At 37.1% G+C, this 103,852-nt stretch overlaps 1 protein-coding gene across 6 annotated transcripts; it reads left to right on the top strand.

The window, feature by feature from the left end:
- The first annotated feature begins 2,711 nt into the window (after nt 1–2,711).
- On the top strand, nt 2,712–92,395 carry N4BP2 (NEDD4 binding protein 2). Of its 6 annotated transcripts, XM_014480205.2 has the most exons (18): nt 16,969–17,050; nt 18,892–19,231; nt 23,194–24,334; nt 27,529–27,653; nt 30,171–30,259; nt 33,698–33,774; nt 38,060–38,212; nt 39,896–42,273; nt 42,884–42,969; nt 43,475–43,520; nt 44,850–45,046; nt 48,509–48,627; nt 54,440–54,578; nt 59,212–59,400; nt 60,363–60,531; nt 68,515–68,638; nt 70,037–70,112; nt 72,297–73,084. In XM_014480205.2, the coding sequence occupies exons 2-17, from the start codon at nt 19,006–19,008 to the stop codon at nt 70,080–70,082; spliced, it is 5,304 nt and encodes a 1,767-aa protein (XP_014335691.2). In that variant the 5' UTR covers nt 16,969–17,050; nt 18,892–19,005; the 3' UTR covers nt 70,083–70,112; nt 72,297–73,084. The 6 variants fall into 6 exon arrangements, with proteins under 6 accessions (XP_070228388.1, XP_014335691.2, XP_070228387.1 ...); XM_070372287.1 differs by lacking the exons at nt 16,969–17,050; nt 18,892–19,231 and adding exons at nt 2,712–2,786; nt 7,426–7,489 and having other exon boundaries at nt 70,037–73,084; XM_070372286.1 differs by lacking the exons at nt 70,037–70,112; nt 72,297–73,084 and adding an exon at nt 73,642–92,395.
- Nucleotides 92,396–103,852: the final 11,457 nt, after the last annotated feature.

A 103,852-nucleotide genomic window follows, 5' to 3' on the forward strand; every position in this document is an offset into this window, starting at 1 on the left:
AAGCATGCTTAGAATTTAGCCATTAAACAGATCAAAGATGCTTTAGATAAATATAAAATATTTGTTTATAATAAATTACAAAATTTATTACAAAAATCTGAGAAATTTAAAAAAATGTAAATTTTATTATTTACTTAAAGGCTGGTCTTTCATCTAAAGAAATGCCAGGGTTCATCTTATTTATCTAAAAGATTAAGCAGTAGTATTTCACCATTCTTCATATTCACCTAGCATTTTAGAGAATTAAATATTGTAACAAAACCAACAGGAAGATTACAGAGAGCAGAATGTGACCAGGAGTAGCACCTTGCTATTTAAGTTACATCAAGATACTCAATAATTCAAAGATTCTTAAATTTCTTCTTTAGAATTAAAAGATACACGATCTGAAATAAGAATAGCATGATAAACAATCCGTTTATCCAATGTTTTAACCTAATGCTTATGTCTCACTCTTTAAAAGATGTGTTGTACTTTTCCTATTGGCTTAGAATTTAAACCAATAAGGAAGGAGGGAATCTTTATAAATATTCACAAACGAAGGCTAGCATTGTGAATGTTGAGTAAAGACTGCTTTGTTCCTTATTAGAGTCTGATTTTCTGAACTTTTATTTATGTTTTTCTTTCATTGATATACTAAGCAAACACTTCCCCCCGCTTTCTTCCTGGGTGATATGTTTTCCAGTGTTAAGAATACTTTACTTCTTATTGTTCAGACCTAAGAATGTGATAAATCCTTAACAATGATCAAAGGAAAAAACAAGAAATGCCAGTTTTTAGTATCGTTCTGAACATATTTCATATGAACAAAATTAACTTTCTAGATTTGTTTGAAGTTTATAATTACTAGGATTCTTTCATTCCTCAAGTGACATATAACACTGTTATTAGTCTCTTTTAATGGCTGTTAGGAGGCAACATAATGTTAAGGTTATATAGATATTGCGATTTGGGGTACTTTGTTAACATTTTTGTGTTTCGAAATTAATAAAAGCAATAACAGAGGTATTTGCATTGTAATTTCTAAACAGGGGCTCAAGGAAACTTTTCAAAAATACAAAAATCACACAAAGGGGGGGGGGGTAGAAATCCTTCCCAGTGTGGTTGGTTTCATTAGAAAATTGACCATCCCGAGATCTCTGCTTAAATATTTCGAGATTCTAAAAAAAAAAAAACACCCTAGAATGTTTTCTTTAGTTAAGTGTTCCAATTAGACCTAAATGAAGATAAAAATTCACTTACATTTCCTCCCAAATTTCCATTCAGTTTAAAGCAATTACTATAATAACATCGACAGACTGTCTCTTCCATGTCTGTCCGGGGACTATTTCGTTTCTCTACGAAAAACACTGACGACGGAACAAAAAGTAATTGCAAAGAGAAGGGAACAGAGGGCGGGGCAAAAAACGAATTTAACCATAATCACCACTATCAGAAAACAAGGGGGAAAAAATTCGTGTACCCGAAAACACTGAACATTTCACGATAGAACACATAGCAGGAAACCAAGGAAGGTAGAATTTAGGAGGAAAAAAAAATGGGGCAGGCTTGGGTGACAGTCTAACAACAGAGAGATCGCAAAAGCGAAGAAAACCTCCTTCCTTTTTCTCGGCACCTGAAAACTGAAGCTCTAAGCAGGGCAAAGGTCAGCGCCTGCGGTCCTACGTTGCAAACAAGCTCTGTTTTTTTGTGCTTCCATCAGCTTGTTCAGAAGGCACATGGGCCGCGCCGGTTGGTGCTAGGCAGACCTCCGTCCCTGCCGCGACCGCGGCCAACCTCTTTGTCTCCCGGCTCCAAAGCGGCCACGCTGCGTCCGACTCCCGAGCGCGCAGAGGGGCAGCGGGCCGCGCGCCCGGAAACCTCCCGCGGACAGCTCGGCGCGCGCGGAGGCGGGGTTCGCGCGCCAGCCGCCGCCGTGGCCTCGCTCGCCCAGAGTCAGCTGCCCAGTTAGGCTACGCCGAGGCCGCCTGGTCCGCCTCGCGGTCGTTCTCAACTTGCCGCCGGGACCCGCGACCTGGCGGGCCCGCCGCGACCAGCGAGTACGACCTTGTGTTTCTGTTTTTGCTTTTGGGGGATTGGGAGAGAGTGAAAGAGGCTTTAGGCACGGCTGTGGTTATCGCGCAGTTTATTTCCGCAGAAATTTCAGGCCCCTATTGCTGCGTTCCCTAGCTCACAACGACTCCCGCCTTCCTCGAAACCCCGACACATTGGAAAGGGCTTGCTCCTCCGTGTGACCCCATGACAAGGGAAGGGAGAAACACGTCAGGCTTTCGCTCGAGGCGGGGGAGGGCGGGCCCGATAAGGCAGAATGGGCCAGGCCGGGACCTGCTCACTGAGGGGAGACGGAGAGGCGGGAGCCTGCGGGCCGGGGTCACCGGGGCCACCAAGGCGGGGCGGGCCGACGCGCCCCACCTGAGCCCGAGAACGAACCAGAGGTCGCGGCCCGAAGCCGGCGGGGGCGGGGGAGGCGGAGAGCAGCGATCCACCTGGGCGACGTGGCAGCCCTTCCCTGCTCTCCGAGACCCCTCCCCATTCGGCCGCCCACCCGCCCTCTCGCGGCTGGCTGCTGTGAGGCTGCTCTTCCCCGGCCGGACGGAGAGCGGCAGTGTCTCCCCGCCAGGCGCCCGCCGCGCGTCTCCCCCCGGCGGCCGTCGCGCTCGCCAGCCCTGCGCCGCGCCGGAGAGCGCTGTGGTGGCGGCGGGAAAGGGCTGCGGACCCGCGGCGCCGCGTCGCACACTCGACGACGCGGCCCCGGCCTCGACGCCCTCCGCCTGCTTCTGGAGCAGGTAAAGGCGGCGGGTGGGAGGCGGAGCGGCGGGGCTGGGCTGAGGGTCGGGAAGAAGGGGATCCCGGGGTCCCCAAACCCGAGCGGAGGGCCTGAGGCAGCAGCGGGAGGCGCTGGGACGGAAACCCCAACCTCCGGACGTGGAGGTCCGGCGCGGCGGTCTCCAGTCCGGCCCGCGGGCCCGGTCGCCCGGGCGGAAGGGAAGTGAGGCGTCGGTGAGAGGCGGGCCCTGGCTCGCCGCCCGAGGTCGGGTGAAGGCGGAGGCAGTGGCCGCTTTCCTGGCTTCCCGGCCCCAGCGGGCCTCTGGGCCCTTGACACACCCCTCTCGCCCCCCTGGGGCTTCCCTGTTAGTTCCCGTTGGGACTTGACCTGGCGGCCCTCCGAGCTCCTTTGGCTTTCCCAGGCGGAACCTTCTTGGAACTTGGGGCCACCCACCGGAGCACGTAGCCCTAGCACAGCCGTTTTATTTACTCACTTCAAATCCAAACATTCTTTCACTCTGCAAGTTCTGATTTTGGGTACTGTGGGGAGGCATTCCCGGTTACTGGTATCTGTGTCTCTTTGATCGTCGTCCATACCACCCTCCCCCACGGCAACTTTGATCCTCACTGACTCCCTCCTTGAGCCCTACTGTGATCCGGACTCTCCAGAGAGGTCCCTTTGAAAATCCGTCTTAGGTAGAGTAAGTCATCCGACCCGGGGCAGTTTATTCCTTAAGCTCTTTTGGTTAAAACGTGGTATTTTTATTTTTTTTAATTTTTCTTTTTTCTCTCTCTCTCTCAGAAAGAGAGAGTAATTTTAAAAAGTGTAAATGCCAGATCACGCTCAGTGTTGGCTTGGAAGAATCTTCTTTTCTGCAACAGTCTTTAGAACTAGAATCTGATATTTGTGGCACGGACAGGTTTGTACACATTCTCGCCATGCAGTGGTTGTAATGTCTCCATAGCACAATTCTGACTTCAAGACAGGATTGGCTGGTTTTTCTACTCGGCATCTTTAAGCCAATCAAGAAGCGCTGCTTGCCTGGAGACTGGATAACTCAGAAAAGGTGGGGATTGGTTGAGCTTAGAGAAGAAAATCTTGGAGATGAACCTGGCTTCTCAGAAAACAGTGGCTGATTTGCAGCTGCCTCTCGCCCCCCACTTAAAAAAATGTTTTTGTTTTTTTTTTTTTTCATCTTAACAGCAGCCTTTTCATTCTGTTTTTATTATTTCCATTGTTTTTCTCTCAAACGCCTGGCTCTCTTTTGTAACTCATTTTAACCCTCATCTTTCAATTTTCAATGAAATAATTCTTAAAAGCGTTAAGAAATGTAAACGTCATGTGTTTGTGTTTTGATAATCAAGGTGGTTCAATTTTCTTTGCCCGTTTTGCAAGGTCAAATTAAATAAACATTTTTTTGTTCCTTTGCCAGAGCTTTATTATTCAAGTGGCCGTGCTAGGACGGCGGGGTGTGGGGGCTACGGTGATGGAGATGGTGAAAAGAATAGGAAAGAAATGGCTGCTTTTCCATAAGAATACTACACTTTAGTTCATGAAAAAAGACGTATAAAACAAAACCCGGGACAAATCAGCATTTAGTACTTAACGAATGTCAGTTTGTGCACCTGTTGACTTTAGCTGCTTTGAAGGGGGTAGCAAAGAGGACTAAATACTGGACTTCATAGAAAAATGGGGCTTAAGTTATGGAATGTTTTCTCTTTATTGAAGTAGGCATAGTATCCGTACACAATAGAGGCTAAATAAATAGTGTCAGTGAAGGGGCATTTTTTTTTAATACTGTGTGAGGATTTTCTCTTAAAATCTCCCTTTTCTTCATGATTATCTATGGTTATGCATCTTTTGATATGCAAAGCAGTAACCATTTATAAGTCAATGTGAATTTTAGAAAAGAGCTACCATCTTTGCCTTTCTTCTATTCAGCTTTTTATATGCAAACTCACATTGTAAGTCTTGGGAAGAATTTCAGTTCATCAGATCAAACATTGGATCTTAGCAGATCACATTATTAAATGCCTGTGGTAGTAGTTTTATTAGGAATTAAAGAAGAGATTGAATTTTTAATATATTTACAATGCCAGACAATGAGTAAGCCAAATGTCATTAGGATTATATCTGGACTCTTAACTTTTAATAATGATCCTTCCATCTTTTATTGGATTTTTGTAGCTGTATCATTTAATCTCACAATGTTACTTTAATATGATATAGTATTAGAATGAATTTCCCCCATGTGTCTTTCAAATTTTTTTAAAATATGTTCACTCTATTAAATTTAAGAATTAGCTTGGGAGACTGACATGAATAATATTTAATTTTTTTTTTGTTCTGAAGCAGGCTATCTTTTAAAATTTTTTTTCTTTTGTCTTCGAATTTGTTTCTTCTGGCTGTAGTGTCTTCACTGTTCTCCCTGCCTTACCCCTCTTAAACTCTCTGCTGACCTTCAAAATTTAGGTGGTATATGTTGTAAAGTTTGCTTTGCTTTCTTCCCCCAGCAGAGGTAATCACATACTCATCATCTTACCTCTGAACCTTGAATGTAGTATTTCCACTATCCACTTACTGCTATATGGAACTACCCCTTCCGAATAGTAACTGTGAGTTTCACTGAATTTTACTCATTTTTTCCCCCTTAATTCTAGTTCCAAAGCTATAGTTGTGTAGGTATTAAATAAATATTGGCATGAATAAAGGAGATTTTTTTTTTCTTTTTTTTTTTGACCTTGCTGCATGGCATGTGGGATCTTAGTTCCCCAATCAGGATTTGAACCCGAGCCCCCAGCAGTAGAAGTTCAGAGTTAAAGAAGATATTTACTCTTAAAAAATATTTCTCCCAGTTACTATTTGTATGTAGATAATTCTTATGTCTCCAACCCAGAGCTGTTTCTTGATAAATTGACTCAGGTTATCGTCTACCTTCATAACACGTTCATTTGTATTTCACAGGTGACCCAGACTGAGCATATCCCAAACTATAGTGATTATCAACTTTCCCTTTCCCAGCCTCAAACCAAAAATATGAAACAAACTACCTCTTCTTCCTAGGGGAACATTATAAGAGATAATGCATATGTGGTAAGAATTTGATAAGTAGTAGGCACTGCTAATAATAACTTGGCAGAAACCTGGGCTGTTCCTTTTCTTCTTTTCATTTTCTAATAGATCACTGAGCCCTGTTGGATTCTTGCTCCTTAGTATCTCTCCTTTTTTTTGGCCACATTGTGAGGCCTACAGGATCTTCATTCCCTGACCTTCACGTTCCCTGCAGTGGCGGCTTGGCGTCTTAACTACTGGACTGCCAGGGAAGCCCCGTCTCCTTAATCTCTCTTGAATCTGTATCTTTTTTCCATTCCCAGACTACTATCCTACTTAGTGGTCAGCATCATCTCTTACCTGGATTGCCACAGTAGCCTCCTAAGTGGTTATCCCTGCTTCCAGTCTTGCCTTCCCATCTACTTTATCCCACTGTTGCTGGAGTAATCTAACACATTTAAACCCTTAACTCCTCAGCTCAAAACCTTTTTTGTGTGTATGGCTTTTCATTGCCTTCAGGTTAAAGTCTGAACTTCTTAATTTGGCTTTCAGGATCATGATCTGGCATCTGTTGACTTCTTCATCCTGTCACTTTTTCCTTTTGCCCTCAATTTGCTAGTCATATTCAGTTACTTCATCTCTCTCTCAAGATGCCAAATTTGTTAAATCTACTTGAGTACAGAAGCTTTCCTCTGTCTAGAACGTCTTCCTTTGCTCCCTGCTTCCCTCCCCTTTGGTTTTGTTAACTCATACTTATTTTTCAGATCTCCATAGAGGTGATGCCTCTCCTGGGAAGCCAGTCCTCTACTTTCCCTAGCATTCTACATTCTCATTGTAATTGCTCATTGTCATCTCACCGTGTCCTGGTTAGAGTGTAACAAAAGAAAGAAGTAAACTGACTACCTTAAACCATGACATGAGGAATTTCCCTGGCTTTCCAGTGGCTAAGACTTCTCCCTTCCACTGCAGGGGGCATGGGTTGATCCCACATCCTTGAACTAAGATCCCACATGCTGTAGCCACAAAAGAAAAGAGATGTGGTTTGCGTAGACTGTATTAAAAGGGAATTAAATAGTAATATTGGGGTTTACCTAGTAGGGAAGAGAAAGACCTATCTGATAGATGCAAGTTTTCTAAGTAGGAAAGGCATACTGTGTAGGTCCTTTTACAGAAAAGATGCAGATCTTAGTTCCCTGACCACGGTCAGAGTTGGCAGTGAAAGTGCAAAGTCCTAACCACTGGACTCTCAGGGAATTCTCAGTCCTTCCTGTACTTATCATCTGTGACACTGGCACCATCTCTCCTACTCCGGTATGCTTCTCCATATGTTGGGACCTGGTTCCTGAGCACAGACTTATTACTTAGCTACTCCCATCAGAGGCTCTAGATAGATTTGGTCACGTGCCTGTCCCTTGACCAATTCCTGCAGCTGAGGGGATGAGGTATATGCCTAGTTCAGCCTAAGTCATGTGATGTGCTTACTTACTTGGCCAGGGGTCTGTTAGCAGAAATTAGGCCCCTGGTGGAGTAAGGGGGAAGGAGTTCTGGGCAGAGAATATTCATTCTGAATCTTAACCACCCTTCTGATTTCAAATTTATTTTCCTAGATATTTTATTCATGGGAAAGAGATGCCCTGTATTATGGACCTGAGTAGTCAAGCTACTGAAATGGTAAGTCCAATATTTTAAAGAACTAAATTGACTTTTTGTTTTTTGCTGGCATATAACAAATATTTATTAAGCTCTTGTTTGCTAAATAAGAACATATTGTGAGATGCTTATAGACTAGCAGTCTAAACAAACAAGTACACAGATGCTAAGATAGAGGTATATTTAAGGTGCAGTAGCAGCTCTGTGTTGGAGAAGGCAATGGCACCCCACTCCAGTACTCCTGCCTGGAAAATCCATGGATGGAGGAGCCTGGTAGGCTGCAGTCCATGGGGTCGCTAAGAGTCGGACATGACTGAGTGACTTCGCTTTCATGTTTTACTTTCATGCATTGGAGAAGAAAATGGCAACCCACTCCAGTGTTCTTGCCTGGAGAATCCCAGGGACGGCGGAGCCTGATGGGCTGCCATCTGTGGGGTTGTACAGAGTCGGACACGACTGCAGCGACTTAGCAGCAGCAGCAGCACCAGCAGCTCTGTGTAGATCAGACTTCGGGATACTGGAAAACTTTCGTGAAAGAAAGTTACTTGAGCCAAGAAATAAGGATTGGGTAGGATGGGGTAGAGGAACTTTTGTGTGGAACATGTGTGAGGCACAGAGATGTGAAGTGGTCTACTTTGGGAAACAAATAATTAGATATAGGAGAAGCAGAGGGTACCTGAGGAAGACTAGAGGAAGAGATGAGTAGGGGTAGGTAAGAGGCCAAATCATACCAAATCATAAAGTCCTTGAATGCTTTACAGTTGGAAAGTTGAAACTTGGTCTAGGGAGCTGTAGAGTCACTGAAGCATTTTAAGTTGGAACTCTTAGGACTGAAGTGCCTATCAGATCAGATCAGATCAGATCAGTCGCTCAGTCGTGTCTGACTCTTTGCGACCCCATGAATCGCAGGACGCCAGGCCTCCCTGTCCATCACCAACTCCCGGAGTTCACTGAGACTCACATCCATCGAGTCAGTTATGCCATCCAGCCATCTCATCCTCTGTCGTCCCCTTCTCCTCTTGCCCCCAATCCCTCCCAGCATCAGAGTCTTTACCAATGAGTCAACTCTTCGCATGAGGTGGCCAAAGTACTGGAGTTTCAGCTTTAGCATCATTCCTTCCAAAGAAATCCCAGGGCTGATCTCCTTCAGAATGGACTGGTTGGATCTCCTTGCAGTCCAAGGGACTCTCAAGAGTCTTCTCCAACACCACAGTTCAAAAGCATCAATTCTTCGGTGCTCAGCCTTCTTCACAGTCCAACTGTCACATCCATACATGACCACAGGAAAAACCATAGCCTTGACTAGACGAACCTTTGTTGGCTAAGTAGTGTCCAAGTAGATATGTCTGTGAGGCTGAACTCACAGAGACATCAGTGAATAGTCCTGAAGAGAGATCTTAGTTCCCTGCCTAAGAATTGAATGTGGGTAGCCTGGATGACGGAGAAGGCAACGGCACGCCACTCCAGTACTTTTGCCTGGAAAATCCCATGGACGGAGGAGCCTGGTAGGCTGCAGTCCATGGGGTCGCTAAGAGTCAGACGCGACGACTGACCGACTTCACTTTCACTTTTCCCTTTCATGCATTGGAGAAGGAAATGGCAACCCACTGCAGTGTTCTTGCCTGGAGAATCCCAGGGACGGCGGAGCCTGATGGCTGCCGTCTATGGGGTTGCACAGAGTCGGACACAACTGAAGTGACTTAGCAGTAGCAGCAGCCTGGATGAAAACCAGGCTAGAAAATCACTAGACCTTGGTGTCTAGAAGCAAAATGGCCCTGACTCTTGCTCCTGTGTGAAAGCAAGAATGTTTCAAGGAGGCAAAAACTGTAAAAAAACAGATAAAAGTTTATTATTAGAGACACAGCACCACAAGTGGGAGAGCACACTTGTTTATTTTAAACTTGTTGATATTAAGACTGAAGTAAGACCAAGCGCGCGCACACACAAGGCAGAAATACACATTGGGAGAGTAAGTGTATGAGAAGGAGCACAATAAAGAGGTGATTTAAATCACTTATATAGGATAGTCTTTCAAGGTCTTTGTTTACCTTTGGCGAATTATCTTGTTCCTTTTTCCCATCTGACCTGCCCTAGGACCTTCTCCAACATGTGTGTGCAACTTTTGCTAAGTTGAATTCTACCTCAGAGGCCTGTGGGGGTGTGTCCACACTTACTGAGGGGTGGTGCTCTCTCCTTTTTTGACCCCCCGAAGGAGCCTTCCTACTCATGTGCAGACAGGGAAGTTTTCCTTGACTCAGGAGTGGTTATCTTATCTGTTCACTTCAACAGAGCTCAGCTTTTGCTGGTAGCTTTTATCCTTGGTCTGTCTGAGGGAAACAGAGTTTCAGTTTTACTCTGCTTGACAAATACCAACTGTCCAGCCCAAGGGCCTATCTTATCTCCTACCTCAAAGCAGTTAACTATGTTGGAGTTGGGAGAGAATTCTTAGCTGGAGTCATAGGTATGGAAGCAGTGGGTTTGGATGGACCTAGAAAAAAGTGGTGGAGCAGATGGTTGGGAATAGAACCTGGGGTAGCAATCATACTTGAAAGAGCGAACAGAAGAAAAGAGATCAATGATGGAAACTGAGAAGGGCAGCCAGAGAAAAACTACTAGATGCAGGGGACAGATTACACTGGATCAAGAAGTCAACAGAAAGTGGCAAGTTGAAACAGTGAATGTAAACTGCTTTTAAGAAACAAACTGCTTAGGAAATACTGGGAGTTTGGACAGTCTGAGTTAAGAATTCTCCTATTAACTCAGTTAAGAATTCTGAGTTAATAATTCAGGGTGCATTGAGAAATCAGATTTCAAACAGTTTTTCCAGTACAGGAATGTGAACTTTTTAGAATTAGAATTTTTAAAGGTAGGAGAGGATAGAGACTTTTTGGTGGGAGGTAGTTGGTAGGAAAGAAATGATTGAGTAGGGCATGGATACGGTTTATGTACAATCAGTCATATTGGGGTGTACAGAGTACATAGGGTATTTTGCGTATAGTTTCTGGAGCTATAAAAATTCAATAAATCTATTTTAGATCATTGATTTTTTAGCCTTTCTTTTTTAATATATGTATTTGTATGCTCTTCTATGCATGACTATAATTGTATCTTACATATATGGATGTATACTGTTTTTATTTGTTTATAATTTATAGTTATTAATAATTCTTTTAAAATCAGTATTAATATGTAGTTTACATAATGAATTTGTCTTTGTATTGATGTATGTTTCTTAATTTTCATATAATTTGGTTTTCTAGTTACATTTTCGCTATTGATTCTTGCATAATTCTCTATGACCTTGAAAATAATATTCTGTGGTTATTGGATTCGGTGTTATTTAGATACTAAGTCAAGTTATACTACATGACTCAAATCTTTTATGTTATTACTGCTTTTTCTCTCCCTTTTCTTTCTCCTTCCTCTCCTCTATGTATGTGTGAGGAGCAGGGTAGTGGCTGAGGTGGGAACCTCCTTGTTATAATAGTTACAGAGAGAGGGCTTTTACTAGTTGAATACAAACTTAGAATTGCTTTATCTTCCTGGTGGATTAGACCTTTTATCTTTGACTTTGATCATCTACATTGGTTATTGGTGATTTAGATATGAGCAGTTTTTAGTATAGTGGTAGAAATGGTAGGGCAAAATCATGTTTAAGAAAGGATGAAGGGGAAGAAATTGAAAACAGTTACTATATATTATACATATTTTAACTTTTTTCTTGATATACAGGTATTTTATATTTAAATGTGGCTAGATGTGTTTAGTACTTCTTTTTCTTTATGGCATTCAGTTTGTACTTTCTGTAAATGAAACTTCTTAACTTTCTAAAATGAGATATTCATTTGCCTCATGGAACTTATATTTTAGAACAGTGCTTATGGAAAAGTTCACATGTGATATGATAGTCATTAACCACATGTAGCTATCGAGTACTTGAAATGTAACAAGTATGACTGAGAAACTGAATTTTTAGTTTTACATACTCTTTTTCAAAATTAAACTTTTTGAGATTGTAGAGTCACATAACTTTTTGTTGATTTACACAACTTTTTGAGATTGTAAAGACATACCCATTTGAATGCAGAGTTCCAAAGAATAGCAAGGAGAGATAAGAAGGTCTTCCTCAGTGATCAGTGCAAAGAAATAGAGGAAGACAATAGAATGGGAAAGACTAGAGATCTCTTCAAGAAAATTAGAGATACCAAGGGAACATTTCATGCAGAGATGGGTACAGTAAAGGACAGAAATGGTATGGACCTAACAGAAGCAGAAGATATTAAGAAGAGGTGATAAGAATACACAGAAGAACTATATAAAAAAGACCTTCGTGACCCAGGTAATCACGATGGTATGATCACTCACCTAGAGCCAGACATCCTGGAGTGCGAAGTCAAGTGGGCCTTAGGAAGCAGCACTACGAACGAAGCTAGTGGAGGTGGTCGAATTCCAGTTGAGCTCTTTCAAATCCTAGAAGATGATGCTGTGAAAGTGCTGCACACAATATGCCAGCAAATTTGGAAAACTCAGCAGTGGCCACAGGACTGGAAAAGATCAGTTTTCATTCCAGTCCCAAAGAAAGGCAATGCCAAAAAATGTTCAAACTACTGCACAATTGCACTCATCTCACATGCTAGCAAAGTAATGCTCAGAATTCTCTAAGCCAGGCTTCAACAATACGGGAACCATGAACTTCCAGATGTTCAAGCTGGTTTTAGAAAAGACAGAGGAACCAGAGATCAAATTGGCAACATCCGCTGGATCATCAAAAAAGCAAGAGTTCCAGAAAAACATCTCCTTCTGCTTTATTGACTATGCCAAAACCTTTGACTGTGTGGATCACAATAAACTGTGGAAACTCTTTCAGAATGAGATGAGATGAGAGAGATGAGAATGAAAGAGATGAGAATATCAGACCACCTTCCCTGCCTCCTGAGAAATCTGTATGTAGGTCAGGAAGCAACAGTTAGAACTGGACATGGAACAACAGACTGGTTCCAAATCAGGAAAGGAATACATCAAGGCTGTATATTGTCACCCTGCTTATTTAACTTATATGCAGAGTACATCATGAAAATTGTGGGGCTGGATGAAAAACAAGCTGAAATCAAGATTGCTGGGAGAAATATCAATAACCTCAGCTATGCAGATGACACCACCCTTATGGCAGAAAGTGAAGAGGAATTAAAGAGCCTCTTGATGAAAGTGAAAGAGGAGAGCGAAAAAGTTGGCTTAAAGCTCAATATTCAGAAAACTAAGATCATGGCATCTGGTTCCATCACTTCATGGCAAGTAGATGGGGAAACAATGGAAACAGAGACTTTATTTTTGGGGGCTCCAAAATCACTGCAGATGGTGACTGCAGCCATGAAATTAAAAGATGCTTACTCCTTGGAAGAAAAGCTATGACCAACCTAGACAACATATTAAAAAGCAGAGACGTTACTTTGCCAATAAAGGTCCACCTAGTCAAAGCTATTGTTTTTCCAGTAGTCATGTATGGATGTGAGAGTTGGACTATAAAAAAAGTTGAGCACCAAAGAATTGACGCTTTTGAACTGTGGTGTTGGAGAAGCCTCTTGAGAGTCCCTTGAACTGCAAGGAGATCATACCACAGTCCTAAAGGAAATCAGTCCTGAACGTTCATCGTAAGGACTGATGCTGAAGCTGAAACTTCAGTACTTTGGCCACCTAATGTGAAGAACTGACTCATTTGAAGAGACCCTTATCCTGGGAAAGATTGAAGGCAGGAGGAGAAGGGGACGACAGAAGATGAGATGGTTGGATGGCATCACCGACATGATGGACATGAGTTTGAGCAAACTCTGGTAATTGGTGATGGGCAGGGAAGCCAGTTGTGCTGCAGTTCATGGGATCACAAAGAGTCAGACACGACTGAGCTACTGAACTGAGAGTCACATGCAGTTGTAATAAATAATACAGAGAAATTTGTGCTCTTCATCCAGTTCCCCCAATGAAAGAAACATGTGCAAAATGCCTTATGGCATCTCAACCAGGGTATTGATATTAAAACAGTCAAGATATAGGACAATTCCATCACCACAAAAATCCCTCAAATTTCCTTTTCATAGCCACATCCACTACTCCCTCTTCCTTCCTCCTCCTCAACCTTTGGCAACTGTTAATCTTCTCTATTTCTGTATTTCTGTCATTTCAAGAATGTTAAGCAAATGGGGATCATGCAATACATGGCTTTTTGGATGGGCTTTTTTTACTCAGCCTAATTCTCTGCAATTTCATCCAAGTCTTGTGTGCCAATAGTAGGTTTCTTTTTATTACTGACTAAACTTCTTGGGATGGAAGTGACATAGTGTGTTTAACTGTGTACTCATTGAAGGACATCTGAATTGTTTTCTGGTTTCTGATTATAATGAATAAAGCTGCTACAAATATTTATGTACAGCTTTTTGGGTAGACCTAATTTTCCATCTCTTAGAAATGTCCATAAGTGCAATTACTTAATTGTGTGGTAGTTCCAGATTTAGTTTAAGAAACTGCCAGACTGCTGTCCAGAGTGGTTTTTTTTATTTTACATTCCTATCAGCAGCATATGAGCCATCCTGTTTCTCTGTATCCTTGCTAGGATTTCCTATTGTCATTATTATTTATATTTGCCAACCTAACAGATGTATAAGTATTATAATATCTCATTGTAGTTTTAAATTGCATTTACTTAATGGCTAATGATGTTGAAATTCTTTTTGTACCTGTGTGCCATCTGTATATCCTTTTGGTGAAATCCTCACCCCCCCCCTCACTTTCTAGTTGAATTACTTGGTTTTTGTTTGTTTGTTTTTACTTTGAGTTTTGATAAAGTTTTTTATATATTTTGAATACTAGTCCTTTGTCAGATACATGGTATGCAAATATTTTCTTTCAGCCTGTCATTTTTCTTTTTATACTCTTAACAAGATTGTTCACAGAGTAAAAGTTTTAAGTTTGGATAATGTATAGTTTAATCAGTTTTTCCTTTTATGGAGCATACTTTTGGTGTTTTTGCCTAGCCCTAGATCCTTAAGATTTTCTTTTTTTTCCTAAAAGTTTTATATTACTATGGATTTAAGTCCTTGATCCATTTTGAGTTTTTTTTTAAAATAAAGTGTGAGACTTAGGCCAAGATTTTTCTTTTTCTATCTGTGGGTGTCTATTTGCTCCAGTTCCATTTGTTGAAAGGTTATATTTTCTCCATTGAATTGCTTTTTCATTTTTGTCAGATGTCAGTTGGGCATATTCATGTTGGTGTCTTCTGTTTCCTAATCTATAATCTGTTGTCAGATCTGTGTGCCTGTCCCTCCACTGATACCATACAGTTTTGATGAGTGTAGCTTTATAGTAAGTCTTAAAATGGAATCAACAGAATCCTTTTACTCTTTCAAAATTGTTTGAACTATTCTAGTTCCTTTGTCTTTCCATTTAAATTTAGGAATAATCTTGTCCATATCCACAAAAAATCTTCCTGGGGTTTTGATAGGAATTGTGCTAAACCTATATGTCAATTTGAGAAAAATTGACATCTTTACTATATTGAGTCTAACAGCTCATAAATCCATTTATCTACTTTTTCAAAAATTTTGTTAGGTTTATTCAGAATATTTCATTATTTGAGCATTTGTGAATAATATTGTATTTTTAATTATAATGTTCATGTATTTATTGGTAGGATATATAAATACAGTTGCTTTTGTGTATTTATCTTGTATCCTTTGCTGAACTCATGTTGGAGATTTTATTGATTCCTTGGGATTTTACACATAGATAGCTGTGTCATCTACAAATAGAAAAGTTTTATTTTTGCCTTTTGAATCTTTATATCTTTTATTTTCTTTCCTTCCTTTACTTCATAGGCTAGAACTTCCAGCATTGTATTTCATAAGAGTGGTGAGAGTGGACATCCTTGCTTTGTTCTCAATCTTAGGATAAAAACATATAGTATTTTACTATTAAATGAAATGTAATCTGTAGGGTTTTGAGGAAGTTCTCATATATTCCTATTTTTTGGGTAGTTTTTATCATGAATGGGTATTGAATTTTGTCACTTTTTTCCTTAATTTATTCATGCAACTAAGGTTTTCTTCATTAGCCTATTAATATAATGGGTTATACTGATTTTTGAATATTGAAACCTTGTATCTCTAGGATAAACCTCATTTAATAATGGTGTATAATTCTTTTAAAATAAACTGCTGATTTCTGTTTGTAATATTTTCTAAGGATTTTTATGTCTGTATTCATGAAGGATATTGGTTTGTAATTTTTTTTTTTTTTTTTTTTTTCTGGTACTGCTTTGTCTGATTTTGGTATCAGGGTAACAGTACTGAGTTGATAAAACGAATTAAGAAGTGTTCCTTCTATTTTTGAAAGAGACTATATATGATAGACTTATCCATTGAAGGTATTTAGGCCTGAAATTTCTTTTTTGGGGAATTTGTAAATTGTGAATTAAATTTCATTAAAAATCATAGGGCTTTTATCTATTTCCTGTTGGGTGAGTTATGATAATTTGTGTTTTTTGAGAAATAAATATTTCATATAAGATGTCAGACTTCTGTATGTACACTGGTTCATAGTATTCTCTTAGTCTTTTGATGTCTGCAGGGTCTAGAGTGATTGTTTTTCTCTTTTCAGTTTCATTCATTTCTCCTTTGCTCTTTATTATTCTCTTCCTTCTACTGGCTCTGGGTTTATTTTGCTGTTCTTTTTCCAGGTTCTTGTAGTGGAAAGTTAAATTATTGATTTGAGACTTTTCATCTTTTTTAATGTATGAATTTATAGTTATAAATTTGCTATAAATTTTTGCAATTGCTGCTTTAGCTGTGTCTTACAAATTTTGATATGGTATATTTTCATTTTCATTCATTTTTGTGTATTTTAAAATTTTCCTTGAGACTTCCTCTTTGACCCATAGATTATTTAGTGTATTACTTATGTTCCAAGTGTTTGGAGATTTTTGTATTATCTTTTTGTTATTGATTTGAGTTTGATTTCATTGTGGTCAGAGAACATACTTTATATGATTTCAGTTCTTTCAAGTTTGTTGAGGTTTGTTTTATAGTCTAGGATATGGTCTATTTCGGTATATGTTATTTGGGTTCTTGAAAAGGATATGCATTCTGCTGTTGTTGAATGGAGTGTAAAAGTGTTGATTAGATCCTTAAATGATGGTGTTATTGAGTTCTTCTGTATCCTTGCTGATCTTATGTCTGTTTACTCTTATTGAGAGAGGGGTGTTGAAGTCTCTAACTATAATTATAAGCTTGTCTATTTCTCCTTTCAGTTTTGTCAGTTTTTGTTTCACTTAATTTAGTAGCTCTGTTTGGTGCCTACACATTTAGGGTTGCTCTGAATTCTTGTCAGATTGATCCTTTATAATTATATAGTGTTCTCTATCTTTGCTGATTTTTTTTTTTTTTGCTCTAAAATCTACTTTATCTGATATTTATATATAAAATGTAATTTTACTTAATTTAAATTTAAATAGGCACATGTGGCTGGTGGCTGCCATATTGACATTGCAGTCCTGGAAGATGGAGAGAGCTATGACACAATAAATTTAATTAAAAGGTAAATTTTATGGAATGTAGAAGGTGTTAAGGGCAATGGGTGGTTAACAGAAAAGGGAGATTGGGAAAGAAAAAATGGGGAACATGATTTTAAATTAGATAATCAAGGAAGAAATCATTGAATGTGGTACTTGAACAGAGATTTGAAGGGGTGAAAGAGTTAGCAATGCAAATATCTTGGGAAAAAGTATATTAAAGGCCAAAAGTGGAAGTGGACCATAGTAAGAAATTTAGCTTTCACTCTGAGTGATATGGAGAGCCAGTTGAGAATTTAAAGCATACTGTGACTCATTCTGACTTATGTTGTATGAAAATCGTTTTGGCTGGTATATTGAAAATAGACTGTAAGGGACAAGAGGTGTAGAAACAGGGAGACCATTTAGGAGACAGGAATACAGATGGAGAATGACTATAGCCAGGCCAAATGTTTAGAGCAGGTTTCAGAGAAAATATCAGTTGGTTTTAGATAATGTTACATTTGAATTGTTCATTAGATAGATCCAAGAGGAGAAAGCAAGTAGATTGTCAGAGTTCTCCAGATCTATGAGTCCTTGCCCTTGTGGAGCTTACGTTTTGCTGGAATATGGGTAATAAATAAAACAAGTGGATGAAACACATATACTATTTTAGAAGGTAAGTTATATGGAGAGAATTCAAGTAAGAAAAGAAGGGTAAGTGGTGTTGGACAACTGACTTCCTGAGAAGGTAACAATTGAGTAATGATAGGAAATACATCTTTTAGATACCTGGGATAATAGTAGTTTAGGTAGAAGGGACCAAATATAAAAGTTCTAAGATGGAGCATGACTGATGTTTGAAGGACAAGGAGATGAAGTATGGCTCGAGTGACATGAGCAAGGGAAAGAGGAATAGGGATGACTGTACCCTTGTGGCTCAGACGGTAAAGCATCTGCCTGCAATGTGGGAGACCCGGGTTCGATTCCTGGGTCGGGAAGATCCCCTGGAGAAGGAAATGGCAATCCACTCCAGCACTCTTGCCTGGAAAATCCCATGGATGGAGGAAGGAGCCTGATAGGCTACAGTCTATGGGGTCGCAAAGAGTTGGACACGACTGAGCGACTTCACTTCACTATAGGCCATTTTAAGGGTTCTGATTTTTATCCTGAGTGTAATGGGAAGCTGGTGGATAGTTTAGCAGAAGAGAGGTGTGATCTGACCTGTGGTTTAACTGAGTCACTCTAGTTATTGTGCTCAGTAGATCGAAGGGGCAAGGATGGAAGCAAGGAGGTTAAGGGACTTTTATACTAATCCAGGCAAGGCTGTGGTAGCCATGGAAATGGTGAGGAATGATCATATTCTGGATACATTTTGAGGGTTGCATTGACAAAATTGGCTTACTAATTGGATGTGGGATGAGAGGAGTCAAGAATTATTCCAAGATTTTTGACCTGAGCAGTTGGAAGGATAGAGTTGCCTTAATTGAGATGGGAAAGACTAAGAAGAACAAGTGTGAAGTATGTGATAAGGAGCTCAGTTTTGGACATGTGAAGTTTATGATGCCTATTAGACATCCAAATAAGTGTTCATTAGGCATCCTCATTATGAATACTGTGTTGTTGTTTTTTTAAATGAAGTAATTGTGCCGAAGTAGTGTACTCACCATTCTGAAACTATATTACATTTGTTAATATCTTAATTTTTAACATGTTCAATCCTGAAAAACTTGAATATTTTGGAGAGGGAAATTGTGTGACTGCTCTTGGGCTTTGCTGCCCACCAGAGTTGATGGTACTTTCTTAGAGTTGAATAAAGATGTCATTCCAATTTTAGATCTGGAACTATAACTATAGTCTGAGTGTTTCAACTTGCTTTCTATTTTAGGTCCTTTTACTACTGGATTGTGCAAGATATTTAACCCTATTTTCTTTGAGGTATGACTTAAATATCAAACATCTTAAATAAGAAAAGGGAGACATTTTAGTTTTGGAAGTCAGAATGCCAAGGAGAAGGAAAAATCTTGGGGGAAATCCTTTTCGGAAGACCACAAACTCTAAGGAAGTTGTATCCAGTGTTACTAGTCATGAGGAGCCAACCACTACTCTTCCTTCCGTGTATGAGACAAAGGTTGATCAGGAAGAACTCTTCACCAGTGTCTCAGAGATGTTTTCTGATCTGGATCCTGATGTAGTGTATTTGATGCTTTCTGAATGTGATTTCAAAGGTGAGAAAAGTTTAGTTTGAACCCTTTGCATTTTATAAAAAGGTTTTATGTACTATGCCATGACCAGTAGTAATACAGAAAATGACTACGTTATTTCTATTTTGTTCATTACTTTTTGAAAATCTGCTGTGGGTAAGGTACTAAGTTTAGTATTATGAGGCATGTAAAGAATAAAACATCGTTTCTTCTTTCAAGAAATGTATAGTTCTAGGTATAAGATGTATGTGTAGATTTCATCTTTTATGTTTTATTTCTTTTTATCTTCCCTCTCGAAAAGGTTGGCACTATTGACATTTTGGACCAGATAATTCTTTGTTGTGAGTGTCTTTCCTGGGCATCATAGGATGTTCAGCAACATCTCTGGCTTGTACCCATTAGATCCCAGTGGCACATCCCCTGCCCCACCCCTGCAGTTGTAACAATTAAAAATACCTCTGTATATCATCTTATGTTCCCTGAGGGGCAAAATCATTCCCAGTTGAGAGCCGTTGACCTGGAGTACTCTATGAAGAGAGGGATTTAAAAAACTGTTTTGTTGTACTGCTGTATCTCCAGCCCCTAAATACCAAATGACTTGCTCGGACCTCAGTAAATACTTATTGAGTGAAAAGGTAATTATAATTATGGAAATGAGAGCTGATTAAGCGTTGAGGCTAATAGACCAGTGTGATTTAAAATTGGCTTTAGGTTGATTTTCCAGCTCTACCTCTTAACTTCTCTGGGTTTCAGTTTTCTTATCTGTTAAAGAGAAAAATAATAGTATGTACCTCATAGGACTTTTTCTTTTTTTTCCCAGTAAGGATTGAGTTTTTGTTTTGTTCTGATAAAGTCTTCAGTGCAGTAAATTATTAATGACTTGTAATAAATTGTTTAGATGTATGTTTGCAGACAGGGGAAACTGTCAAATTTAAATGGATGAGTAAGTTAAATATTGATGTTTAATATTGCTATTGGCCATGATTAGTATAAGTAAAATTATTCTAGGTTTGGGGAATTTTGGTAATGGGGTAAACTTCAAATTTTTTTTTTTTACATTCCACAGTCTATGATGTGAGCCTATCTTATCTATCCTTTTATGTATGCAGAAAACCAGCTTTCAGCAGTCTACATGATGCTCAGAAATAATAGTGTTTACAATTTTATTTGTGGCTTCAACATATATTTCCTAATTTTGGTGTGTTTAAAATTTATTTTTGCACGCAGACTAGTAACAATGAAGAAGTACAAGGAAAATATCAGTATGTTACCCTTACATCCTAACAAAAAACATTTTTCTTTTCCAGGATCTTCTCTATACCTCCTTCATAAATACTGATGTTTTGAGTAGTTTGAATAATAACATTTATGACATTGTATATTCTACTTTTAAAACTTAACCTAATATAAGTATTTTTTTCAGTTGGCCGCAGTCTTTATATTTTTTAATAGCTTTCTAATATTCTGTTGGGTTATTCTGTTGGGTTATTATGCTCTAATTTATTTAATTATAGCTATGTTTTACATGAATAATTAATATTGCAAAGAACATCTTGGTATGAATAACCTTTTCCGTCTTTTGGCTTTTTCCCGATTCCGAAGTTTTATTTTCTTCTGTCACAGGGTAAGGACAGTTTTTGGCTCTTGGAAACATTTGCTGAATTGCCTACTAAAGAGGTGTGGCATATGGTTACCAGGGGTGAAAGCGGGGGATGGATAAATTCGGAGACTGAGATTGACATATACATACTACTACATACAAAGTAGATAACTAATAAAGACCTACTGTATAGCACAGGGAACTCTTCTCAATATTCTAATGACCTGTATTGGAAAAGAATTAAAATACAGAGTGGATATATGTATATATATAACTGATGCACTTTGCTGTACAGCAAAAACTATAACCCAACATTGTAAATCAACTATACTATACTCCAATAAAAATTAATTAAAAAATAAATTTACCTTATAAAATAAATGTGCCAATTGTAATGACACTAGCACTGTATAAGGGTTTCATTACAGCCTTATCAACATTGAGTGGTATTCTTTTAAGATTTTAGGAATAAGATTTTACCTTTTCTTTAATGGTTTTTTTTTTTTTTTAGATAAAGAGAAATGTTAACATTTTTATATATGATTGTTTATTAGTTCTTGTATTGTGTGAATTGTTCGTGTGTTTTTCATTGTTTTATACCATTGTTTTAATTTTTCTCAACACTGTAAAAACTTCTGTGTTTTATGTATATAGTTTGATCTTTTACTTCTTTTTACATATACTGTTTTTCATTATATACACATTAATTTTTTTGGTTGATCTTTTGTGATTTTTCTATCATGTAGTTTTTTCTTAGAAATTCTTCTTATATTTGCTCCCCCCGCCCCGCCTTTTTTTTCCCTCCCTTTTTTCCATGTTTATTGCTATAGTCTTCTAACCGGTCTCTCTGCCAGGCTTGCCCCCTCCAATCCCTCTTTGTTTTTCTTCTTAAGGGAACACTAATTGGGTGCTTACTAGGTGCCAGTCCTTGTGCACAGCCCTTTTTCATGGATTATCTCATTTAATCCTCACAACAACCCTATGAGGTAGGTACTTTTGTTATCCACACATTGCAAATGAGAAAATCAAGGCTTAGGAAAGTTAACTAACTTGTTCAAAGTGTTCATGCCAGCAAGTAGGGATTTAAATGTCATTCTGATTCCTGACCAGAGCTTTTACCTACTGTGCTGTGCTGTTTCCACATTTATCTTCCTTAAGTTAATACACAAAAATAATATGAAAAAGCCTCAGATTTCAGATGCTTAACAATTCTAATTTCTCTATATTTATGTTGTAATGGAGGGAGCTCAGCATTGGAGTCGACACACCAGTCCTGACTTTGTCACTTATTATCTGTGTGACGTGGGCTAAGTTAATATACTTTCTAAACTTCATTTTCTTCATCTCTGTGCTGGGAATACTATAGCTTGTAGTATAATTTGAAGATTCATTGAGACAACAAAACATCTAGCCCAAATGCTATGACAGGTAGTTTCCCTTCAAGTTCCCTTGGAAAATAAAATTAGTATTTCTTACCATGAAATAGAGGACCCTTCCAATTTTACTTGATTTCCCTTTCCAGTTTTATCTCCTTCTCTTATCTGCCATATTACTGTGTACTCGCATTCCAACAAACTCAATAGCTTAAACATGCTGTGTGTTTTTAGGACTGGGTTTGCCTTTCCATTCTGTATTGACAAGTTTCTTTTTGATCTTCCAACTCCCAGTTTACATATCACCTCATGTGAAATCTTTCCTTACTTTCCTATAAGGCTGCTTAGGCATTTGTATATTATTAAGAGTGTGCAGTATTTAATCTATATTATACTATAATTGTCTTCTAACGTCTTCAGTTGCTTCCATTAGACTGCGAAAATCCTTCGAGTGTAGTAAAAACTATTATCTTGTTCATCCTTGTACAAAGTATGTCTGATATGTAGTACATGCTCATGCACATTTTTTGTGTTAAGTGAAATTCATAGTATGGACCATATAAGCAAATTAGATTTATTAGAATACTTATTAATAAATAAAATACTTCATACTTAAAACAGCATGTAGTAGGTAAGTATTTGTTGATTAGAGCAACTGGTTTTAGTATCTTTATAAACAACCCTAAAGTATACAGTTCCAGATATTTTTCTTTTACTCAATAAATTCATCAGAGAATATCTACTTGATGGCAGTTTATTGGCCTAGTTTATTACTGTTTGTCTGAAAGTAACAACATTGCATGTCTCCATTATTCAAATCTTTCACTATACAGAATTATATATTAGTAAAATGTTAAGTTAAAGATGACTTGAATATTTATAAATTTCTTGACATTTCATTCAATGTAAAGTCAGTATAATTTTATGTGAATTTTAATTAAATCATGTTTTACTGTTTTCAATCCATATAGGTATATTTTATTGTTGTTATTGTTGTTCTTATTGTTGTACAGTTGAAAATGCCATGGATTGTCTATTAGAATTATCAGCCACTGATGCTAAGATAGAAGAATCGTCTTCAACAAACTTCGTTGCTTCTGAGAAACAAGTAAATGCAGTGAAATGTGAAATAATGGAAAAATGTCCTCCAAAAGAAGAGAGTGAAGATTCAAAAATGGATTCATTTTTGGACATGCAGCTAACTGAAGATTTAGATTCTTTAATACAAAATGCTTTTGAGAAATTGAACTCTTCTCCTGATAACCAAGCATACTCATTTTTGCCTTTGCAAGATGTTAATAATTTTAGTGACCCGAGTTCATTTGTAAGTTCAGATTCAAGTAATATGACTCCCATTCTTTCTACCCAAAATATGGATTTGAACAATGAAAATTTAGAGCTTTCTGTCTCTGCATTAAGTTCAAATTCCTTAACTTCACATTCAGTTTCAAATGGGTCCAAAAGTTTTACAAAAGATAACACAGTGGCATTGGAAGATTCTCTTCTCAGTAGTTCTTTAAATGCAGATAATGACACTTTGATGGATGGCAGCAACCAAATTCAGAAAGAGCTTTCGGAATCTGAGTGTGTTAAGACTCAGTTCTCTCAAGCCCCTGTAGATTTGGATGCTAATGAGCTTCAGGCTCCTCTAAACCTTGCTGTCCAAAATCCAGGGATTGGTTTAATAGGTACAGGTGGAGATCAGAAGTCCACATCTGTCCCTGATGTTTTTGTACCTTCTGAAGAATTCAGTTTCCAGCCACACAAACATACTGAACTGCCACCAAAGGGGAAGGATGTGAATTACTGCCCAGTACTAACCCCTCTCCCTCTACTGCTGCCTCCTCCCCCACCTCCACCAATGTGGAATCCAATGATTCCTGCTTTTGACCTCTTTCAAGCCAACCATGGCTTTGTGGCTCCTGTTGTAACCACAGCTGCGCACTGGAGGCCTGTCAACTATGCGTTTCCACCCCCAGTGATTTCTCATGCTTCCCCCACAAAGGTGTGGAGAAGCAAAGAGGGAGCGAGTGCTTACCAGGTACAAGAAGCTCCAGTTTCTCAGGCTGTAAGAAAGAAGACATCATCTTATGTTGGACTAGTTCTCGTTCTTCTCAGAGGCCTTCCAGGATCAGGAAAATCTTTTCTGGCAAGGTATGAGGTTTAATTGAGTTTAAAAAATGAGTGTAATGTGTGAACTTGAATATTTATAATAGCTTGACTATGTGAGATGTTTTTACTTCATAGAGATGTTTACTAATTTTTTTAACTTTGTAGCTAATAGCACTGTTTTCTCCAGAAGTTTTTATTGAATTTTTTTGTCTTAGAATATCATTTTGAGAGACAGAATAGAAGAAAAAAATTAAAGGTGGTTTCAAGATTGTGAGCTTGTAAAATCAAAAGAAATAAGTTCGTGTGGAAGAGAACTAATTTGAGTGGGAGAAAGATAAATTCAGCTTTGATTATATAGATAAAGGGCCATAATTGATTTTGAATTCAAGAAAGTCTTGACAAGAATTCTGCTGGTAGTTGGAAATTTGGAATTGTAGCATGTTGTTAAATAAGGTTTAGAAATGTATAATATGAAGGAAGAGAACATAGGATGAACCATTGGTAATCAGAGAACTTCAAATTTTCAGTGATTTTTTTTTTTTCCTTGCAAAATGTGGTACCCTCAGTACCACATATATCTCATATATCCCATCTGTGTGCTTTTTGTAGTTAAGATACGTTGTGGATGTCTTGGTCTCAGAGACCAGAGTCAGGGATAGAGGCAACTTCGTTATACTTTCAGTGATACTTGTTAAAAGGTGTTGTTTTCAAAGTTCTTTCAATCCTCTTCTTTAAATTCCAGAATATTTACATCTAATTTATTTTTTTTGCCAATTTTTCCCTTTTCCTTCTAAGTTTTATCTATTTTCTCTCATGGTTTGCTGTTCTCAGCTGAGTCTTTTCTATTTTATCCTAGGTGTATCTAGTCTTTGGGAACACTCATGTATACCTTGATAAGCTCATTTTCGGTTGTTTTTTTAATGTCCTTTCTTAGTCTGGATTTATCTTCCAATAAATTTCCACATATTCTACTCATATATTTATAAATATATTCTTCTATAGACATAGGCTTTCTCTTTGATTTAATGACCACAAGAATAGGAAATAATATTATAGATACTACAGTCAGTTATGATACTTCATTTTGTGAAAGATTGAAACAAAAGAGGGTACCTTAAAAGGTAATAGAGCTGTGACACAGGTTTGAAGAAGTAGGTTTCAGAGTCCTCAGAGCCAGAAGCAGCTACGGTTAGAGATTAGGAAGAGAAAGAAATGCTTGTCACAAAGTTGGAGCTTGCTAAAATTTGAATGAAAAGAGAGAAGTAACTGGGAAGTGCAGAGATAGGTAGCTGAAGTTTCTCAGAGAGAGTGGTCCACAGTGTTAAGCTGTTGTGTCCAAGGAAAATTAAAGATGAAAAAAGACTTTCAGAGTTATTGGAAAGAAGGCTACGAATGGCTATCTTGAAAAATACTTTTGTTGCCCTGGAAAGGTGGAAGACCTTAAGACCTTAAAAAAGCATTTATACTAAAGCAGTTAAGGAGAGAAGTTGGGTAACAGTTGAAAAGGGATCTTTAAAGTGTGGTTAAAAATTTAAAAGATAGCTGAGATAGATGTGAAGTGTCAGAGGGGAAAGCTTAGAGGTAAAAGAGAAGATAAATGAAGGAGTCTCAGAAAGTGAGATCAAGTGAGCATTCACTACAATGTAAGCTTCATGAATACAATTTACTGATGGATGCTCAGGGATTAAAACAGCACCTCTTTCTCTTAAAGTGAGAGTGAAAGTAGCTCAGTCATGTCCAACTCTGTGACCCCATAGATTATAGAGTCCATGGAATTCTCCAGGCCAGAATACTGCAGTGGGTAGCCTTTCCCTTCTCCAGGGGATCTTACCAACCCAGGAATCAAACAGGGGTCTCCTGCATTGCAGGCGGTTTCTTTACCAACTGAGCTATCAGGGAATCCTATTTTTGCTTAATAGATACTAATAAAAATCAAATTCAAAAGATATATTTCAATATGAGAAAAGAATCTTTAAGAGTGGATATATATATATATATGCATAACTGAGTCACTTTGTTGTACACCTGAAACTAATACAACATTGTAAGTAAATTATACTCCAATACAATAAAATTAATAAAATAAAATAGGTTTTTATTGGCATATAGCTGTTTTACAATTTTGTGTTAGTTTCTTCTGTACAGCAAAGTGGTCATCAGTTGCACATATACATATATGTCAAGAGGGTAGCACTGTTATGTCTCTGTGGATTCTCTTTGCTTATTTTTTACATGTATCTCAGTTATATAGAAGATAAATTCCAGAGTCAAGAAAGAGAGATGGGGTACTTTCCTGATGGTCCAGTAGTTAAGACTTCACGCTTTGGATTCTGTCTCTGGTTGGTAAGCTAAGATCCTGCAAGCTAATGTGGCCAAAAGAAAGAGAGGAGTCAGAAAACCCCTATAAAACTATCTTATCTTTGTATTATTTATTAAAATTTTTTTAAATTAAATGTATTTTTGGCTGCATTGGGTCTTCACTGCTGTACGCTGGCTTTCTCTAGCTGCAGTGCACGGGGGCCACTCTCTAATTGTGGTGCATGGGCTTCTCATTGCAGTGACTTCTTATTGCAGAGCATGGGCCCTAGGGCCTTGGGACTTCGGTAGTTGTGGCACATGGGCTTAGTTGCCCTGCAGCACATGGAATCTTCCTGGACCAGACCAAGGACTGAACCCAAGTCCCCTGCATTGACAGGTGGATTCTTAACCACTGGACCACCAGAGAAGTCCTTAACTTTGTATAATTGAGCTGATTAAATGAATAGTCTAAGAGTTTCCTCTACTTTTAAAGTAGAATTAAATATCAAGGTACTTGCCTACCTGGAAGTGACCTTCAGCATAGAGCGGGTAAGGTAGATCTGTGTTTATCAAGTGGCCAGATGAGGGAGATGCATGTGATTGATAAGAATTTTGAAGCATTGTTAGTTACTGGTTTTCTTGATATTTAAAATTGTGTTAACCTTCATACCTTTATAGTAAGGACAAAGAACTTCATAATATATTTTAAAAGTTTCCGAAATAATAATTTACGTAAAGCAAAGTAGACTTGCCTCGGTTTTCTTGGGAGTCAGACTTCTGCTTAGAGATTTTCAATGTGATTTGTTTGAGAAATAAAGTATCTTTATTCTTTTAAATAATGATACTTGAATTTTTAATTTGGATTATGACCTTGCAAAAATCAGGAGAGAGAATTTAGAAGAATAATTAATGAAAATAATTACATTTATCATTCACAGGACTTTGCAAGAGGATAATCCAAGTGGAGTTATTCTTAGTACTGATGATTATTTTTACATAAATGGACAATACCAGTTTGATGTAAGATACTTAGGAGAAGCACATGAATGGAACCAGAATCGTGGTAAGGATAGACGTCAAGTGATGGGTAATATTAAGAGCAATATAAAGGAAAAAATCCACCAGGTGTTTTTATTTTGAGTGACATACAACTTTTAAGTTGTAATTAACTTTCATTCTAAATTATAACTATATAATATAGATAAAATTATAACTATAGCAATTCTTATTACATAATAAGTGGAGGAGGTAGTCTCGTAGATCTGTGATGAGGATTAAATGAGTTAATTTTTGTAAAATAGCTTAGAACATTGCCTGAAATGTTTAAGTTTTATTTAGTCAATGGAGATCTTGTCAGAAGTAAGTCAGATTTTCTACATTGGTCTGGAAATAGCTCAAGATGGTTACAGTTGTCTGGCATGCTCTGGTCCCAGTTTCCTAAAATAGAATTTGCATTGTTAACCATTAGTCTTCCCTGCTGCTGCTGTTGCTAAGTCGTTTCAGTCGTGTCCGACTTTGTGCGACGCCCACAGACGGCAGCCCACCAGGCTCCCCCATTCCTGGGATTCTCTAGGCAAGAATACTGGAGTGGGTCGCCATTTCCTTCTCCAATGCATGAAAGTGAAAAGTCAAAGTGAAGTCACTCAGTCGTGTCCGACTCTTATAGACCCCATGGACTGCAGCCTTCCAGGCTCCTCCGTCCATGGGATTTTCCAGGCAAGTGTACTGGAGTGGGGTGCCATTGCCTTCTCCACCAGTCTTCCCTAGATTGGCCTAATTTTTGTAGAGGATTGTGTGAGAGTGGAAAATGACTTCCCTCAAACTAAACCTGCAGGAAGGTTATTGGTAAAACCTCAATTTTCTTATTAGTGCAACTATTCACTGAAGATGATTTTATCATGAAATGTTTAGTTATGAATAGTTTGAATTTTATATGGGAAATTCTTGTTAAGACATATAGACAGTATTTTACTTAGCCTTTCTTTTGTGATACATGCACTTTGAAGGCTATTCTTGAGTTTGTCATCTTTAGACATGGTTAAATTTTTCTATATTCTTTCTTGAACTAAATATTAAAGTAAAAATCAGGAATATGAAAATACCAACACAAAAATAAAAAACAGTCTGATGTGATCAAGTGCAGTCTTGGATTTGCCAGTTACCAGCTGTGTGCTCTTAAGCAAGTTATTTGTAGTCTCCAGGATCCTGTGTCCTCATCTGTAAAAGAGTTTAATAGTACTAATCCCCTAGATTTCTTATAAAGGTTAAATGAGAATGAAGAGTGCTTATCAGTAGTTCAACTTGCCTTTCTGTAACAACAACTGCAGCAATAATAATTTGAAATTAATTGGCAGAACTTTTTAAAAAAGCTTTATTGAGTGAGATAAGAGTCAGATAGTTTTAAACATATTCCTTGTTGTACAACCATCACCACAATCAAATTTAGAACATTTTTATCACTTCAGAAAGACCACATACCCATTAGCAGTCCCTCCTCATTTCTCCTTAACTCTCTCCCAACCCCAGGCAACCACTACTTCACTTTCTATAGGTTTATCTATTCTCGACATTTTATCCAAGTAGACTCATATAATATGTGGTCTTTTGTGAATGGTTTTTTTTCACTTAGCATAATGTTTTCAAGGTTCATCTGTGTTGTAGAAAGTATCAGTAATTTATTCTTTTTTATGGCTGAATAATATTCCATTATGTGGATATGCCACATTTCATTTATCCATTCATTAGTTGATGGATATTTGTATTGTTTTCATTTTTTGGCTATTATGAATAATGTTGCTATGAACATACCTGTCTATGTTTTACCTTTCTAGGAACTGTCAAGCTATTTTCCAAAGCAAGAGCACCATTTTACATTCTCAGTAGCAGTATATGAGAGTTCCAACTTTTCTTCATCTTTACTAACACTTGTCTTTTTTTTTTTTTTAAATTAAAAAACTTTTTTTAATCTGATCTTTTGGACTATGGCTGTCCTAATGATGGGTGTTAAGTGGTATCTCATTGTGGTTTTGATTTGCATTTCCCTGATCGCTTTTTGTCTGTTTATTGGCTACTTGTTTATCTCCTTTGGAGAGCTTTCTATTTAGATCTTTTGCCATTTTTAAATTGGATTATTGTCTTTTTATTGGTTTTAATGAAAACTTCCCCCCTATTTATGCTGTCTATACATTTAATATACACATCAAATTTAGACCAGTTTTTATTTAATTTCTGATTATAATTTTAGTATTTAGGATTTATTATTCAGCATTTTCCTGTACTTTAGTTTTTCATATACTCAAAATAGTATTTAGAAGTAGTGGTGGTTTAGTTGCTAAGTCGTGTCTGACTCTTGTGACCCTGTGGACTGTGGCCCGTCAGGCTCCTCTGTCCATGGGATTTTCCAGGCAAGAATACTGGAGTGGGTTGCCATTTCCTTCTTCAGCGTATTTAGAAGTAGAATTGTGAGTAAAATTAGCACATATCTATGATTTTCAAATTATGAAATTTCAAATCTAATCAATAAGATTAGATTTTTTAAAACATAGTTATTAAAAGTGATTTCTCATTTTCTGTTTTTCAGCAAAAGAAGCATTTGAGAAGAAAGTGTCTCCTGTAATAATAGATAATACAAACCTACAGGCATGGGAAATGAAACCATATGTTGCTTTGGTTTGTACCATAAATTGTCATAAGTCTTTAATAATGGGTTTGGAATTTTGGGGGGATACTAATACTTAAGTGAATTCAAGCAAACAGTCCTGACTTTTTAGTAAGTTAGCATTCATTCATTTACTAAAAAGCTGACTTGGGCACTCTTCTTTCATGGCACCCTGGCTTATTTCTGTTATAGCACTAAGTACATTGTTTTTATCAGTAGGTCATGAGTTGACAAATTTTTGTCTAGAAAACACCAGATAGTCAATATTTTAGGTTTTACAGGCCGCAGTCTGTTGCATATTCTTTTTAAACAATCCTTTAAACATAAAAAAAAATATATATATATATTTATATTTATATATCCTTAGTTCCTAATCTGTTCAAATATTGGCTGATGGGCTGAATTTGGCTTTAAGCCATCTATTTTTCTTGAGGGTAGGGCTGTTGTTTTATTCATCATTGAATCTACAAAGTATAGCACTGGCATATACTAAATATATATTTGTTGAGTAAATTGATGAGTGAAGCTTTTGTGAGTATGTGTATTATTTGTTTTATTCTCCCAAGATTAGCACATGTCTGGCACATTGAAGCTCAGCTTGTTTCTTTAGTTAATGAATGTTATACTTGCTATTCTGTATTTTTAACACATCCAGCTTATACCCCCTTTACTGTGCCTAGTGTGTTTGTACTGTTTTGAAGGTGTGATTCTTTACTTTGCTAAAGAAAATTATGTTTCCTTTGAAAGCAAGTGAGATTTTACTTCTGTGCAGCGTGGTAGAGGAAACAGACTTCTTTGAGGCTGAAATTCAGTTTGCTTTCTGGCCTTAGGAGTTCCTAATTTCTAGACTAATATGTTTACCACAGGGACGTGCTTTCCCCTTAACTTTACTTGACTCCTCTGTAGGTTTTTCTTAGCTTCCTGCTGTCATCTTAGAAAATTTTTAACACTTTATTTTCCTATGTAGTAAATAAAGAAGCCCCCAAATTATATGTTTCTGATTTTTATTTAGGCTTCAGCCTTCTATAATGTTATCTTTTCCCTTATTTATTATATAACAATTAAAAATGTAAATCCTTTTTTCCAATACTGATTCCTTGACTCTTTTCAACTCTACTTAGAAATATAAAGGACTCCTGTTTATCTTAGATGCCAAATGCTTTTGTCTTCATAAAGAAGTAGATGCAGGAATTACTGTAGAGGAGAGGATCACCTTTTGCTTCTTTTGTTATTAAGATAATGAAAGTGTAGAAGAGTGGAATAGATTGGAGATAATAGTCTATTACTGTCTTGACTGTCATTCACAAAAGTAGCTAAAATAGTAAGTTAGGGATAAATAGGGAGCAGTCAAGTAGCTTAGTTTCTACTGGCTAAACATAAATATGTGTGTGTGTGTATGTGCACACACACACATAAAATATATGGCAAAGTAGTATTTTCCCTTGTGGACTATCATATAGGTTGACCTAAGTCAGAATCCTCTTAAGTAATATAATTTATTGTTAAGATTTGTCCATTGATAATGGGAGTTGAAAAAGTCTTTAAATGCTTAGTCTCTTTTTCTCTGTGTGTATGTGTGCATTTAAAATTAATTTGATTCTAAGAGTTAAATATACCCCTTTAGGTAATTAGAGACCTGGACTATTGCCAGCCATTGAATAAGTTATAGAAATTTGGTGCTGAGGTGAGGAGATGGAAGTGAGCAGGCTCATTACAGGGTATTATGTCACTACTACCTTGGTGTCTGGGTTGATCTTTGAACTTTTCTGTCAGAATGACAGAAAATAGCAATGACCACTATTGACATCTTGTCATAAAACTGAGGGGATCAATAGTGGGAGGTGAGGTCAGAGATGTAATGGTGGTTAGGGAGATGGCAGGGCAGACTTATGTAAGGGCTTATGCCTAGGTCTCTGTGAGGACTTAGGATTTTACCTTGAGTAACATGGAAGATACATTAGTCTGCTCAGGTTGCCATAAAGATTACCATAGACTAGATAGCTTAAACAAGAGGAATTTTATTTTCTCACAATTTTGGAAACTAGATGTCCCAGATCAAGGTCCAGGAGGATCAAGTTCTGTTGAGAGTTCTCTTCTTGCTGTGTTCTCACATGGTAGAGAGAACAAGTTCTCTGGTGTCTCTTCTTACAGGGACACTAGTGCCCTAAACTTTTGACTTCATTTAACCCTAATTACTTCCATAAAGGTCCTGTCTCCAAACGCAGTCACATGGTGGAATGGGAGTTTCCACATAAAAGATTTGAGAGAATAAATTCATTAGTTCATAACAGGGTTTTGAGCAGAGTAGTGACATGATCTGACTGTTAAAAGAATCACTGTAGGGCAGTGTTGAGAATAGACTTGGGAGTGGGGGAGAATGGAAGCAGGAAGGAGACTTGTTAAAGGGCTTTCGTGGTAGTTAAAGAGATGACATGGTTCAGACCAACATGGGAGCAGTGAAGGTCATAGTGAGTAGAGATTAAATTCTGGATATATTTTTAAAGTAGAGCCAGTTGAATTTCTTATTGGATTGATACGGATGTGAAAGAGAGGCATTAAGTATGGCATCAAGTTGGGTTTTGGCCTGTGTAACTGAAGATTGACATCAGTTGAGATGGAAAAAGTTCAGGTAGAATAGTTTCTCTCTCTTTTTTTATTTGGCATTGCTGTGCCAAAATACTAGAGTTTTGAAAAATAGTTTCTCAGTAGCTGTCATTGGGAATTCCATGATTCCCTGGCAGACCAGTAGTTAGGACTTTATGCTTTCACTGCCGAGGGTGCCTGTTTAATCCCTGGTTGGGAAACTAAGATTCCCTCAAGCTGTGCAGTGTGGCCAAAAAAAAAAAAAAAGAATGCGTTGTCATTTAAAATAGTTTTAAAATTATAAAAGTCATGTATGTATTCTGATAGGTATTCAAGCCATAAAAAAGAAAGCCTAAAGTCCTATTCCCTTGAGGTAGATACTTTTCATAGTATTTTTGAGACTCCTTCCAGAAGTTTTCTATACATATGCAGATTATCTTTTTTTATTCTAGTGAAAATTCTGTATCTTACTTTCTTAACAATTTACATTAAGAACATTTTCTCATTAACAGAGGATTTTAAAAGCCATTGTATGTATTTTCATTGTATGATTATAGCCTCCTTTATTTAGCCAGTTCCATATTAATAGACACTGTGTTGTGTGTATTCTTTTGCTATTACAAATAATGATGAACTAGATATTCTGCTGTGTATATAATTTTGCACTCTGACATAAGTTTTTATCAGTAGCATAAATTTCTAGAAGTTTGTTGTTGGATCAGAGAGACTTCATCTTGCCTGGTAACACACTCATCAAGATAGATAATCTTTTATATTCTTTCAGTTTTAACATGCTGTGAATTTGGGGAAAATTTAATTTCATGGAAGTAATTATTTAAAAATGCATTTGTCTTTTTTGTATGTAGTCTCAAAAACATAAATATAAAGTCCTTTTCCGGGAACCGGATACATGGTGGAAATTCAAACCGAAGGAACTTGCAAGGTAAAACTTGGAGCTTATATAAAATGTTTTAGTTTTGTGAGAGTGAGAGAAAGTCCATCTAGATTATTTTCCTCTTGTAAATAATGAATAAAACAAAATGGATTAGATTGTGGCTTTGCCACTTAAAAATTGACAAAATTTTTATTGCCTGTAGGTTCTCTTTTTCAGTTTATGAAGAATTTGTATCTTTTTATTCTGAAATTGAGTTATTAAACAGAAAAATTCCAGTTGTGTTATATAGCCAGTACTTTGTTACTTATTAAAAATATAATGTCAGTATCTGAAACTAGAAGAGACTAGGGTTTGGCAAACCTGAACTATGTGCCATTGGAAGGAACAAATTGTGGTAGCTGCCTGGTGACTTACCGTGCTGGAGGGAAGGGAGAACATGTAAACAGAAAAGGTAGCAAATGTTAGCTGTTTGGGTTTTTCACTACTCACTCTGCTTTCCCCCACAAGATTATACTTTTTTCTTTAATTGTTTAATTTGGATGAAAATGTTACTCAGGACATGGACAGTGTATTTTGTTTTGTGCTTTGTATTCCCATAGAGATAGCCCTAAATTAATTTTGGTCAGGATATTTTCTTCTTGGTAATTTGAACTGATTTCAGTATTAACTGAAGGACAGCTTGTCTTCAGGATATTTACAACATTGTGCAACCATCACCACTATCTAATTAATGAATGTTTTCATCACCTCAAAAAGAAACCCTGTACCTGCTATTGCTAGTCACTCCCAGTTCCACTTTACCCCTTGGCAATCACTAATCTGCTTTTCTGTCTCTGTTAATTTGCCTGTTCTGAACATTTCATGTAAGTGGAATCATGTGTGAACTTTTGTGTCTGGCAGCTTCACTTAACATAATGTTTTCAAGGTTCACCCATGTTGTAGCATGAATCAGTATTTTATTCCTTTTTATTATCCTCTTGATACGTTACTAGATTTGGTTTTCTAATATTTTGTTTAGGATTTTTGCATCGGCATGAATGAGTGAGATTGACTTACAGTTTTTATTCTTTGCCCTGTCTTGCCTGGTTTTGGTATGATGGTTTTAGGTTCATAGAGTTAGTTGGGAAGTATTTTCTTTTTTTCTCTTTTCTGAGTTTATGTAAGTTTGAATGTTTGATAGGATTTACTTATGAAACTATCTGTATTGTGTGTTTTCTTTGTAAGAAGTTTCAATTGGAATTTGTCCATTATACCAAAGTTTTCAAATTTATTGACTTTTTATTAAGACGGTTGATATTCTCTTCAAGTTTAAATCTCTGCTACATCTATACTTAGTTCCCCTTTTTAATCCTAATATGTTTACATGTATTTTCTTTTTTTCTTGTTTATTCTCACTAGAGATCAGATTTTTTATTAGCATTTTCAAATAAACATCTCTGCTTTGTTGAGCTTTCTATTATACGTTTGTTTTATGTTTAATTCTTTTCTGCTTCTCTTTTATTCTAGTTTCTTTGCTTTAAAAAAAAAACTATTTTGCTTTGTTTATTGTTATTTTTGTAAGGCTTGAACTGAAAGTTCAGGTTATTTTCTAGTATGAGCATTTAATGCTGTAAATTTCCTTACGTACCATGCTAGCTGCTCCTAGAATTTTACTGTGTAATATCTTCTTTTAATCATTTATTTTCTAGTTTGCATTACTGTTACTTTTATTCTTTAACCTTTGGGTTATTTAGAACTATATTTTGAATTTTTGAGTACATGGATATAAAATTTATCTTCTCAAAAAATTGATTTTCAACTTTACTTCAGTAGATAAGATTATGTGGTTTGTATCAAACTAATTCTCTGATATTTTTAAAGATGTGTTTTACTAGTTCATTATCAGTTTGTTATAATGTTCATATTTGCTTGATAAGAATGTATGATGGTTATAGTGTATTACTATATCATTAAATCATGCTTATTCATTTGCTCACATTATATATAACTTTTTTGAAAATTTTGCTTAATGAGTTAATCTTTAAGAGAGGGATGAGAAAAATCTACTGTGAGAGGTGTGTTGAAATCTTCCTCTACCACTATTATGTTGATTATAATAGTCTTTCCCTATAATTCTATTTTTTGTTTTAAATATACTAAGGATATTTTTTGAAGTCCATATAGTCTTAAGATCTTTGCATCACTCTAATGGAAGCTTTTATCTTTGTCCACTGGTTTTCTTTTATTAGTATTAATTTTTGTTATAAAATCTAATTGTCTAATATAAATAGAAATATACCAACTTTTTTTAGTTAGTATTTGAGTGTTATTAATTTTTCTATACTTTTCCTTTCAACCTTTCAGTATCTTTGTGTTTAGGTGTATCTCTTATGACCAGTATGGCTGGGTTTTAAAAAATTCACTCTGTCTTTAGCTTTTAACTGATATTTTAGTTTTTTTACAGTTATTTTGGTTATTCATATAATTGGTCTTATTTCTTACTGCCTCATTCTGTGTACTTTTTATTTATCTCACATTTTTTGTGATTGTTTTTTCCTATCACAGAAAATTAAATATTTGATTTTTTCCTCCTATCTTGCCTTACTTCGGATTTTTAAAAATTGAATGCAGATTTGCTTGCTCATTTTTTCCTTCTCTACTAGTTTGGAGATTACATATACTATTTTAAGTCTTTCAGTGGTTACATTAAAAGTTTTATCGTGCAGACTTTTAAGTTAAACCATTTTCTTAGCCTTCCTCTTCCCACATACAAGAACTTTCAAACATATTAACTCTGATAATTAACCTCCCTTCCAGCTTACAGGCTCTGACTGTCTAGAATGTACAGGTAGTATTTGTTTTCACTCATTTAGTTATTGCTTTGTGCTTAATTTTTCTTTCATCATAGGCCTTTCATCTGAGAATTTTCTTCTGCCTGACATTCATCTTTTAGAATTTTCTTTACAATTTAGGCATGCTTTATGTCAAACTTTTTTTTTTTTAATCTGGAAGTTCTTTTATTGTGCTCATTCTTATAAGCTTTTGCTGAGTGTATATATTCTAGATTTACAGTTTCTGTTATTGATAACATTTAACTGTCTTCTGGATTCCATTACTATTATTGTCAAGTATAATTCTAATGGTTGTTTTCTTTGTAGATAATTCATTTATCAAATTTCTAGTTGCTTGTAATATGATTTCTATCTTTGGTGAATGACAATTTCAGTATTATGTTTCTAGTTGTGGATTTCTTATTTATCTTGCTTGGGATTTGTTGAACTTGTGAGATTAGGAGATTGTCTTTCATCAGTTCTGGAAAATTCTTAAACCATTTTTCTTTAAATTGTTTCTGTCCCACGTACTCTCTCTTCTCTTTCTGGGACTTGGATAGATACATACTAGACCTTTTGGTCTGTCCTCTATGTCTATGTCTCTTAACCTCTCTTTCATATTTTCTATCTCTTTGCTTCTTTGTGATCTGAAACCAGACAAGATGGAGGTATGTAAATATGAAAGCCAGATTTGCCCAGCTGGCAAATGCTGATACTAGCCCCAGGATCCAGACACTAAATACTTGGATCCAACCTGAGACAGGAGAGTTGCAATTGAGATGTTTTCGTTAAGATAAAACCCTTAAAGAACTAAAGCATACCATCTTGCCTCTTGGCAGATGCAACTCCTGTTGCTGTATGAATGAAAGCACTTTCAGTTTCAGGCCTAAGGATTCCCATATATTAGATTCAGCTAAGTATACGAGCTTATAAACAAAAACAAAGAAATAAACTACAATGAGTGAAAGCACAAATATAGCAGATTTCATATTTGGACATCCAGAAACTTCAAATAGGAATTTTTTTTTCTCTTCACTTGAACTTAAGATGTATTAAAGTGTGTGTTTACTTTAATTTATATGGGATCCAATTTTATTGTAATAGGAGAGTCCTTTGGGACATTTTGTCTGCTGTACTGGTGTAAGTAAGAGCCTCTGAGTAGAAATTTTTTAGTCACTAGTTAGTAATTAACTAAAATGATGGCCATATTCTTATGAGTTGTTTTTTTTTTTAATAGCACTTGTGAATAAGTTCTTTTAAAGTTATTAAGATTTGCTGGTTTTTTTCCAACTTGATAAAGGATATTTGGAAAAGATTGTGTGGCATGATTAAGAAAATAGTAATTTAGGACATCCTGAATAAAATGAAAATGAAAATTAAATAGTTTACATTGTGTCATAATAAACCAGTTTTGATATTTTTACATATTAGAAATGTTTTTTTTTTGACATTATATGAGCCGATTTTTTAAAAATACCATTACTGATGTTCCTCTTTCCCTTTTTTCCCCCTGGAATTTTTAGGCGTAATATTCATGGGATAAGCAAAGAAAAAATAACAAGAATGTTGGAACACTATCAACGTTTTGTTTCAGTGCCAATAATCATGAGTTCTTCAGTTCCAGAGAAAATCGAACGCATTGAATTGTGTGCATATTCTTGTGACAGAAGTACTAGGTAGGTTAAAGTCTCTATGTACCAAAGTTTAATTTAAAAACCTAATTTAAAAAGTGTGATAATTTCGAAGGAATTCCCTGGTGGTCCAATGGTTAGGACTCTGCTCTCACTGCTGTGGGCCCAGGTTTGATACCTGGTCAGGGAACTAGATCCCATAAGCCCAGAAAAATATTAAAAAAAAAAAAAAAAAAGATAATTTTGAAACTTCTAAAATCACTGTGAAATAACTGTAAAAATAAGTTAGGCATTTGTTGTTTATAAGGTTTAGGTATAGTTTTACGTAGAGCAGGATACTTATGGTTAGCAAGAGAAGTAAAAGTTTATGTGAGTGATGACATATGTGGGAGATTCATTGTCTTCTGATTTATGTAGGTCCATCTTTATGCTATGAATATTCCTGTCTTCTTTATTTAACTTGCTGCTATTGCAGTATTTATGTTACCTTATCTACCCCCTGTTGTTGTTTTGTAGTTACATTACTTCTTAATTCTCTTAGATATTAATAAAAATACTTTCAAACTATCATAAAAATGTATTACTCATGATTAAATAATACAAGTCACAGCCTTTGGAAGTTTGTAGTTCAGGATAGTACTGATTCTGTTAAAAAATATTTAGGGCACATAAACAATTGAATAAGTAGGTGAGGAAAGAAGAGCCTTAAATATGTAGAGAGGTCTGAATGCTCACATTTTTTGATGGTAGGGGATGAGAAGCTCTGTTGGAAAGGAGTTAGGAAAAGAAGATTCATAAATGCTGCAGTGTTGCAAAATGGATAAGAATATGGGCTCCTTAACTGTATTTCCTGGCTTCATATCCCAAAGCTTAATCTTGACAGATTATAAGATCTCTCTATATTTCAGCTCCTCATTTGCAAAATGGCAATAACACTTTGCTTATAAGGCTCTCATAAGGATTATGAATTAATACTTGTAAAGGACTTATAATAGCATCTGGATGTAGAAAACTGGTTAGGTGTGATTTCACTTAGGAAGGCTTCATGGGAGAGGTGGGCCTTTGAGAACTCCTGCAGTATAGAAAGGAAGATGAGTTGACAAATAAGGAAAATGCACTGAAATTGAAAGTATTAATATAACGATTTGGCAAAAGTGCTCTGAGTCTGAAAATAACATTGAGGGTGGTTTAAAAAAAATTTTTAGCAAGTGAAATCTAAATTGAGAGCTGTCCTCCCTTTCTCTCATTTGACTTAATTGTGCAAATCATGTTGACTGACTGTGACTTTGTAAATCAATCTTAAGCATTTTCCTTGGTAGCAAAAGACAGGTGGTACAGAGGCAGACCTAGTTTCACATGTATTAAGCTTTAGTAAGTTGGAAAGGAGCCCAGGAGGTATCCTGTTCTGGGAACAAATTTAGAACCTTAACTTTAATATTTAATGCATCATAAACACCTTAACTGAAAATCTCCTGTTAATTATTTAATTCAAAAAAAGTTTTGAGTGCTTCGTGTAAGCCAGGCCTTGTGCTCGGTGTTGGGATTACAATAAAGGGGTGTGTTCATCATGTATTAGGGTAAGATCAGGTATCTTGTCTTTCAGTTGAAAGATTCTTTAGTTTAAATCATAATATTAATGTTCTTTAGTTTAAATATATTAACAGTATTAATATTACTAATCATAACAGTAAGAGATTTCGTTATAATACTTAAAAAAAAATCTTACAGCCCAAGAGACAATGAAGATATTACTTCTGAAAAAGAAGAAAATGTTTTATCCTCGTCTTTGAAGCATCTAGAGTTAACTGAAGAGAAGAAACTTGATGTGACCAAAGAAAATATGTTGCCTGAGAATATTGCATATCTCCCTAACGCAGATTTAAACAAAGGAAAAAAAGAAATAAGTGATATGAATCCCAATATTCAGAATGCTTTCATTCAGGAAGCTCCAAACACATACTTTCCTGATTCTGAAAGTGAAGTACAAGTTACAGACAAAAGTGAAAAAGAAGAGCCAGTAGAAATGGCTCTTGAAAAAGAGTGTAGTGAAACCAATGCAGATAGTTTGTTAGAGAGAATGTCACCAAGTAGTTGTTATGGTGAAAATAATCAAGGGGACTGTGGTCTTTCAAATCCTGTACCCAATCAAAATGAAAAATCTTTATCTAGTGAAATATTGGAAGAAAGAGCGGCAGTAAAGAAAAAAGCCTTTGGAAAACAAAAGAGCAAATCAACTTTGGAAAAGTTTCCAAAACACGAGCTGTCTTTTGTTGGTGACTGGCCAGTTGATAAGACTATTGGTCAGAGGACAAAAAGGAACCGAAAAATGGAAAAAGCCTCATCTGTACAAAATGACAAAAAGTATAATCGCCCTCAGTCACATAAAATATTAGATAATAGTTTATCTGTGAGTGTAGATTGTATGCAGCCACAAGGACCTCCATATGAAAATGTAGAGGATGACGACAGGTCACAGTGTGGTAATGCCTCGGAACCTTTCAGTAGCTGTGAATATGATACTTACAAAAACCCGGAAAGAGATTCATTCAACATTGTGGGTGACTGGCCTTCCCTCGATTCGTTAGCTCAGAGAGAGCACAGATCAAGAATACCAAAGGCTGGCTTAAATGAACCCAGCCTAGAATTTGGAACCAACAGCAGTATGAATGAAATATCCTTATACTCTTCACATGAGGCCTGTTGGGGCACAAGCCCTGAAGAGCTAAAAACATTGGGTGGTTGTACTCGAGGAAGTTCTGAAATGTTGCCCAATGAAATGACCTATGAGAGTAAGACTTGTCCAAGTAAAAGGATTCATAGGGAACACACATTGTCTCTTCCTTATATCAATAGTGTGCCAACTGTCCCTGAAAAAATAGGACCACAAACTTTAGCTGAATTTTCAGAAGAAAAGACTAAAGAAGTCCCTGAAATAGGAGTAGGCATGTGTACCCAGACTGAACCACAGGATTTTGCTCTCTTATGGAAAGTAGAAAAAAATAAGATTAGTGTTTCTGATTCTCTGAGAGTATTAACAGGAAGATTAGATGGATTTAAACCCAAAACTTTCAATATTAACACAAAATTGGATGTTCAAGAAGCAATTCCATATAGGGTAATGTATGACAAAAGCACATATGTGGAAGAAAGTGAGCTCACCAATGCTGATGAATCTGAAAATCTTAACATTCTTTGTAAACTATTTGGATCTTTTTCATTAGAAGCCCTAAAAGACTTATATGAGAGGTGTAACAAAGATATTATTTGGGCCACAAGCCTTTTATTGGATTCTGAAACCAAATTATGTGAGGATACTGAATTTGAGAATATAAAAAAATCATACGATGAAGCACAAATTGGGCCATTTTCTCTGGGACTGAATTTGAAGGAAATTATTAGCCAAAGAGGAAGCTTAGAGGATTCTAATTTTTCTGTGCCAGAATTTAGCCATGGAATTGATATCAATAACACTAATGTACAATCTACCTGTAATTCCAAAAAGGAGAACTTAGAGCAGGCAGAAATAAGAGCTATAACTACTGAAAAACATGGATTAGTAACAAGTATACTTCCTACTGTAGAGCTAAATAATAGTAATGAAGTACTTGCTAATAGTCAAACAGAACTTTCAGGTTTATATAATGTGAAGCAGTTTTTTCCAGATACTCTAAAAGCTACTACCACTAAAACTGTGAGTGAAATGGAAAAGAATTCAGAAGTTGCAGAGACTGGAGGTAACATACCTTCTTCTTTGAATTTGTCTAACATTTTGAACTCTGTATCAAGCACTTCAAATCTTGAGTTACATGAAGAAACTTATTTTACTAACTCTTTTGAAATAAATAAAAATGAAAATCTTCCAAAGGACTGTGTGAAATTTCCAAACACAGAAGAATTTATGATTGAAGAGGAACAGGAAATGGAGACAATTCTAATGGCAGGGAGTGCTTTGTCAGCTGGAGTTACTGGAGAAGATAAAGCTGAGACACTGAATCCCACTCCAGTGACAACCAAATCTCTGACCATAGACTGTCTTGAATTGGCATTGCCCCCTGAACTGGCTTTTCAGCTCAATGAATTATTTGGCCCTGTTGGTATTGATTCAGGTAAGGAAAAAGTAAATTATTACCTATATGTGCATCTTTCTGTGACTAGAATATAGATAGTTTAGGTTGAATTTTAAAATTACTTTGTATGTTAACAAATGTAAAAGTCTGTTGACTACATTATTGTTTTTGGCACCATGTGTTTGTGGAGGATTTTTAAATGTATAATTTCAAGAAACTAGAGAGTATAGAGTTTGTATTCATCCCATGCATATATTGAAAATTTTCTCTGGTATTTACCTCATACTTGTTTGCACAGATACATCTTTTTAATCCTTTGATGCTACTCCAGATACACTTAAGGCAAGATAATTCCTTAGGACACACTTATTGGAAAGTCTTAATGGAAGTGAACATGCTAAATATATTTAGTGTAATGGACATGAAGAACTTAAGTATATGAAACATTGTATAATTGCATCTGCCAAGAAGTGTGAATACAATAACATACTACATAAAAATATTCCAAGAGTTTTAAAACTAGAGACATAGGTTAGTAATTAAAAATATAGATTAGTTTTATGATGTGTAAGGTAGTTGAGTATGTTTTCTGCATATGTATAATGAGTAATGGTCATATTTTCTTTTCTTTTTTTCCTCTCCTCACAAGGGTCCCTAACAGTTGAGGATTGTGTGGTTCATATAGATCTGAATCTGGCTAAAGTGATTCATGAGAAATGGAAAGAATCTGTAATGGTTGGTAGGCTTCTTTTTATAAAGAGCTCCTTTTGTGTCCATTTTGTCACCTTTGCTCTTCATTATAATCTGTTGTGTTATATCAAAGATTCTATTAAATTTTTAGTTAGAGAATGAATTTTAGCAGTTAACAGATTACTGATATTTTTTCTGTTTCCAGTGTTTTAGATTATATCCAGATTGACCAAACTATATAATAAATGATGGAGCTCAATATGATTGATTTTTTATTTTAGGGAAAAAAATCATAAATAGTTTTTTGTTCTTTAAAGACTTGAAATGCTAATAAGTTTCATTAACAGTTTTTTAAAAATTATAGCATAAGAGCTCTATAAGTGGAAGAGATACATAGATGTAATCATAATTTATATTTATCTAGATTTATTAGATTTAGCAAGAATGATTGATAGTTTTATAAGGAGAAATGATTACTGAGGAAAATAACATAAGCTTGTTTTCTAATGCACCCTTCTTTGCCAATCCCCTATTCTGCCTTTGTGTTTAGGAGCGACAAAGACAAGAAGAGGTATCTTGTGGCAAGTTAATGCAAGGTAAATCACATAGTTTCACTTCTGATGTTCTTATCTTGATGTTGAAACTTGGTGTGTGTGTATGAATTTCAACTCATTTTAAATATACTTCCACAAAATATGTTACCAAAGAATTTTGATTTGTAGGTAAGTTTTAAAAAATTTTAACATTTAATATTGATATAAAATAAAACTTAAAGAAGAAAAAAGTCCTTGTATTATTTAATTTTCAGGTTATAACTGAAAACTAACACAACATTGTAGATCAACTATACTTGAGTTGAAAATTTTTTTTTTCAACTACGAGGCTATGAAGCACCTAGGTGTGCTCTAATGCATGTATTCAGAGTGTTTCCTGTTAATGATTTTGTTCTGAATGATAGAAAACTGTTCTGGTTTGAGAGCATAAAATATTCCTGTCTTTGATAGCATCATTGAAATATTACTTTGGCTCTTAAATTTTTATTGATTTTAATATGATTAGAGCATAAAAGCCTGCTTTTTGGGTATATCTACCAAACTGAAAATATTTGATTCCAGAAGATTTCTTAGATGCAGTGTCTTAATTGGTTAGTGCACAGTGGCAGACCTGTTCTAGGTCCTGCTTTTGTGCTTGAGTTTCTCTAGATGCTTCTGCCCACTTCATACCAGGACTCCAGACTGAAGATTATTAGAGTGAAGATTCTTAACTTTAATCCAGACCTGTATTGTAGCTTCAAGAACCAAAGTTATTTGAGAGCTGGAGGTTCCCAAATAGTATCAGTTATTCAGATGATAGTATTAGCTATTTCTTCACTTTCCAGGAGAGCAAAAGTGTATATCAGAATGTGTTGCTCTTAGAAAAGCTGAAATATACGTTGTCTTACTGTTATGAACTTCTTAGAATGTTCAGTTCCTTCTTTTCTTGAATATCAATGTTCAATATTTACTGTGTGCCTCCAGTGGGTTACAGATTTGCAAAAATATTTATCCTTTCAGTTCTTGGAGTGGCCAGGCAGAGATGACCAGCTGCTCTAGCTGGTCACTCCTGGCTGGCTGCAGCTTCCTCTGTTTATCAGTGTATATGTGTGTTACTGTTTTCTCTGTTGAAGGGATATGAAAAAGAGTGGGAAGCATTGGGTTGATTTATAGTGATACTCAGATTGTTGCTCATTTGAAGTATTCCTACATTTATACATATTTCATACTTATTATGTGAAGATATATTTTGAAATTTGCAAACTGTATTATAAGCAAAGAGTTAAAAATCATGTTTTCTGGATCTGTCTGAGGTATATATTTACATCAGAATAATTGTTAGTTTGTACATTTGTTATTCACGGTCTGACACTATTGATACTGCTTTTGTAGATCCTTCCCTGGTTGGGCATATTGGTCTTGATAATTCAGAACAAAAATCATCTCAGAGAACAGGCAAAAAATTACTGAAGACTTTAGCAGCACCTGAAATGCTACCCTTATTGGATCATTGGAACACTCAAACTAAAAAAGTATCACTCAGAGAAATAATGTCAGAAGAAATTGCCTTACAGGAAAAGCATGATTTGGTATGAGTTAGTATAAATATTAAGCCTTTGTTTCTTACTCTAGTTTGATTATATGTTTAGTTTGTGATTTTCATTTGATTCTACTTTCTGTAGTCTTAGAATCTATTTTAACCTGATTGAAGTTAGTGTTAAAATTGAAAAATGTTTTTAAATGTAGTTTGAAGTTGGAGGTTTTTACTTCTGGAAAATTAGTTGATATTCTATAACAGTAAGCCAGTTATGTTAAATCTGTTGTTTTGGATTTAATTTTGCAGATGTATATTTCTTGTCTATAATTTTATTTCTGTAAATTTTTTCATTCTAGAAAAACATGAAAGAAATATTTCATTTGAAGATAATTTCATTCATAAGTTAGTAATAAGAAATGACTGTTTTGCTATTGAAGAGTTCATATTTGAAGCAAAATATTTTAGAGAAAAATTTTAGAAACTTTCAAATCTTAAATTAAGTACTCTTCTTTTTCTATCTAACTTTTCAGTAAGACAAGTTCAAACAGATACTTTGCTTTGCTCTGAATTTAATTTTTGTTCTTTTTCAACCTATCTAACTATATGAAGTCGTAAGAGAATTTGGTTTCTTTTGCATTTCTTTTTCTTAACTTTTTTTGGAATTCTGAAAATTAGTATTAGAGAATTTAAAAATCAAAAGGGAAAAGACCTTAGAGATTATTAGTTTAGTTCTCAAGGAAAAAAAAATTCTTAGTTGGTGATCTTACAACCTTTTCCCCTCTTTTTCCTACTCATTTGACTGCTCAAAGGAACACCTTTGTATTGGTTGAAATATATATTGATAGAATGGGGGCGTAGAAAGAATGATGGGATTCTTCCACTTTCATATTTATTTTCCCCACTTGTTAATTAAGTTGGAAATATGCTACCGTTACCAACTTTACGTGTTTATATAATCCAAGGAACAGTCTCTTCAGTAGGATCTTATAATTTAGTGTTGTTTCAGATATCCTGTTCAATTTACATATGTAATTAATTGGAGAAATAGATTTTCATAAAAAATAAGGAAAGCCTAGAACTTATACTCAAATGATGTGACACTTTTTGTTGAAATGCTGTTTTCTGCTACTGAAACTTTTCTTTATGGTTCTAACCTACCTTTTTATCTCTTATACCTGGGTTGGGAAGTTCTCCTGGAGAAGGGAAAGGCTACCCACTCCAGTACTCTGGCCTAGAGAATTCCATGGACTGTATAGTCCATGGCATCGCAAAGAGTCAGACACGACTGAGCAACTTTCACTTCACTTCACATAATGATGAACAAATAAGTTTCTTTGACTTTTCAACGTAATTTTTTTTTTCTGTCAGTGATTTTTCTTGTCTTTCTGTGAATTTGATAATAGAAGCTATACTCTTTTGATCCTAAAGATATTCCTGCTTAAGTAGAGCCTCAGTAAGAGAATTTCTGGAAAATTTCTCAGTAATTTCTCAGAATTTTCCAAAGGAGAAATACACTTTAAATTCTTTTAAAGCAAAGAATATAAAATAAAAATTAGGCATAATGCATGAAGAAGATAATTAATTGTAAGATGTTGTTGTTCAGTTGCTAAGTCATGTCTGACTCTGCGACTTCGTGAACTGCAGCACACCGAGCTTCCCTGTCCTTCACTATCTCTTGGAATTTGCTCAAACTCTTGTCCATTGAGTCGTTGATGCCATCCAGTGATCTCATCCTCTGTCTCCCCTTTGTCCTTCTGCCCTCCATCTTTCCCAGCATCAGGGTCTTTTCCAGTGAGTTGACTCTTTGCGTCAAGTGGCCAAAGTCTTGGAGCTTCAGCTTCAGCATCAGTCCTTCCAATGAGTATTCAGGGTTGATTTTCTTTAGAATTGACTGATTTGATCTCCTTGCTGTTTTCAGTTAATTGATAAGACCTTAATTTGTAGTTTAGAGATACTCTATGACCTGGCAGATTCTAGTAAATCTGATCACTGAGGTTTTTCTAAAAAAAAATCACTGAATTTTTTAGTAAGATCAGATTATAATGTATATCTTAAAATAAGATGTGAAATATTTAAAATTCTTGAGGTGGCTTGTTTTCCTCACTCTTGTGGTATGTGATATTTTCAGCTTCACCAGTCCTTTTGACTGGTCAGGTTGTCACCTATTGTGATTCTTTTTCTGTTGTTGTTTGGTATTATAAATGGCCTAAATATGGCTAGGTTTCAAAACCAATAGCTATTCTAGGACTATCCTAAATTATTGTAATTTCTACATTTTCAGAGACTCTTTGAACTTTTATAGGAAGTTATTTTTTAGACACTGGGACTTTTGGAATAAACAAAAATATTACATAGTTAAATCACAATGTCAACAAATTGTCTTAGAGTTAGAAGTCCCTTTACAAACGATTACTATAATCATTAATTAGAATTAAATTAGCACATATTAGAAAAGCCTGTTTGGTTTGGCAATTTAAACAATCCAAATACGACTTTGAAAAAATAACACTTAGCAATTCGCATACAATTCCTTTGGAATAAATATGTTTGTGAAAAAAATTTTTTAATGTGGATTTTTCTGTCAACCTGAATTTGCAACTCATTTGTACATTGTAGTTTCTGCCCATTGAGGAGAATATGTTTTTAAGGACGTTGTTCACAGCATCACACAGTGTCCCTTTTATGAGGACCCATGTGAGAAATTTCTCTCAGGTCTCAGTACCAGAAAAAGCTGTTCTTCTGAGCAGCTGGCTTCTTTTTATTTTGTGGACACTGAGAATCTTTGTTTCTTCCTTTGCTTTGGCCATTGAGAAGCTCAGAACTGAATTTGTGACCCACCTTTAGCAATGGTACAGGATTTTGTAGCATGCATTTATTTATACTAATTTTCTTGCTAGCTTTATCCTATATTCTTACCTTTATTTTCTCTACTCTCTGATTTCTTCATTTATTTATATCCTGTTTATATGTATATACTTCATTCTTTTTATATGTGTAATATATGATTGAATGTGGGCTTCCCTGGTGGCTCAGATGGTAAAAAATCCATTTGCAATGAGGGAGACCTGTGTTCAATCCCTGTGTTGGGACGATCCTCTGGAGGAGGGCATGGCAACCCACTCCAGTATTCTTTCCTGGAGAATCCCTTGATGAACAGAGGATCCTTGCGGGCTACAGTCCATAGCGTCGCAAAGAGTTGGATATGACTGAGCGACTCAGCACGTGTGTCATATGTGAGAGTATATATATACACATACACACACATATATGTATATGTGTGATTCTGTGTGTGTATTAATAAGCAGCTTCGAATACTTAGTAAAAAATGGGATATAAATAAACAGTGCAAGAATACTTACATTACTATTTTCAGCCTTTAATCAATGAAGAAAGTCTGTGGTTGCTTTTAAATTATTAGTGTTTTCGCAATGAAATAACCATGGTTTTGGATCAGCATAACTAGTATTGTAAATTCCATCATAAGAATGAGTTTTGTCTTTTTTGTTTGTTTTAGAAAAGGGAGACGCTTATGTTTGAGAAAGATTGTGCCACTAAGCTAAAGGAGAAGCAACTCTTTAAGATATTTCCAGCCATTAACCAAAATTTCCTGGTGGACATTTTCAAGGACCACAAGTGAGTACCAGAAGAATTGTCTGCAGTTTTTGTTGTGATGTGATTGAAAGTGTATGTCATACATTTTAATCTCTTATTTTTATTTTTCTGATAACAAAAATAATATAAGTGTATTATAAACCATTTAAATGCAATAATGTAGAAAGTGAGTTTTTGTCAATTGGTTCATATTCCTCCCCAATTTTTTCTCATGTTCATATACTAAGTATGCGCACACATGTGTACCTATTTGTTTTGGTAACTATATATATAGTCACCAAAATAGATTGTGTTTTATATAATATTTTGTAGTTTTGCTGTTATTTTTTCTGTCCATACTTTGTGACAGAATAAATACTCTTTTCTTTTTAATGTCTACAGAGTATTCCATAGTACTCTGAAAGTGATTTCTTAAAGTACTGTAGTTTGTTTAAACATGCTCTGTTTGCAGGCTTTTTGACCATAAGAAAAGTTGGAAACCATGTTGCACTGAGCAACATTGAACATACATTTTGTGTGCATGGGTGAATATTATAGTAAGCTAGTTTCTGAAAGTGAAATTGCTGGTTCAGAGTAGATACACTAAAAATGTCTGTAGCTAATGCCAAATTTCCTTTTATAACGGCTTTCCATATTACTTATATGTACTGATTGTGTAACTTGCCCTGAACATTAAGAATCTTTAATTTTTTGCCAGTCTGGTAGGAAAAATATTTCATTGTTGCTTAAATTTTTATTACTAGTGAGGTTGAGCTTTTCTCCCATTGATTTCTTTTTCTATTAAATTGGTTATTTTTTGCCTGTCTTCTTTTGGCTCTTTGTATTTCTTTCTACATTTATGAGAATTCTTTATATATTATGTGTAGTTATCTTTGTTAATATAGATTATAATAAATTTTCTTGATAAAATCTCATTGGTCATAAACATTTTTTAATTCATGTTTTATCAGAAAATTGTTTCCCTTACTGATTCGGAGTTTTAACTCTTTTTGAGAAAATCTGTCCTACCCCAACATTATGGAATTTATTTATTCCATATTTATTCCAGTATTTATTTTTAAATTTGCTTTTTTTTTTTTTTTTTTAAAGAAAAATTTTTATATAATTTTGTTTTATTTATTTATTTTTGGCTGTCCTGTGTCTTTGTTGCTGCTCAAGCTTTTCTCTAGTTGTGGCGAACAGGAGCTGCTCTCTACTTGTGGCATGCAGGCTTCTCATTGCGGTGGCTACTCTTGTTGCGGAGCACGGGCTTCAGTAATTGTGATTCTTGGGCTCTAGAGCACAGGCTCAATAGCTGTGGCACATGGGCTTAGTTCCTCTGAGGCATGTGGAATCCTCCCAGACCAGGGATCGAACCCATGTCTTCTGCATTGGCAGGTAGACTCTTTACCACTGAGCCACCAGGGAAGCCCTTAATTTATTTTTATTAATTTATATATTTGACTGCACCAGGTCTTAGTTGTAGCACACAGGATCTTTGACCATCGTTCAGTATTTTTAATAGTGAAATTTAAAAACTTTACCTAACATTTTTGTGTGTTTAGTATGAAGTAGAGATTTAACTTAATTTTTTTCCAAATGATAAACTGGGTAGATAGATCATCTTTACACACTGATATAAAATATAACCACTAATATTTCTTACATTCTCAAATATACATTTTCTTTTATTGACTCTTTGATTCCATTGAGCCATTTGGTCCTAAATTTTATTTTCAATATTGTAGCGTAATAGTGTGTTTTGATGTTTGCTATGTTAGGAATGCTTCTGGTTTGAGTAATACATAGTTTTGATCTTAATATATTCCTTTAATTTCTATTTTAGCAAGAGTTGTTTTAAATAGGTGCCTTTTTAGACTCTTTGGAGACTCTAATACAGATTTTTTTCTTTAGTTTATTAGTGTATTTCATGTCAATCACCAGTAATTTCTAGAATAAAAATTCTCTCATATTTTTGTTTATTTCTTTTAATGCAATATCAGAATTGATTTCAGGCTTTTTGCAACAGTTGTTAAGTGAGATTAGTCTGTAATTTTCTGTTTCTTTGTTATCTTTGTCAGATTTGGTTTTAGGGTTTTATTTGGTATTTGGCTTAATAAAAGGGCTTTCCTGGTGGCTCAGTGGTAAAGAATCTGCCTGCAATGCAGGAGACGCAGGTTTAGTTCATGGGTCAAGAGGATCCCCTGGAGAAGGAAATGGCAACCCACTTTAGTATTCCTTCTTGGAAAATTCCATGGACAGAGGAATCTAGAGGGATACAGTTCATGGGGTCACAAAGAGTCAGACATGACTGAGCGACTTGCTCTGGAAAATTTAAATAAATTAGTACCTTGAAGGTTCTGGGGTTGTGCCTTTTTAGGGAAGTCTTTTAGAACTTTTCACTATCTTTTAAGGGTATTGCTTTATTCAAGTATTTGCCTTTTTTTTTTTTCTATGAGTCTTTTCTGGTGGTTTGTCTTCTAGAAAACCATTAGTTTTACCTTGATTTTCAGGTTTATTATTGTTAAGTTGTATATAATATTCTGTGATAATTAAAACTATTGTTTTGTATTTGATCATATCCTTTTTTCCTTTCCTAATATATTTTTTTTCTGTTTTGTTTTTGCTGTTTGTCAGAATGGCCCTTTTAAAGAGCAAGCTCTTGGTTTATTGATCAAAGTCTGTTTTATATTCTCTAATCATTTATTTTTGCTTTTATTTTTGGTAATTGCTTTCTATTTTTGTTGATTCCTTTCTCTTTAAATTTGTTGACATATTTTCAATTCTTTGATTAGTTTGTTTCCTTTCAGTATTTGATAACAAATATATTTAAGGGTATGAATTTTTCTCTATATTATGTTTTTGATATATATGTGTAATATTTTTATTTTGATATATAGTAATTTCATTTTTTTCTGTAAAAATCTAATTCAGTTTGATTTTCTCATTCATCCAAGAGTTTGAAATTTTCTAAATGGATTGATAGTTTGGTGGTGATGGTAGTGGTGGTGATGGTTACTGTTTATTTTGTTTTGTTGTGTTGGAGTATAAGAATGCAGCCTGAAAGAGTCCTGATTTTGGGAATTTGAAATTTTCTTTCTGGTTTAATACATGATCAGTTATTATAAATATTACATGAAGATGCTTTTGAAAAAGAATATTCTCTGCTGAGTATGCAGAGTTCTAAATATGTCACTTGAATCAAGTTTTTCATGGTATTATTTCAGTCCACAAATTTTCTATTTATTTTTGTTACCTGAGCAGCTGTTTTCTTAGAATTATGTGTTAAAATACCTCAGGCATTGGGGGTTAGGAAGGTTGGTGCTGACATATGGCAACTCTCTTCAATGGGAACCTAGGGCAAGAAGGTCTGATGTGAAACTACCCAGAGTTGCGGGTCCCAGGCGAGGTTAGAGGACTGAGTACTTACTTTCAGTGCTCAGAATGATTGATCAGTCAGGTGCCAAGGGTAGGTATTATGATATTCAGTGATCCTCCATTTGTCTGCCAACAGCTGGATACTTGTCTCAGCAGTAGTGTCAGCTTCACCCTCATAAGAAGGATTCAGTTCAGTTCAGTTGCTCAGTCGTGTCTGACTCTTTGTGACCCCATGAATCGCAGCACGCCAGGCCTCTGTGCCCATCAACCAACTCCCGGAGTTTACTCAAACTCATGTCCATCGAGTCAGTGATGCCATCCAGCCATCTCATCCTCTGTCGTCCCCTTCTCCTCCTGCTCCCAATCCCTCCCAGCATCAGGGTCTTTTCCAATGAGTCAACTCTTCATGAGGTTACCAAAGTGTTGGAGTTTCAGCTTTAGCATCATTCCTTCCAAAGAAATCCCAGGGCTGATCTCCTTCAGAATGGACTGGTTGGATCTCCTTGTAGTCCAAGGGACTCTCAACTCCACACCACCAACTGTGGTGTTGGTCTTCTCCAACACCACAGTTCAAAAATATCAATTCTTCGGTGCTCAGCTTTTTTCAGAGTCCAACTCTCACATCCATACATGACCACTGGAAAAACCATAGCCTTGACTAGATGGACCTTTGTTGGCAAAGTGATATCTCTGATTTTTAATATGCTGTCTAGGTTGGTCATAACTTTCCTTCCAAGGAGTAAGCATCTTTTAATTTCATGGCTGCAATCACCATCTGTAGTGATTTTGGAGCCCCCAAAAATAAAAAGTCTGACACTGTTTCCACTGTTCCCCCATCTATTTTCCATGAAGTGATGGGACCAGATGCCATGATCTTAGTTTTCTGAATGTTGAGCTTTAAGCCAACTTTTTCACTCTCCTCTTTCACTTTCATCAAGAGGCTCTTTAGTTCCTCTTCACTTTCTGCCATAAGGGTGGTGTCATCTGCATATCTGAGGTTATTGCTATTTCTCCCAGCAATCTTGATTCCAGCTTGTGCTTCTTCCAGCCCAGCGTTTCTCATGATGTACTCTACATATAAGTTAAATGAGCAGGGTGACAATATACAGCCTTGACATACTCCTTTTCCTATTTGGAACCAGTCTGTTGTTCCATGTCCAGTTCTAACTGTTGCTTCCTGACCTGCATATAGGTTTCTCAAGAGACAGGTCAGGTGGTCTGGTATTCCCATCTCTTTCAGAATTTTCCACAGTTTATTGTGATCCACACAGTCAAAGGCTTTGGCATAGTCAATAAAGCAGAGATAGATGTTTTTCTGGAACTCTCTTGCTTTTTCGATGAGCCAGCAGATGATGGCAATTTGATCTCTGGTTCCTCTGCCTTTTCTAAAACCAGCTTGAACATCTGGAATTTTATAGTTCATGTATCGCTGAAGCCTGGCTTGAAGAAGGTTCAATTACTTACTGCATTATATGCCTGCAGTGTAATCTTCCAGAGCCATATACTCCTAACAACACCTGGAGACTGGCTTTTAGCCCTAAAAGTGGGCAAACTAGGTGATTTTAAGGACTAGTTAGGATGTGGACAATTTCTGGTAGTTCCTAGCCCCCAAGAAACTCCTATTTGTTGAGTATATGTTAGGCAGTAAGATGGGAGTGCTCAAGTGGAATTGGTAGTCCCAAATGATTCCCCTTCAGGGGTTGCTTTAATAAATTGAAGAATAGCAAAATATCACAGTATTTTGCATAAGTATTGCATTTCAAAAATAGTCCTTTGTGGTCAGCTCTTCATTATCTAGCCTTTGGAAGAGATCAGAGTCATAAAAAGTAATAAGTATAAAATCATTTATAATTTGCTTTGGAAAGAGTTTCTTTAGTTATGGGAACATGAGTGTTTCAGGCTTTTGTCAATTTTTGTAGAATTTCATATTCCACATAGTATAGTATCACCGTGAAAATATGCCTAAATAATGTAGTGGTGGGAGGTAGGATAGTTTTTTACTTTTTCCTTTCTATATTTCTGCTTAGAATTTCTCTGACTGGAACCCCATGGTTTAAGTAAAATGTGAAATTTGACAGAATACAATGTTAGCGTAAAGATCTATTGTCTGTTTTTGATGTATGAAGGAAACTGAAATGTGTGAATTCTAAAGGGGACTAAGTATGTGTGATAAGATGAAAGAAAGAGTTGTGGAAAATCTATCTGGAATAAAATATAAGAATATGAATTAATTTTATTAATATGTTACTTTTGGGTATTCATTTAAAAATTAATTTTTGAGAGCCTCTAACTTTACACTTTCTGTTCATTCTCAAGTCTTGAGATGCACAATGAGCATTTAATTTTGATGTTTAAAACTAATAAGTGAGCCAATTTTTCCTATTCTAAGATGTGTTAAAGGTTGCCTTTGTTAATGTTTCCACATAACTTTTATTTTAATTCATTGACCTCATATTTGTACTTCAACTCTCTACAGCTATTCATTAGAACACACAGTGCAATTTCTAAATTGTGTTCTTGAAGGAGACCCTGTAAAAACAGTGGTAGCACAAGAATTTGTTCACCAAAATGAGAATATCACTTCTCATACTGCACAGAAGTCTAAGGAGAAAAAGGTATAGTGTCTTAGTTTTTTACAATAATGATAAATAATAGTTATGTATGAAATATAATTGATTTGTTAGATTAATGTTTATTTCTCACCATTTTTTGTAGACTGGAAATTTAACCAATGATAGCATATTTGGCTAATAATATCTGCTCAAAATAATGAATTTATAGCTGATTATGTTTTTTTATTCAGTGTCTTTGTACATGACAAACATTTGAATTTCTGTAACTTTTCTTGTGTAGACTACACATGAAACGTATGAGGTTTAATGGAATAACTATGGAATGCAGTATGATGGGTCTTAGAGTATAACTGTGTCAGACCTGGGTCTCCCTGATTGCAGGCAGAGCCACTTGGGAAGCCCAGAAAGGTTTAGCCATTTGAGGAACTGCCAAGCATTTTCCCCAAATGGTTACATTCTTGTACGTTTCCATCAGCAGTGTATGAGGGTTAGAATTTCTCCGCATCCTCTATGACACTTTGTTATCATCTTGTCTTTTTGATTAAAGCCATCTGAGTAGAAGTGAAGTTGTTTGATGGATACCTGGGATTTATTTTAATCAGGTATGGTAAGACACCAGGTATGGAAATGACATGAAGGAAGAAGTTTATTATAGTTACGGAAGCAGGAGGTATGGCCTACCATCTGTAGCCCCATGAGGAAGCACCAGGGTCAGGGAGACAGAGATGGGGAAATGTGCGCAAGAGCCTTTTTTTGTGGTTTCTATGGGAAAGACTTGGCAAAACAGGGTAATAAGTAGGTTCAGGATTGGCTAGTTTGAATAATTTCAGCAGGCTCTGGGGTGTTCCTAGTTTTTTGGTACCTGGCTTCAGTGATTAGGGTATGTGAATGGTGGCCAGAGAGTGAGAGCCCATAATGGAAATGGTTGTGGATATGGGTTCTAGATTGGATGGTTTGCATGTATAAAGTGTGCCAGCAAGTGAATTATTTCCAATCTCTAGGAATTAGCTAGCCCCAAGGTGGGGGCTTTGTCTCTAGGGATTAGCAAGGCCTCATGTCAAAGCATCAGAATATAAGAAATAAAAGACATAGTTAATACAGAAGTGGTATCTCATTGTGATTTTGATTTGCATTTCCCTGATGGCTGGTGATATTGACCATCTTTTGATGTGCTTATTGGCCATTTGTATTATATCTTCTTTGAAGAAATGTCTATTAATATCCATAGCCCATTACAATTAAAAAAAATTTCTTTAGTCATATGAGTTTTTATATAGTCTACATGCAAGTCCCTTTTCAGACGTATGACTTGCAGACTTTTTCCCATTCCAAGGGTTGTCTTTTCACTTTTTAGCTGATGTACTTTGAAGCACAAAAGTTTAAAAATTGATCACGTGCAATTCACTTCTTTTGTTGCATGTACTTTCGGTGTCATACCTAAGAAACTACTGCCTAATCCAGGGTCACCAAACTTACACCCAAGTTTTCTTATAGTTTTAGTTTTATAGTTTTAAATTCTTTTATAGTTTTAGTGCTTACATTTAGATCTTTGTATATGGTGTGAGATAGGGGTTCAGGTTTATTCTTTTGCATATGGATATTCAGTTATCACAGTACCACTTGTTGCAAAGATTATTTTTCCCACATTGAATTTTCTTAGCACCCTAGTCGGAAATGAATTGACTGTAAATTTTTTACTAGATTCTCAGTTTCATTCCATTGTTCTATATGTCTGTCATTATGCCTGTACCATAGTCTTGACTGCTGTAACTTTGTAGTAAGTTTTGAAATTGAGAAATGTGAGTTTTCAACTATGTTCTTTTTTTCCCCCCAAGATTATTTTGGCTATTCTGGTCCCCTTGCATTTCTGTGTGACTTTTAAGATGAGCTTGTCAGTTTCTGCAAAGAAGCCAGTTGGACTTTTCATGGGGATTGTATTGAATCTGCAGGTCAATTTGAGGTGTATTGCCATCTTAACAATACTGTCTTCCAATTTGTGAACGTGGAAGTATGTTTCAATTTATTTAGTTCCTCTTAAGTTCATTCAACAGTGTGTTGTAGTTTTGAATATAAATTATACATGACTTTTGTTAAATTTATTTCTAGGTTTTTTTTTTATGCCATTGTAAATGAAATTGTTTTCTTAATTTTATTTTTGGATTGTCCTCTGCAAATAGAAATACAATTGATTTTATATATTAATCTTGTATTAGTTTTAGACTTTTTTTTTTTAACAGTGCTCAATCATCCTGCTTTGCTTGTTAATAAGACCACTTATGGATAAACTTGTGTGCTCCTTTTTTTCTTTGACTATTTCACCAGAATTTAGCTGATAGGACTTGGGTAATTTTGGTGTTCATGTGATCTGTTAGTGTGTACATGGAGCAGGAAGTGTGTGGTACCACTGATGGCTGTGTGTGTCATGGATAGGTGTAGTATGTTATCTATTAGTGTGTACACAGAGCAGGAAGTATATGGTACCACTGACGCCTGTGTTCATCATGGATAAGTGTAGTATGTTACAAGATTCAAAGAGTACAAGATAATGGTGAGACCTTCAGTGCCAGACTGGGAATAAAGACTACTTTTTCTCCTGATAATAGAGCAAGGCACTCTTGGTCATTACGGCAGTAGAGGAAGTGATTGGGAAGTGTGCTTGCTGAAAGTGGGAGATGGTTAGAAGATGTTGGAATCAAGAAAGGAGAGTTTGTGAATTGTGTACACGTTGGCCAAAACATAAATTTGAATAAGTTATACTGGAGATAAGATATACTTAGTCTTTCTCAAAAAAATGTAGGCAGATGTCACAACACTGATAAAAATATTGTTAAGATTTGTGAGCAGAATAGTCTGTCTTTGATATCCCAGGACCTTAAAGGACCAGAGATATTAAAAGAGAGTATCATGATACCAGTAACATTTTGGTTTCCTGGTTTTGTTCAAGAAACTAACATTTATTTAAAACTGTGTTTTGTTAATACTAGTACCTTTTCCCTTTAGTTGTTAATGAAATTTGCAAGTTTGTTACCTTTGGAAATGGTTTTAATATTACAGTACATCATGCTTTCAAGAGAATGCTGCTGCTGCTGCTGCTAAGTCGCTGCAGTCGTGTCCGACTCTGTGCGACCCCATAGACGGCAGCCCACCAGGCTCCCCCATCCCTGGGATTCTCCAGGCAAGAACACTGGAGTGGGTTGCCATTTCCTTCTCCAATGCATGAAAGTGAAAAGTGAAAGTGAAGTCGCTCAGTCGTGCCCGACTCTTCGAGACCCCATGGACTGCAGCCCACCAGGCTTGTGAATTCTTAGGAAGCATGTATTTCACTTGGCCCTAGTTAGTGAAGTTATAGTAAACCATATCACTATGAAAGGGATATAAAAATAAATTTTGGTTTTATTTTAAAATGAGAGTAGCTCTCATTATATACTTCTTTTTTCCTTTCTTTTTTTGGGCCTTGCCACGTGGCTTGTGGGATGTTAGTTCCATGAACAGGGATCAAACCCAGGCCTAGGCAGTGAAGGCACAGAATCCTAACTGTTGGACAGACTGGGAATTCCCTGTCTTTTTTTTTTTTTTTAAATAAGAAATGAAGGTTCTCTTCCCAGAGAACCAAATGTGATTTGCATTTTTTAGTATAAATACCAATAGAGACTTTTAAGGCAAATATTTATGTTTGTTGTATTAGGCACTATGGCTTTTCAAAGGTCATAAAAAGTGTTTTCTTTTTTTTAATCCCTTCTCTGCAAAATATTTGGTTTTATCCAGGATACAAGCTATACACTCATAGACTATTTAAACATTCGTATGAAATAGTTAAACAGTAGTATGATTATTAGTGAGCATGACATAAGGATGTAGGGCCTATGAATATTCTTAGGTAAAGGAGAGTCATGCGTATTGGTTGCAAAAATAAAAATGTATTTACAGATTTTTGACTCTAGTAATGAGTTAGGAATGTGGTGATATGGTGATACATTTATGTTATTCTTTTTTATTTGGTTTAGTGTTGAGGCTAATTTGCATAATTATTTTCATGATCTCATGTTTTAAATTAGAGTTATTTAGTTTAGTTTCTTTAAGTTTCCATATGGGTAACAGCTACTTGATCATATTCCAGAAAGCTCAAAAAGTCAACACTACCATAGTGGCTAGTTGGTTGAATTGATTGAAAACTGCCCTATAAACCTCCTTACGATTTTTACCGACTATCAGGCATGGTCACTCCGTATGCTCTTCTGTTTTCAAAAGAATATTATTCAATTATTTTACTACTGTTTTTTTTTAAATATAAATTGAAATATGCCATTACTTCCTTCAGTGATTGGACTGACCCTATGAATGGGTTTGCAAACTAAAATTTGGAAACTATTGCATTAGATAAATGAATGTTATTCTTTGGATATTTTAAATTCTCTCTTTTGGCTTGATTTTTTTATTTCCATAGTTTTAGAGAACTTTTTAACATCTCCTTAGATAAGAGTGGTTAAAATGGTACGAAAAAGTTAATGATGGTTGACAAGTGCATGACTTACTAGGAAGACAGTAGGGAAATATTGTCTGTTTTTTGAAGAAGAAAGATAAAAATTAGTAGAGCCCAGTTTTCATGTACAGATTTTGAAGGTAAAGATTGTGTGTTCTTTTCTTTGGGTTCTTCTTATTGTGTAACACCTTATAGGCAAAGAAATTGAAAGAGACTGAAGATATACCAAGTGAACCATCTTTCCAGGACTTTGAGTACCCAGAGTATGATGACTACAGGGCAGAGGCTTTCTTGCACCAGCAGAAGAGGATGGAATGCTACAGCAAGGCAAAAGAAGCTTATCGGATGGGGAAGAAAAATGTTGCCACATTTTATGCCCAGCAGGTAAAGAGGAAAGCCAGTTCTTTTTTTCTTTGTCATCTATGATGTCTGAATAATCTTGAAGGAGATAATACTCGTACTGTGACTAGATGAAGTTATTCTGGGGAATGTAGATTATATTCTGTAAGTGATGTAAAGTAGCCTGTTCTGTAAGAACTGTATGGTCTGAGAATTCCAACAGTCCCTAATCTCTTTTAGGTTGGGTTCTCTCATTCAGTACTACTTCTAAACACTTACAAGTTTTATGGAGGAAACACAGCAGAATGTTAGTATTGACCTTCCCAGGTGGGATTACAGAGGACTTGTGCTTTCTATCATGCTTGAATTTTTAGTTAGGTATCACTTTTCATAGTCAGAAAAAGAAATTTACATTAATATCTTTCAGGGAAATAGAATTTCTACCTAGGCTCATTTGGCATGCATGTGCTCTGTCACTTCAGTCATGTCCAATTCATTGTGACCCCATTCAGCATATTATTAAAGAAACCTGGTTGATTGACTTTTTGTTTTCTTGTGGTTCCACGTAGCTTACTTTTTTATGACTGAGCAGAAAAAGTATCAAACTGGTATTATCTAGTGAACAACAATAGCAGACCTTAAGGGATGGCTTCAGGGGTAACTCCAAGTTGTTAAGAGGGTTGAGACTCAGGATTATCAAAAGGTAAACCACTGGATTCCTTCTTGAGATGGATGTTGTTTATTTGTATCCCTCTTCTATGATTTTTGGATCAGAGGATGTGTTAGAAATGATGATCCAGTAGTTTAAGAACTATGTTATTAGTTCACTGAAATCCACCTAAATTTTTGGTGTGTTTTTGCATATTACCCCGTTGCATAAAAAATTTTAGATTAATTTTTCCATTTTTTTTTGTTCTTCTTTTTACTAGGGGCACTATTTGTTTTCTGATTGCCTACTAAGTAGCAGATATGAAAAGTGATCACTGGTGATATGTTTATATTTAAAGGGTAGTCTCCATGAGCAGAAGATGAAAGAAGCTAATCACCTTGCTGCCGTGGAGATATTTGAGAAAGTCAATGCCTCCCTACTGCCGCAGAATGTTCTAGACCTCCATGGGCTGCATGTGGATGAGGCTATAGAACATTTGACAACAGTTTTACAGCAGAAAACTGAAGGTAAGACTGTAGTCATGACACATTTTCAATAGAAAGTATGTCTTTGTTTGTATTGATATAACTTGCAAATTCAAGGGAGTCTGAATGTGCAGGCTAAGGATATGTGTGTCACACTGATAGATGTTTGTATTAGACTCATTCTTCAAGAAAACCTTGGAAAAGAATTCTAACTGCCTTGGCCATTAACATTTTTATTTTCCTGCTTCAGTCATGTTTGTATTCCTTTGTTTTACTGGGCATGTATATATATCAAACCAACTGTTGGGCCTCAAAGGCAGGGCATGATATAATCTGAGAATTCTCTCGGTCTTTCAGGAATATTACACATCTTTGTTCGTAGACATTTACTAGAGCTATTAGATACTTATTAGATGTCAGTTGCTCAACAGATATTTAATAAAATACAGAAGTAAATAAGGTGATAGGATTTTTATAGAATTATCATAAATTCAGGATTTCTGAGTGTTTGCATTATAATGGTGTGTCTTTCTCCCTTTCTGCTTGTATTTAGTCTTTGCAGGTCAATAGGAAAGCTACTGCCTGCCTCTTAAAATCATATTATGTATATTATATACATTAAAGTATCTTGTTGGTTTATCATCTTGTTTCCTTTTCATCACCAGATGGTAGCACTTAGGAGAATTCAATCTTTGTAGTACCCAGACTAATAGTAGGGAATCATCTAATACTAGGGAATCATCTCCTTTTACCACTGCTAGGGTATTTTGAATTCTCAACTTGACTTTCTTTTTATCTTCCATTTTATTGTGGAGACATAAAATCCATGCCTCAGTTATTCCTTGTGGTTCCATCATACTGCTTTGTCATTGATAGCTGTATTCCAGTTAATTAGTTTTATATATATTTTAGAAAGTTGTATACTATATAAGTTTATCAGTTCAACACATATCAGTTATATTATTAAATACTTGATTAAATATAATTGATATAAAAGGTTGAGAATTCATCTTTTTATCATGCAAACCATGTTCAAAAGGTTCCAGAATAAAATAAGAACACCTCTGTACCCATGAGTATAAAGTAACAAGTGGTAACATTTTACTGTATGTGCTTCTTTTTTTTTTTTTCTCTTACCTTCCTGATGGAAATCAACACCCTTCAGTTTGCATTCATCATCAGTCTATTTGTAGTATTCCTTTTGTGAGTTTAAAAAAATGAACATACATGGTGTCACACTGTATTATCAGCCAAGTTCCTTATTTTCACACATTCTAGTTTTCAGGATCTACTCATCTTAATGGATTGGTTTTTTTTAAATTATAACTGCTGTATAGTATTATGTGACCATGTCATAATGTGCCCATCTGTCTATTGATGGGCATTTTTATTTTGCATATCAACATATATGTCTACTCTTATCACTATCTTTTTTCCCTAGCTTTTTATATTGAAAAATTTAAAACTCACAGAGAAGTTGAATGAATTGTAGACTGACCAGTCATCAACATTTGGCCACATTTGTTTCTCTCTCTCAAATTGCTTTCTGCTGAACCATTTGAGAATAAGTTTTAAACATTGTGGTGCTTTGTTTTTGAACACCTCAGCATGTTTTATCACTTGAGGACAAATTCATTTTCCTACATAATCACAATACATTATCACTTTTAAGGCATTTAACATTGTTAACAAAGTGTTGTCTAATATACAGGCCATACTTAGTGTTTTCTAGTTGTATGGAAAGGTCTTGGAAAGGTCTTATGAGCTGTACCCTCAATCCAGGATCCAGTCATGCATCACATGTTCCAGTTGATGGTCCCAAGTCAGTAGCCTCCTGTGATAATAGAGTGGTTCCTTTGTCTAATTTTTGTTTTCCATGTCATTGACATTTTTAAAGATTCCAAGTCAGTCGTTTGGTAGATTGTCGAACAATTTTAATTTGTCTGATTGTTTCTTCACGGCTAGATTCAGTTTAAAATTTTCTTGGTAAAAATGCTGCATAGGTGATGTTAGGTTATCCTTGGTGAACTCATTATAAGACACATATGGTCAGTTTTCCTTATTGGTGGTGTTAAGTTTGATTTCTTAGCTGAGATATGGAACTCTATCATATCAGATTTTGCTTTGTAAATGTACCTTTTCTCCCTTTGTAATCAGTTAGTAAATTTTGGTGATTGATTCTTTGTGACTGTGTGAATAACTGTTTTCATACAGCTGTTCTCATTTTCCCTTACGATTTTAGCATCCATTTATGATCCTTGTCTGAATCAGTTATTTTATTGGTGGTTCCATCAGTTCAGTTCAGTCACTCAGTCGTGTCTGACTCTTTGCAACCCTATGAACCGCAGCACGCCAGGCCTCCCTGTCCATCACCAGCTCCCGGAGTCCACCCAGACCTGTGTCCATCGAGTCGGTGATGCCATCCAACCATCTCATCCTCTGTCATCCCCTTCTCCTCCTGCCCTCAATCTTTCCCAGCGTCAGGGTCTTTTCAAATGAGTCAGCTCTTCGCATAAGGTGGCCAAAGTATTACAGTTTCAGCTTCAACATCAGTCCCTCCAATGAACACCTAGGACTAATCTCCTTTAGGATGGACTTGTTGGATCTCCTTGCAGTCCAAGGGACTCTCAAGAGTCTTCTCCAATACCACAGTTCAAAAGCATCAATTCTTCTTTATAAAGAAGCTCAGCCTTCTTTATAGTCCAACTCTCACATCCGTATATGACCACTGGAAAAACCATAGTCTTGACTAGACGGACCTTTGTTGGCAAAGTAATGTCTCTGCTTCTTAATATGCTGTCAAGGTTGGTCATAACTTTCCTTCTAAGGAGCAAGCGTCTTTTAATTTCATGGCTGCAATTACCATCTGCAGTGATTTTAGAGCTCAGAAAAATAAAGTCAGCCACTGTGTCCACTGTTTTTCCATCGATTTGCCCTGAAGTGATGGGAACAGATGCTATGATCTTAGTTTTCTGAATGTTGAGCTTTAAGCCAACTTTTTCACTCTTCTCTTTCACTTTCATCAAGAGGCTTTTTAGTTCTTCTTCACTTTCTGCCATAAGGGTGGTGTCATCTGCATATCTGAGGTTATTGCTGTTTCTCCCAGCAATCTTGATTCCAGCTTATGCTTCTTCCAGCCCAGCGTTTCTCATGATGTACTCTGCATATAAGTTAAATAAACAGGGTGACAATATACAGCCTTGGCGTACTTCTTTTCCTATTTGGAACCAGTCTGTTGTTCCATGTCCAGTTCTAACTGTTGCTTCCTGACCTGCATACAGGTTTCTCAAGAGGCAGGTTAGGTGGTCTGGTATTCCCATCTCTTTCAGAATTTTCCACAGTTTATTGTGATCCACACAGTCAAAGGCTTTGGCATAGTCAGTAAAGCAGAGATAGATGTTTTTCTGGAACTCTCTTGCTTTTTCGATGATCCAGCAGATGTTGGCAATTTGATCTCTAGTTCCTCTGCCTTCTAAAACCAACTTGAACACCTGGAAGTTTGTGGTTCATATATTGCTGAAGCCTGGCTTGGAGAATTTTGAGCATTACTTTACTAGCGTGTGAGATGAGTGCAATTGTGCAGTAGTTTGAGCATTCTTTGGCATTGCCTTTCTTTGAGATTGAAATGAAAACTGACCTTTTCCAGTCTTGTGGCCACTGCTGAGTTTTCCAAATGTGCTGGCATATTGCGTGCAGCACTTTCCCAGCATCATCTTTCAGAATTTGAAATAGCTCAACTGGAATTCCATCACCTCCACTAGCTTTGTTCGTAGTGATGCTTCCTAAGGCCCACTTGACTTTACATTCCAGTATGTCTGGTCAGTGATCACACCATCGTGATTATCTCGGTCATGAAAATCCTTTTTGTACAGTTCTTCTGTGTTATCTTGGTGGTTCCATAATGGTGTTTTAAAATTTGTATTCCTTCTGTGTTTATTAGCAGACATTCTTTGATAGAGTAGAGGATTTACCTCCCCCACTTGTTTTTTAAATATAATTTTGAAAATCTTGGAGAAAATCTAGAAAACAGCAACAAAGATTAGAAAAGAAAATTTAAGAGCAGCTTAAATACATTATTTAATCTGGAGAAAAGAAAAATTCCTATATAGAAGTATTAAAAGGGAATATTTTGTTTATAGAGGATGAATACATCATTTACTCAATAAAAACTTGATGATCTTCTATATTCTTGACATCAAACATAAAGCAGTGAAAAAGACATACAATTCCCATCTTTATGGAGTTTGCCATCTAGCCTGGAAAATCCCATGGACAGAGGAGCCTGGTAGGCTGCAGTCCATGGGGTCGCTAAGAGTCGGACACGACTGAGCGACTTCACTTTCACTTTTCACTTTCATGCACTGGAGAAGGAAATGGCAACCCACTCCAGGAGAATCCCAGGGATGGTGGAGCCTGATGGGCTGCCCTCTATCGGGTCGCACAGAGTCGGACAGGACTGAAGTGACTTGGCAGCAGCAGCAGCAACAGAATAGATGATAGTGAATGACTAGTTACATAATTAGCACTGTGATAAGGTTACCATGTTTCATTTAGCATAAATCCCCACATCCCTACTTAGTTGTTTCTGCTCTGCGTCTTCATCCTTGTCTTGTGTTTTGCTTCTCTTCCATTTCTTTATGTTTATCTATGTTACCGCTTGTTGACTTTCAGACTAAATTAGGCTGCCTATTAAAAACTTCTGCTAGTACTCGTGTGTATCACAGTATTTATAAAAAGCTTCTTATATAGGTGACTTTTTGCATGGGGGCTGTGCTGAGTCTTCATAGTGCATGCGAGCTTTCTCTAGTTGCCGCGAGTAGGGGCTACTCTTCATTGTGGTATACAGGCTTCTCATTGTCTTCTTATTGAAGTGGCTTCTCTTCTCATGGGGCACAGGCTCTAGGTGTGCAGACTTTAGTAGTTGTGATGCATGGGCTTAGTTGCTCCATGGCATGTGGGATCTTTCTTGACTGGGAATCAAACCCATGTCCCCTGCACTGGCAGGTGGATTCCTAACCACTGAACCACTAGGGAAGTCCCTATAATTGATTATTATATGTCCATCTTTTTGGCCAAAAATTGAGTCAAAGATAATTATTGAATCATTATCGTATATTCTGCTTTCCATTCAACACTTTAAAAACCTTTTGAGTAAGTGACTGAATAAAGAGTAGGTATTCCTTTCATTTTATAGATAAGGAAACTGATGACTTAGTAAGTTTAATAAAATGGAAAATAATAAGTGTTATTAAGGATACAGAGAATTGGAACCGTCATATATTGCTAGTGGGAATGTTAAATGGTGCAACCTGTGGAAAGGTTGACATTCCTTGAAAGGTTAAGCATAGAGTTATCATATGACCCAGCAGTTCTGGTCCCAGGCTTGTACACAAGAGAATTGAAAACACAGTTCATCCACACAGAAACTTATGTATATTCATAATAGCCAAAAGGTGGAAGCAACCCAGATGTCTATCCACTGGTGAATGGACAAAATGTGGTATATTGATACAGTGGAATATAATTAAGCCATAAAAAGGAATGAAATACTGACACCTGCTGCACCACAGATGAACCTTGTAAGGATTATGCAGTGTGAAAGAAGCCAGATACAATGGGCCACATATTATATGATTTCCATTTATATAAATTGTCTAGAATAGGATCCATAGAAACAAAGTTCATTATTGTTTTCTGGGACTGGAAAGCCAGGGATGGAGACTGACTGCTAACTGGCCCAGAATTTCTTTTTGAGATGATGGAATGTTCTGGAATTAGATCATGATGATGGTTGCACAACATTGTAATGTATTAAAACACACTGAATTGTACATTTTAAAATCGTGAATTTTATTTCAGTAGAAAAAATTATGAGAATAAAAGAGTTAAATAACTTAAGGTGATACTTGGCCAGACCCAAGATACAAACTCTATCTGGAAGCCAAAGCCCATCTGTGCACGCTGCCTGTGGTGACCTGTAATTATGGTTGGTCACCACCAGATGGTAGTATTTTTTGAACAGAAACGTGTCCAGAGGAACAATCTGTGGCTCTGTCCCACATTGCTTGTAGTTGTAAAAGATGATGGTCAAAATTAGGGATGAATTATTTTAAAAAATCTGACCCTTTTGTGTCTTCTGATTGAAATATATATACCACAACTACCCATGAAGCTTTTTGCCCCCAAATAACCAGAAGCAGATGAAGCCTTTAGATCTGACTACTGCTTTGTTCAGATTTGTAGGGAATAGAGGAACATGTTAGATGACACCATGGGGATACAAAATCCAGACTGTAAATATTTAGGATAAATGATCTCATTTTTCCAACAAATTGAAAAACTCCATTACACAGCGGGAAGGAGAACCTTTTAAAAGTTAAGAGGTATATCAACCAAATACCCAGGAATCAAATCCTGGTCTCCTGCATTGCAGGCAGATTCTCTACCGTCTGAGCCACCAGGGATGCCCTATGAAATATATCAACCAAATACAATGTGTGGACTTTTCAAACCTGATTCAAACAAATCACTGTTTTTGAGACTATTGGGGGAAATTTTTAGCCATTTTTAGAAACGTTAAGGAACTATTTTTAACTTTGTAAGATATGATTGTGACATTGTGGTTATGTTTTTTTTTAGAGAGTCTTTATCTTTTAAAATACGTACTGAAATATTTACAGTTGAAATGATAAATCTGAGAAATGCTTTAGATGAGTTTACACAGGAATTATAAATACAAGAGCAACATGTCCACTTTAATTCCAGACTAAATATTGCCTTAGGAGATATGAGACTTGAAAAACAATGTTTGTGGATCTGCTAGAGTCTTAGGGCCAGAGAAGGCAATGGCAACCCACTCCAGTACTCTTGCCTGGAAAATCCCATGGACAGAGGAGCCTGGTAGCCTGTGGTCCATGGGGTCGCTAAGAGTCAGACACAACTGAGCTACTTCACTTTCAGTTTTCACTTTCATGCATTGGAGAAGGAAATGGCAACCCACTCCAGTGTTCTTGCCTGGAGAATCCCAGGGACACGGGAGCCTGGTGGGCTGCCGTCTATGGGGTCGCACAGAGTCAGACACGACTGAAGCGACTTAGCAGCAGCAGCAGCAGAGTCTTATGGCAACTTAATGAACAGAGTATGGAATGTTTATGGGTATATGTATTTTATGCTAAAGGTCATAACTTGTGCTATTTAAAACTGAGGAGCAAATATCTACTGAATTGTGAAATCAATTCATATTATAAACAGGTTTTTTGTTGTTGCTATTTTATTGTAGCTGTTACTTCCAGATTTATATATTTTATTTGCACAGGCTCATTTCCAAAGCAGGAGCTATGGTCTTTTAAGAGGCTCAGGTTCATTTGATATTTTAAAATCATCTATTTGGAAGACTTTCTTAAGTTAATAATTGATTATCTTTAACAGTAACACTGCAGTCCATGCTATAATTAGTGGGTTTGCTAATGGCTCTTCCTGAGAGTGATAGCCTATAAAGCAGTTGCCTCATACCCCATTTTACTGACAAGAAAATAGGCACAGATAGGCTAAGAAACTTGTCCATGGTCCCAGTACACAGTCATTTAGTGACAGAGCTGCTTATAATAAAGATCAAAGCTGTCTGGCTTCGGAGTATTTAGTAGAGTTGTTGTAAAGATTCTTAGTTAATAAATGTAAGTCACTTAAAGTGATGCCTGACTCCATGTGTGTAATAATTGTTCAGTATCGTTAATATTATCGTTGTCATCATTATTTCAGAGAGAAATTCTAGTAGCACATGCATGTCTCTCTCCCGACAGGAGAAGTTCCACTCAATCTTCTGGTGGATCAATTGCTATGAAGCTTCTATACTTAAAAGTATAGAAGATAAAACATACATTTAAAAACATCAGTGTAGGACTTTTTGAAGTAATAAATCTTTAAATCTTCATGAAAACAATTTCGTATGTGTTTGAGTAAAGGTTTGTTTTCTGTTGAGAATGTAAGATAAATAAATTTTAACTGTTCCAATTCCTGTTGTAACAGAATTTAAGCAGAATGGTGGTAAGCCCTATCTCTCTGTGATAACGGGGAGAGGAAACCACAGCCAGGGAGGAGTTGCACGCATCAAACCAGCCGTCATAAAATACCTCACAAGCCATAACTTTAGGTGAGTATAGATTTCTGTTATCGATAATGGCAGTTGCCCATATGCAGATAATAAACACTAATAGTATGCTCAGAACAATTTTTTAAGGTAGTTTACTAAATTTAACCATCTGATTTTAGCCACAAATTCATGATTATGATATGTAACATCCTTTCTGGATTTATGATGTCTAGTAAACCAGAAATGAAAGAAAAATGGTTTGTTCTTGAAGTAATCATTTGAAAAAAACTATTTCTATCATAGATTTAAAATTTAAAAGAAAATAAGTATATTCTTTTTTTTTTTATGTTATTTAAGATAGTTAGATTATACATATCATCAGTTTAGTTCAGTTCAGTCACTTAGTCGTGTCCGACTCTTTGCAACCCCATGGACTGCAGCACGCCAGGCCTCCCTGTCCATCACCAACTCCCGGAGTTTACTCAAACTCATGTCCATTGAGTCGGTGATGCCATCCAACCATCTCATCCTCTGTCATCCCCTTTTCCTCACACCCTAAGGTTATTGTTTAATTCTTTTGAAAAGAAGTACATGTTTGTGGATTTTGGAAGAATTTGGAGCTCCTGCTAAAATGTGGTTATAATTTGTATGTATTTAAACTTTAGTGGAAATCTCTAGTCAGTTATGAATTTATACGTCTTCATAAATTAAGTGCCACTATTAGTCTTAGCTGGCAAATATGAAATGTCCTTTTTCATTAAGTGATTATTATTCAGTAACAGCCAATGGCAAGACAAGTTCAAGAAGAAAGATTTGTTGATGGATAGATTCCCTGAGGAATCCCAGTGCCCTCCTTCCCTTCTAGTTTCAGTTATTACAGCCTGTTTTGTTTATGTCATGTAATAAAATGTTCGCTATGTTATAGAAAGATATAGCATTAATTCTGAGCATGAAAACAGATGACATTTTAGGGTTACTTTTACAAAAGAAATAGGCTAGAACATTATCATATTGTAATTAATCGTCTGTTTTAGAGACTGGTGGTGTTTCTTTAAATTTCACACTGAGGGAGTTTCATGTTCTGATAAATCAGACTTACTTATGGAAATTTCTTCTTGGTGCTGTTATAATGCAGAGAGAGAATGTAATTCAGACATCATCATATCCTTCATACAGCTTACTGTTATTCATTAACATCAAAATCAGGCTTGAGAATTTTTAAAAATCTTAAATTGTAATAAGATTGCTGTTAGGAGTAATCCCCAGCCTTAGTCATGTATTTATTTTGACAGTAGATTAAAAAGAACACAAGCATAGATATTAGTCCTTGATTTAACTTAAAGGAGAGTGCTTTGATAGTGAATATTATGTTTAGCATAGGCACTTAGAATTGGTTACAAGATATATTTTGTAATCAATTTGAAATTTTTATCTTTAACTCTTTTTTCATTTTTGCAGATTCTCTGAAATTAAACCAGGGTGCTTGAAAGTCATGCTAAAATAAAACAAACATCCTTGACTAAAAAGTGTGAAGGTTTGTAGCTTAAAATTAGTTTTATTTGCAGTGATTTAGTCAATTTTACGTAAATGTATGTTTTATTAGTAGTGATGTCCAGTTATAAACAGAAAAACATGATGTTTTTCAAAATTCAAGAGACGTTTAATTTTTACTCAATCAAATGCCAAATATGTTATCTATTAAAGATATTAAAGAGAATTTTTATTGATTACCAGATGTCTAAGAAAATTATCAGCTGTGGTTTTAAAGATTGAAATGCTCTGATACTTTCTCAGACAGAAAATGTTAACCTTTATATTAATTGTTGTTTGATGTTTCATAAAGTCTTAAAGGCTTCTACGAGAGGTATTTAAAGTGCTTTGAGATCTAGTTGTAGTAGTACAGAAAGAAAGGAGATCTAACAGAAACCTTTGAGTGCTTTTGATTTCAAAACAATACAAAAAATCATTTTGCCATATTCTGCAGGAAGGAAGACACTCTGTTGTACTTCTTCTTTGTATATGGTTGTGATCGCTTACCTTTTGTTCCTTCTTTCTGGGTGTGTACATTTCCTAGAAGTTAAGTTGGGGTCTGAGATTATGGTGCAGTTTTATACCTTCCATAGGCAGACAAGTTTTCAAAGAAGGAGTGCTGCTGTCTTCTAGAACTGCTCCTAGTCTTATAGCACTGCCTGTGTAAATGATATTTATTGAAGACAGTACTAAAGAGCTATATTTTGTATTTGAGGCATGTAATTTCTAAACTAGAGAAGGTCAAAATCCTATTAACTTAAAACAGATATAGAAAACATTTTTAATATAATCATAAAAGAAATTCTTACAATTTAAAAGTTTTTTACCTTTATTTTTAAAAAGAACCAACTTTCTGAAAGGAAACTCACTGACATCTTTTTTCTTGGTCAGGTTAAAAAGCCCTGTTAGTATACTTGTCAGTTATAACTTCCTTTACACAAGTTTAGTGTGATAAAGTATAATTTTCCAATATGAGACGCTGGCTTAAATAAATCTGACTTTGGATGTGAAGGGTATTTTCAACATATGTAGTTTTAGCGAACAACTGTATTGATTTTTGATAAGCTTAAAAATTATTTGGACTAGAGGTGATAGGATTTAGGATTGCGCTATTACTGAAAGAATTTCCAGAAGAACAGACATTTTAATGAAATTAAAATTCAGAAACATGTTTTTATATATCATGAAAGCATGCTTGTAAAAGAAGAGCCATATCATTGAATTTATTTCCATAAAAATATATGTTTGTTACTTAGAAATAGTAACTGATGTTGAAGTATTATTCACATTGTTACATTTGTGGTAATTTGTTAAAAATGCCAACAGTTTGGCATGTTTTTTGTGAGGTCTAGAAGAGTTGTATACTTGTTTAAATTGTTTTAAAAATAAAACAATTCCTTTCAACAACTTTAATTATAAAACTACAACTGTTAGTTAATGAAATAAAACCTTTCTGTGTATAAATTGATATGATTTAAGAAATGTGTATAACAGTACTAAAACCTAGAATTATTCAAGTGTGTGCAGCTGCATACTCATTTTCTGTGTTTTTATATTTCCTCATCCCAGTTTAAAAAAAAGACATCACTTTTGAGTGTTTCAACTAGACTTTACTTCAATATTAGTTATTATAATTATGATTAATATGGGAGCAGTCAAAAAGAACAAGAGGTGAGGTATTTTGTGGGCAGAAATCAAATGAAAGAACTTATGTTTTGAACTGTACCAACTCTAGTTTTATGCTTTATTTTGGTAAATCTAGGGCATTTCTTCTTAATCATCATTCGTAAATATATGGAGAAATATTGAGCATTATAAATGTTTTTGTAAAGTTGTTTAGTATCAAATTGGCTTCTATCCCACTATCTAGCATAGTTTAAGCAACATGTAATTATGAAAGAAAATTTTATAATGGCTCTTTTCTTGTTTTGCCTGTTTCTAAATCCTGTATGCCAAAGGTAAACAGAGTTTGAGGATTATCAAATTTTTCTCTTTTACTCATTTCTAAATCCTGTGTGTCAAAACTAAAGATAATGAGGGGCTTATCAGAGTTTTTGTGTATGTTTTGGTATATTTGTGCTAATATATGACTTACTAGAATGGCTCTTTGCAAAGTTATTAATATTTAAGAAATACAACAGCTCTGTAATTTTGGAAGATTTTAATAACAATTATATTCTTTTGATAGTCTCTTACCAGTATCTCCCAGGGGACGATGAGCACTAATGTGGAAACCACAGGGAAAGCGGGGTTGAACAGAAGGGACTCTTAACAGTATTTTCAGTCTGTTCATTTCCTTCCTTAAACAGGAGAAATGGAAGTATTTTGTCTTACATTTATTGGCTGTTCATGTATCTCTATATTATTTCAAGTTGAGATTTCTTCATGTATTAGTGTTTCAGTACTGCCTGAAATTCTAAGGCCTTTAAATGTGGGACATATTGTATAGTAGAAACCCTGACTTAACACTTTAAAGTGTCTTGTGTATTATAACACATTTTGGAGAGAAAAGCTAAATAATTCTGTTGGATTGTTTCCAATCCTTTATTTTGTCCTTTTTAAATTCAAGTGTTTTGTATGCTTAGAAAAAAGATATATATAATAGCAAGATTGCTTATTTCTGAGCTGGAAATTGGAAACTTTGAAACTCAGGAAATTGCTCTGACAATGTTTTAACTGCTCTCAATTTAAGAAAATGACAAAATGTATAAAAAAGACACAAAAATAATGTGTGCTGTTTTTTCCAATTGCTTTTTCATTGTGCAATAGAGGTGAAGTTTGATAATTTTTCTGTGTTGTGGTTAAATATTGCTTATTTTTATTTACATGGTAAAGAAAACAGATTTAAATGTTTTGTGTGGCCAAAAAACCTTGTCATTTAAAAGGTAAAGTAAGTTTAGGTAGAATTTATGTAAATGGTGCTTATTTTTAAATGTAATTCAAGTTTACAGTGTTACTTAATGTCTCTTTGCAAAATTTATTAGAGAAATAAGGCTAGAATGCATCTACATCCCGGAGAGTTTTTTATAACTTCACATTATATGATGACATTGTTTTCCTTAAAGTTGAGCAAATGACTTTTATGGTCCAAATGATGAAACCATTTATTAACATGTGATTGAGAATTAACCATGAGACTTCTCATTAAAATATAATATTGCAACTGTCAGTTGGAGAATATATTATAAGATTTTCAAACAGTCTATTAGAGACAAAATCCTTTTATTTGTACTATAAAGAAAATGTAATTTTGCTGTTAATTCTGTACTTTTTTATTGAAACTGTTTTATAACTTTGCTTTTAAAATTTCTTATGAAACCATTTGCAAATTACATACTTAATTTAATAAAATACATTAACCACTGCTCAATGTGAGGATATCCTTCATTTGGTGTGGTGGGGTTAGTGGTTTAAATATTAAAGTACATTTTTATGCATAACTTAATATTTAATATTTCACATGGTCACAATCTCCACTTCCCTCCTTCTCCCTCCATTCAAGCAGTTAGGCCTTTCTTCTTCCATTACTTTAGGGGAAGGATGTGATCAGCAGAAAGGAAAACCAAAGGAGTGTTCCTAACTTTGATTTGCAAAAGCCTACATGCTTAGGGACCAGTAAAGACCAGCAGGACAGACAAAAGGATGAGACAGAGGACTTCCATCACTCCACTCCACCCCATCCTCAACACAAAGAAGTTTCCTCCAGGATGACACCACACCACCCTTATGGTAGAAAGCGAAGAGGAACTAAAGAGCCTCTTGATGAAGGTGAAAGAGGAGAGTGAAAAAGCTGGCTTAAAACTCTGCATTCAAAAAACTAAGATCACGGCATCCTGTCCTATCACTTCATGGCAAATAGATGGGGAAACAGTGGCAGACTTTATTTTGGGGGCTCCAAAATCACTGCAGATGGTGACTGCAGCCATGAAATTTAAGAGGTGCTTGCTCCTCAGAAGAAAAGCTATGACCAAGCTAGACAGCGTATTTAAAAGCAGAGACTTGACTTTGCCAACAAAGGTCCATCTAGTCAAAGCTATGGTTTTTCCAGTAGTCATGTATGGATGTGAGAGTTGGACTATAAAGAAAGCTGAGCACCGAAGAATTGATGCTTTTGAACTGTGTTGTTGGAGAAGTCTCTTGAGAGTCCCTTTGGACTGCAAGGAGATCCAACCAGTCCATCCTAAAGGAAATCAATTCTGAATATTCATTGGAAGGACTAATGCTGAAGCTGAAACTCCAGTACTTTGGCCACCTGATGTGAAGAACTGACTCATTGGAATAGACCCTGATGCTGGGAAAGATTGAGGGCAGGAGGAGAAGGGGACGGCAGAGGATGAGATGGTTGGATGGCATCACTGACTTGATTGACATGAGTTTGAGCAAGCTCTGGGAGTTGGTGATGGACAGGGAATCCTGGCATGCTGCAGTCCATGGGGTCATGAAGAGTTGGACATGACTGAACTGAACTGGTAATTTCAAGGGAAAAGTGTCAAAAGTTTTTTATTTTTATACCACAACTTTTATTCTAATTTAAACTATTTTGCTGTTGCCAAAAAGGACTTCCCTGTAGCTCAAATGGTAAAGAATCTGCCTGCAGTGCAGGATACCTGGGTTCGATTCCTGGGTTGGGAAGATTCTCTGGAGAAGGGAATGGAGGTCCACTCCAGTATTCTTGCCTGGAGAATCCCATGGACAGAGGAGCCTGGTGGTCTACAGTCCATGGGATCACAAAGAGTTGGACACCACTGAGGAGGAAAAGTTACGACCAACCTAGATAGCATATTGAAAAGCAGAGACATTGCCAACAAAGGTCCATCTAGTCAATGGTATGGTTTTTCCAGTAGTCATTTATGGATGTGAGAGTTGGACTGTGAAGAAAGCTGAGGGCCGAAGAATTGATGCTTTTGAACTGTGGTGGTGGAGGAGACTCTTGAGAGTCCCTTGGACTGCAAGGAGATCCAACCAGTCCATTCTGAAGGAGATCAGCCCTGGGATTTCTTTGGAAGGAATGATGCTAAAGCTGAAACTCCAGTACTTTGGCCACCTGATGTGAAGAGTTGACTCATTGGAAAAGACTCTGATGCTGGGAGGGATTGGGGGCAGGAGGAGAAGGGGAGGACAGAGGAAGAGATGGCTGGATGGCATTTTTGGTGATGCTGGATGGCATCACTGACTTGATGGGCATGAGTTTGAGTGAACTTAGACTTAAAAAATGACTTAAAAATATTTATTTTCGGTGATGGACGTGAGTCTGAGTGAACTCTGGGAGTTGGTGATGGACAGGGAGGCCTGGCGTGCTGCGATTCATGGGGTCGCAAAGAGTCGGACACAACTGAGCAACTGAACTGAAGTGAACTGAGCAACTAACTACTACTACTGTAGCAAATAGGGGTCTGCTTTTGAACCAGGATTAGCTAGGTTTATGTTTTCATACCATTATGTCTTTTGACTGATGTCACAATTAAGAATTGTGTCTCTAAAGAACTGTGTCTCTCAAGTAATACTTTAATTAATATTAAAGTCCTTTGAACTTTATTAAACTCCAAAATAGAATAATTTATACATTTAGCAAGGACTTAAAAATATTTATTCAATAAGTATTTATTGGATATTTGTTAATAGGAATACCAAGTGAGACAGAAAGAGCTTCTCTCTACAGGTATTTCATCAACTATTTTGTGTGTGATAATTTATATGGTGGGACACTTTTCATATACATTATATTTTAAGACTCAAGGGAAATTTATTACATAGGTGTCCTACAAAAGCTTAGATAGACTTGCCTAGTTAGTGGCAGAGGTAAGACTTCAACCTGGATTCTCTGACTCCTAGTATAGAGCAACTATATCTGTCTTAAGAGTAAGAATAATTGCTGAAAAAGAGATAATATCCTGTTATCCCCAACTGAGAGAGATGTGGCTCCACAGTGTATGTCTGTGAAAGTCTGTCATTTCTAAATCTGCCTTCCTCCTTTATCTAGGAGGATAAAGCTGCTATTATGGTTTTTTCCAATGGTAAAGATAAATTGATTTTTCTCTTCATTTAAAATTTCAGAAATATAAAGAGTCCAGGACTGATGGGCATCCTCTTTTCCATGAAGTTTTTGAGAATCTAGGATCCTTTTAGCTCATCACTGTAGCCGATCCAAGGAGGGCTCTCATTTTCCTAAAGCAGTATGGGTGGCTATAGCTCTAATCATCGCATCTATAGTCTTTTGGAGGAAAGACAAGAAGGGAGCAGTGGGCAAATGCCAGTGGTCTTTTGCATAAGAATTGTGGAAGCCGCCATAGAACACTTCCACTTACATCTTACTGGCCAGAACTCAGTTGCGTGGTCACATCTAGGTGCAAGAGAGGCTGGGAAGTTGTCTTTATTTCATACTACCATGTGTTCTGGTAAAATTTGGGCATTCTCTTGGAGGAAAAAAAATGTATTAAGGGAATGAAGCGTAGTCTCTGCCACATCATTTTTGATTATTGAATGCAAATAATGTGAAAATTAGTTCTTATAAATTTTTTTAACAAGTCTTTGTTGATTACTATGTGCTAGGAATAACAAAGGAACTCACAGTTGTATGTATTTTAACTTAAATATTCAAATAGTAACCAACATGGCTGATGGAATGGGTTTTCAGTTGATAACTGCTAATGCAATCACTTTTGATCTAATAACTCAATTGTGGCAACTAGATTAAGTATGTAAGTTATTTCTAGTGATACTGTTAATATATTTGTATAGTGACATTTGTGTTTTCTTAAACATTCTTTACCAGTGAGCCACAAGGGAAGCCCAATGTTAGAGAAGAAACAGGTAAAACAGCTAATTGTAAGCAAGGTTCTGTTAGACAATGAATCTTTCTAGTGGTTTGTTCTTTCTTAAGATAACTTTGGCTCTTCAGGATCTTTTGTGGTTCCATACAAATTTTAGGATTGTTCTGTTTCTATGAAAAATTCCACTGAAATTTTGAATGGGATTACATTGAATCTGCATTGGTTCCTCTCTGTAGCTCAGACGGTAAAGAATCTGCCTGCAATGTGCGAGACCTGGATTCGATCTCAGGGTTGGGAAAATCCCCTGGAGAAGGGAATGGCAACCCACTCCAATATTCTTGCCTGGAGAATCCCGTGGACAGAGGAGCCTGGTGGGCTACAATCCATGGGATAGAAGAGAGTCAGACACGATTGAGTGACTGACACTTACTGCCTTACATTGAATCTATAGATGATTTTGGATACTATGGACTTAACTCTTCTGATCCATGAGCATGAGATAATCTCTCTACTTACTTGTATCTTCAATTTCTTTCATCAGCCTCATACAGTTTTCATTGTACATACCTTTCACTTCCTTGATTAAATTTATTCCTAGCTATTTATTGTTTCTGATGCTATTGTAAATGGATTTTTTTTGTTGTTGTTTTTGTGTTCTCTTTGTTGCACTGTGTCTTCATTGCTCTGTACAGGCTTTCTCTAGTTGTGTGCGACAAGTGGGGGCCACGCTTCATTGTGGTGTGTGGTCTTCTCATTTTGGTGACCTCTCTCCTTGCAGAGCACAGGCTCTAGGCCCGTGGGCTTTAGTAGTTGTGGCTCATGGGCTCAGAAGCTGTGTGGCACAGAGCTTAGTTGCTTTGCAGCATGTGGAATCTTCCCAGACCAGGAATTGAACCGTGTCCCCTGCATTGGCAGGCAGATTCCTGTCTACTGTGCCACCAGAGAGGTCCGTATGGGGTTGTTTTATTTTTTGGTGAGATAGTTCATTGTTAGTATAGAGAAACACAGCTGCTTTTTGTATGTTGATATTATATCCTACAACTTTACTGAATTTGTTTATTAGTTCTAACAGTTTTTGTTGGAGTCTTTAGAATTTTCTGTATGTAAGATGATATCATCTGCAAACAGACAAATTAACTTCCTTCTGCTTTGGTTGCCTTTTATTTCTTTTTCTTGCATAATTGCTCCAGCTAAGACTTCAGTTACTATGTTGAGTAGGAGTGGTGAGAGTAGGCAGTGTTGTCTTATTTTTATTTTTTGCCACTTGTAGGATCTTAGGTCCCTGACTGCTGATGGAACTCCAGCCTTTGGCAGTGTGAGATTTTACCATCGAGCATGACATTAGCTGTTGGTTTGTCATATATGACAAGAGTGATGACTAGTAGAGACAAGAGAGCAGAAACAGATCTGTGCAAACTATCTTTGTTGTAAAAAATTGATTAAAACATAATTGTGAAAATCATAAAAGACCATAAAACATGGTCCTGTGTTCTTAAGGACCATATATGCAGAAATTTTAACAAAATGTTAGAAAAATAAATCCAGTGGTATATAAAAAGGTTAATATATCACAACTATAAGTGAATTTTTCAGGAATATAAGGATATAATTTACCACATTAACAGAAGGGGGAGAAAAAAGGAAAAAAATTTATGATTAATTTCCTTGATACAGAAGTGAGATGTGATAAAATTCAATACTTATCATGGTAAAATATTTCAGATAATTAAGAATAGAGAATTACTTTAGTCTGATAAAGAGTATTATGTTAAAAGCACAAATATACTTAAATGTAAAATACTATAATTTTGCCTTCTGAGATTGGAAAACTGTATTTATATGAATTAAAATCAAACTGAATTCCTGTCTAACAATATACATATGTGGGCTCTAGAAGGGTTAAGACAGTTGTGACAGTTGAAGCTATAAAATTGTGCATATCAATTTTAAGAATCCTGATTTATTATTTCTGAAAATGGGATGAGCCTTACCCTAGACTTAATTTTTATAATTGCCATTGGCCATTGTTTTCTACAGTTAAGCATCTCTGAAATCAGTATGCATCTTCATATGGTGCATATGAGGTTTCATTAAATATCATAAATAGTTTAGAAAACATCTTTGTGATGTAGAGATGGGAAAGAATTCAAAGCCCGAGAAACAAAAGTTTTAAGGGAAAAATATAGTGCATTTGATAAAAAAAATTAAAGTTTTCTGCCTAATGAAGAACATCATTCTCCAAGTGAGGCTTCAACAGTATGAGAGCCGAGAACTTCAGATGTTCAAGCTGGAGTTAGAAAAGGCAGAAGAGCCAGAGATCAAATTGGCAACATCTATTAGATCACAGAAAAACAAGAGACTTCCAGAAAAACATCTACTTCTGCTTCATTGACTAGGCTAAAGCCTTTGTGTGGATCACAACAAACTGTAAAATTCTTAAAGAGATGGGAATACCAGACTACCTTACCTGCCTCCTGAGAAATCTGTATGCAGGTCAAAAAACAAAGTTAGATCCAGATATGGAACAACGGACTGGTTCCAAATTTGGAAAGGAGTACGTCAAGGCTGTCTATTGTCACCCTGATTATTTAACTTATATGCAGAGTATATCATGTGAAGTGCTGGGCACAAGCTGGAATCAAGATTGCTGGCAGAAAGCAAAGAGGAACTAAAGAGCCTCTTGATGAAGGTGAAAGAAAGTGAAAAAGCTGGCTTAAAATTTCAACATTCAAACAATGAAGATGATGGCATCCGGTCCCATCACTTCATGGCAAATAGATGGGGAAACAATGGAAACAGTGAGAGACTTTATATTCTTGGACTCCAAAATCACGGTAGATGGTGACTGCAGCTATGAAATTAAAAGATGCTTGCTCCTTGGAAGGAAAGCTATGACCAACCTAGATAGCACATAAAAAGCAGAGACATTACTTTCCCAACAAAGGAAAATGTAGTCAAAGCTATTGTTTTTCCAGTAGTCATGTATGGATGTGAAAGTTGGACCATGAAGAAGGCTGAGTGCCTAAGAATTGATGCTTTGAACTGTGGCGTTGAAGAAGACTCTTGAGAGTCCCTTGGACTGCACGGAGATCAAACCAGTCACTCCTAAAGGAAATCAGTCCTGAATATTCATTGGAAGGACTGATGCTGAAGCTGCCATACTTTGGCCACCTGATGCGAAGAGCTGACTCATTAGAAAAGACCCTGCTGCTGGGAAAGATTGAAGGCAGGAGGAGAAGGGGATGACAGAGGATGAGATGGTTGGATGGCATCACTAATGCAATGGACATGCGTTTGAGTAAGCTCTGGGAGTTGGTGATGGACAGAGAAGCCTGGCATGCTGCAGTGCCTGGAATCACAAAGAGTTGAACATGACTAAATGACTGAACTGAACTGAAGAACATAATGAGTGACAATAGAAAATATTTGCAATGTCTGAGTGACAAGGAACTAGTTTCCAAATATAAGAGGAACTCTGGTGAAAATAAATCTAATAGAAAATGGTCAAAGAATACGGTAAGGTCATTTTACAGAAGTATGAGCCTCTAAAAGCCAATAAGACTCTAAAAGCCAATAAACAGATGCTCAAATTTATTTCTACTAAGAGAACTACAGTTAATACATTAAAAATGAGATAGTCTCTCATACTTACTCGTTTGGCAAAATGGAAACCTGGATAATGCTACATGTTACTCTCATGCGCCACTGATGAAAGACCTGAAGAACATTCTGGTAGTGCTTGGTTGAGTTAAAATGTTTATGTATCCATGGCACAGCAGTCATACTTCTGGGTGTATCCCAAAGAGATTTCTCCACAAGTTCACAAGAATGCTGGAATTTGGAGGTAATTTGGGTCTTTGTCACCAGGGGAATGTGAAAGTGATGGATAATACACTATTGAGTCCTGTGAAGGATTTAAAAGCAGTGGGCATGATGTACACACAGCAATGTGGACGTAAGAACAGTGGAGTGTGAAAAAAAGCTATGCATCACAATACTGTGTAAATTAAAAATACGTATAAGCAACAATCCATGTTTTACAGCAATAGATAACAGTGATACACATGGAAATACAAAGTTTGCCTGGCGGTGAGGAAAGGATATGAAAATGAAGAAGGCAGCAGAAAAGAATTAAATCAATACGTAGGGGCCTTACACAAATCAAAGATGATAGTGTGCCATGAACTAGGGAGAATGACTAACTGAACCCTCTGCCATGAAATCCACTAAATACATAACTTGTTGGGTTGGGAGTGGGAGGAGGTCAAAGTCTGCTTGTTTCTAGAAACATGCTTAGACATCTTCTGCTGATGCTAACATTGCATGGTGGCGCCAATGGTTACAGTAATTGAGATTTCTTTCTGAAAAAATACCTGGAATTGTTTTTCTTCTGTGACCTGAACCCTGACTAATAATACAGTGAGGTTGCTCAAATTCCTTAGCCTGGTTAGTAAAATGAAAAAAAGTTATCCAGGATCTTAAGCTATTTAAATTTTATTGGAAATGTCATGCTTCCCAGACACAAGGGAAACAGTAAAACGTTTTTCTCTTAGACCTGTGCTTGCCCGTAGCAGTCAGCAATGAAAGTAAACTTTTGGGTATAGTTACACATGTAATTTTGACCAGTTATGGAAACCATTATCCAAATGGCTTTTGGAAAGGTTCCTACTCTCAGCTTTATATAAGCTAAAATCAACAATCAAGGGAGTCTAGGAAGCTCAGACTTATAGTTTATCAAGAGAAAAACAGACACATTTTACCTGAAACTATCATAATAAGCTAATGAATTGGCGCCTTTTTAGGTGGGTCTTGGTAATACTATCTCTTTAGAGTATAGTAAATTAAAAGATCAATTGGATAATACTGTAAGAAAAGATTTCCTGCCTTTGATATACAAATGATGGGTCAGTTTGTTTATCCCCATTAACTCTATAGTTGTGGTCCCATCTGATTGAATGCAGAATGTTCTAGTTTTGTTTTGGTGGCTTCTACTATCGAGACGGAGAAGGCAATGGCACCCCACTCCAGTACTCTTGCTTGGAAAATCCCATGGATGGAGGAGCCTGTTAGGCTGCAGACCATGGGGTCGCTAAGAGTCGGACAGGACTGAGCGACTTCACTTTCTCTTTTCACTTTCATGCATTGAAGAGGGAAATGGCAGCCCACTCCAGTGTTCTTGCCTGGAGAATCCCAGGGACGGGGGAGGCTGCCGTCTATGGGGTCGCACAGAGTCGGAAACGACTGAAGTGACTTAGCACTATCCCAGAAAGATATCCAATACTTAGAATCAGGTGCTCAAAAATAAGTGGAAATTACCATATATTGCCAAAAACAAACCCAGATACTGGTTCAAGCCTGTAGATCCAACACTCAGTTTATAGGAATTACAGAGAGATGTGTCAACACTGTGGATGCAACCACCAGAATACAGACTGGGAAACTAACAGTTTCTTCAAAAATTACGAAGGGACAAGCTTCCCACAAATGGAAAGGGAACCTATACATTGAGATTTAAGATGCACATTGGCCAGTTACAATTTGTAGTCCTTATTTGGGTGTTGGTTCAGGAAAAAAAAACTATAAAAATTTTTATGACAATAACAAGACAATTGTCAATGTGAAGATTGATTGGATAATTTTATTAAAGAACTTATTTTTAGAGATGATGTTACTGTGGTTGCGTTAGGAAAACCCAGTCTTTCTTTCTGTGTTTCTTTTCTGTGTGTCTCCTTCACCGTTCACATAGAACACTTAACTTCTGCTCATCAAATGTGTGGTGTTTTCCCCCACACCAAGCAACTGTCTGTGACACCAGCAGACGTTCTATAGTTCAACTCAATTTGACACTGTCTACCCATAACTTGATTTTTTAGCAGAATGAGTAATAGCAATAAATAGATGGCTTTCAAGTTACTTCTGCCTTCCAGATTCATAAGAGTATATCTAATTGGTGGAAACTCTTTTATATTCAGAATTTTATGAGCAAGAGGGGTTTAGGAAATGCAGTTTTAGACTTTCCAGCCTCTACTAAAAGTCTCAAAGTGGAGCTGGAGGCTGAATGGTCAAATGTGCATATTTACAACACTGATGGTACTTGTCAAATCATGCACGAGAAATAAAGTAGGTCGATGTGTTTATCACAAAAGCCTTGTGTGTCAACTAAGGTATGTAGAGGTATGTCCGGGGTTACCACAAATCCAGGGTAAACTTAGCATGTCTTTCAGGAGCATTAATTTTACTCGATGGCAAATAATGCACATTATTATATAATGTACCTTATTTGTATATTAAAACAAAAATGGATAAATTATGGAGAAGAATGGAAAACTTTGCCTTAATTTTAAAAAGTATAACAGTAGGGTTCAATGAGATTAATCTTTAGGCCATTTACTTGGACTCCCTTTCCCCAAAGTAGTTTCTCAAACTTTAGATACACAATGCGTGCCAAGTCACTTCAGTCATGTCAGACTTTGTGACCTGATGGACTGTATCCCACCAGGCTCCTCTGTCCATGGAATTCCCCAGGCAAGAATACTGGAGTGGGTTGCCATACCCTTCTCCACGGGATCTTGACCCAGGTATCAAACCTGGGTCTTCCACATTGCAGGTGGATTATTTACTGTCTAAGACGCTAGGGGAGCCCCTTAGATACACAATAATGATCCACAAAATGCTCAGTTAAAATACAGAGTTTTGCCTTCCTTCAGATTTCCTGAATCAGGAAGCTGGGCTCTGAATTTAAATACCACAGATGCTTATAATGCAGGTAGGCCATACCTTAAGAAATGCTACCCTAGTTGAATAGCCTCTCATGAACATTTTACTCTTTTCTTAGTTACTCAAGGTAGTGTTTCTTGGCTTCTATTACAATCCTGATTTGCAGGTCCTCAAACATAGTTAATCCTGCCTTGGGACTCAGAAAGAAATAGGCGCTCTTTTTTTTTAAAAAAAATTTTTTTAATTGAAGGATAATTGCTTTACAGAATTTTGTTGTTTTCTATCAAACCTCAACATGAATCAGCCATAGGTATACATATGTCTCCTCCCTCTTGAACCTCTCTCCCATCTCTCTCCCCATCCCACCCTTCTAGGTTGACACAGAGTCCCTGTTTGAGTTTTCTGAGACATACAGCAAATTCCCATTGGCTATCTAGTTTACATATGGTAATGTAAGTTTCATTTTACTCTCTCCATGTATCTCACCCTCTCCTCCTCTCTCCCCTATGTGTGTGTATGTTAGTTGCTTAGTCGTGTCTGACTCTCTGCAACCCCATAGACTGTAGCCCACCAGGCCCCTCTGTCCACGGGATTCTCCAGGCAAGAACATTGGAGTGGGTTGCCATTTCCTTCTCCAAAAGGAACTGTAGAAAGAAAGAAAGTGAAGTCACTCAGTCATGTCTGACTCTTTGCGATCCCATGGACTGTAGCCTACCAGGCTCCTCCATCCATGGAATTTTCCAGGCAAGAGTGCTGGAGTGGGTTGCCATTTCCTTCTCCTCCTCTCCCCTATACTCTTTTAAATTTATATAGAGTAGCTTACTTATAACAATCCAGTGAGGGAAACTGAGGAACAAAGAGGTTAAGTGACTTGCCTAAGATTACACAGACAAGAGGTGATTGGCCCGGGATTCACACTAAGGCAATCTGGTTTCAAGGCCTGTGTGTTTAACTGTGATGCATATTACCTCCTAGCAATGGTCCAAGAAGCTCAGACTTCAAATTTATCAAGGAGAACAGCAAGATACACGCTACCTGGACTGGCATAATAAGTTGTGAACCTCCCTGCCCTCTCTGGCAGTCTCCTCAGAGCTCAACAGGCTTCACTAACAGTCTCTTCAGGACCTTTTAACTTTTCACTAATTTTCTCCTCAAGGTTCTTCCAACTTCTTCCAGATGCTAAGTTCCAAAACTACTCTTACATTTTAGATTTTTGTTATAGCAGAACCCCCTTTTTGGTACCAAAATTAGTATTTGTTGTCTATTCCTGCCTAAGAAATTATTCTAAGACATAGTGGCTTAGAACAGCAAAAACACTTATTATCCTTAGAGTTTCCTAGGATTATGGGAATGGTCTATCTTGGGGATTCTAGGTTGGAGTCTGTCATGAGGTTGAAGCCAGCATGTTGATTGGGGCATCAATCATTTGAAGGCTTGTTTGGGGCTTGCAAATCCACTTCCAAGGTGGTGGCTCATTCATATGGTGAGTTGGTGCTGGTTTCTTTGGCGAAAATCCTCAATTTCTCTCCATGCAAGCCTCTCCACTGACTGCTTAAATGCCCTTATAACATGGCCGCTGTCCCCAGAGTGGACAATCCATGTGAACAAACAGAAGCTACAATGACTTCTGTGACTTGGTATTGAAAGTCTTGCGCTTCCCTAGTGGCTCAGATGGTAAAGACTCTGCCTGCAATGCAGGAAATGCAGGAGACTGAGGTTCAATCCCTGGTGGGGAAGATCCCCTGGAGAAGGAATGGCAACCCACTCCAATATTCTTGCCTGGAGAATTCCTTGGACAGAGGAGCCTAGCAGTCTACCATTCATGGGATCACAAAGAGTTGGACACGGCTGAGTGACTAATACAACTATACTGTTGGAAGTCTCGCGTCATTCTATTTTTCTTTTCCGTTAGGTCTACTACAGGATATTGAATATAGTTCCCTGTGCCATACAGCAGGACCTTGTTTATCCATTCTACATGTAATAGTTTGCATCTGCTAACCCCCCAATCCATCTCTCCCCCAGCCCTGCCCCTTGACAAACACAAGTCTGTTCTCTGTGTCTGTGAGTCTCAACACCATTATCTTTGCCAAATTCTATTTGTTAGAAGCAAGTCATTAAAATAGACTCCATTCAAAGGTAGGGGAATTAGCTCTACTTTTTGAAGGAAAGTTTGCCAAAGAATTGGTAGATTTCTTTAAAGAACATCGTGTCTACCTTGTGCTAGGCACCATTAGGTACTTTGCAGATGTAGCCAACATAATCTTTATAACCATGCTCAAGATAGGTATCATTACCCACATGGCAGATGTTGTTAGCCTAACAGCTATTCTTTGTTCTCATTATCCTGACTCTTTATTCAGGTATCTGGTGGCAATGTGCTCAGGAAAGACTGACCCCTCTGTAGCCCGAGAGGGTGAATCATGATTGGAGGAAAAGGCAATCACAGCAGTCCCATTTCCCTTTGTCGGTGACTGGTTAGAGGGTGGATATACCCAATGCTAAACTCCGTGAGTTAAGCATGGTAGAGCTTAAAGAGGAAAGACGTCGTTCTTTTTTTTTTTTCAAACTTTAAACTTTTTATTTTATATTGGGGTATAGCCAATGAACAATGTTGTGGTAGTTTCAGGTGAACAGCAAAGGGATATACATGTATCCACTCTCCCCTAAACCCCCTCCCATACACACTGGCGCATAACATTGAGTAGAGTTCCATATGCTGTACAATAGGTCCTTGTTGGTTATCCATTTTGAATATAGCAGTGTATACATGATCTTCCCAAACTCCCTAACTATCCCTTCCCCCCCGGCAACCATAAGTTTGTTTTCTAAGCCTGTTAGTCTCTGTTTTGTAAGTAAGTTCATTTGTATCATGTATTTTTGGTTTTCTTTTAGATTCCACAAATAAGGGATGTCATATGATACTTCTCTGACTTACTTCACTCAGGATGACACTTTCTAGGGCCATCCATGTTGCTGCAAATGCCATTTACAAGAACCTTTGTTTTTGATGATATCACCGAACCACTGAATTAACCCCAGAATAAATCTTCTTTTTTTTTTAAGTTAATTTTTGGCATTGCTGGGTCTTTGTTGCTCCCTGTGGGCTTTTTCCAGTTGCAGCAAGTTGGGGTTACTCTCTAGTTGTGGTGTGAAGGCTTCTCATTTTGGAGGCCTCTCTTGTTGTAGAGCACAGGCTCTAGGTATGTGGGTTTCAGTAGTTGTGCACACCGTCTTAGTTGCCCTGAGGCAGAGGCATTGGCAGGTGGATTCCTACCCACTGGACCGCCAGGGAAGTCCCCAGTCTGTTTATTTTTTTCCAGCAAAACAAAACTTTTAATATGTTTTTGTACACTTTGGAATCTAAATGATGAGGAAATAATGGTAGAATTTTAAAAAATAATTTTTATTGGAGTATAGTTGATTTACAGTAGAACAGATCTTAACCACCTTGTTATGGGAAGCAACATAAGTTGGTTGGTTTTCTTTTAAGCTGAAAGCATTGTAATGGATGCACCCCATTTTACAGATTAGAAAACAAGTTCAGAGAGGTTATGTCACTTGCCCAAACTTTCCCAGGTAATAAATAGCAGAACCAGGTTTGAGATTGAGATCTGAATAGCCCCCAAACCTGGTATTGTATATTGTACTGATTAAGTGATTTTTTCCTAGAAATTCTTAGGAGTTGAGGAGAAACAGAGACATACTTTGGGTTAAGTAGAGTCAGTGGTTGGTAAGTAGGTATGGTAGGGGATCAGTATGGGAAGGAAAGGAGAAAGAATTTAGGATGCTGTATACGTGAAGTCGAAATGGCCAACTGATACAGACTGGGTGAGGAGTCTAGTGGCACCCAGAGGGGACTGGTAGGTAGACTAGGGAAATGGAGGTGAGTAGTGAAGATAAAAGAACAGACTCAGAGCATGTGAGGGAAAGTGGAAGGACATGCAGGTAGGGAGAGAAATTTCAGAGAACAAGATATGAGGGATGCAAATATTTGTTGCCAACAGAGTTTGATTTGTGGCTGAGAATGGAGATGATGGTTATCAGAATGGAGGAGGTCATAGAACTGATATCAAATTCCTGGATCATCCATTTAATGTACATGTTTCCCAGGAAGATGACACGCAGCAGAGGGTAAAGGAAGATTGAAAGCCAGTCTGCTGAAAATATGGATGGATTAGAAAATATTTCTTTATTTGCATGGTCCCCATCCTTCACACTGATAGGATCTGACTCAACACAGCCACACTTTGCAGAAAAATTTGTAAGGATTATTCAACTTTGAATAATCTGCTGTTTTATACCAAGTAGAGAGATGAGATGGATGAGGTCATTGGGAGGAGCTGAGAGGATTGTGGGAAATGGATGGTTTCTTGGGTCTTTCTTTTCTTTCTTTTTTTTTGTGGGGAGGGTCTTTCTGAAATAGTTCTTTGCAGTAGGATTTCATGGTTGTGTTTGAAGCCACTCTTTCTTGTCATTTATCCACTGAATATATGAAAACCAATGAAATATACTTTAAAAATCACTCGCTATTTTGGATTCTCTCAGCTTCCCTGTTTGTATAAACAATTGAGAATTAATAGTAGTCTCTCGAATCTCTGCTCAGACTCTGGAGCAGGTGGAGATGTATGGTAAAAAGTACTGTCTTTTGAAGGTCTGGGCTAACTTTTTCTTTTCATTGTTCTGTCTTAAGTAAAATTAATTTCTCCCCTTTAAAAATAATGTCTGGCATTTGGTTACTTAAGAATCTGTTGTTAAAGCACATTATTTCCTTGGAAGAAAAGTTATGACCAACCTAGATAGCATATTCAAAAGCAGAGACATTACTTTGCCAACAAAGGTTCATCTAGTCAAGGCTATGGTTTTTCCAGTGGTCATGTATGGGTGTGAGAATTGGACTGTGAAGAAGGCTGAGCACAGAAGAATTGATGCTTTTGAACTGTGGTGTTGGAGAAGACTCTTGAGAATCCCTTGGACTGCAAGGAGATCCAACCAGTCCATTCTGAAGGAGATCAGCCCTGGGATTTCTTTGGAAGGAATGATGCTAAAGCTGAAACTCCAGTACTTTGGCCACCTCATGCGAAGAGTTGACTATTGGAAAAGACTCTGATGCTGGGAGGGATTGGGGGCAGGAGGAGATGGGGACGACAGAGGATGAGATGGCTGGATGGCATCACTGACTCGATGGACGTGAGTCTGAGTGAACTCTGGGAATTAGTGATGGACAGGGAGGCCTGGCGTGCTGCGATTCATGGGGTCGCAGAGTCGGACACGACTGAACAACTGAACTGAACTGAATTTTTTATTACACTCATGAAATGAGTTCATTCTAGACTTTCTGAATATACTGTCTCCCTTAGCCCTGTATTTCTTGTTCTCGTCCTTGGAGTAGTGTTAACAGTTTTCCGTCATGTGCCTGTGATTTCACTGTGAACTAACTCAGATATTTTCAGAAAACAGGCAGGATATAAATAAATACATCTGTATGTTTAAGGGGAAAAGAAGCAGGGTGCAAAAGGGTATTTACAGTATGATCCCATTTGTGTTTTTTAAAAATTTTTAAATTTTTAATTGAAAGATAATTGCTTTACAGAATTTTGTTTTTTGAAAAGGATGTATATAGATTCACTTATATTGTGTGCTGCAGTCCACAGGGTCGCAGAGTTAAACACAACTTAGCAACTGAAAAACAAGATAAATCCACTTATATACTATACCTCTTTTTCTGTATACACACACAAACATGCGCGCTCGCGCGTGCACACACACACACACACACACACACACACACACACACAAATGGAAACTCACACATAGAGTGAACAGAATAGAACCTGGGACTTTAATGACTCAGCCTCAGAGTGTTACCGAAGGAATGTGTTATGTAGGGTCTGGCTACTTGCCATTCAAAAGCCAATAAACAGGTCAAGTTTGTGGAAAAGAAAGTTTGCTTTGTTTCAGATGCTAGCAATTGGAGAGGGGAGGGTAGCAGACATCTGTCCAAAGGCCGACTCCCCCTCCCCTGACAGAGTTGGGGTGGCATGTGGGGCTATGTGTAGAAACAGCAGTCAGCTCTAGTGGTCATTTTCAAATTGGTCATCAGTGGTCTGACCAGCATCATCTTGGTTGTTTTAGGTACAGTTAATCATCGGTTCCAGGGTCCATTTGTTCCCATTTCCTTGTGGCCATTTCTCGGAATTGTGGCAGCTCATGTCCTGGGTATAGTCTGATCCTCATGTAGTTAATTAAGTTCTCCACTTGGTGTGTTAGTATCTACAAGACCACAGGATATGGCTCAGAATATTATCTATAGCCCTTGAGAAAGAACTAAAGGTCCTTGACTGTGCTTAATGGCTACATTATTATTATTTAGTCTCCTTGGACTGTTTTTGTTTCCCCTTTCTCATTTCTCTGATCTTATTCTTTGACTAAAGTTTAACACAGACAAAGGCAGGCAGAAGACATGGAGGGGCAAGCACCATAGGGTTCTCCGTTTCAAGAGGGTATCATGTTGAGAAGATAGTAAAAGTAATTCTAATTTTTATTTGTATTATTCAAAGAACTTACAAGAGCATCACTAGTATTTTATATAATGTGTTATGTAACTTGTATGAGCACCTCTTTAAGTCTGCATTCCTGTTACAGAAGGGGCATCCCTTCCAGGGCCTAAAAGTGGACTCTTGTCTAACACTTGGAAATGAACTGTCCAAGGAGACACATGTGCTGACAAAGCAAGAGACTTTATTGGGAAAGGGTGCCTGGGCAGAGAATAGGAAGCTAAAGGGACCCAGGAGAACTACTCTGCCACATGGCTCATGGTCTCGGGTTTTATGGTGATGGGATTACTTTCCAGGTTGTCTCTGGCCAATCATTTCTGACTCAGGGTCCTTCCTGGTAACTCATGCATTGTTCTGCCAAGATGGATTCCAGCGAGAAGGGTTCTGGGAGGTTGGTAGGATAGATGGACTGGCATCTCCTCACTCTTCTTGACCTTTCCCAAATTCTTTTGGTTGGTGGTAGCTTGTTCTGCATTCCTTACCAGGACCCCCTGTTGTAAGATAACTTATGTAAGTGCTTACCATTGTGTCTGGCCAGGGCGGGCGGTTTCGGTCACCTGTTCCCTATACATTACTACAGAATTTCTTTCTGTCTCCCCTTCTCTCATATCCCATAGATACCCCAAAGCCTCTGCCCTATATTTCTTATTCTCCCTCTTTCACCAAAACTCTCCTTGATATCTTTGCCAGTGCTAGGCCTCATCTGTTACCCTCCTTCTTTCTTTGCTTTTCCTTTCTTTCCCTCCACATAGAGAATAGGACAACTTCATAAAAATGAAATTAGGGTAGATTTTTATTATACATTTTTCAGAACTAGACAAATCTAGTAGACAAAAAAATAAGACCATACAAAAACTAATATAGTCAACATATGTGCATTATTAAATATGTATAAATCTTGCATTCTTCAGAGAACACATGTAATTTCTAAATGGCCATTGACCATATACAAAACCTGACCATAAACTGCCACACACACACACAAAACCAATAAGAAAATTTAAAAGTAGAGATTTTTACAGGTCACATTATCTGATGAAATTAGAAGTAAATTATTTGTTTATTTAGTTTTGGCTGCACTGGGTCTTCGTTGCTGCCTGCAGGCTTTCTCTGGTTTCAGCAAGCCGGCCTACTCTCTAGTTGCACTGCCCTGGCTTCTCTTGTGGTGGTTTCTCTTGTTGCAGTGCACCAGCACCAGGACAAGCAGGCTCAGCAGTTGTGCCATGCAGGCTTAGCTGCTTCCAGGTATGTGGAATCTTTCCAGACCAGGGGTTGAACTCATGTCTCCTGCACTGGCAAGTGAATTCTTAACCACTGGATCACCAGGAAAGTCCTAGAAGTAAATTAATTAAAAATTTAAAAGATAACGTAATTATTTGAAATTACATTACAAATTACCATTACAGGATGGTAAGATTACCATCCTGTAATCATTTCACAAGATACAGGTCAAATCATTGTGATGTATCCTTGAAACTAATGTAATAGTGAATGTCAACTATACCTCAATAAAAAATATTAAAATGGAAAACAGTCCACCCAAAAAAAGACTACCCTCCTAAATGGGTTTCCCAGGTGATGCTACTGGTAAAAAACCTGCCTGCCAGCACAGGAGACATAAGAGATGTGGATTTGATCCCTGGTTTAGGAAGATCCCCTGGAGGAGGGCATGGCAACCCACTCCAGTATTCTTGCCTGGAAAATCTCATGGACAGAGGAACCTGGCTGTCGGGAGCCGCATTAGGCATTACTGACAAAATAGAGGCATGGCCGTAAATCCCCTCCCTTTGTTCCGTAGGCATGGACCCAGAATGAAGGAGTTAGGCTTTGTGATTCTGACTTGTTTTTCCCTTTCCTCGGCTGAGTTGACTGAAGAGAATATTAAGGTGCTTATTGTTTTTGAGAGGAGCATGAGAAGGCATAAAGCCTTCTGCAGCTGTACTCAAAGAATAATTCATAAAGTTAATCACTGACATTAGTTCAAGGACTTTTACAAAAAAGTGTTCCAGGGTGAGCACACAGGCTGCAGCTTGAGGCCATGGGAGGGATTGCTATCTGAAGCCCATTTGTGAGAAAAGTTTATGGCAAAGGAGTTTGCTGAATTTAGGGCTTAGGAATAATTAAAATAGAAGCTAAAGGTTTAAGGATTGCTGTAATGTTAGCATATTCTACTGTCAGATCAGTCGCTCAGTCGTGTCCGACTCTGCGACCCCATGAATCGCAGCACGCCAGGCCTCCCTGTCCATCACCAATTCCCGGAGTTCACTGAGACTCACGTCCATCGAGTCAGTGATGCCATCCAGCCATCTCATCCTCTGTCGTCCCCTTCTCCTCTTGCCCCCAATCCCTCCCAGCATCAGAGTCTTTTCCAATGAGTCAACTCTTCGCATGAGGTGGCCAAAGTACTGGAGTTTCAGCTTTAGCATCAGTCCTTCCAAAGAAATCCCAGGGCTGATCTCCTTCAGAATGGACTGGTTGGATCTCCTTGCAGTCCAAGGGACTCTCAAGAGTCTTCTCCAACGCCACAGTTCAAAAGCATCAATTCTTCAGCACTCAGCCTTCTTCACAGTTCAACTCTCACACCCATACATGACCACAGGAAAAACCACAGCCTTGACTAGATGAACCTTTGTTGGCAAAGTAATGTCTCTGCTTTTGAATATGCTATCTAGGTTGGTCATAACTTTCCTTCCAAGGAGTAAGCGTCTTTTAATTTCATGGCTGCAGTCACCATCTGCAGTGATTTTGGAGCCCAGAAAAATAAAGTCTGACACTGTTTCCACTGTTTCCCCATCTATTTCCCATGAAGTGGTGGGACCGGATGCCATGATCTTCGTTTTCTGAATGTTGAGCTTTAACCCAACTTTTTCACTCTTCACTTTCACTTTCATCAAGAGGCTTTTGAGTTCCTCTTCACTTTCTGCCATAAGGGTGGTGTCATCTGCATATCTGAAGTTATTGCTATTTCTTCCGGCAATCTTGATTCCAGCTTGTGTTTCTTCCAGTCCAGCGTCTCTCATGATGTACTCTGCATATAAGTTAAATAAACAGGGTGACAGTATACAGCCTTGACGTACTCCTTTTCCTATTTGGAACCAGTCTGTTGTTCCATGTCCAGTTCTAACTGTTGCTTCCTGACCTGCATACAAATTTCTCAAGAGGCACATCAGGTGGTCTGGTATTCCCATCTCATGAAGAATTTTCCACTGTGTATTGTGATCCACACAGTTAAAGGCTTTGGCATAGTCAATAAAGCAGAAATAGATGCTTTTCTGGAACTCTCTTGCTTTTTCCATGATCCAGCGGATGTTGGCAATTTGATCTCTGGTTCCTCTGCCTTTTCTAAAACCAACTTGAACACCTGGAAGTTCATGGTTCACATATTGCTGAAGCCTGGCTTGGAGAATTTTGAGCATTACTTTACTAGCGTGTGAGATGAGTGCAATTGTGTGGTAGTTTGAGCATTCTTTGGCCTTGCCTTTTTTGGGGATTGGAATGAAAACTGACCTTTTCCAGTCCTGTGGCCACTGCTGAGTTTTCCAAATTTGCTGGCATATTGAATGCAGCACTTTCACAGCATCATCTTTCAGGATTTGGAATAGCTCAACTGGAATTCCATCACCTCCACTAGCTTTGTTCGTTAGTGATGCTTTCTAAGGCCCACTTGACTTCACATTCCAGGATGTCTGGCTCTAGGTCAGTGATCACACCATCGTGATTATCTGGGTCGTGAAGATCTTTTTTGTACAGTTCTTCTGTGTATTCTTGCCATCTCTTCTTAATATCTTCTGCTTCTGTTAGGTCCATACCATTTCTGTCCTTTATCGAGCCCATCTTTGCATGAAATGTTCCTTTGGTATCTCTGATTTTCTTGAAGAGATCCCTAGTCTTTCCCATTCTGTTGTTTTTGTCTATTCTACTATAGCTTATAGAAATTAGGGACTTTAGAGATATTAGGTAGAAGCCCTTTCTAAGAAATAGTGAGCTTAGGATACTAGGGACAAACAGGACTTAGAAAGATAAGAAATAAACTGAGGAATGTGGTATGCAGCCCAGACATTAGCATGAGTTACAGTGTATTCATAAGGACACATGAGAAAAAGTAGATAAAGAGAATCGCTGAGGAAGGAACTCCTTTTGAGGGGCAACAATGATTTTTTGAGAAAAATAAATCTGGGTCAATGGGAACTAAAAATATCAAACCTCTGACCTAATGCTTTTGTAAAAGTATAAAAGAGAATCAAAAGCTTGAGATAAACAGGCAGTCCAAGAAAAATGAGAGGCTGCCTCAGTTTCTCGCTGACACCACCCATCCCTTCAGGTTGAATTCCTGGCTGCTGGAGCTGGACTCCGGCACCTGGCAGGCTACAGTCCTTGGGGTCACAGAGTCAAACAATACTGAAGTGATTTAGCATGCTTGCACCCACCCTTCTAAATAATCTTTGCATAGAACTAGAAACTAAAATTGAAACTGTGAACTCTAGAGTGAGAAAGGAAACCCCAACAAAACCAAACCGACAAGACCCAATGAAATCTGTATGCAAAGATTAGAAATATAAGAACTCAATATTTATCCTTAAAAATTAGAACTAAAAACAGTAAAAGAGGAATTAATAAAAATAAAGACTTAATTTCGTGAAATGTAGAAAATAGTAGAAAAGATAAATCAAAAGCACCCCTCCCAAAATTAACCCCTAATGAACCAGAGGGTAAAAAAGAAAAAAAAAAAAATAGTAAAAACTAAAATACACATTTAACCTAGCAATTCTACTCTATAATTCTTACGGGAATAAAACTTAAATCTCAAGAAATATTATATATTCAAAGATATTTACTTAGTAATGTTCATAGTGACCAAAGTTTAGCTTCCTGATGGCTCACATGGTAAAGAATCCCCCTGAAATGCAGGAGACCTGAGTTTGATCTCTGGGTTGGGAAGATCTCCTGGAGAAGGGAATGACGACCCACTCCAGTATTCTTGCCTGGAGAATTCCATGGACAGAGGAGCCTGGTGAGCTGAAATTCATGGGGTCAGAGTCTGCCAGGACTGAGCAACTAACACAGAGGTAGTGACCAAAACTGGAAACAAAGTGTCCTTGAGAAGGCACTGCTTCAAGGAACTGTTGCAGCCACCCTATAGAAACATTACAGAGCCATACAAGGATGAGGGAATCCTTTCCTGGTTGTCCACTGCTGTGTAACACGATTCCCTGAAACTTACTGATGCAAAACAACAATTTTATCATGCTCGTGAATTCGGTGGAATTCGGACAAGGTACAGCAGAGCCTATAAACACAATGGAGGTGGTTTGTTTTTTGTGGTGTCCGAGGTCTCATTCAGAAGATGCGATAGCTAAGGATGACTTGATGGAAGAGATCTGGAGTTTTCTGAAGGCTCATTCACTCACATATCTGGCTGTTGGCTGAGACTTCAGCTAGAACTGTCTGTGAGAACTTCTACACATGGCCTCCCAGGGTAGCCTGGGCCCCTCACAAAATGGTACTGGTTGAGAGAGAGAGACAGGGAGACAGGGAAAGGAAGAAAAAGAAGAGAGAAAATAGGTGGAAGATGTGTCATTTTTTCTAACTTAGTCTTAAAAGTCACACTGTATCAACTTCTGCCACATTTGTCAAGATGCTCACAGGCACAGCTGGTTCAAGAGAAGGGGAAATAGACTCCACATTTTTATGGGACAGCTGTAAGGTCATGGAAGAGCATGAGGAACAGGACATACCATTGTGACTATTTTTGGAAAATAAAATATTCCACAGATCCTTACCAGTTAGGGCATCCCATGATGTATTGTTAAGCGAACAAATAGTAAAATCAGAAAAGGGTATATAATTCTATTTTTGTAAAACAGTTAATGGCAACTTGGATATGTGTGTGTACTTATGATTATATGAACAGGAAGAAGGCTATGTAAAGATAAACAGTAGGTAGTTAACTTTGGTTGCTGGGTGGGGTGGAGGGGAGCAGTAAACAAAGAGAAAAAGTACACTGATGCAGTTTCCCTGGTTGTCCAGTGGTCCATGCTTCCAATGCAAGGGGGCAAAGGTTATATCCCTGGTCAGGAAACTGAGGTCCTACGTGCTGTGCTATGTGGCCAAATATACTCATATCTACCTACATATGTACAAATATAAGAAAGTTCAGGTAGTAGAGGTAAAAGTTTGTAGAGTGGATGTGGCAATGTTGGATGAATATGTAGGTTCTGAAGAGAAAATTTAGAACAGTGGAAGGAACTGTGATATAGACAAGATGCCATGAGCTTCTCAAGCAGCACTGGTTCTATGGAACTCATAATTAAGATGGAGGGATTTGCCATTTTATTGCCTATGAAGGGAATATAGTTTGGGTTTTCTTGAAAAAGAAGTTTCTTTTCAAATTTTATATTTGCTCTATTATTAAGAATATTGTGTCAATATAATTTTTGACCTATGGGGCCAATATTTTAATAGTTACATCCACTTTATGGTTTCAAAAAGTTTAGGTTTAATTGGTTATAAATGATAGTGAAAGAATTACTTTCTGATGTCTAAATGTTATCATCCCCTTGGAGTATCATTATTGCTTTCTATTCTTGGAAACACTTCATTTAGTGTTATGTCTGCACTTATCAGCACTTACATGGTTATTGAATATCCACATCTTTCTTTCCTTCCTCTGTGTGCTTGTTTTTGGGTTTTCTACTAATCACTAGTACTCTGAAGTGGTTGGGGAGAGGAAAAGAGTCTGAAAATAAACCGAAGGACTGTTGCTTTGTCTGGAGTTCTTGGGTAATGCTTGTTTGCACGAGGCTGAAATCAGTGTTGAAATATAAGTCAGCCAAGGAGTTTGCTAACATACTGAACGACCTAGAGTCAAAAAGGCCAGTGCCCGAGATGGTGGGTGACAATCTTCCTCTTAATCCTTTGAAGATGGTTTCTCTCCACAATGGTAGCAGTAATTCAGAATCGAGTATGATATATTTGAAGACCTTATTAAAACTTTACCACTAGGGGTCAGAATTTAGCCCATGAATCCTACCTGGTTTCATCAAGAGCATGCTGGTAAATAATGCTTTATGTATTTTTCCTTTGTTTCCTACTTTTGAGGAGGTTCAGAACACTAATCAGATGGGTTTGAGGTTTAAAGGGAACCCCTGTAACTTTTTTACACCACATTTTAGCAACTAGATTACTTGGAGTCTTCACTCTAATCTTACTCATTGAACACACTTAAATATACCATCCCAACATACATAAACTATGTAGTCCTGAATATTCATTGGAAGGACTGATGCTGAAGCTAAAACTCCAATACTTTGGCCACCTGATGCAAAGAACCGACTCATTGGAAAAGACCCTGATGCTGGGAAAGATTGAAGGCAGGAGGAGAAGGGGATGATAGAGGATAAGATGGTTGGATGGCATCACCAATGCAATGGACATGAGTTTGAGTCGGCTCCGGGAGTTGGTGATGGACAGGGAAGCCTGGTGTACTGCAGTCCACGGGGTTGCAGAGTTGGACACTACTAAGCAACTGAACTGAGACTTCTAATAAGGAGCTTAGCAGACCTCATTTATTTTTTATGCTCTGATTGGAAATTGTTGACTCCCTATATATTTTCAGCTGTATCTTTTTGGCCAGATGCTACCAATTTCCTGTTCAATAGCTATATTGAGTTATGCATTAACTTAAATGATTGAGTTAATATGTCATGGGTCATTTAACACAGTTCAACTGTATTTCAGATATCCTCCTTTTGTTCAATGATGTCTTTCCTACTTTGGTTCCTTTTTGGTATTTAGAAAGGCATTGAAACTAAGAAACAGGTTGTCATGGCAGTCTGGGCCTGGGTTGGAAAAGAATTCCAGACACAGAGCATTTCAGAAGGGAGTAAGTTTATATTAAGAGCAAGGAGCAGAGATAATGAAGGCGCTGCAAATGCAGGGGTCTGACCTACTGACAGACCAGGCAGAGCAGACACTTTTCCTGGCCAATTTTTATAGCCTCAAGACAAAACTCCTCCTGGAAGGTTGGTTAGGGCACTGTAATGTGAGTACGGGGTGGGCGTTTTGCCTAATATGGGGTCAGAAAGCTGGCTGGTAAGGATCAAGGGGACTTTTGGCAAGGTTACAAACGGGGCTTAGTCAGCTTTGGAGGTGACCTTGGTTCTGGTCTGTGGCCTTGGTTCGAGGCCCTAGCACCTGTGGCCTTGGGATAGGACTCCACACAAATAATATGAAATACATATTTTCCATGTTGACAATTGAGAGATTTAATTGTTTTTTGGAACTTGTTTGAGAATTCAGCTTTCCTATTTCAGTGAACTCAGATTGGCGTATTTTACTTAGTGATGTACAGTTTAATGATTTTCTCATTTACGCTGGGGTTTGGCAGAGGCATCTGGATGTGTTGGCCTGTCTTGCTGAGTTGCATACATAAAGGACAGGGCTTCCACTTTTCTCAGTCTGTCTTCTGACCCTGGCAAAGCCCTCCAAAATGAAGTGCCAGAGCATGCTATCACTGTCCTTGATTGCTGTGGGCCTTTCCCTGCTGCCAGGGAAAAGAGCCAGGAAAATAGAATTTAAGCTGCATGAGAAGGCTGCTAGCCCTTTGGCAAGATGAGAGTGCATCTTGTACTTTACCTACTGCTGCTGTGATTGGGGTCTCTGCCACCTTTGCCTCTAGTCTGGGTGCTAGTCCCCATGCAACACGGCCAGAGAGGCAGTTTAAGGCTATCGGATGGCATTTCGGTTTACCTCTGGATTGTCGCCTAAGATGTGGCTGGGTATTACAGGTTGAATAGTATTCTCCCAAGATTCATACGTTTAAGTTCTAAGCCCCAGTATCTCACAGCGTGATTGTGTTTGGAGGTGGTGTTTTTACAGAGGTAACTGAGTTAAAATGGGATCCTTTGGAGAGGAGGTTGGACACAGAGATTTGCAGAGAGGGAATATAATGTAAAGAAACAGAGGGAGGAGAGGGCTCTCTGTAACCAAGAGGAGAGGGGCCTGGAGCAGACCCTTCCCTTGCAGCCTCAGAAGAAATCAACGCTGCTGACACCTAGATTTTGGACTTCTGGCCTCTAGACCTTGAGAGGATAAACTTCTGTTGTTTAAGTCACTCAGTCTATGGTCCTTTGTTATGGCAGCCCTAGCAAACTATTGAGTTTAGATCAATTCAGTTCAGCTATGTTTGTTTAAGTCTGTGAGAGTGACTATTTCAACACAACCTTCTCAACAATATATATTATAATCTCCCAACATCCAGCACATAGTGTGTATTGATGTTTGATGACAAAATGAAAAATGATTATGTTGAATCTATGGTATTTCAAAGCTAAGAACTTTTTTGTCTTTTTGCAGAAGCACCACCAAGTTCTCCCTATACGTATCTCTGGGAGTAGGTACAGTTGACACTTCCCTGATGTTGTCTGTTTTCTTCCCCACTCCCCACCCCAGTTGCTACATATATCTAATTCTGCTCTCACCATCAGTAGAGGGCATCCCTTGCAATCAGGCCAACTTTCCCATGAGCCTTTCATTTCAGAGGAGAGGGCAGTTTAGCAAACCTGTCTGTTATCCCACCTCAGTAGATTGCTCAGATCCTGGATGTGAACAACTCCACAACCCCAAATTGCAAGATGAAGTTGGCTGCCGTAACTCTGGGACCTCTTTGGAAGGTACCCTATGACAACAAAGGGTCCTTGCTTAGAAAATAGCTGGATGAGGACTCAGTGTGATGATCTCTACCATGTTAGGCACTGTGGGGATATGGAATAGGAGAAAAGAGAGTAGGACACATAATTGCTATACTACAGGCCACCACTATTATGATAAATACTATGGGGAAAGGCTATAGAGAAACATAAATTTACTTTGGGACAACCTGGAAAGGGTTCATGGAAGATGGAACACCTAAGCGGGGTTTTGCAGATGGAGCTGGAGCTAACTGTGCTCTGTTCAAGGAGAAAATGTATACAAAGACTCAACGTGATGGTCAGAATATTCCCAATAACACCTTGCTTTGTAAAGTAGCATGAAATCAGGCTGATGTTCAGTGAGAATACATCAGTATGAATGGATCAGTTAATTACTGTCAAATTGGGTTCTTACGGCGTGGTGCCTGGGCTGGACTCCAGTTAAATACTTTGAAAATCATTCCTATTAGCAAACCAACATTATTTCCTTTTCTCTGTGTTGTAACTTCTCCTCTCCTCCCTTCACCTCATCGTCCTTTTCTTTTTCCCAAAACTAATTTCAAGAAATGGAAGGTAAAGATTTGAAGTTTTACACATAAACTGTTCTTGATTTATTTATGATTATAAAAGCAATGAAACTTGTGAGAAAGAAACTAAAAAAATAAAAAGGACTTCCCTTTTGGTCCAGTGGTTAAGAATTCACCTGCCAATGCAGGGGACAAGAGTTCAGTTCCTGGTCTGAGAAGATTCCACATGCTGAGGAGCAACAAAACCTGGGAACCACAGCTACTAAAGCCTGCGTGCCCTAGAGCCTGCGCTCCCCGAGAAGGGAAGCCGCGGCAGGAGCAGCCCTCACACCACAACGAAGAGCGGCCCCTGATCGCCACAACGAGAGAAAGCCCTAGCACAGCCAAAAACAAATGAACTTATGTTTGTAGAGTTCTTATCAAGTTTCTCACTTTAAATTATAATTTAAAAAAAACTCTCCATTAATCCTATTCAAAACAAAGAGCTGCTAGCATTTTGGTGATTTTCTTCCAACTTTCTGTTGTGTATATAAATTAAATATTTAAATAGTTGAAATCACACCTTGCATATATTTTTGTATCCTGCATTTTACAATGAGAAACCATGCATCTTTTTTTAATGTTATTAAAAGTCATGATAATGGTTATAAACATATTCTGTAATATGGATTACCTAGCATAATATGTTGTCCTGTTTTTGGACAATTAGATCTTGTTTATCCTCCCAGGAGTGGAGAGTGTATAATTTCAACAATAAAACCCTCTCAAGGTGAGGGTTCTGATAGGCATAGCCTACCTCTCCCTGGGCTCCTTAACTTCAGGATTAAGGCAATGAGATCACTCTGTGGTGACTGGAGAGAAAATATGACAAGAGGCACTATAATAATTGCCCCCTTAACTGTGACATGCCTTTTTTCACCGAATTTAATTATTCAAGCTCCTTGTGTTTGCATCTAAACTTTGAAGTCAGAGTAGATGTCACCAACGGGCAGTGTTCTGTCTTCCAGGATTTTTCTCCAGGAGGGGAGGAGGAGGCCTGGGGCAGTGCCCAACTGAAGCTCAACTTTGAAAACAGAATTTGCACAGTATGGACTTAGGGTGTTTATGAAAGGAAATGGTTTACTAGGTCCACTGTGGACTTTTAGGTGATGTGGTATCATGCAGAGAGAAGGAAGGGAGGGGAAGCCCATAGTTGTTCCTTGCGTTGCTTCTTAAGACTTCTTGCTCAACTAGAGCACAGACTTAGTGTGAAGATAGCTGACTTTTTAATGTCAGACATACTATCTCATTATCTGTCATCTGAGTCCTCATTTGTATTGTGTAGGATCTTGGCTCGCCTCAAGGCTACTTATGGTTCTGTTACTTTTTTTCCAGTCCGCACACAGGTCTTTTTTGTGTGTGTGAGAGCAGGTTTTACTTTTATAAATCACATGTAGCCTAGATGTCTGTTGGGGTCACCCTGTCCTTTGAAATTCAAATAAAATTGCCACAGCTGAATGTTTTTATTGTGAAGTGAGAGTAACTGAAAAAGAGTTTAAACATTTAACTTTAAGCAACTTTAGATTCCGTACAGAAAATATTTATCAGGTGGACTAGTAGGATCAGGAGAACCACAGTACATGGATTCACATTTAGCCCAGGAAGAAAAAAAAAAAAAAAGAAAACAAAGAACAAAATAAATCAAAGTAACAGAAGAGTGAATTGTTTACTCAGAAATGAGTACAATTGAAAAACAGTCTTATTTTTCTGTTGCCTGCTAGTGTCAATACAAATGAAATAGATAAAATCAGAAATGAATGAAATAACATAATAAAAGCTATATATGACAAACCCACAGCAAACATTATCCTCAATGGTGAAAAATTGAAAGCATTTCTCTAAAGTCAGGAACAAGACAAGGGTGCCCACTTTCACCATTACTATTCAACATAGTTTTGGAAGTTTTGGCCACAGCAATCAGAGCAGAAAAAGAAATAAAAAGGAATCAAATTGGAAAAGAAGAAGTAAAACTCTCACTATTTGCAGATGACATGATCCTCTACATAGAAAACCCTAAAGAATCCACCAGAAAATTACTAGAAATAATCAATGACTACAGTAAAGTTGCAGGATATAAAATCAACACACAGAAATCCCTTGCATTCCTATACACTAATAATGAGAAAACAGAAAGAGAAATTAAGGAAACAATTCCATTCACCATTGCAAATGGAAAGAATAAAATACTTAGGAATATATCTACCTAAAGAAACTAAAGACCTATATATAGAAAACTATAAAACACTGGTGAAAGAAATCAAAGAGGACACTAATAGATGGAGAAATATACCATGTTCATGGATTGGAAGAATCAATATAGTGAAAATGAGTATACTACCCAAAGCAATTTATAGATTCAACGCAATCCCTATCAAGCTACCAACAGTATTCTTCACAGAGCTAGAACAAATAATTTCACAATTTGTATGGAAATACAAAAAACCTCGAATAGCCAAAGCGATCTTGAGAAAGAAGAATGGAACTGGAGGAATCAACCTACCTGACTTCAGGCTCTACTACAAAGCCACAGTTATCAAGACAGTATGGTACTGGCACAAAGACAGAAATATTGATCAATGGAATAAAATAGAAAAGAGATAAATCCACACATATGGACACCTTATCTTTGACAAAGGAGGCAAGAATATACAATGGATTAAAGACAATCTCTTTAACAAGTGGTGCTGGGAAATCTGGTCAACCACTTGTAAAAGAATGAAACTGGACCACTTTCTAACACCATACACAAAAATAAACTCAAAATGGATTAAAGATCTAAGCGTAAGACCAGAAACTATAAAACTCTAGAGGAGAACATAGGCAAAACACTCTCCGACATACATCACAGCAGGATCTCTCTATGACCCACCTCCCAGAATATTGGAAATAAAAAAAATAAACAAATGGGACCTAATTAACCTTAAAAGCTTCTGCACATCAAAGGAAACTATTAGCAAGGTGAAAAGACAGCCTTCAGAATGGGAGAAAATAATAGCAAATGAAGCAACTGACAAACAACTAATCTCAAAAATATACAAGCAACTCCTACAGCTCAACTCCAGAAAAATACCCAATCAAAAAATGGGCCAAAAAGAACTAAATAGACATTTCTCCAAAAAGACATACAGATGGCTAACAAACACATGAAAAGATGCTCAACATCACTCATTATCAGAGAAATGCAAATCAAAACCACTATGAGGTACCATTTCACACCAGTCAGAATGGCTGCGATCCAAAAGTCTACAAATAATAAATGCTGGAGAGGGTGTGGAGAAAAGGGACCCTTTTACACTGTTGGTGGGAATGCAAACTAGTACAGCCACTATGGAGAACAGTGTGGAGATTCCTTAAAAACTGGAAATAGAACTGCCTTATGATCCAGCAACCCCACTGCTGGGCATACACACTGAGAAACCAGAAGGGAAAGAGACACGTGTACCCC

Source organism: Bos mutus, chromosome 6 (genome assembly GCF_027580195.1).
Source record: "Bos mutus isolate GX-2022 chromosome 6, NWIPB_WYAK_1.1, whole genome shotgun sequence".
NCBI lineage: Eukaryota > Metazoa > Chordata > Mammalia > Artiodactyla > Bovidae > Bos > Bos mutus.

Bases quoted from the DNA above. Each gene is read 5' to 3' on its own strand.
- N4BP2 (XM_005901988.3), top strand. From the start codon at position 19,006: ATGCCAAGGAGAAGGAAAAATCTTGGGGGAAATCCTTTTCGGAAGACC. The intron at 24,335-27,528 runs GTATGAGGTTTA...TATCATTCACAG, and splicing joins GGAAAATCTTTTCTGGCAAG to GACTTTGCAAGAGGATAATC. The intron at 42,274-42,883 runs GTAAGGAAAAAG...TCTCCTCACAAG, and splicing joins CCCTGTTGGTATTGATTCAG to GGTCCCTAACAGTTGAGGAT.